Source organism: Pristis pectinata, chromosome 25, assembly GCF_009764475.1.
Source record: "Pristis pectinata isolate sPriPec2 chromosome 25, sPriPec2.1.pri, whole genome shotgun sequence".
NCBI lineage: Eukaryota > Metazoa > Chordata > Chondrichthyes > Rhinopristiformes > Pristidae > Pristis > Pristis pectinata.
The window spans coordinates 10573042-10675060 of NC_067429.1; the positions used below are offsets into that span (position 1 = coordinate 10573042).

General features: G+C 42.4%; 2 protein-coding genes across 2 annotated transcripts; one reads left to right on the plus strand and one right to left on the minus strand.

The window, feature by feature from the left end:
• Positions 1-2401: 2401 nt before the first annotated feature.
• LOC127582815 (uncharacterized) lies at positions 2402-3608 on the minus strand. Its single transcript, XM_052038381.1, has 6 exons — positions 3525-3608; positions 3137-3265; positions 2993-3088; positions 2801-2944; positions 2609-2752; positions 2402-2560 (listed from the first exon to the last, which is right to left on the minus strand). The coding sequence occupies exons 1-6, from the start codon at positions 3606-3608 to the stop codon at positions 2402-2404; spliced, it is 756 nt and encodes a 251-aa protein (XP_051894341.1).
• Position 3609: 1 nt separating this feature from the next.
• Positions 3610-93858, plus strand: LOC127582816 (collagen alpha-1(XVIII) chain-like). The gene is made up of 27 exons (XM_052038382.1): positions 3610-3763; positions 22419-22966; positions 27993-28106; positions 40079-40166; positions 42037-42104; positions 42799-42852; positions 45460-45594; positions 47003-47071; positions 49805-49867; positions 51142-51177; positions 52406-52456; positions 56805-56894; positions 58260-58295; positions 63379-63441; positions 66789-66899; positions 73161-73208; positions 74269-74349; positions 74433-74474; positions 75312-75357; positions 78360-78409; positions 79981-80109; positions 81419-81496; positions 84145-84186; positions 85409-85471; positions 89633-89830; positions 91090-91205; positions 92597-93858. The coding sequence occupies exons 1-27, from the start codon at positions 3610-3612 to the stop codon at positions 92820-92822; spliced, it is 2799 nt and encodes a 932-aa protein (XP_051894342.1). The 3' UTR covers positions 92823-93858.
• Positions 93859-102019: the final 8161 nt, after the last annotated feature.

Sequence of the window (102019 nt, forward strand, 5' to 3'; positions counted from 1 at the left end):
CATTGTCCGAATACATGTCTTGCTATCCTGGGACACTTTTTTGAGTTAATGATGCTTTCTTAATGTAGTTCTAAATAAAAACTGCAGATGTTGGGGATCTGAAATAAAAATGAAAAGCACTGGAAATGCTTAGCAGGTCAGGCAGCATCTGTGGAGAGAGAAAGAAGGCGGCATGGTAGAGTAGTGGTTAGCGCGATGCTATTACAGCGCCAGAGATCGGGGTTCAATTCCCGCCACTGTCTGTAAGGAGTTTGTACGTTCTCCCCATGTCTGCGTGGGTTTCCTTCGGGTGCTCCGGTTTCCTCCCACATTTCCAAAGATGTACGAGTAGGTTAACATTGGTTTAAATGGGCAGCGCGGACTTGTTAGGCCGGAAGGGCCTGTTACTGTGCTGTATAAATAAAGTAAAGAATTAACACTTATGGTCAATGGCTCTTTATCAGATCTGGAAAAGTAAGAAAACAACTGTGTTCTAAGTTGAATAAAGGAAGAGGGTTGGAGGGTACTGTGACAGTGTGCAGATCAAGGTTGTCAGGTGACACAATTCTCTTGGAGCCATAAAAAGGGACAATTCAAGAGGGAATGTATATTATGCAAGTTGCTGCCATTGTCCTCCAGTGTAAACCAATGAATGTTTGTTAACATCTCAGCACACAACATTACTGAAATCTGTGTTTATCCACCCTGTGCATGGGTATTTTTAAGTTTGCTGAATGTACAATATGCCTAAATACCAGACCCAGTTAACCAGCTGCATTCAATTCCCAGTGCAATCACCAGGTGTAGAAAGTTGAGCTGCACAAAGAAAACACAAAAAAGCTGAAAATGGGGGCAACCTGAAACAGAAATAGAAACCACTAAACACACAAAGCAGCTCAACATCTATACTGAGTGAAGACAAAATCTGTCAGAAAGCTGTTTAACTTTTTACAGATGTTGCTTTAATCCATTGCACAAATTAGGTGTTTTCATGCTCTTGAAATCCAACCAGACAGTTATAGTTTATTTTTCCCATTTTGATTAGTTTTATTTCACTTCCCCAGGTAGAACCAAGTTAGTTGTAGAAAGTAAAGTGTGTACACGTTTTGGTCAGTCTGTAAAGGGATCTTGTACTTTAGATGTATGTCCTTTAAGGAGTGGATCAATACTCCCTCCCTCCAGGAGCTTCAGAGACAGAAAATTCCTGTCAACATTTAAGCTCAAGAGCTGATTTATGAACCCACAGTGGAGCCCTGTGCCAACAATTTATTATATCGCAAGCAAATGTCACAGTTTGCCTGTAAGGTTCCTCACTACTGCTGAAGGTTTGTAAGGCTGTGAGGACTCCAGAAATATTTTTATCTCCCACACTCTCCATCTCCCATTCATCACCAAAGATCAGAAGCTAAACATATCCTCAAACTCCTTAACCATTCTGTTCCCTCCATTCTTGGGGTTACATGAGTCATGTTCTTCACTGTGAATAGTTAATGGAGGGTTTAGGTCTTCAACAGGTCATGGTTTGATAATGGTTGAAAAAATTGGAGAGCGGGCACAGTAAATTCACTAACTAATAGTTAGTGGCTGTGTTTAAATTTTAAGAGGTCAGGTGGTGGGAGGGAGGGAAATCTCTACAATGGGAGACTTACAGATAATTTGAATGTACACTTTTCTATACCAAACAGAATTGACTTAAAGTGATGTGAAACAATTGTCTTTCAATGAGGGGAACTGCACTTTACATTGCCTGGCCCCTTCTAATGTTCCCAGAATAATTTGTGCAACCATTAGCTTTGAGTCACAAAGCGCAACTTTATGCACACAGGTGCTTACCAAAAGCAGAGTCTAAGAGGTCAGTGATTTTATGTTTGTATTTCTGTAGAATCCCTGTACATGTAGGTGGTCAATAAACAAACCCTTTGAACCACTTGGCATTAATGGAGACCACGTCCAACCAGAAAACCTAAATAGCAATGATGCATTTTCCTGTTTGTCACAACCAATTGGAACTCAGGCCCAGGTTGACTGAGATTTCTGTCATTGGTGCAAGTAAATAACAGCTAATCTATTTATGGGCACAGAAAAGGGTTGGTCAAAACATTTGGTATTCAGGTACCAAAGGTTAATCTGTTCAATACAGACCAAAGACTCCGGCTAAATTAAGACTGAGAGATCAAAAGTCTCTAAAGGTCTCTCCAGGTCTTCCTCTCACCCTGTAAATAATGGATACTACTGTATGGATGTGAACCAGGATTTTGTTTTGTAATCTGAAACAATATTTTCTATCTCTGAATTATTGTTTGTAATTTTAAAATGGCTTCAAGATTCTCAAAAACGTTGAGTTTTCTTGTGCTCTGTGCCTTGCTGACTCCTGGAAGCTCCCAGTGGTGGAATCCATTTGGGACTAACAGAAAGTCAGAAACTACAACAGCTCCCAACCCAAAAGTTGTAACAACTCTCTCCATAGAACCTGCAACAATACAGCTTGCTGAGGCCGCCACAACTCAATCCCCAGAAACTGCAGCAATGCAACCTGCTGAGGCAGCGACAACTCAACCCCCAGAAACTGCAGCAATGCAACCTGTTGAGGCAGCGACAACTCAAACCCCAGAAACTGCAGCAATGCAACCTGCTGAGGCCGTGACAACTCAACCCCCAGAAACTGCAGCAATGCAACCTGCTGAGGCCGCGACAACTCAACCCCCAGAAACTGCAGCAATGCAACCTGCTGAGGCAGCGACAACTCAACCCCCAGAAACTGCAGCAATGCAACCTGTTGAGGCAGCGACAACTCAAACCCCAGAAACTGCAGCAATGCAACCTGCTGAGGCAGCGACAACTCAACCCCCAGAAACTGCAGCAATGCAACCTGTTGAGGCAGCGACAACTCAAACCCCAGAAACTGCAGCAATGCAACCTGCTGAGGCAGCGACAACTCAACCCCCAGAAACTGCAGCAATGCAACCTGTTGAGGCAGCGACAACTCAAACCCCAGAAACTGCAGCAATGCAACCTGCCGAGGCCACGACAACTCAACCCCCAGAAACTGCAGCAATGCAACCTGCCGAGGCCACGACAACTCAACCCCCAGAAACTGCAGCAATGCAACCTGCCGAGGCCACGACAACTCAACCCCCAGAAACAGCAGCAATGCAACCTGCCGAGGCCATGACAACTCCACCCCCAGAAACTGCAGCAATGCAACCTGCTGAGGCAGCAACAACTCAACCCCCAGAAACTGCAGCAATGCAACCTGCTGAGGCAGCAACAACTCAACCCCCAGAAACTGCAGCGATGCAACCTGCTGAGGCTGTGACAACTCAACTCCCAAAAGCTGCAACAACTCTCCCCCCAGAAATTGCAACAATGCACCCTATCAAGGCTGAAGCAACTCAACCTGGAGAAATGGGAGCAGTACAACCCACCGAGGCTGTGGTAGGTCAACCTACAGAATTTGTAGCAATGCAACCCACCGAGGCTGAAGCACCTCAACCCGCAGAAGTTACAACAGTGCAACCTCTTCTAATACCAGAAATGCAACCCACAGGAGCTGCTGCAACTTTGGGACAAGTTGGTAGAGTTACTGAATCTTCTGCACCCTCAGCCAGCTCTGTGACCAAAAGCACCATCATGTACACCAAACCTGATCTTAGCAAAGTGGACACCAGTCATACTTTGGAAAGCGAAGGAAAGAAAGATACGTCTAAATTTCTCAGCTCTGTTTCAATATTAATTGGAAAAGGCACAACTCCAGCACCAGAAGATAGAGCACCAGTTGCCCCAGGTCAGTGTTACCACACAGATCGTTTTCTCCCTCCTCGTTCTTGCCCACTCTCGTTACTCCTGGTCTGGACTTCTCCACATGCCATTTTGTTTCAGTGTCATTAAACTGAACCAGAACTTGAAGTTTTCTCAGGATATTGCGGAACAGGGAACAGAGACGGTTAAGGATTTATTTTTGACAGGTGCTAACCTTTTATTCCTCTCTCTGTGCCTTCTTTATGAGCTGTAAACATTCCCCTCCTCATCACCACTGAATCTCGCCTCTTTTCCAGTCTTCTTTCATTTACTAAAGATTTTTTCTCTTTCCTCTACTTTCTCAGGATCCTTTCACTGGCAAACTCTCCCTCAACATGGAGCATGTCTTTCTCTTCTTACCTAACCCACTTTAATCTATCTCCCTTTCGACCTGGAACACTAACCTGAAGCTAATATCATTACAAGGGTAGGGATGAGGTAAAAAGGTTTCCATCCAGAAGGTGGTAGGATTCTGGACCTTGCTACTTGAAAGGAAGGTGGAGGCGGAAACCCTCGTCAGGACTGAGATGAGTACTTGAAGGGTCCTGACTGAGGGAGCTATAGTCAAATTGCTGGAAGGTGGGATCAGCCAAGAGAGCTCTTTTTTGACTGCCACGGATACGATGGGCCGAATTACCTCCCTCTGTGTTGTAAATTTTCAATGACATCTTTGATTCTAACACTGTTGCAGTCGTATAGGAGCAGGATCTCAACTCGGTAAGACTTTGTATCAATTACAGGCTGTTTCTAGGTAACAAACAGGTCCTGTTTTTACGGATGTCTACAAGTCGACTTTATCCATAAGTCAGAAAGTACACAAAAATCACTCAATATGGTAAGCACACCTCCACAGTATTGTAATGAATGGTGTATAAAGCACATAAAACTGATAATAAAGAACAATTACTAAAAGTGGAGGGAGAGAGAGGAAACCAGTTCTACTGCTTGTAGGAACAAATGTATGTACATACCTCAGTCTTTTGAATTTAATAATACAAATAATATTAGTTAATAATATTAATTAATAACATAATTATAATTTAACACACCTCCCATCTCACTCTGGATTCCAATTCAGTCACTAGGCACAAAATTTATATGATATATTTTTATTAGTCATATGTACATTGAAACACAGTGAAATGCATCTTCTTTCATGTAGAATGTGCTGGGGGCAGGCCGCGTGTCACCACACTTCCAGCGCCAACATAGTGTGCCCACAACTTCCTAACCTGTACGTCTTTGGAATGTGGGAGGAAATCCGCGCAGTCACTGGGCGAACGTACAAACTCCTTACACTCAGTGGCTGGAATTGAACCCGGGTCGCTGGCGCTGTAATAGCGTTACGCTAACCACTACACCACCGTGTCAGCCCTCTACATCACCGTGCCTGCCCACTACACCACCAAGCCTGCCCTTTCCCAAGCTGCTACCATTCATCTGAGGATCTCTATCCATGTTTTCAGCTAAACCCACAACCTTCTTCTACTCCTTCCCGAAGATCCACATACAACCTAACTTCAGGATATGGAAATGGAGGAGGTCCTGAGAGGTGCGCTTGAAATGAATGAAGAATGAACTGTTTACTGGAAGTGAAAATCTTCCATTGGAGCTCCCATTCCCACTATATTCTACCAGCACCAGCAGAGAGTTTGTCCTATTGTGGCCAGGTTATGTAAATGACAAGTGAACATCTGGCCTTATGAACCTACACCTCAGTTCATAATGTACAGCAGTTTAGTGGTTAAATTATTGGATTCACAGCCAGAATTCTGGTCCAAATGCAGTAAAACTCCAACAGCGTGATGGTTCAGCAGCTGACTTGTGCATTAGATTTGAATGTGAGCCATGGGTCCAGAATGCAAGCAAAATATGCAGCTGAGGTTGGGATGGGGTTGGAACACTAGAATGTAGCTGCAGTGTGGAGTTAAACGTGGAGGGGATGTTTTCATCAGTAGGAGAGTCTAGGATCTGAGGGCACAGCCTCAGAATAAAGGGATGTCCCTTTAAAACTGAGAAGGGGAGGAATTTCTTCAGCCAGAGGTGGTGAATCTGTGGAATTCGTTGCCACAGAGGGCTGTGGAGGCCAAATCATTGGGTGTGTTTAAGGCAGAGATTGATCGGTTCCTGATTGGTAAGGAGATTGGGAGAATGGGTTTGAGAAAGAAAATCACCCTTGCTTGAATGGCCTCATTCTGCTTCTACATCTTATGGTCTTATGAAAGCTGAGGTTCTATCTATAAGACAAGATATCTTTATTAGTCACATGTATATCGAAACACACAGTGAAATGCATCTTTTGCACAGAATGTTTTGGAGGCAGCCTGCAAGTGTCACCATGCTTCCGGTGCCAACATAGCATGCCCACAACTCCTAACCCGTACGTCTTTGGAATGTGGGAGGAAACCGGAGCACCCAGAGAAAACCCACGCAGACATGGGGAGAACGTACAAACTCCTTACAGACAGCAGGAATTGAACCCGGGTCGCTGGCGCTGTAATAGCGTTACGCTAACCACCACACTACTGTGCCTGCTTTCCCATTCCCTCTAAACCCACTGGAGCTCAGTTTCCCTCTCCTTTTAAGCTCACTGGTAACAAAAGTGAAATACAAGTGTGTTGGGGTATTAGTACAAGTAACATCCGCTGGTCTGGCACTGTCAAAATCCCGAGGGGGGTCAGATTACTGGAGTTTTACAGAGATATGAGGTTTGAATCCCACCACGGCAGATGAATGCACAAACTAAAATAACTAAATAAATCTAGAATTAAATCCAGCCTCGATAATAATAACTAGAACATTATAAGCTTGTTGACAAAAACACATCTCGTTTCCCTTATTTCCTTCAAGGAAATCTGCCATTCTTACCTTAGTGTGTCTCCAGACCACCAATGTGGTTGACTCTTTACTGTCTCCTCACATCAGGGGTAATTAGGGTTAGAAAATAAATGGTGGTATTGCCAGTGGCAGCCACACTCTGTGAGTGAATTTAAAAACATCAGTTGGTTACACTTGGTACCCTTGGGACTATCAGTTTGCAGCCTACATGGCATATAACAACATTTAATACGACAAATGTTCTAAAACCTTCACGGGAGCATCATCAACAAAATGTGAGGCCCGCTTGCATGAGGAGATATTAGTGCAGATGATCAACTATGTTTTTCTTAAAGGAGGAATGGGTGGTGAAAAGGTTTGGGAAGGAAATTCCAGAGCTTGTGGATGCATACCTTGAGGGCCTGATACATTTATAAACCTCTTCAAACCAGTTGTGCTTCTTAGGTGGTAAGTCTTTGTTGGGAGGATCATCTCTGGCCACTGTCTGTAAGGAGTTTGTACGTTCTCCCCATGTCTGCGTGGGTTTCCTCCGGGTGCTCTGGTTTCCTCTCACATTCCAAAGACGTATGGGTTAGGAAGTTGTGGGCATGCTATGTTAGTGCCGGAAGCATGGCGACACTTGCGGGCTGCCCCCAGAGCACTCTACATAAAAGATGGATTTCACTGTGTGTTTTGATGTACATGTGACTAATAAAGATATCTTATCCCTTCCCTGTGATCTCAATGAACAAAAAGAGCAAATGCCAAGGGAAGACCCCTTGAAGTTTCCATCCATGTCATGTGCCACCCTGACTCAAAGATGTGGTAATGTTCTTTCATTAACATGGCACCCATATCCTGAACTTCTTGCCTAACACTGTTGTGGGAGCACCTTCATCACAAAGGTTCAAGAAGGCAGCCAACCTGTACCAATAAGTTACTGTGATAACATCCAGATTGCTGAGCTACTGGAAAGTGAATTCAAATCCCATCACAACAACTGGGGAATTTATTTCAAGTAATTAAATAAATCTAGACTATTATGCTGGTATTGGTATCTGTGACCACAAAACAATCAGGTTGTTGAAAAAACACAACAGGTTTCTTAGAAGAAGGCACATGGGATGTTTGCCTTCATCAGCTATGGCATAGGACATAAGACCAGGGATGTCATGTTACAAACTTGATAAGACATTGGTTTGGCCACAGCTGGAGTATTGTGTGCAGTTCTGGTCACTACTGCGTCGGAAGGACGTGATTGCACTGGAGAGAGCGTAGAGGAGGTTAACCAGAATGTTGCCTGGATTAGAGCATTTTAGTCTTAAGAAGAGAGTGGATAGGCTAGGTTTGTTTTCCCTGGAGAGGAGACTGAGGGGTGACCTGATATATAAAATTATGTGGGGCATAAATAGTGTAAATAGTAAAAATCATTTTCCCATGGTGGGTGTGTCCAAGACAAGAGACCATATGCTTAAGGTGAGAGAGATGATGTTTAGAGAGGATCTGAAGGGGAATTTTTCCAAACAAAGGGTAGTTGGAGTCTGGAATACACTACCTGAAGAGGCGGTGGAGGCAGATATACTCAGAACACTTACGAAACATCTAGACAAGCCCTTGAATTGCCAAGGCATAGAAAACTACAGACCTAATGGGATTAGTGTAGAGAGATACGGAGGACGGCATGGACTCGGTGGGCTGAAGGGCCTATTTCTATGCTGTATGACTCTATGACATGAAAGGAGACCCTTTGTTCCTATATGGGCTATGTGGGTTACTCTTAACTTCCCTCTGAAATGGGTCAGGTGGAAATCAAGGATAGAGAGTGATGTCCACATCCTGTGAACAAATGATAAAGTGTGGTCTCAGTGCCATCACCCACATTTGAGAGAAAAGCACCTTTCGAGGCAACGGATTGCCCCGGAATAGCATCATGGGATCTTTTACACTGCTCTGAGATGTCTCTGGCTCAGAAGGATTCAAGGCAAGCACTTGATTCAACTTCTCATCAAAAAAAAAGCAGTGCATCTGACAATGGAGATCTTCTTCGGCATCAACCTTTGACTCAGAGATGAAAGTACTACCAATTTAATCATAACTGACAAAGCAAGTAAAGTAGTCATGCCCTTAAGAAGAAGAAAGGGTGCCTTTGAGAGGCCATGCTGATAGTTGGGATTGATGCCTTTGGAAGATGAGAGGACCTATTGATGGGTGGCAGCAGAATCATGTCAGGAGGTTGGGCCAGAGTTGCATGAGTCCGTAGGTAAATGATACTCAACTATCTTGGACAGGTCGCAAGAGTTTCAGGTAAGTAGACCACATTAATGTCACAGGTTCGATTCCATACAAGGCTAAGGAGCACACATGGTGTATTTGTTTGAATCCAAACTGATGATCCACAATTATTTCCACAATTTTTGAACAGTTTCTTGTGTACATAGTTGTGTAATAAGTCTCTGCATTTTACTTATTTGGATTTTCTTTGAAGTGTATTCAAATGGCATGTTTGCCCAGAAAAGAAGAGAGTCAAACTATCAGCGTGGGTACTGAAGGTTATTACCGTCTTTCCCCCATTCTGGACCCACCAATCCCCCCCCCAATCCCACAACCCCATGCGTCACTCAGTAGATTAGGAAGCTGGATGAACTGCTGTTGCATTTGGTCATTGATATCTCATGAGCATCTGAACAATATAACTCTACAAGGGGATACTACAACTTGAAGATTAGAAGTTGTTGCTGTTACTTCATTTCCATTCTCAGCATCTTTCAGTGCACTCATGAGCATTTATCAGGAGGTAAAAGAATGTTGGTATTGGAGTGGGTTACTTCACCTCTCAAGCCTGTTCTACATTCAAAAAGCTCAGAGCTCAACTCTGATTTCAACACTTGTATGCCTCCCATTCCTTTATACCTCTGACTAACAGAACTCTACCAATCTTCATTTTCAATGAACAATTTACCCAGCATTAGTTGCTATTTGCAAATGAATGTGTTAAATTTCTACCATCCAACTAAAATCACTTGGCATCAGAAGAACAAAGATTGGCTTGTGTTTTAGCTGGGAAACATTCATCAGATCTGGCACAATCTAACTGGAGAAATCACAGACCGGAGAACATATTTCTAGAACTCGGTTTTGTTACAAAGGACTGATGAAGTGAGTAAAACTCGAGTGGTTCATTCAAACAGACCTATCAAACTGCACTTGACAATAGAACAAGAATCAGTTCAGGAAGAAGTCAATCTCCATCTGAATGGTTTTTCTTGGAGCTTTATCACAGACCAGGAAAGTAGAAAGAATGGTTGCTCAACCTATAAGACAATAGTAATATTGAAAGTAAGTAATCATTAATAAATAATAACTAATCCTTGGAAAGCAAGGTAAATTTAAATGGCAACATATTATTGGAATACAAATGAGCACCTTTTGATACCTGTTCTAGAAAATAGTTTTTATATTTATGTCGTACATTGTTTATAAACAGATAGAGAGAGGGAGAGAGTGGGGAATGGAATAGGACTGACCATGGCTTTACTTTCTCTATAACTGCACATTGGCAACAACCTTGTGAACAGACAAACATATGCAGTGTTGTTGGGAGTGAGCCAGGCAGTCATCCTTGACAAGCTATCAGGACTTGAGGACGATAACGAAATGTTCATGAGGCCAAGTTGAGCTGGCAGCTGACTTCGGAGCACAGTCCTACCTGGGATCCTCACCAGGAGAGCAGTGTAATGAATACACTGACACTCTGCTACCTGTGCAACCACTGAATTTACTTAAAAATCCTCTCGTGAGGGATTCTCGACCCTGCGATGCATTCCTCCTTCTTCAGTCCCAGGGGTTTCATGTTGCTTTGTGGCCTCTTCCAACCAGCAAGATCGTGGTGGTGGTCCTCAGAGGATGATGCCACCTCCTCCACCACTCAATCAACTGAGCAGTCCACAGTGACAGAAGCCTCTTGGGCCACTACGAGAGATGGTGTGGAGTTAATTCCTGCTTCTGAGAGCACAGCTGGAATAGTCAATGTAAAAGGTACCAAGATTTCAGCATCTCTATAATTGAGATCAGAATTAAAATTGTAATCATGCAAAGGCAGGAGAAGCTGAGTGATACTGTGAGCAAATGTGGCACTAGTTTTGATTTTAATCCTCTGAACTAGGGAAGGGGTAATCAGTCAGACTTCCTGTTCACCAACAATCAATTGGAAAAAAATGCATTGAATGTTTATCCATTGGGAAGTCTAGATTGTCAATGATGCCTTAATTGCCGAATAGTGTTGTTGATTTTCATTGCTTGGCATTGCACAATATAATTTGTTGTACTGGACAAGTGCAATTGACTTTGAAGTGGAAAGAAAATTGGAAAAGAATGATAAAATAGACAATAACACAGATTTTTTTTCTCTAATTATCTCAAGTACGGTACATAAGAAAAATATCTTTAATTTGCTTGCTGATTTTCCCAATAATAAAATTGATGAGGTATTTCTACTCATACTGTGGTCAGGTGACCATGTGATATGAAAGACAGGATAATATGTCTATTGATCCGATCAGAAGTACCATCCAGGGGACAATTTCTTTTGGCTGGAAGGCTGGTCCTATGTCTATCTTATATCTCTCTCTGATGTAACAGATACTTTGAGTAGCAACTCCACTTACAATGCAGAAAATACTCAAAATACTCAGCAGGTCTGACAGCATCAGTGGAAGGAGAAACAGAGCTAACATTTCAGATCCAAAATCCTTTAGAACTGGTCTTACCTGAAATGTTAACTCAGCTTTCCCCCTCACAGACGTTGACTGGCCCACTGAGTGTTTCCAGTATTTTTTGCAGTTTTTGTCTTACTTCCACTTGTAATTCACATTTTTAAAAAAATCATCACTTTCCTTGCATTGTTAGTGATTTGCTTTAATTTTGCAGGATATTTTTGGTTTCTGTTCACCAATAACAATGCTTAAAGGATGTGATAGTTTAACATCCTTTGCTAATATCAAATACATGACAATCTGGTGACATCTTGATCACCCACAGCAGGGATCCTTTTGACTTCAATTTAGTGAGTGTTGCTGGTATATCAGAGATGGTTTTTTGATGCAAACCAGAGGACTGGAAGGATCATCTGCAATGAGTTATGCAGAGTTTTAGTTTTAAACTGGCTAAATGTTAATAATCCATCACTCTGTGTTTACACACAGCCTTTACTGTGCAAACATGTGCAGAAATCACTGGACCCCACCAAATTACTGAGGAATTACCTTAAATAGGTTGTAAAAGTGGAATGAGTGGTCAGATTGATTGCTGACAAAGGAATTAAATAAAGCTCATGAGACTAAACAAAGGCTCCTTTATTAAGGATGAAATACAAGCAGCTTAAGTGTGCTGACCCATACACGGCTTGTTAAAGGGGATATGAAGATTGTGCTGCTTTATCTGGACTTGTGTGATCACTTTGTTAGGAAAGGCTCCAGAATCTGAGGATCACACAGTGTATCTAAGTGCCCCATTGATTCCAAGATCAGGAAGCGAACACTGACAATTGTTAATTAAAGACGGTTCTTCAGAAGTTAGGAAAAGATGGGGAAATGTTTTTGAATTCTTTACCTTCAGTCTTCAATGCAAAGCTCTGTTCCATTTCTTGTTCTGTTAACGGTTGAGAGTGTAGGTTATTTTAAGAAAAAAAGTTGTGTATATAGCATCAGATGTGTATCTCTGACAGATACAAAAACTGAGATTGTACTACTCCAATAGACAGATTTAAGCATGTCATTTAGGCGTTTAAGGTCAAGGGGATGAGGGATTGAAGCTGGCTAGTCCACGGACAACTATCTTTGTGGGAAGTGAATTTACCCTGGGACCAAAGTACTCAAGAGGAATGACTAATAGATGTGTAGAAAGAGATTTACTGCTCTGCTATTGAATTAAAGACTCCTCCAGGAAGAATGCAAAATAACCATTTAATCCCTGACAGCTCATAAAGACGTGGCTTAACCAGTTCTGGAAATGTTACTAACCATAAACAAAATTCAATTCAACCACATCCCAAATAAATCTCACAACTATAGTAAACGTCAGCTGCAATTTTACAATTAGCAAGTTGTTAATTCTGAAGTGTTGTGACATTACTGAATACTTTTTAGCTTTGATTTTTAATTACTAAACACCATTGACCAATTGTGTAGGCATTTAGAGTTTAATTGCTGTGTCTATGATTGTTCATGGTTTTATAGTCTGATTTCCTTGATAATTAGTAAAGAAAATGGTTAAAGTCTTCACACGTGAGCTTCTGTGGACCCTGTTGAGGGATTAGTTCAGTTAGTGTTAACCGGTCAACACAAAGCAGTGCATTGAACCAAATTTACACATCATTAATTCTGAGTGATAGACTGATATTTTTTATTATGCTTTTAACAGCATTTCAGACTCTTTAATCCCAGCCAACATTTATCAGTCCAGAATGTATGAAAGGAAGTTCATACAATGAATGAACATTAAGAATAGCAAAAATAGGAGAAAAAATAACATCAAAAGAACTCCTGAGACTTAAGAAAACCTGAAACATAAACTTCAATATTTTTTGAGACATAATTGGCCTGAATGTCTGGAAGGACTTACTCTCCCCTGTTTTCCCTGTGAAGCCCCTGAATCAATTGCGGAAGTCCTGTCCTTTCATCAGGAGTTGAAGGTGAGCCTCTAAGGGATAGTCTGGATTCTAATTGTCAGGGGATTGGTCCCTGTGTTTCTGCAGGTTCTTAAGGATGTGTCTGGGTCCTTACAAAATTCATGGTTGCAGTTAACTTGTGCTGAGTTGGTTCCTACAGACAAGTCAGGTGAATGACTAGTTAACCTGTTCTGTAGCTAGAGAGGTCAATATTGGCTAGAGTACCAGAAGAAATCTGTCTCAAAGAAATGATTGGCATAGAAGGAGGCCATTCGTCCCATTATCTATTTGACTATCCGATTTCAAACACCCTGGGAAATTTTCACCCTTAATGTGATCCGACATGGACATCCAACTGTCCATTTCCCTCCATAGATGCTGCCTGACCCGCTGAGTTCCTCCAGTGCCTTTTGTATTGCTCCAGATTCCGGCATCTGCAGTCTATTGTGTCTCCATTCAGCCCATTGTGTCCATACAGAATGAACGATAGCTGACCAGCCTTTCCCTGGGTCTGTAGCCCAGACGATGCAGCAGATCAAGGGCCCATCCAACTACTTAGCCAATGTGTAGAGGCTTTCTGCCTCCACCACCTTTTCAAGAAGTGAGTTCTTGGCCCTCTCTGTATTTAATCATTCTTTCTCACCTCTCTTCTAGTCCTTCTACCAACCCTGTTCTTTCTATTCCTGTTTATCCAAACCTCTCAGTGAGTCCTGATACAGGGTTTCCGCCCAAATCGTTGACAATTCCTTACCTCCCACAGATGCTGCTCGAGCTGCTGAGTTCTTTCAGCAGATTGTTTGTTGTCTTAGTTTTATACTCCCTCTCCTCCCTGTTTCCAGAATCCTGCTCAATCTCGCTGCTTATCTTCTCCAGGTTGGCAACATCTTCATCAATCTCCTCTTCATCCTGCCTGCATTGTGATGACCAGAACTGTAAGCAGATCTCCCCTTATGCTCACCCACTGAGCTCTTGGGTCTGACTGGGACATAGCTTCTGTTTAGCAGCTGGTATAAAAGATAGCATCAAATTTCCAGCATCATCCTGGATCGTGTGAAGCATGAACTCAGAAGCATCTGACTCAGATGTCAGAGCGTTACCACTGAGCCAGGCTAGGGATGGGACTTGCAAGCTGCGTCCAATGGGAAAGATTGTCGAAGGAAAGAATACAGGGAAGAGACAAGCAGTGAAACTCACTGCATCTTGAAGGAAAAGAAAATGGGACATTATTTCTACTCCATGGATTACCATCGAATCAGAAATTCACAGCACAGCAGGAGGTCAGGTCCATGTCAGCTCATATTAAGGGTGAAATTTCCCAGGGCATTTGAAGAATGTGCCGTGTGTCTCTCCTGGAGATTCAAGCATAGTTCGGTGACAATCCCCCTTTGCCCAGGTGGTCATTCTTCATGTGTTAACTACAGCATATAGTACACTTTATCAGCAGGCTGTTCTCGGCCCTCAGCTGACATTGACAGTAAATGCTTCTCTCTGAGGCCGACACTACCCAAAACATTTTGCATTTAACAGATCCAGTCAGTCAGAGCAGTAATCAACAATATAGTTTTACATCAGTCACGTATAAACCAATGGATGCATTTTTAAAACAGCACAGTGCTCTGACCAGAATCCTGTGTTACACACTAAAATAGAATACAAACACTTAAGCCCCAGAGGTGATGCACAGAAACATGAGACAGGCCACCAGTGTCAGGAGATGAGCTTTTCTTTTTAATGGAGGCAGTTGATAGAAAATCTTACAACATTGTATTTGATTATACTTGTTAAAATGTCATTGGATCTCTCCCTCTGTTGTAGATTTCTTTGATTTATGAAGTACGAATAAAGCCCATTTCTTCTTCCAACAGACAGCTCCTTTCACCAATACAAAAACAGAAAATGCTGGAAACACTCAGTGGATCAGGCAGCATCTGTGGAGAGAGAAACAGAATTAATGTTTCAGGTCCATGACCCTTAACCAGAACTGGGAATGAAAAGTCTCTGATCCGAAATGTCAACTCTGTTTCTCTTTCCACAGATGCTGCCTGACCTGCTAAATGTTTCTAACATTTTCTATTCTTATTTCTGATTTCCTGCATCTGCAGGTATTTTTGTTTTTAGCTCCTTTCACTATCTGTTTCTTCTCAGCCACGTCCTTTCCTTTGAGACCCTTTCGTATCAGGTGTAGCTTTCCAGTTCTTACCCTATCTTTAGGTCAGCAGTAACATTCTCTCTCAAGTGCCTTTGAGTCCAAGGCTCACTGTCTGCTGCTGTGCAATGGTCAGAGTTTAATGTTGTGTGGAGTCAGAGAACTGTTTCCCAATATTTCTTCATATTAGGATAGTTTCAAAATGGTGATGGGTAACATTTAGTTGATCGGAGACACAAGAGACTGTAGGTGCTGGAATCTGCATCTGCATTCAACACAAAATGCACTGGAGGAACTCAGCGAGGCAGGCAGTATCTATGGAGGGAGATTAAGTCAACGTCTAAGGTCGAGACCCTTCATCTGGACTGGAAAGAAAGAGGGGAGATAGCCGAGATAAAAAGGTGGGGGGGAAGGGGTGGAGCAAGAGCTGGCGGGTGATAGGTGGATCCAGGTGAGGGGGGGAGGTGATAGGCCAATGGGAGCAGGAATTGTGTCAGAAGCTGGGAGGTGATAGGTGGATCCAGGTGAGGGGGGGAGGTGATAGGCCAATGGGAGCAGGAATTGTGTCAGAAGCTGGGAGGTGATAGGTGGATCCAGGTGAGGGGGGGAGGTGATAGGCCAATGGGAGCAGGAATTGTGTCAGAAGCTGGGAGGTGATAGGTGGATCCAGGTGAGGGGGGGAGGTGATAGGCCAATGGGAGCAGGAATTGTGTCAGAAGCTGGGAGGTGATAGGTGGATCCAGGTGAGGGGGGGAGGTGATAGGCCAATGGGAGCAGGAATTGTGTCAGAAGCTGGGAGGTGATAGGTGGAAGTGACAGAGGGCTGAAGATAATGGAATCTGATAGGAGAGGAAGGTGGGGCATGGAATGAAGGGAGAGAGGTGGGGAGGGGAACCAGTGGGAGGAGTGTGTGGGTGATGGGAAGAGGGAAGAGGGAAAAAACAAAAATAGGGGAAAAGGGACAGAGAGGGAGCAATTCCCGGAAGTTTGAGAATTCGATGTTCATGCCACCAGGTTGGAGACTGCCCAGACGGGACATGAGGTGCTGTTCCTCTAATTTTTGTTTGGCTGTGACATGGCAGTGGAGGAGGCCACGGACAGACATGTCGGTGTGGGAATGGGAAGTGGAATTGAAATGGCTGGCCTCCGGGAGATCCCGGCTGGTACGGCTGACAGAGCGGAGGTGCTAGTTGACGCTTGCGCAGTGAGTCTTCGACAACTGGAGAAAGGTTTGCTTTGGGGTTTATTTAAGCAATGCTAAATTAAGCTGGAATTGAACTTTATGAAGGGAATGGCGTGTGACACAGGATGAAGTCATGGAGTCACACACTAAGGAAACAGCCCTCACAGCCGACCCAGTCCCTATCTGCCACCAACCACCCACTCACAGCAATCCCACACTAGTCCCATTTTTTAATCTCTTTACTTATCGTGTGATCTTGGACGTAGGATTTGGTTTCATATCTCTATTTTATTTTCATTCCATTCCTTATCTCTTTCCTCAGACAAATCATGTGACAAACTGTTATCAGTTTTGCCTCTTCATGCATTTTAAAGACTTCAGTTATTATTGTGACTCACCCCAGGAATATATTGTCAACTAACTTACTGTTATCATAAATTTTCTCCTTGAACTGGTCTTTTGCTTGTAATTTATAGGCAATGTCGTGCTCTAATAAAATCTTGGTTAGGTGGCTGGAAAATTATCTTCTTGAATCGGAACATTAACAGCCTTCATATGGAGAGCTAACTTGCAAATTTCAATACCAAAGCCCTTTTAACCACTTGGACAGACAAAGGAAAATGCAGCTGAGCTTACTGGTTTTCAATTCAAGTCATTGCGTTTGTAATGTGTATCGCTACTTTTAAGTGCAATTTAGGAGCTGACTGTCCTTAATCAAACCGAACATTTAAAAAACATAGGTGACATGGCTCCTCCAATGGCATATTATCACTTCAGTACCACGTGGTGTGGAGATATCTGAAAAACTTGTTTCTGAGTTCGGCTGAGTTGGCAGTGGAAGCCAATGATTAATAAATTAACCATTCTTCAACACTGTTAGGAGGAAGGGACACCACCTGTGTCAGACAAGAGCCAGCCATGTGGTTAAAATAAAGAATGACCGCTAGAGCAGGGATAGGACTGTCATGGGATTGTACTAGAAGTATCAAGGGAAGTGGATAGCACTTTCTGTAAGAGTTAAAGTGACAGTCAATGTAGTCCAATGGGACTCCTCACTTGAAGAGGTTGAGCGTAATGGGATAGAAGAACCTCCAGGAAATGACTGAGCAGGCGCAATGGTCTGTATCACTTCCACCTGCATTCCAGAAATGTATTTATTTGGGAGACAACTGGATTTACATTTGCAGTTATAATGCCATACAATTAACTCTGTGCAATGAGTGGTTCAGGAAGTCAGAAAGGCTCTTTAATGGGAGTCGACTTGAGTATACCTATCCTTTAATGTATAAACAGCAAAGAATCTTCTGCTAAATTACTGCCATCTTAAATATGCAAGTGCCATATGTTAACAGTCTGGATGTGAATGTGAGAGGAGTGATTAGTAAGTCTGCAGATGACACAAAGGTTGGTGGTGATAGGCTATGGACCAGGTACTGGTAAATGGGATGAGTATAGACGGGTCATCGATGGTCAGCATTGATCTGGTGGACCATACTTCACCATTTTTCTGGAGTTCGTTGAGAGAAGGCATAATAGTAAATTAAAGTGGCCTATTACAGTTAATTTATTGATGATACTATAACTCTTTGTTCCTCTCTCTTTGGTCCAGCTTTCTGGGAGCAAGTGGCTGCTCTCCTTTTACTCAGCGGTGGTAAAGATGATGCATAGTTAAGGCTGCACCATCACCACTTGGGAACAACCCATCAGGTCACTGCTGAGAGCAAACCTACTTGATCCCATGGCTCATCACAAAAAAACTTTGGCTTAAACTGTTTTGAAAAATTTACAAATGCTTAAGTTTTTATAACAGAAGCAACGAGTATTCCTCATGAAATCAAAGGGCCCAAAATGGAGCTGTGCAATCCTTTTGTCTAAACACTACATTTCTCTCTTTGTACCGGTACAGTACCAGGGATTGGTGCTGGGACCCTTACTGTTTGTGATGTACATTAACAGTTTGGATGTGAATGTAGGAGGTATGATTAGTAAGTCTGCAGATGACACAAAGGCTGGTATGTTGTGGATAGAAAGGAAGGTTGTCTAAGTCTACAGCAAGATATAGATCAGATGGAAAATTGGACAGAGCATTGTCAGATAGATTTAATCCTTGATAGATGTGAGGTGATGAATTTTGAGAATTCAAGTAGTGATAGGACATAGACAGTGAAAGGAATGTTGATGAACAAAGGACCATAGGGATCAAGTATTGAAATTGCCAACACAGGTTGACATTGCAGTGAAGAAGGCATGTGACATTCTTGCCTTCAAAGATCGGGGCATAGAATATAAAATTGGGGCGTTTTGTTGCAACTTTACAAAACACTGATTAGACTGTATTTGGAGTATTGTGTACAGTTCTGGTTGCCAAGCTACAGAAAAGATGTGGTTTTACTGGAGACAGTGCAAAAGAGATTCATGGAATGTTGCCTGGATTGGAGAATTTAAGTTACGGGGAGAGATTGGATAGGCTGGGCTTGTTTTCCCTGGAGCATAGGAAGCTGAGGGGTGATCTGACAGAGATATATAAAATAATGAGGGCATGGATAGGGTAGATAGTCAAGATTTTTTTCTCACGGTAGAGGTGTCAAAAACAAGAGGGCACAGGTTTAAGGTGGGAGGAAGGAGTTTTAAAGGGGATTTGAGAGGAAAGTTTTTATACACAGTGAGTGTTTGAGATGTAGAACTTGCTGCCAGAGCAAATGGTGCAATCAGATACAGTCACTATATTTAAGAAACATTTAGACTGACACTTGAATAGGCAAGGCATAGAAGGATATGGACTTAATGCAGGCAACAGGATTGTATAGAGGGGCAAAAAAACGGCATGGATGTCATGGGCTGAAGTATGTGTTTCTGTGCTGCACAGTTCTGAATCTGCACTGTTGTTTACAGTCTGGTATCTTCCTTGTCCATAACCAAGGATATGTGCAAGTTTTATTAATTTTTCAATGTAGAGTCGCAGAAATAAACTTAAATGCAAGCACTAGATCACATTCACTGAAGTAACAACACATGCGGCTAAAAACAACCAATAAGTTCAATGCTCCTTTAACATCTTGAGTAGGATTTTTAAATTGGCAGCTAATGTAATTGGAGAGAGAGCACAGGGCAGTTCTTACAATATAACAATAAATGTCAAGGTCAAGTGATGCAGAAGCATATAAATTGATTACCTCTAAAACCTGCTGCACAGACAGAATTTGTTGAAACCGCTGGTTAATCCCACTCAAAGGAGGCAGAAGTCATTGGATCATTAAGCCTGGCCACATCAGAATTACATAAAAAGGGAACTTGCTTAGGGTGTAAAATATGCAATGAGAAATTTCACAGAATTGTACAAGTGTACAGCACAAAAATGGGCCCTTCGGCCCACCTCAATCTTCCTGACCTATCACCGCTAATCCCATTTGCCTGCATTAGGTTTGTATCCCTCTACATCTTTCCTATCCAAGTACCTGAGCAAATACCTTTTAAAAGAAAAGGGGTAAAGGGATAGAAAAATAGGGGGCTATGAGAGAGAAAAGGGTTAGATAGATCTTAGAGCAGGATAAAATGTCAGCACAACATTGTGGGCCAAAGGGCCCCTACTGTGCTGTAGTGTTCTATGTTCTAAAAGTTATCTGCCTTTGGTACCTCCTCTGGTACTTCGTTCCAGATATTTGCCATCTTCTGTGTGAAAAACGTACCCCTCAGATCTCCGTTAAATGCCTCCCCTCTCACTTTAAGCCTGTGCCCTCTAGTTCTAGATTCCCCTGTCCTGGGAAGAAGATTCTGACTCTTATCCTATCTATGCCCCTCATAATTTTATAAACCTTTATAAGTTCACCCCAGAGCCTCCTGTGTTCCAGTGAGAACAAACCCAGCCTATCCAACCTTTCCTCAGAACTACAGCCCTCCATTCCAGGCAATATCTTGGTGAATCTCTTCTGCACGCTCTCTATTGCTACCACATCCTTCCTATAGTGTGGTGACCAGAACTGTGCACAATACTCTAAGTGCAGTTTAACCAAAGTTCTGTACAATTGCAGCACAATGCCACAACCCTTATAATCAATACTTTGGCAAAATTTCACACTCTAGTTGTGACTCCATTATCTGTAGTCACTTTTTCTAGATGCATTTTCCAGGGAATGATTGTATCCATTTCAACATTCTATTGCTCTTCATTTGATTGCAATATCACAGCAGCATATACAGGACAGAACCGTATGTGCGTGGCTTGTCTTGCAGCAGATAGGGCTGCTGTCTCACGGCCCCAGTGACTCGGGTTCATTCCTGACCTCTGATGCTGTCTGTGTGGAGTTTGCACATTTTCCTTGTGACCACATGGGCTTCCCCTGAGCGCTCTGATTTTCTCTCACATCGCAAAGACTTGCTGTTTGGTGGGTTAATTGGTTACTGCAAATTACCTCCGGTGTAGGTGGGCAGTAGGAGGATCCATGTGGAGTTGATGGGCATGTGTGAGAAAAAAGATTGCAGGGAAATAAGGGGAGTGGGATTGATGGGATTGTTCTGAGAGCTGACATTGACCAATGGGTTAGATGTCTGAAGAAATACGAGGAGAAGAGTTACCTAATGATTACCCTGAAAGGTTAGTCAGACGTTTCTGGAATAAAAACTGCAAATACTGGAACACCCATCAGGTCAGGCTGAGAGAGACTCAAGTCAATAGAATTTATGGAATCTTTCCTGCATAGATTCTTGGTATGGAATCAGGTTAAATCTTGGATACAGGTTAATATCATAACTATAGTGTTGATACAATGTTAAACCATTCTGAACCTTGTTAGTTTTCCATCAGATACATAAATGAATGTCATTCATGCCATTAAGAACAGGCAAATGTTCTGCGAATGGATTAGCAATAAGCTTTCTGATCTCCCTCATCATTATTCCTCTTACTATAGCATCACTCGACCTTTCTAATGCAACTGTTTTCTTCTTATTACGAAAGACATTGCTATTGCTTTGTGTAAACAACAGAAAACCACATATCAAAGTCTATGTTTCTCTGTTTACACAACATTGTTGTTTAGGGTTAGTGACATTACCCCCAGTCCCGTCCACTTAATGGTTCTGTCTTCCAACTGAACACATTAAAGAGACCCAGCATTTAATGTCCACTTAACTCACATGGGCTTGGTAGGGTGATCTGTTTCCAGGGTAACCAGGAATGGTAATAAATTGAAAAGCAAAATACTGCAGACTGAATGGTTCCCTAGTACGATAAGATGGGCTCTTAACCTCACAATCTTCTTCGTTATGGACTTGCACCTTATTGTCTGCCTGCACTGCATTTTCTCTGTAACTGTAATACTTTATTCTGCATTCTGTTATTATTTTACTTTGTACTACCTCAGTGCACTGTTGTAATGAACTGATCTGTACGAATGGTATGCAAGACAAGTTTTTCACTGTACCTCAGTACATGTGACAATAATAAGCCAATTTAAATTTAAAGATACTAGCAGCTAGCAAGGTCAACACTAAAATGGGATTCTACTGCCGCAGGAATCTGACAGATCTGGCAGTTTATTTTTCCTGCTGCAGTCAATGATGAAAAACATGCATTTGCCACTCACTGAAGTTTCTATATCAGAAGGATGTATAAATATAGTAGCCACAGCAAAGGTGATGGCGGAATTTCTTTTAACAAATAACAAACAGGTGGTGTGTTCAGTCCACATTCACTAAATATCAGAACTAATTCACCTCTCTGCTTCATCTTGGTCTTTGCCTTTACTGAGCTGCATTACTAAAACAATAGGCACAAAATTGGCTTTATTCCCTAAGTCCATGAGCACTCACTAAATGGCATGTTTGTCTTCCAGATGGTGGAACACAGGAGGACATCAATCTGCTACAGCTGATCTCAGAAGAGTCTCCACATGCTTCCAAGGTTGAGGGATTGAACGGAGGAACTGGGATTGCTTTTGACTCTGCTTTCACCTCTACACCGGTCCCAGTCCAAACCTTCTTTCCAGAACAGTTCTACCAAGACTTTTCCATCCTGGCAACACTGAAACAAAATGATGAAAGAGGAGGGGTGATCTTTGCCGTCGTGGATCCAACTGAGAAAGTCATTTGCCTGGGGGTGAAGCTATCCCCGATGAAGGACGGCATCCAGATCATTGAGCTTTATTACACACCACCTCACTTCAAGGTTTCCAAACAAGCAGCTTTCTTCGTGGTGTCTGCCAGAATGAAACGATGGACACGTCTTGGGATCAGCGTTGAGGGGAATATGGTGACTCTCCACCAGAAGTGTCAAAGGCCCCAGAAGTTTAAATTCAAAAGGTCACCTGAGCCCCTGGAATTTGACCCAGATTCTAAAATATTCATCGCTAATGCTAAACCAGTGGACAGAGATAAGTACACTGTGAGTCCTCTTTATGCTTAGATACATCTGCTTTGGCTTCAAGGCCTTGATTAAAGGTTTCAAAATCTAGGATTAATCTGTGCAGTAATATAATTCTTCAAGGTAACTCAGCTGGGTTGAAAGTCTTAGTTTAGATTGAAGGGAACTGTAGCTTGAATGACTGCCGACGAAGCATCCGAGATTTAAATTAATTAGGCCATCATAATCTCTCTGTCCAGCTGTTAGTAAAACAATTCTAGTTTCCCCAAAGCCTGAAACTTCAGCTAAAACATTACATTCAGATAGTCTAAGACGCATTGATGGTATAGGTGCAAAATGATCATAGTTCTGGAAGGAGTGTTCAACAACAGGAATACCAACGATTTATATGTATTATTGTCTTCAGAATAATAATAATGTCCCAAGATTCTCACAGGGGCACTATCATGGCACAGGATCACATTGGGGGTATTAGGAAACATGACTAAAAGTTTGGTCGAAGAGATAAGTATGAAGAAGCATCTTTAAAAAGAATAGGGAGTGGGGCAGAGAGTTTGAGGATGCAAATTTCAGCCTTTAGAGCCTTGGTAACTAAAGGTATGGTGATTAAATCATGCAGTGGTTAAACTCAGGGGACTGGTATTGGTATTGGTTTATTATTGTCACTTGTACTGAGGTACAGTGAAAAACTTGTCCTGCATACAGATCGTACAGGTCAATTCATTACACAGTGCAGATACGTTGAGTTAGTACAGAGTGCATTGAGGTAGCACAGGGTAAAAACAATAACAGTACAGAGTAAAGTGTCACAGCTGCAGAGAAAGTGCAGTGCAATAAGGTGCGAGGTCACAACAAGGTAGATCGTGAGGTCAAGGGTCCATCACATCGTATAAGGGAACCGTTCAATAGTCTTATTACAGTGGGGTAGAAGCTGTCCTTAAGTCTGGTGGGTCGTGCCCTCAGGCTCCTGTATCTTCTACCTGATGCAAGAGGAAAGAAGAGAGAATGACCCGGGCGGGTGGGGTCTTTGATTAAGGGTCAGAATTAGAAGAGTGCAGATATCAGAGGATCATACAGCTGAAGAAGGTTACAGGAGAGGTGAGACCATGGAGGGATATGAAAACAAGGATGAGAAATTTAAATCAAGGCAATACTTAACTAGGAGCCAATGGACGACAGCAAGCAAAGGGATGCTGGCTAAGTGGGACAGTGTGTGAGTAGGGATGGGGCAGCAGAGTTTTGGATAAAAGTATTCGCAGGCCAGACCCTCAGCCCCTTGTGCCTGCTGTACCATTCAGTAACGTCATGGCTGAACTTTCACCTCAGCGCCACTTCCCTCAAGGTGACCTCGTTTTGTGAATTTGACCTTCATTACTCACACCAGTGATAATTGGGAGAGGAGTCCTCGCTGACAATATTAGCTGCAAATTTAAAAGTGCGTCTTTTGTGTTGATTAAGATGAAGGAAAACAACTGTGCAGAGAAAGTAATGGCAAAGAGGTGGTACAGCGGTGGAGTGCTACAGCCCCACAGCTTCCTGCAGGTTAACGCAGAGTCAAGATATCATTCTGGTAAATATACACTGTGCCCATCCAAAGCTGAGCTATCCTTCCTGAAGGGTGAGAGATCCAAAAGTGCTCACGGAATTCCAGATACAGTCTGAATGGAGCTTTGTATAACAGTATAATAACTGCCACTCCTTTGTTGTATAAATGTATCATGACAGCCACTCCTTCACAGACCAGTCCATTAGATTCAAGTGCTTGTCTAAAAGTTGTGAGAGTACTTGTGTCCTCCTTGGATACCCTTGTTTTACAAGGTGCCTCATAAATTGACTCAACTGACAAAACTTGAGACACTACAGTCTGATGGATTGGTTTATAAAATGGCTTACACCCAGATTCATGATAAATGACAATGTTTATTGAACCTTGACTGTCTTTTCCATATATCTAGATCTAACAATGCCAAAAGCGTGCAGGTTTGAGAACTAGTTGATGATATTGGATCTGTAAAATTGATTGCTTCAGTCCTTTTGTGAAGTTCTGTGCTGGAGTTTTCATTGAGGTTCATTGATCGCACCAATGAATGAATGAATGAAGGGGTTTGGATGTCACTGATGGTGGGATTTGGAATTATTGCATAAAGAGTTGGGAGGTTGGCTGAGTGTCAGGCTATACTGGAACCTTCTTCTGCTGGGGACTGAACTTTCAGATAAGAATAAGCTGTACTTAATGATTTTGATGGGGTAAAGTGCGACTGTTGCCAGTTACCCAGCTCAGTAAGCTGGATCTTCAAAGACAGAGAAAGTAACAACTCCAACCGCATCCATTATTGTGTTGCTCTTCTTTCTGAACTTTCTGTTCTATGTACAGCTTTGCAGACGACATGAAGGTTTGTCTTTTGGAATCTACAACATAGCCAGAGAGACAAAAACAAAACTTATATCTACATGTTTAGGCTTTGAGGAAATACTTAGGTCACCTTGTATCTTTGGTGATGTGGAGCAGTAGTGATTTACTGCTTCAAGGCTATTCAAAACCCACAATAAATTTTGCACATTTTAAAAAGACATTTCCTTAAAAATTGGCAGTGACCAATATGGTGTTCAAATCAATACAAATTTAGGAAATAAAACACCTTAATGATGTAATTTTGTGGTTTTACGGAACCTTTATCTTTCAAGTCTCCATGGCAGAGATCTGAAGCACAGAATATTTGGCAAACGTTGGAGGCATTAATATTTATTGTTGTTTTATTCGTTCATGGAATGTGGATGTTGTGGCAAGATTGGCAGTCACTGCCCATTCCTAGTTGTAAGACACTGAGCAGCTAGTAAAGCATTTTCATCATTGTATACCAACACATTATTCTATATTTATAATTCAAGGCATCAAAAAATGAAATAGCAAATTCTTCACAAAATAAAACATAAATATCATTATATTCTCCTAAAACCAGTTATTATGATTGAACAACAGAGTTCTAAACGTTAATTTTTCATTTTTTTTTCCTATTAGAACTCCTTCTTTTGATTAGAATGTACAGGACTTGCAAATGCCAATCTCTTCATGGCCCTTTGCACTTATTTGTCTACCTGCATTGCACTTTTCTCGTAACCTATAACACTATATTCTGTATTCTGTTTCTTTTTTCGTTTGTACTACCTTGATGTACTTACATATGGAGTGATCTGTCTGGATGGCACGCAGACAAAATCCTTTCACTCAGTACACATGACAAGGATAAACCAATTACCAATTACCATCCACTGGCGTGTCCCAGTGTCTAGCCAGTCATGACAATGGGTGTCCACTCGCAGATGTTTTCCAAGAGGGAGTAGCTAGCTTTCATTATTGGTTTGCAAAGGGTAAACGGAAAGAAGGTTAATAGAGAGAAATTGTTCCAATTAGCAATGAACAAGGGGCGGCAGGGACACATTTAAAGCAAAGAGCAAAAAAATATGGAGGGGGTGGATGTCATCAGGACAAATGTGTTAATGGGAATTCCCTGTGTGTAGGGCTGGGGGTGTTGCAGGGAAGGAGAGTCAATCAGGGTTCAAAAAGAAACACAAAAGACTGCAGATGCTGGAATCCGGCAGTTGGCCATGCCTCTCCCTCCACAGATGCTGCTTGATCCACTGAGATCCTGCAGCAGTTTGTTTTTTGCTCTAGGTTGTCATCTTAGGGATGGAACCAAATGGAGTATTCCACAGGGAGCTGGCTTCCACTTGATGGGCTGAATGGCCTGTGTATTGCAATGATTTAATGATATTACTTGCTAGCACACTTGATTCCCACTGCCTCCTTTGATCGTCCACTTCATGGATAAATTTCCCCCATTCTGGTTCCCTTTTCTCCAATGGAATGATAACATTTCTTCTCTGAGTTCACCTTGAAGGGTCCCAAACGCAACCTCCCTAAAGCCAAACTTAATGGTGGTGAAGAGCTGTTTTTCAGTCTGGTGGATGGTAGACATTGGTCTCCTACAGTCGTCAACAACTTGGTGCTTAATGGTCAGCATGGACTCAATGGGCCAAAGGACCTGTTTCTGTGCAGTATGACTCCATGACTTGAACATGGGTGGGGAAGGTAAAACTTCCAAATTAGTTGATGGCACAAAGCTTGTAAGTGTGGTGGACTGCAAAAGGACACAGATACGTTGGCTGAATGGGCAGACTATTGGCAGATGAAACTTAATACAAATTTAAATTCCGTGAAGTGTGGCAGAAAGAATAAAAGAGGACAGTATAAACTAAGTGGCAGAGCTAAAGGGTGTACAGGAACAGAGTTTACGTGTGTAAGTCCTAGAGAGTGGGAGGATATGTTGGGAGAGTTGTCCGTAAAGCATACGGAATCCTAGGATTCATAAACAGGGGAATAGAGGACAAAACCTCAGAAAATTTATTGAACCTGTTCAAAACTCTGACGAGACCACAACTAGGGTATTGCGTACGATTTTGAATGCCACACTCTGGAGACGATGTGAAGGTCCTTGGAGAAGTTACTTAAAAATCTTTGCTAGACTGGTTCTAGGGATGAGGGATTTCAGCTGCTGACTGGAGAAGCTGGGGTTGTTCTTGTGGCAAAGAAAACTAGGAGAAGGCAGAGGTGTACAAGGTCATAACTGGTTTAGGTAGAGTAAATAAAGGGAAGCTGTTCACATAACCAAGTGGTTCAAGGATCAGGGGACACAGATTTAAAATCTGGGACACAAGATACAAAGGGGAGGTGCCTAAAACATTTTTCTTAACTTAGAGAGTGGTTGGAATCTGGAATTTACTGCATGTTAGGGTGGTGGAAACAGAATCAGTCAGTGGCCTCAAAAACAATTGGACAGGTACTTGAGAGAGAATAGTTGGCAGAGCTGGGGGGAATGGGGCTGATGGGATCACTCTCTCAAAGACCTGGTGTAGGCTCGTTTGACCAGATGTCTTCCTTCTGTGTCATACAATTCTGTGACACCATGATCTAATGAAATATTCTCTGCATGCTTCATCTTTGCTCTTCCAACTGACCCCAAAGCCATGTTGCTGATTTTTCTTTCAGGGAGCTATTCAACATTTGTCCATCACACCAAACCCCGAGGACGCGGAGAAGTTGAAGGACATGCAGTGTGACGACAGGCTGGTTGATATAGATGATGACGAAGATGATCTCAAGGTACAAATTGGGAATGGGGTGATGCTAAGGGTTGAAACCAAACTCTCAGGTGTGCTCAGGTAGCAGGTCAGGACAGGACACTTTCACGGTTGTGAAGGGATAATTTTTAGAGTGACGTGATTAACAGCCAGGAAAGGTGGCCTAGTCCAGGTACAACACTGACTTAACAAATAGATGCTAAACTGGAATCGTGGCTCATTCATATTAACAAAAAGTGAAATAACATGAACGGGGGGATTTCTTTATCTGAACAGGTTGTTTTATTTGAATAGCATTTCTTGTTATTGAATGCAGTACTGTGGTGCAATTGTATAAAACAGATGAAAAACACTATGATGCTGGAGGAACTCAGCAGGCCAGGCAGCATCCGTGGAGAAAAGTAGGCGGTCAACGTTTCCGGTCAGGACCCATCTTCAGGACTGAAGATAGGGAAAGGGGAAGCCCAATATATAGGAGGGAAAAGCAGAGCAGTGATAGGTGGACAAAAGAGGGGAGGTGGGGTGGGCACAGGGTGGTGATAGGTAGATGCAGGTAAGAGATAGTGATAGGCAGGTGTGGGGGAGGAGGGGAGAGCAGATCCACCAGGGGATGGGTCAAAGGTGAGGAGAGCAAAAAAAGCATAGAGAAAAAGGCTAGGAAAGGGAAGAAGAGAAGAAGCATGGTGGGGGGGGGGGGTTGCTGTGGGGAAGGGGTGTGGGGATTACTTAAAGTGGGAGAATTCAATGTTCATGCCGTTAGGCTGCAAGGTTCCAAGATGGAAAATGAGGTGCTGTTCCTCCAGTTTGAGCTTGGAATTCTTCTGGCAGTGGAGGAGGCTGAGGACTGTCATATCGATGATAGTGTGGGAGGGGGAGTTGAAGTGACCGGCAACGGGAAGATGCAGATCAGTTACGGACAGAGCGCAGGTGTTCTGCGAAACGGTCACCTAGTCTGCGTTTGGTCTCACCAGTGCAGAGGAGGCCGCATTTGGAGCACCGAATGCAGTAGGTGATGTGGTCCCAGCCTGTATAAGACAGAAGCTGTTACTAGTCAATGTAAGTAAAGCTGCCCATTGCAAAAGCTACTTGGGCTGGAATTACCAGCAGGGATATTGTGGGAAGTGTAAAGCAAAAGCATTCCCTGCTAACCGTGATGTGAGTTCCCCTTTTCCAATGCTGGTTTCTGTCAGGCTTCAGTTCAAAGGGGCCTCTGGCGTCTGCAGTTGTCATGCCATCAAGATGGCTGAGCAGTAAGTCACATTAAAATTCTGACGACAAGAAACCAAGCAGCACATCGCACAATTTTTAAAAACAGTTTTACAAAGTACTAAATAAAAATTGGGACATGCCTAGGGTAGAAGCTAAAAAATTATTATTATTAAACTTAAAAAAAACTATTTATTATAAAATCTCTTATAGTTAAGTGAAGGAATTACAATACACATGCAAAAATGATTAGAATCAGATTGTTTTGCAAAGCAATAATCTAGACTCAGTATTTCATTAAAAGCTCCCAAACTTCATTCCACAAAAGGCAACATTTCAGGGTATTTTTCAGAGATTGTTTGTAAGGAGCTGAAATTCATGTCAGTTGTAGTGATTATCCTTGGTGAAAGGGGAAAGGCTACAATCAGCGGAGCATAAGGAGAAAGGCTGAACAACCAGGAGCAACCTTGGGTTCTCCATGTTAAACCACGTGTAGAAATCCAAAAGTGGTCAGTTTCACGCATGGCAAATGTCAATAGTTTTATTCCACTCCTACAGCAAATTCCAAGCAAATGCTGCATGATGATCAACATATGACCATATATATGAATTAGAAGCAAGAGTGGGCCACTTGGCCCCTTGAGCCTGCTCCATCACTTAATAAGATGGGACATGGTTCAGATGACCAGACTTAAGAACAGCTTCTTCCCCACTGCTATTGGACTTCTGAACCAGTCACTTCTTTCACATCCCCTTCCCAGTGGCGCTGCCACATTCTCTTAATTTGACCTCTCTCAGTTATTCTATTATTGTCAGTTTAGTATTTCTTTTTGCACTACTTCAGTTTGCACAACAGTCTTTGCACCATTCTGCAGTTTTGTACTCGTCGCTGTACTTATTGTTGCATTTTTTATTCTGTTACTGTTTACTCTGTGAGCTTCAAGAGATCAAGGAATTTCATTGCACCCTGGTGTATATGACAATAAACTCATCAGAACAACTAAGATAATGGATTATCTGATTGTAACCTCATCTCTCAATCCCACATACCCCAGTAAACTTTCAACTGCTTGCTTAACAAATACTTACCTCTGTCTCAAAAATATTCAGAGACTCCCTTTGAAGGAGAGAGTTCCAAAGACTCACAAACCTCTGAGAGAAATTATTCACCTCATCTCTGTCTCATTTGGTCCACCCTCAGTTTTAAACAGTGACTCCTAGTTCTAGATTCCCCCACAGGAGAAAACATCTTCTCTGGATGCACACTGTCAGGTCCTCTCAGGATCTTATGTGTTTCAATCAAGACCTCCCTCACTCTTCTAAACTCCAGTGGGTACAAGCCTAACCTGTCCAACTTTTCCTCTAAAGCCAACTTGCCCATTCCAAGTATTAGTCCAACCAACCTGAACTGTCGCCTCAAACTTCTAGAAAATAACTCCGTTATAAAATACTTTGTTTTGAAATTTTTACGCGAGGCAATTACAATACGCAGGGAAATGGGCTATCACTTTCTTTCTTGACTGATTGGAGCCTTTCTTGCCACAGAATTCTGGAGTAATGGAGATCACAGACCCAGACATGGAGTTCACTCCATCACAGTCGGTAAGCAGAGAATGGTTAAACTGTCAGATATCTTTTTAAAGTTTTTTTTTACATGGGTGGGCTTTTCAATTTTTTTGAGGGGTTGATTTTAATTTATTGATTATGATAAAATCTCTGTTAAGCTTCTTTTAACTTTGACATAAATAGAGCTTGAATATTATAACCTGGCCCTAAATTTAGCTGCTCGAGAGACTGGGGAACTTTCCGGTAAACAGCAGCAATGTGGCGGTGCTAGATGAGGAGAATGTTACTGTCCAGGGATTGGGAACATTGGCAAGGTCTCCCTGGGGCTTTCATCTTCACCAGTTCAATTATGGCTTAGTGTACAATGAGTTAAGTGGACCTCCACAGTGGTTGGGATCCCACCTGGGCAGGCAGGGCCCATGGGGGATGTGTGGAACAAGTCAGGACAGTCGAAACCTGGTGAAGATGAAGCAATTTAACTTTCTTTTTCTTAATTGGCTCCTCCTACAGGAGGAGGAGAGTGCGACTAAGATCTGTTGTGTGTTCCTAGGGACAGGCAGACTCCAGTTCCACTGCATGGGGCTGGCTGACACTTCTCTATGGGATTAGAGCCACGTGTGTACATTGATGTACATACGTTGATCGTGTGCTTTATAATACCATCCCCGTTCCAGTTTTGTTAATATGATCTTTATTGTTGTAAAATCGCCAATCAACTGCCTCATGATGAGCAGCACACAATGCTCATCTTCTCCCTAGTTTAACCCTACCCTCAGTTCCAGACAAACCCTCTTTCCAATAGGAACCACTGCATCACCTCCAATAGGGGGAAATGGTGACGAGCTTGACCTGGGGGACAGGAGTAAGGGAGCAGTTACAAAATGGCGAGGACCTATCATAGACAAACATGGCTGAAACCATGGAACAATGAGCACTGATTAATTTTCAGAATGATTGCTAGCTCCTTGTGTTCAGTGAAGACTTGAGCAACACATCCTCACGGTGGCAATAACCCAGACAGAGTTAACTTGCATGGGTTTAATTTTAGTGGAGGTCCTCGACAAACTAAAGGTGCTAAGGAGAAGTACAGCCAGAAGTACAGCATTTATCCTGGAGACAGAAGGAAAATAAAGATTTGTGAGGGATTTACTGGCATTATGTGAGGGAGATGCTGCACTCAGCACTTGGAATGAACGAATACACATGATGCTTGCTGTAGACCAACAGAAAAAGTTTTACATTCTTTCCAGGCCTCAGTTTATGTTCTCATCCAAAACAGAGTACTCTGACCATGTGGCATTTTATCAGCACTGCACTGAACTCTCAGCTGGGGTCTCATACTTGGCAAGTCTAATACACTCGAATGTGGCTAACATAAAGCCCAGTTTCAGAAAAGGTGACTTGTCAGAGGCAGGCAATGACAGTCTTCAAAACTGGGTGAAGTGATGGAACTGATTAACAGGTCGAAAATTCAGAGTTATTTGGTAAATTGTAAATTGTAAATAGCAACCAAGACATGGAATTAGAAAAGGAAAATTCCAATCTATCAATCTCAGTTTGGAGCTGATATCAGGCTAATAGGTGATTGATGTTTTTGAGGAACTGCATTGGAAGTGAGGTTTAGAAGCTTGATGTACCTTTATAGGGAGTTTGACAAAGGATTTTGATTTATTCAAAAGGATTTTGATTTACCAGTCAAGTGGTAAGAATTCAGATAACTCATAGAATGGTTACAGCATAGAAGGAGGACATTTGGCCCATTTTGTTTGGACTAGTTCTCTACCAGAGCAACTCATTAGTTCCAACAGTAAGTGAAAATAAAACAAAACTGCAGAATCAAGAAATCTGGAACCAAAACAAAATGCTAGAAAAACTCAGCAGGTCAGGCAGCATCTGTGGGAAGAGAAACAGTGAGTGTTTTGGGTCTGCAAAAGGTTTGGAGTGGAGTTTGGATTGTGTGTGGGGGGAGTTCAGTCTGAACCCTTTGGTCAGGAAGTACGAAGTAAAGAGGGTGGGTGGAAAATTGGCAGATGATAAGAAATAAAATATTACAGGTAGGAGGGAAACAAAACAAGCGTTTGAAGTGCAGGATGAATGGTATTGATACAGCTGAGATAGAAAGTTGGGTATTTTAGTTTACTCAGCATTGAACCTGTCCCCCACCACGAAACAACAATCAATAAAAGAAAAAGAATGTTAAATCATTTGATCATAACCAGTGGATCCAAGTCTGAAGCAACCACATTTGCACTGTGCAGCCCTCTGGATGGAACAGATCACTGGCCCCTGTTCTGTTCAAACACGAAACTGTCTAGCACTGAAGGCAATGTAGAGAAACATCTTGAGGTAGTGGAAAGATGGGGTGTCACAACAAATAATGAAGTGAAAAGAGAGAGGTGCGTCAGGTCATAAACGGTATCGAAAGATAAAATCAAGCAAGATCGAAATGGAACCTAGAGACAAAGGTTCAAAGTATTTAGGTCCCGTTAATGTCAGATTCTTCTCGGTGGATCTGTAGAAGCATAAAGGCTAAATCATTAATGAAACAATTGGACACCAGAGCTGGAAAATTGTACCATCTTCCAGAAGGGTGACCTGAGATGGATAAAAAATGTCCAGTGATTCCAGCAACCTGTAAACTTTATAATGTAGTGATGTCAAAGGACAACAGGAGAGTAAGAATTGTTAGCATGACTGCCCCCAGCACATTCTCAGTAATGCAAAAAGATGCATTTCACCGTGTGTTTCGATGTACATGTGACTAATAAATAAATCTTAAATACCTTTTATATATATAGATAATGTTTAAACAAAGGAGCCATGGCTAAATAAAAGAGAATTGAAAGTTGACTAAAAATGGTTTTATAAACCAGTATCTATGATCTTGGCTCAGCTTGATCCTTTTTGTTTTGGTCTGGGAGTGCCCAGACATGCCCAGCATAACCTGCTCTGTATTTTGCAACTCCTACATCATTTTATCTATGTTCTTTTATCTGTGTTTTCACTCTCTGACTGCTCCCATTCACTCATTGACTCGATAACTTCCTTATAGTTCATCCCTATGGTCACCCTGGTTATAGATAGATAGATAGATAGATATCTTTATTAGTCATGTGTACATCGAAACACACAGTGAAATACACCTTTTTGCATAGTGGGGGCAGCCTGCAAGTGTCACCATGCTCCTGGCACCAACATAGCAGTCCCACAACTTCCGTACATCTTCGAATGCGGGAGGAAACTGGAGCGCCCGGAGGAAACCCACGCAGACACAGGGAGAACGTACAAACTCCTTACAGACAGTGGCTGGATTTGAACCCGGGTCACTGGCGCTGTAAAGCATTACGCTAACCGCTACACTACCATGCCTGCCTTCAGAGACACCCCACTCCCCCATCCTCTTCTCTCCTTCCCAGTTCAGAGGAAGGGCCTTTGACCTAAAACGGTAACTCTGTTTCTCTTCCCACAAATGCCGCCTGACCTGCTGAGTATTTCCAGTATTTTCTGTTTTTATTTCAGATTTCCAGTATCTGCAGTTTTTTTTTCATTTTCATGGTTTTATGAACTGATTTTGTTGCTCATGGCTGTTAGGTTGATCAATTCAACTTCACACAAGCCATGAAATCCCACATAACTTTCTTTATAACCTGTCATAAAGCTGAGGACTGTTGCAAAAGCCAGATAAGCAGGGTAGATCTGCACATAGTTCCTTGGTGCTGGTCATGTTAGCTAACAGTTGCAATATATGCTGGGAGGAGTTTCTCTGGTCACTGTGAGTGTGTGCCACTGTTAATTTCCTTCCCACCATGACAAGCTGATTTACATTTCCAATCTGAAAATCAAAGAAAAATTGCAGATGCTGGAAATCTGTAACAAAAACAGAAAATGCTGGAGCAACTGTGGGAAATTTCTCTTTATATTGTTGGCAATGCACTAACACAGCAGGTGGGGGTATCTCTCTCCAAGTCAAGCTGAGCAGCTGGGCTCTGATGTGATGTTGCTAAGATGTCCACAGAGCCAGGTGTATGGCTTTATATTAATCTGCATAACATCTTTCAACCTCTAGTTGACTTATAGCATTAATGTTATCCAGGTAATTACAGACTTACTGATCTCATCCAGACAAATGTGAGGTGATGTGTTTGGGAGCACTAATGAGGCAAGAATGGTAGGGTTTTAGGGAGTACTGAGGAACAGAGGGATGTCGGAGTACAAGTCCACAGATCCTTGAAGGTGGCAACATGGTTCGGAAGTCATATAGGATACTGGCCTTCATTAGTCAAGGCATTGAATTCCAAAGTAAGGTGGTTATGCTCCGAATTTAAAAACCTTGGTCAAACCCCAGCTGGAGTGCTGCTCCCATTCACTCTTTGACCAGATAACCTCAGTTACAGCTGGTTCTGGCTGCAGTTCTAGTCACAAGGTATAGGAAGGATGTGCTAGCACTGGAGATGGTGCAAAGAAGATTCACCAGGATGTTGCCTCAGATGGAGCAGTTCCATTATGAGGAGAGATTGATGAAGCTAGGACTTTTCACTCTGGAGCAGAGGAGGTTCAGAGGGGACATAACTGAGGTATGTAATATATATCCTGCTCCTATTCTAAGATAGGATAAGATTTCTTTATTAGTCACATGTGCATCAAAACACACAGTCAAATGCATCTTTTGCGTAGAGTGTTCTGGGGGCATCCCGCAAGTGTCGCCACGCTTCTGGTGCCAACATAGCATTGCCACAACTTCCCAACCCATACGTCTTTGGAATGTGGGAGGAAACCAGAGCACTCAGAGGAAACCCATGCAGACACAGGGAGAACGTACAAACTCCTTACAGACAGCAGCCGGAATTGAACCCAGGTTGCTGGCACGGCAATAGCATTACGCTAACTGCTACACTATTCCATCCCTCCCGCAACCTCCTCTGCAACTTAAAATTATCTTTATTACCCCTCTTTCCCAGTTCTGTAGAAGGGTCCCTGACCTGAAGTGATAACTCTGTTTCTCTCCCCACAGATGCTGCCTGACCTGCTGAGTGTTTCCAGCATTTTCTGTTTTTATTACAGATTCTTTGAGTTGCCTTTAATGTCTTGACTTTTTTTCTTCTAAAGTTCCAAGCTCTTTCAACCTCTCCACTGCCATGGTGAAGATGGTTACTTGAGTCTAACTTTGGTGCTAAACTCTTCCAATATCATCCATGTGCTTTTCACCCACCAGGATATTTGATCTCAGATGAGTAGCATGAAAACTGTGATAGCCACACAATGTACTCCACTTCCCAGAGTTATCTTTGTTGATTCCATTGGAATCAAATTTTGCGAAGTGAACTAGAATGCACGTTTCTACAGCATGTTTACCAGTATTAATTTGCAAATAGATTTCTGGGCATTTTGTAAAAGCCAGTGCCCTATTTGATCAGCATGTGTGCAGAGTCACTGGCAAGAGCTGCAACCTTCTTTCTTTCACCTGATAGTGGGATATCACTGTAGAGCAATCAGGATCAAGGACAGCTGCCCAATTTTTACCTATATTTTTCACGGCTAATTATAGATCCCTACTGTTACCTGTGCCAAGGGTCAACATCGGTGAGCCTTTGAGCTCGAAATCTTATGTCTGTACAACTTAGTCGCGCAGACAGAATGCATTTATCCATTGAAATACTGAGTGCAGTAACTGAAAGTTTCTTCAGGAATTTAGGGTGTCTAATATTTTTGCTTTTTTTAACTTCCTTAGAGTATTTTGCTCTTTTGAGTCAAACATTGATAAAGTATCAGTTTTTGATTGCATTCCAACCTTTGAAATTGTACCTGTTTGCTCTGGGTTACTCATGTGGACAATAAAACTGATCATCAAAAGACTGTGGCAAAGGTTAACATGACCACCTGGCCCCCATCTGCAGCTACCTTTCTCCCTCATTTATTTCCAATTATGAGAGTTAGTAAATTAATTTTACGCTTCTAATGCTAAATTCCCCATCTGTAAATTCATTACAAGATCTATTTACAAAGTTTCCAATCAGAATTATTTGTTTTTAAAAGAAAAAGATTAGCAACACATTCAGACTCAGATATCATAAAAGAGTCCAGACAAAATTCAAGGATTATTCAATAAATGTACAGTTCACACCCTATCTCCAAAAGTTTTTCACTCAGTGGATTTCCTGACGCAGTTTACAGCTCTTCACTGGAAGAGCTTATTACTGGTTTACCAATACTTCATTTCAGAAAGGGAGCAAAGATAAACTAAATGTCTGTTGAATAATCAATTTAATATTCCCCAAGTAATCTTCCAGAAATATAATATGGTATAAAATCAACACTATTGATTTAATAAACGCCAAGGCTCAATTGGGCACTCGTCAGAGGTCATAGGTTCAAAACTCACTCCAAAGGCTTGAGTAAGATCTGCAGGCTGACAGCCAGGACGGCCCTGAATAGATGCTGTGTTGCTGAGCCATCTTTTGGCTGGGTCATTAACCCTGGGCCCTCTCTGTCCTCTAAGGTGGAGCGATCCCATAATACAGTTTTGAACAGGAACAATGGAATGTCTTCAATGTCTTGTTTAGTACTTATTGCATCACCAGTCTGACTTAGAAACAAGTTATCTGGTCATTATCACATCATTGCACATGGGAGCTTGATGTGTGTTCTGCCTCCTGCACTACAACAGTGTTCTGCAACGTCACACTGGATGGAAGGTCCTTTGGTACTTCCTTAGGTTGTGGAGGGTGTTATATGAATCCAAATCTTTCTTTCTATTTGTGAAACCTGGCATACAAGTGTTGGATTGCAGGACCTTCTAATACACAATGCGATACCACAAGGATGAAGTTTGCTTTCTATTGCATGTACTAGATATGTGCGTACAACTCTGCTTCTGAAATCTGGTTCCACTGTAGTCAATTCAAAGGATGATACGTAGCAAAATATATGTAGGCTCCATGGTAAGGTAGGAGACAAAAGAGACTGCAGGTGCTGGAATATGAAGCAAAAATTAAAGTGCTGGAGGAACTCAGCAGGTCAGACAGCATCTGTAGAGGGAAAAAAAGAGTCCAGATGAAGGATCTCAACCCAAAACATCGACTGTCTAATTCCCTCTACAGATGCTGCCTGACCTGCAGAGTTCCTCCAGCAGATTTGTGGGAGGAACCCAATTGATTTTTAAATGTTTATTTTAATAGCTACTCAATTACAACATGTACCCACAGACTGAGATTAGGGAGTCGTAGACAGTACCAGACAGACATGCATTCATGTAACTTACAACACCTCTCAGGAAGATCTTGCACCAAATCACATACAAAGAATGATTGATGTGTAATGAATACACTTATTTTGTGCACAGTTAGATCTCACTAAGAAGAAGTTGATGTGCTAATTAATCTACTTGACATAAAACCTTTGGAAAACAGATTAAAGAGAAACACAAAATTCTGCTGTTCTGGCTAAATGCCACTGATCTCAGACAATAAGTCTCATTGTTTTCCCACAGATGTCGAAGCCTTCCAGCATTCTTTATATTTAATATTGGTTGCATTAGTTGAGAGAAGTTTGATGTGGTCAAGAGGCTTTGTAATCAGTCTCAGGACATGGGCTAGGCACAGAATAATCCCCTTCTCTGAGGAGGATTTGTTGCATTGTTGTGTAAAATGACATTAGAAGCAAATGTGAACACTGAATGATTTTGCTACAAAGGGAGGCCTTGCGTTTGTTTATGAAGCCGTGACATGCAGCAACCAGAAGAATTATTTCTCACTGACTGTCAATCACGAGCACAATAGGAACAGAAGCAGGCCACTCGGTCCGTGTATCTGCCTCACCGTTCGTTACGGTCATGGCTGATCTGACCCAGGCCTCAACTCCTCTTCTGTGCCTGTTCTCCAGAGCCCTGAATTCCCTAATCTTTCAAAAACTTATCTCCTTCCTCTTTAAATACCTCCAATAATTTAGCCCCTGCAACTCTCCAGGGTAGAGAATTCCAAAGGTTCAGCATCCCAGTGGGCAGAGTCAGAGAGTATCTGTGCACGTAGTGACGGGAGTAGTTATGCTGTCCTCCTAAATCAAAATGCTCTTGGTGGTACTCAGTGTGTCAGCTCAAATACAATAAATGACCAGGCGCAGACTAAGCAACTGCTTCGCCAAGCACTTGTGCTCCGTCTGCCGTGGCCATCTGGAGCTCCCAGATGGAAGCCATTTTAATTCTGCTCCCCATTCCCACACGGACCGGTTCTGTCCTCGGCCTCCTCCACTGTCAGGGTGAGGCCAAGCGCAAACTAGAGGAACAGCACCTTGTGTTCCAGCCAAGTATGAACATCGAATTCTCCAATGTCAGGGAACCTGCTCCCCCTCTGTCCCTTTTCTCTCTCCTCCTGGGCAACCCAGTTCCTCCTACGTACATCCAACCACCATCAGCCCCCAGCCTTCTATCACCCCGTGCCTTTCCCCTCCTCCACCCACTCCATCTTCCCGTCACCCACACACTCCTCCCACTGCGCCCCCACCCCCACCGTTCCCATCTGACCATCCCACCTCCCTTACTTGATTCCGTGTTTCACCTTCTTTTCCGATCAGATTCCATCATCCGCAGCCTTTTGTTGCCTCCACCTATCACCTCCCAGCCTCTGTCACTATCTCCACTCTTCATCTTCCAGTCACCCCTCCTCACCTGGATCCACCTATCGCTTGCCAGATCTTGCTCCACCCCTTCCCCTCACCTCCTTATACCGGCTACCTCCCCTCTTTTACTTCAGTCCCGATAAAGGGTCTCGACGTGAAATGTCAGCTGTCCATTTCCCTCCACAGATGCTCTCTGACCCACTGAGTTCCTCCAGCAGTTTGTTTCTCTGCTCCAAATTCCAGCATCTGCAGTCTCTTGTGTCTCCATAACAAATGACCACATTGACCAGATACTGGCGATCCAGGTCTCTACAGCTGATGCCAATGGGGGAGAAGCTGTTTGGACATTGAACTCCCTTCTGAAATCCAGTTCCATTGAAGTCAATGAAACTGAACTTCAACAGCCAAATTCAACATGCAATTATAACTACATCATGTACTTAGTGCAAACTACAGAGGACAATCTACTATCCTAGAGCCTTGAGGATCAGTCAGATGAACTGGGAGTCAGGAGAAAGTCCTGCTGCAAGTGAAGCTACATTGCACGTATCAAATCCTCAGCTGATTGTTGAAGTCTCTGCTTGCTTCTTAAGTTTTTGCATATCTTCACAGACTACCTTCCGGTCATCAGAAGTGACATCTGATGAGAATTTCATAGTGGGTTCCGGGGACGATGCCATTACAAAGTTTCCCACAGAAGGTGAGCTCAGGATCTTCACGATATCCAAAACCACCAGGTGACATCCACAGAAAAGACCTCTGAAGCCACAAACAGCAATATTGTTAGCTGGAGAGAATTAATGTACTAACGCTGACAAGACTGTGGTGCCTTAACCCAGAGAAGCTTAGTGTCAAGGTGGTGGGGAGTTTAAAATCTATTAGTGACAGATAATAGGTATGGTCTATCAACATGACATTTCATTCTGGGTTTCACACAGTTTAACATTCTTCATAAAGTCCTAGAGTCATACAAGAGTCATAGAGTATGGAAATAGACCTTTCAGTCACCATTGATCATCAAGCCCATCTACATTAATCCCATTTTATTCTCCCCACGTTCCCATCAACTCCCCCCAGATTTTAGCACAACTATTACATTCACCTACACACCAGGAGCAATTTACAGTGGCTTATTAACCTACCAACTTGCACGTCTTTGGATGTGGGAGGAAACTGGAGTATTCGGAAGAAGCTCACGTGGTCACAGGGAGAATGTGCAAACTCCATACTGTCAACACTGGAGGTCAAGATTGAACCCAAGTCCCTGGTGCTCTGAGACACCAGATCTACCTGCGGTGCCAATGTGCTGCTCAGTCATGTGGGCATTTAATGTGTATCATACACAGGTCACCATCAATTGCTACCAACCTCAATCACTTCTATGGGGTTCACTGGGCCAACATATTTTCTTTGAGGTATGCTGCTTCGTTGAACCAACTGCAGCTTTGACTCATTGTAAAGATCTGTTTTAACAGAAAGCACCAGGCCTCATTTCATCACTAAGGATTTTATTACTAGTGGGTGTTTTGCAATTTTAAATATTCAGATAATTGGCTTGCATCAAACACTGGAAGATAAGTTGAGTGATGACTTCCAATTCATTTGTGCTGCTGATGGATGTCAGGGACAGACAAAAGTGAACCCCAGTTTAACCAGCCTAGTTCCACCTCCATAACATCATCCAACTCCATCCCAGTCTTGGCTCATCTGCTGTTCCAATCTCATCCATGCCTCAGGATCGGTCCTCCTTGTCCATGTATCTGAGGTCGACTACAACTGCACTACCTGTGTCCTGGACTTTCAGCAAATCACGTTCACCATTACCTGGTCTCAATTAGCTGCACTGGCTCCTGGTTAACTAGCATTTCAGTCTTAAAGTTACCTTGACCTCCTCACCCCTCCTTATCTCTGAAACATCCATCAGTCCAGCAACCCACCAAGGTCTCTGCACTCCTCTGATTCGGGCCTCTTGAGCATCTGCAATTTTGATTGTTTGGCTATTACCTTTGGCTCTCTACCAACTCTGGAATTTCCTCCCTAAACCTGTCAGCTCACAAGACTTGGGTATCTGCTTGGATTGAAAATTAAAAGTTGAACTGATCCTGATCACACAGTTGGGTTCTGTCAGGCCCTGGTCAGATCGGGCAGCCAGGCTCTGGTTGGATTGTCATAAATGCCCCAACTAATGTCCTTTAAGGAAACCTGCTATCCTTAGCTTGGCCTGATTGTGACTCCAGTCCCGTGCCAACAGGGTTGACTCTTAGCTGCTGTGTGAAATCGCCTAACAAGTTAGTCAGTTGAATCAAACAGCCATGGTCACATCAAACAGCCTTCACCGCATAGACTGTGGTGGTTGAAGAAGAAAACCCACCACCACTATCTCCGGACAGTGCAGGTCTTGCAATAAATACCAGCCTTGGCATTAACCCCACCTCCAGGCAAGAACAACTATAAAAAAATCTAAGATATATTCTAAAAAAGTCTAGAAAGAAATGAGAGCAAGATGAACAAGGAAAACATCCAGAGAAGGTATATGTGATATTATTGACTGAAAACATTTTTTTTCACAGATATAGAAGACATTATCGAACCTGAACTGGAGGAGGGAGAGATGCTGCCCGTGACAAAAGGAGACAAGGTGAATGGAGAATTGTTTAGAATGTCCAACAGTGGCAGAGCCCCCAAGAAACCATCAGCTTTGACGTGTCAGTTGAGGTCTGGATCAACCTCTTCCCTCCTCCGAGTTGACTCTTTCATCCTTGGGTCACTTTAGGCCATTCCTCCTGCTTTTGCAGTTGACTGCAGACATTGTTTCCCCCACGTCCAACTGGACGGATGAAAAACAATACATCTCCCCAGTGCAGAAAAGGGACTCAGACTCTGCATTTGGAGTTCCCAATTCACATTCAAATGCATGAAGGAGAGAGCCTGTATTCTAGCTCTTCCATAACAGCATTGCCTTGAAGGTAACACTGAACAGTCATCGGAAGTAAGTACCCAGGTTGATATTTCTCTCCCTTTCCCAAGCTGAGGACACCCAATCCTGCTCCAGCACCACAACCATTGCCTTGCTGAGACTGGTCTCCATAACACTTTCAGCCCAGCTTGGCCGAGGAGTATTGTGGCTGGTGTATTTGCATTGTTAAGGAAAGCTGCACTAAGTGTTGTTTCATGAAGATAATATCCTTCGCCATAATGGAAGTATCTACCTGTTGCAGGGAGCTGATAGATCAACTAGATTGATGTGCACTGCCGTTGAGTCCTGATGCTTTTATTTTTATGAAGTGCAAGTAAAAGGGCATAATACAATCCAATTCTAAATTGTCTTCCAGGGTGAAGTTGATCAGTGTATCTGTTCTGGGATGCCTGGACCCCCAGGGCCAAAGGTATGGAAAAGATTGCAGGATTTTGGTATTATGGCAGAACTTTGGAACGTTGGAACTGGGAATTCAGTCAGCAGAACCTGTACCTCACGGTCAGCAAAACATCTACAGAATGTTCCAAATTTTGGCCAAATTTTAACAAGAGACTCTGGTTTAGTTTTACTTCCTTCTGAGTTACATTAATATTGCCTTTTGAATGCTTCAAAACTCTATAATAAAAAGGTTCTGTAGATTTCTATGTAACCAGAGTGGTGAGGGTTTGACAAGCTCCTCAGATAGCTATAATCCCCAATCACTAATGGAAGATCCATTTGGTCAGATTGATTGATACAGGTTGGCTTGATCAGTCTTGGAAATCGTAGTGAGCTAAAGAAGTCTTTACAAAGCTAAGGAATTGGAAACAAAAACATACGGAGACCAGGGAACATAGAGCTCAACAGATCAGTGATAAGGAGAACCTGTTCACCATTGTCATCCGGCCTGTATGGAGGATCAGCAGGTAGACTCATAGAATTGTTGTGACAGGGACAGAGGCCGTTCAGCCCATTGATATTTTCCTGGCTCCTGGTAGCACAATCCTGTCAGTCCATTCCCCCATTCCTTCCCCATAGATTAACAAATTATTTTCCCTTAAGAGTTTTTCCAATTCACTCTTGAAAGCTCTGACAGATCCTGTTTTCATCACCATTATAAGCTGTGAATTCTAGAGCATTACTCTCCACATAAATTGGTGTTTCCTCACATGCCCTTTGTACCTTTGGCTCAAGATGGAATCTGTGCCCCCGGTCGTTGAACCATTTGCCACTAGGATCAGTTCCCCCCTACCCTGTCCAAACCAGTTATGACATTGTTGATGCTCTGTGACTCTGTGAGCTTCACACAAGCAAGGAATTTCATTGCACCCTGGTGTTTATGACAATAAACTAATCTGAACTAATCTGAATCTGAATCTAAAGCTATCAAATCTCCTCTCAGCCTTCTTTCCTCCAAGGTGAACAACTCTAACCTCTTCAGTCTCACTGGCAGGAGAGATCCCACATCCCTCAAACCTTCTACAAAATCTTTTCTGCACCCTCTCTGGGACCATTATGTTCTTCCTAAGATTAGGCAATCAGAGTTGGATGCCATTCTCCATTTGTCACCTAACCAGAGTTTTATACAGGTTCAATATAACTTCCCTGCTTTTGCACTTAATACCTCTATTTATGAAACCATTGAACACAAATATTATACTAATCATTCTCTCAATATACGCTGCCTCTTTTCAAGGATATATATACATATACACTCAGACCCCTCTGTTCCACACTCACTCTAGAGGAACAGTGCCTTGTATTCTACCCAAGTATGAACATCGAATTCTCCAATGTCAGGGAACCTGCTCCCCCTCTGTCCCTTTTCTCTCTCCTCCTGGGCAACCCAGTTCCTCCTACGTACATCCAACCACCATCAGCCCCCAGCCTTCTATCACCCCGTGCCTTTCCCCTCCTCCACCCACTCCATCTTCCCGTCACCCACACACTCCTCCCACTGCGCCCCCACCCCCACCGTTCCCATCTGACCATCCCACCTCCCTTACTTGATTCCGTGTTTCACCTTCTTTTCCGATCAGATTCCATCATCCGCAGCCTTTTGTTGCCTCCACCTATCACCTCCCAGCCTCTGTCACTATCTCCACTCTTCATCTTCCAGTCACCCCTCCTCACCTTTAGCCTGTAGTGACTCTTCTTACCTTTCTGGTTTCACACTTTAAATGGCTTCAGACTGTGACTCCTTGCTGATTCTGTTGAGTTGGATTTTTACAAATATTCAGTCCTCTACTTTTATTTCCTTAAACAGGAGTGAATGGTGTCACATCAGATCAAGTAGAGCCATGTCACAGTACATTTTCTTTTAGGCTACAGTTGTGCTCTCACTCCAACTGTCCTCATTAACCTATCATCCAGAAAACTATCAACCAGATAGATTATCCCTATGGCAATCCTGACCATCCCCAATCAGAGGTATTTCCTTTGTGCTCTCCACCTATTCCAAATCCCTCTCTAACTTAAAACAAACTTGTTTTCCCTCTTTCCCAGTTCTGATAAGTGCCATCAACCTGAAAAGTTAACTCGGTTTCTCTTCCCACGGATGCTGCCCGACCTACAGGGTGTTTCTGCCTTTGCGTCAGGTTTCCAACAGCCCGTGTTTCCTTATGGCTTAGTAGGAGGCCATCAGTCCATTGAGTCTATGCCATTTTCCAGAGTAATCCCATCAATCCCATCCCTATTTCCCTGTAACCTACTCTCTCTCACATGCCCATTAACCCCTCTCTGATTCTTCTCCCACTCACTCACACCAGAGGTTTCCTCCCACATCCCAGCACGTCTTTGGGACGTGGGAGGAAACTGGAGAAACCCACGTGGTCATAGGGAGAACATGCAAACTTTAGTGGAGTTCAGGACTGAAACCTCGGTCGCTAGAGATATGAGGCAGCAGCACTACCTGCTGACCGCAGGGTCACTCCACAGTTCTTTGATTTTCATTTTCATTTGCTTTAATTACAGGGTGATACTGGGCCTCGAGGCCATCCTGGTCTGTTTGGAGAAACTGGTCCACCTGGCCCTGTAGGACCACCTGGTTTACCTGGACCACACGGTCCACCTGGAGCACCTGGTCTACCTGGACCAACCCGGTGTACCTGGACCACCCGGTGTACGTGGATTACCTGGGTCTAAGAAAACAAACAGCTGGTTTGGAACTACGGTGAGTTTCTTCCATAGTTCCACTAATATGGGGACATGAGTGTTGTGTTCAGTACAACATGTTAAGTTTACGCTGCCATTTTTTAGTGACTACATGTTTGTAAAGCATGTGTAAACTGGGGAAATGGGAAATACTCCTGCTTTGATACCTCATGTGGTATCTGTAAGTTCCTTTGTGTAACTGCTTGCATAAGCAAATAAACAGAGGTAGAACATGCATTAGTGAACTCTCAACGGCAGTGTCTGGTGCAACAATGTATCAAGGTCATCAGTCAATCTTAAAGATATGCTTACACTTATATACGCCACCCCTAGACTGCTATCGGAGTTCTGAACCAATTACCTTTTGGGTCCATGTTCTCGTGCTCTTAATCCTACCTCTCTCGTTATTGCCACTTACCATTCTTTTTGCACTACTTCAGATTGCACTACAGTTTTTGCATCATTCTGTCAACTTTGCATTCCTCGCTGAATTTCTTGTCGTATTTATTATTACCATGTATACTGTTTATTCTGTGAGTTCATGTGAGCAAGGAATTTCATTGCACCGTGGTGTATATGACAATAAACTAATCTAATCTAATCATCAGATATAGGCTGCGGTGTATTCTGCATTGCTGTAGTTCTATATTGTATTCCTGGTCTCACGCAAGAAGCATCTGTTTATTTTAATAGTTGGATTAGCTGAAGCATAGCATGACAATGTTGGAATGGTGAACCACTTTACATGGTCCTTAAGGCTGCAGCAAGTCCATCAAGAGTAACAGTTGTAATTAGTGTCACAATCCAATATGCTGAACAGGCCAATTAAGTGGAGGATGAAGCAAATGCAGTGTACACCTCCCTCTCCAGTTCCCCAATACTCTTGTTGTAGACGTCCTAAGAGAACATCTCCCGAGCAACATTGGCACCATTACCAATGCAATACTGCAATGCAAAATCCTAGTCATTGGTGTAGTGCAGCAGTGTAAGACTGTAGTGTGATGCCAAAACTGTTGCAATAAAAAATAACGCAAATTTTGCTCTAACTGAATTAAATTTATACTTGAAGTGGAGACGATGGCAAACCAACGAATCTCTCTGTCAAGCTGCGATGCAATTATTCCCCTGTAATATTTCTGCACACTTTTTGAGGTCCCCTCGAGTTATATAAGAAATAAAGCAATTAAGTATTTCTGAAAGGTAAATTTTGAGAAATTCCTGGAGCATCTTCAATTAAGATAAGGAAAGAGGGAAGAGAAATTATTTGAAAAGCAAAAGTCAAAATGTAACCAAAATGTGATTTGAGAGTAGGTCTGGAAGTTCCAGTGTTGAGGTTCTGGGTGGGACATTTGCTTTGTTGGGGGTGAGGACAGAAAAGCTACGATGTTAATTAAACTTCATATGAAATAAGTTCCATTTATTTTCAGAGTGAAGAAGTTTCTGGAATCCCCGGGAGTCCTGGTAAACCTGGTTTAGATGGAAAACCAGGCCCACCGGTAAGAGACGGAGCCTGGTGAGGCTTGGTTTGACATTCTACATTCATATATATTAAAAAGCTGTATGAAATTCTGAAACACCTTTACATACAGTGTAATGTATAGTGTTACATATGGCGTAATATATAGATCAACGGTGGTTGATCTTTGGAACGCTCTCACACTGACATTGAGTAAATGGTTAACTTTAGAACTAATCCTGCAGGATGTTTGCAAATCACATGTATGAGGGGATACAGGAACTTCTTGTGATGATGCAGAATCTCACGGTTAGGCTTTTTCCTGTTGCCCTATTACAATACATGGTATGATCTTCGTGGAGGCTCCAAAATGCATCACACACAATGAAATCGTTTTGGGAGGGTATTCACTGTTTAGAAGGCAAAGCAACATACATTTGTGCACAGGCAGATCCCACAAAGACCAATGATATAAATGGACAGTTAATCTGTTTGGATAACATTGATCAAGGGTAGAAGACTGAGCAGAATTTTATGAAAACTTTCCTGGTTTTGCAGTGTGTAGCTACCATTAACTTGAACCAATGGACAGAAAAGACTGCAGTTTATCGTATTCCCTGATTCTTTTCTTATCCAGTATTGGGGGTGGGGGTTGGGATTGGATATGGCTTGACCCCACAACCTCTGATTGTAATCCAGAACGTTACCAGTTGACTAACCTTCCATCAGGAATTCACTGGGGTTCTAAGGCTCAGCACATGGACATTTAATCTTCAGGGAGATCCTAGGGTCCAGCTGCCTGTCTCCAGCCACAATCCCTTTGGAGCATATTGTTTCTGTGTCCAAACAATTCATATTTATATGGTTCCTTTAATGGAGTAAAAGATCTCAAAGTGCTCTGCAGGACTGTCACAAGAAATGTTGTGACTGAGCCACTTACAGAGATATTAATAAGATGACTAAAAGCTTGCAGACACAAGAGAGTGCAGAGCTGGAATCTGGAGCAAAACAAACAAGCTGTTGGAGGAACTCAGCAGGTCAGGCAACATCTGTGGAGGCAAAGGGATAGTCAACATTTTGGGTTGATGCCCTGCATCGGGACTGAGTGTAAAGGGCCAGTATAAGAGGTGAGGGAAGGGGGAGGGGTCAGGTCAGAGATGGCAAGCGATAGGTGGATCCAGGTGAGGAGGGGTTGATGGGCAGAAGAAGCCTGGTGGGGAGGGAAGTGATAGAGGGTGGGAGGTGATGGAGGGAGACAACAGGGGGCTGCAGATGATGGAATCTGATAAGAAAGGAAGGTGGTGAGTGGAACCAGATAAGGGAGGGATAGCAGGCAAAAGGGGAACAGCGGAGGGAGGGGAGGGGAGGGGAGGGGAGGGGAGGGGAGGGGACACTGAGTGGATAGAGTATGTGGGTGATGGTCAGATGGAATCAGGTGGGGGAAGGGAAAGAAACGGGGGGCAGGTGGTTGGGGTGTGTGTAGAAATACCGAAAGCTTGATTGAAGAGGTAAATTTTAGGGAGGATCTTAAATGGCAGAGAGGTGGAAAGCTTGGAGGGAGGAATCCACAGCTTAGGGCCGTGGGAGCTGGAGCAACACTGTTACCGACGGTGGAGCAATTAACATCCAGCCTGTTCCATTGAGTGGAACTACTGGAGCAGAGACATATTGGAGATGGGTCACAGCAAGTTAGGAAGTTGGGGAGAGGCAAAGCATAGAAGGATAGAAAACTGAGATGATTAAGTTCAGGCCCAAGAACTTTGAGAATGCAGCTTCGGCAGACACTCCAGTGCCTGTACTGATGGAGTGTTGCACTGCCAGAGGTGCCATCTTTCATATGAGATGCTGAAGAATTCATTGCACTAGTTAGAAGAAGACATCTTTCATAACCCTAATCAGTTCTCTATTGGAAGGTATTACCTACAACATTCTGAGCCCTAACCTCTGCAATTCCCTCCCTAAAACCTCTTGGCCTCTCCACTTCTCCCCCCTTGCTTAAAATCTACCACTTAATCATACTATTAGCCATCTGTCCTGCGGAGCCCTTGTGCGCTTGGTGTGTCTGAGTATGATCTAAAATGCCTTGGGATGCTTACTCCATTAAAATGCTATTTGAATGTAAGTTGTTGTTGACAAAAATATTGATCATAACATGCATCACAATCAAACTGTTTTAATTGCCAATCCATGATGTTAACTGATTTTTTAGCTGGGATGGGATTAAGAGACATTACAATCATCTCTGGAAGCCAGAGAGGAGTAAGGAATGAAAAATCGTCCTCACAAAGTTCAACTTGCATTTCACTTTTGCCTTTGATTGTGTACAAAAATAAACAATTTCTAACAAAGTGCTGCATGTAAGTTTGCCCTCCAGTGCTGTGAACCCTAATACCAGGAATTCTGACTTGTGTACACCCGCTCAGAAGGCAAAACAATTCTGTGTTGTCATTTGGTGCCATCTACTGTGCCTGTCAATAACCAGTTGCTGTTGCGCACCACACTATAGTTCAGTATTCAGCTTAACTTAATGCATTTATGTGTCCTGTTTAAAGCTTTTGTCTGAACTTATGTTACACATGAGGCATTAACTTAGTGATGCCTAACCTGAATGAAGCTCCTCGCTGTGCTGCCTCAGTGTAGGAAGTAACCAGAATGGACATGTTCTCTGTTTCTTGAATTCAAACCCAGCCAATATTTTTCATTTGCCCATGGCTGCAATGTTTTTGTGTGGAATGACGTTGAGCTTTCACTATTTCCTCTCCCTCTGTTCTAGGGCTTACCTGGCGAGATTGGTTTACCAGGATTACCGGGTATGCCAGGGCCAGCAGGACGTTCGGTCAGTATTGTGAGATATAAGGTTGATGTAGACACTGGTATCTAACAGAGCAGTTCCTTCACTTGCCATAGTGTTGAAGTCAGTGACATTCAGAAGATCACTGCTTGTCACCAGTCACAGATTATGGATCATCCCAAAACACCATCAGATGTGTTGATACACTTGAATGTTAAGACATATACACTGCAGTCAAATGTGCACACACACATTTACACACACATATGCACACCCACACCCACACATTCATACACACAGTTTCTTATACATACACACACATTCATTCATACACACACAATTTCTTACACACATACATACCCCACGCACACACATTCATACACAGTTTCTTATACACACACACATTCATTCATACACACACAATTTCTCACACACACACGCCCACACAAACACATTCATACACACAGGTTCTTATATACACACACATTCATTCATGCATACACAATTTCTTACGCAGGCGCTCGCGCACACACACACACACACACACACACACACACATTCATACACACACTCCAAATTAAACTAATCCCATCTGCCTGCACATGATCTGCATCCTTCCACTCTCTGCATATTTATGTCCCTATTTAAACATCTATTAAATGTCACTGTTATATCTGCTTCCACCACAAACCCTGGCAGCACCTTCCAAGCACCCACCACTCCCTGTGCAAAAAAACTTGTCTCGCACATCTCCTTTAAAATTCTCCCCTTCCACTATAAACCTATGCCCTCCAGTATTTGACATTTCCACCCTGGGAGAAAGACTCTGACCATCCAACCTATCAATACCTCTTATAATTTTATAGACTTCCCCTCAGCCTCTGAAACTCCAGAGAAAACAATCCACGTTTGTTCAACCTCTCCTTATAGCTAACAGTCTCCAGCATCCTGGTGAATTTCTTCTGCATCCTTTCCAAAGCACACCCATCTTTTCTGTAAAGCATCAGTGAAGAGTTAGAGAGGCTGTTGCACAAGGCCCAGCCCCTCAGTGTTCAGTGGAGACAGGACCCCAGACTGGATGTTTATTTTAATGACAGATGTCAGGGAAGGGGACATCCTTTTCTTGGGCATCAGCGGATCACTACAAGCAACTTTTCTCAAAGTTTGCACCAGTGTCATCACTTCAACACTGAATGCAAACTCTGGGCCAGCTGCAGAAAGGACCTGGGGAATTGTAACTAGGGGACAAACACTTTGTTTTAGTACACCACTGTGTTTCAGACTGTGCCGATTAACTCATCTTTGAAATATTTTTACAGGGGCTGAAAGGGGATCCGGGGCAGCCAGGACCCAGGGTGAGTGTCCACTTCCTATTAGACATCTAAACCCTTTACTGTGAACTTATAGAACTGAAATACGGTGCTGAAGCAAGAGGAGAAAGTGGCTTTGAACACCACATTGATTTAGCCAAGTAATTAATAAATGAGCTAAGAATTATTTGAACTGGATTCCTGAGGGCCCAAGTCTGCCAGAACTTGGCATGTATTTGTTACATCTTATTCTGCTCCCACAATGTACCTGTAGATGTTAAAAGACCAAGAGACATATAGAGGTAAATGCTGATAATTTATTCCCTATCTGGATGAGGGATGGGCTGTAGTGTGGGGGTGGTCTGTGTTGTGTGTGTGTGGGGGGGGTGGGGAGAGCCTATAAAGTGGGAGGGGATTGGGAGGGTCTGTTCAGTTGTAAAATCAGAACCCTCCCTGACCTGACCACAGCCATTCTGAAGCTGCTGGTGATAATTTATGTTTCGCTCATGTAAGTAACAACTTTGTACACTATAGACCTGTTTGAGGATGAACCACTAGGCATTGATCGAGAACAGAGGACACCCATGGTAATTCCAAGCATATAATCCTGACCTGGATGAAATAGTGAGCAAGGGTGGCTGAATTAACCCAAACCTGAATGTTTCATTAGGCAGGTTGAGGTTGGGAATCAGATCGTCCTGTGGTGGGTGGGGAAGGTGTGTGGCAGGTGGTTGCTCTCACAGTACAACAACCCCAGCACCTGGGACTCCAGTTTATGTGAAGATCTGTCAGAGACTTGTCTTCCAAGAAAGTATCACGGTTGGATATTGGAGACAACCTCGTTTTAACAGGGCACAATCCGTCTTGTAACAAAAGAAACAAAGACTCCATTGATGGAGCCAAACTGCTATTTGTCAAAACCCATGGGCTCAATAATGTCACTGCAGAATGTGCAATACCCATCTACCCAAAGGGTTTGTGTCTGGTTCCACCTTCAACACTTGTCATTGCAACACCATTCATCTGGACCAAGCACGTGTCGAGATACCACGTCCTATTTCATCATGAGCTGGTCCAACAGGTGTATGGCCAGTGAAGTGCCATCTTAATTCATTACATTGAGTAGTCCTCTGCTTCCTAGATGGTGCAGTGACAAATGTAGTAACCAATTCAGTCTCCGTACAACAGTCCTAGTGCCCAGTGGTTACCACAACACACTTGCTTCTTCTTGAACTGACAGGCGATAATTTATCTGTTGTTTCTATTTGTCTAGGGTGAAACAGGGCCTCAAGGACATACAGGGATTGGAATTCCTGGAGAAAAGGTAATGCTCAATATTCATATGAAGGTCAACAAAGGAAAGATTGAAACATTTCTTTTATAGAATGCAGCATCTTTGCAAGTCTGTGGTGTGGAGGCGAAATGGGTCATTCTTTGCCCATTCCTATTGTCCCCTGCTTAGGATACTAGGGAATGAATAACACAATGTCTAGTGGATAATGGGGCACATATAAACTGAGAGCACCAGGAAAGAGTATACTGAACATAATGGAGACCGTGTATACTGAACATACTGGGGAGCTAGTATACTGAAAATACTAAAAAATGAGTATACTGGTCAGTGAATAGCAGGGTTATGCATAATGATGAGAATTGGTATGACAATGCAAAGGTTAATATTTCATGTTTTTTTAAACCAGCTGTCAATGTTATTTTCTGATCAGCTACACTCTTGTTATGGAAAGATATTCAGTCCATCTCCCAATAAAATCATAATGCTTACTCAGACTTAATAATCTCCACTCTTCACTCTGGTTACTGTAGATCCATGTGTCATTATGCTGGTATATTTTTCAGGGTAGTGAAAGTTGGATACTTCAAGAGCTGAGATAGTTCAAAAACCTCTCAATAAACTTTTCCTTGACAAACACCTGTTATGGACTCAGTGAAAGTCCCTTTAAGATAGAGAGTGTGTGTGTATGTGTGTGTGGGGCGTGCTTACGTCAATAGAAGATAAAGGACGTAATGACGTTGTTGAAGAAGTTAGAAGAAGAAAGAGAGAGAGAGAAGGGAGAGAGACACCAGCCTGCTTGTTTTCTCTATCGATGGATGAGAAACAATAACTGTGTTTGCCACTGAAATCCATGTATGGAAGTTGGAAGTAATCCGGTGGAGTTCACTTGTTGCTGACCTGTAGAAGGAAACAGGTATTTGTGTGTGGACGACCACGGTTCGGATGCTTTTCGGGGTGAGGAAGTCACTACCGAGTAAACACTGAAGTGTCGTTTGGGTTCCATCGTGGAACATTTGGATTTCGTATGTACTCTCTCTATGTTTTTCTACAATCTACATCTTATCTTCAGACAACGGTGGTTGTTGAAGAAGCCCTTGCTCATATTTCACCTTATGGCTTGCGGAACTGAACTTTAAGAACCATTCAGGAACTGGGAGTTTTGGACTTTGTCACACACACACACGACGAGTTTAGTTTTGGGGTTAACGTTCGAGGTTTAACATTTTTGAATTCTAACATACTAACATTTTTACTTTTATTTTACGTATTATCATAAGTAGTGATTAATAAAATAGTTTTTAACACTGAATCATGCTCAGTGTGTTTCTTTGTTGCTGGTTTGTGACACACCTTCCAGTTAGTTTCAGGGAAAAGAATCTGCCCATTATTTAACACCAGAGTCTTCACCATACTGTAATGTCTTTCAGTAACTAGCTCTTCCTTAAGACATGTGCCTTCAACAAGATATATTTGTGTAACCAAGCAACTAGTTAATTGGTTTGGATATTTTCTCCATCTTCTCCAAAATACCACTCGAACATAAGATTTCATATATTTGTCCTGGGATCAACCAAAACAGTGCTGGAATCTGTTAACATAGACTCTGGATGAAGCCTGTTACCTTGGCACTCATTTCAATTAATCTTGGTATCTTCAACTCAACCATTTCGTTTATTATGAGTAATTTTGGTTAAGAGGTCATTCAGGTGCTCCATATTTTGAATATGGAGTCATAGAGCCATGCATCACAGAAACAGGCCCTTCGGCCCAACTCATCCATGCTGACCAAGATGCCCATTTAAGCCAGTCCCATTTGCCCAAGTTTGACCCAAATCCTTCTAAACCTTTCCTATCCATTTACTTGTCCAAATGTCTTGTAAATCTTCTTATTGTACCTGCCTCTGGCAGCTCATCCCATATACGTGTGCATACACACACACACACACACACACACACACACACACACACACACACACAAACAGACACACACACACACACACACACACACACCACAGATATATATATACTGTATATACAACCATCTGTGTGAAAAGTTACCCCTCAGGTTCCTATTAAATCCTTTCCCCTCTCACCTTAAACCTATTGCCCTCTAGTTCTTGATTCCCCAATGTTGGGTAAAAGATTCCCCAATCCTGGGAATAGGTTTCCCAATCTGGGAATAAGTTTCCCCAATCCTGGAATTAGCACATCACGACTGTCAGGCCAGAAGTTTTCACGCTGTCTGGAGATGCAGGGCTAAACTTGTCTATTTTCAAACAATGAAGCTTTGTTAAAAGCATCGTATTTATTTTGTTATCAATTATTCTCCATTTCCCTTCTGAAAACACCAACTCTTATCAATGTATGGTTCCAGAGGGGTTCAGCTGTCCAAACACTCTTCCAAGCTGCTACTTTCCTAGGTGTGCACTATAATGGTGTTGGGCTGTTTATGTGAAACACCACAGTTGAGCCTGAGCCATTCCTGACTCAACCCAACAACCACATGGCCACTCATCTGGTCACTGAACAGCAAGTAACTGCAGGAGGTCTGCCTGGTTTATTGCATCCCCTCAAACTCAGACCCAGTTCAGACCCCTGGTTGGGCCTGTTTGAGATCCAATGACTTGGCAAAGGCTTAGGGTTCACCCTGGGCCCCTTCTTAATTATGTGGCCTCATCTTGCACCCCAGGAAGACACGCACAGTGTCCACAGGGGAGGAGTTATGATTTTCCTCTTTAATAGGGACATGAGGGGGGTTTCAGGATAAAGCAACGAGCAAACCTCAGAACGTCCTTGCTGCACCAGAGTAAATATTTCTCCCCAGTCTGTCTGTGATCTCAATATAATTGCTGGTTTTAGTACTAAATTTTGCATAGCTTTATCTAATGAATTCATGGTCACAGATATAAGAGATTTGCATTTATATAGGGACACACTTGTCCCTCAGGATATCCAAAACTGCTTTACAGCCAAATGAAGTACTTTTGAGATGTATTCACCCTTGTAACATAGGAAACATAGCGTTCAATGAACTCCCACTAAAGCTACCAAGAACCAGACTGGGACTGACCAATGTTCAAAGTATATGAAACCTTGGACAACTAACAAGAAAGAGGAAGGGGGCAGGGGTGCAGAAGGTGGATAGCCATTAATGTAGCCCGGATCCCTGAGAAGAAGGCAGAATGTCAACCCATCATAGTTCAGGCATCTTTTTTATTCTTGATATAATCATCACAGAAATTCACATTTACACTTATGTTAAAGAAAGAATGGAAGACTTACAAGAGCACATCAGGATAGTGTTTCACAGCCTATATGAAGTGCAGCCATTCATGTATTGTAGGAAACACAGCAAGCAAATTGCTCAAGTTGAAGTTCCAGAGACAGCCACCAATCTGCTGTAGATATTTTGGCTAGAACATGGGAGAAAGAACTCTGCAATACCATGAAGCCAAGCCACCTTTTCTATCCACCTAAAGAGTGCATGGAATCTCACTTCAATATTGCATTGGATAAGCAGTACCCCTGACTGCCACATCAAGGTGTTCAGCTACATTTTGTACTTGAAGCTCTGGACTCAGATTTGAACACAGAACTTTCCGGTGAGACCACATTTTGGAGTACTCTGTGCAGTTCTGGTTGTCCAGCTATAGGAAGGATTTCATTAAGCTGGAAAAGATTCATGAGGATGTTATCTGGACTGGAGGGCTTAAGTTATAAGGAGAGGACTGGATTGGCCAGTACTTATTTCCATGGAGCGGAGGATGCTGACGGGTGACCTTATAAAATAATGAGGGGCATAGGTAAGGTGACAGTCTTATTTCCAGGTTGGAGAGTCTATGGATTTAAGGTGAGACGGGAAAGATTAAAATGGACCAGAGAGGCAACTTTTTCACATAGAGGGTGGTGCATATATGGAACAAGCTGCCAGCTTCTTCCCCTCCGTCATCAGATTCTGAACGGTCCATGAACCATGAACACTACCTCATTATTCCTTTTTTTTGCCGTTTATTTATTTTGTAATTTATAGTAATTTTTATGTCTCTGCAGTGTACCTCTGCCACAAAACAACAAACTTCACGTCAGATAAGACAGTGATAATAAACCTGATTCTGATTCTGAGGAAGGTTAGAGCAGGGTACAACAACACTTAAAAGAAATTTGAACAGGTACAGTACATGGATAAAAAAGATTTAGAGGGATACAGGCAAATGGGACTAGCTTGGATAGACAACTTGGTCAGCATGGATGAATTGGGCTGAAGGGCCTGTCTTCGTGCTATATTACTCTATGACTCTGTGATTAGAAGGCGGGAATGAAGCACAGCTCAGATTTCAATTGCAATAAACTGTCGACTGCGTTATTTTTGTTTTGTTAGGGTGCAAAAGGTGACATGGGTCCTCCGGGATCTCCGGGACCAGCGGCAACGTGTCCAGATGGTTCCGAGTATCACGGCCAATACCACAAAGTAAGTGATCAGAAAGAATGTTCCTAAAATAACATTTCACACTGTCATTCGCTATTTTGTTCCTCATCCAGCAAAGTGACAACCTGCAATCTTTAAATAAAGTTTGAAACACAAATGTTGCCTAATTAGGTTTTCTGTCACACTCTTGGATCCCACTGTTATAATTTACTCCATAGACATTAAACCTTCCCCCCTGGCCCAGGATGGTTTCAGGACCTAAACAGAAGGTGGGCTGAGCCATTGCAACGCCAGTAATGTCAATGAGAGACCCAAGCCAGTTCTAGAGTCAGATTTTGTTTCACTGGAGAGTAGAAAGCAATCGCTGAGCTTGGGAGGGAGCAGAACCATCTCCACAGAGTCAGCACAGGAGTGAAGTCTCAATGGAGCGGGGATGTGGAGGGATCAGAACTGGCTGGGCAGATCCTTGTGGAGCTAGGAGGAACATGTATAATCATCCAGGCTTCAAAGGATAATCAATGGCACAGTTGAGGTTACTTCCATTTTAACAAGTGGTCTGATGTGTTCCCTTTAAGGTGAGCCTAAGAGTGTCCAGTTCCACTGGCAACATGTGCTCCACTCAAATGTACTTGAAACAGTGCCTCATGTATGGCATTCAAGTAGGCTCCTGTCTGTTTGCAGCTTGCTTCAAAGTCACAGGCAACAGAACATTGCCGGGGTATAGGACAGGCTGGGGTATAGGACAGGCTGGAGTACAGGACACCAAAATCTTAAGCCCACTGCTTCGCTATTCTTGCCCAATATAAACCATGCTCTTTTTTCATTGAGAAGATCAGCTTAAAAAGCCTTATCTCTGATTTTTCTAGATCTACAAGCTCCTTGGTGCAGCTATTCATAACAGCTTGGGGTCAATGGATGAATCCTCATCACTAGTCTATTGATTCATTCCTTGGTGATACCAGTTGAGGGCTGCATTGGCACTGGACGTTATGATACTTTTCTTTAAGTACCAGTGGTACTCCAAACCAGTTCAGTGCCTGTATTGCTAATCTCACTTGGCTTTATTTCCATAAGAGGTCAGACTTATCTGCTCAATGCAGCAGGAGGGTCTGCACAGGATCGTGGATGCCCTGTGCCCACTTGGCACCAGGGAGGCCTCTACAAAGTAAATCAGTGGCTTTGTCCTCACAGGAGGTCTTGGAAGTTAATGGCAGGAATGGGACGGGCACTGAGACAGAGAAAAACAACTTAATTGTGTGGACTGTAGAGAGGGTAACTGGAGGAGACAATCTCCTGTTTCTATTGAGATGGGTCACGCGTTCCAAGTATAGCGTTAGAAGGAGCAGAAGTCTCAAACATTCTGTATTGGTTGAGTTTTCTAATTGTGGTCTCAATGTCTGGTCATAGGGTGAAAAAGGTGACCCCGGTCTTCGAGGTGAACAGGTAAATGTTACGTTCTTAATCTTAGGATCTTCACTTGTATATTTAACAAATGGCTTTTATCCTTTGTCTCACCAATTGCATGTAAACATGTCATTCTTTTAATTGAAAGAACAGCTGATATTCACATCCTTGGCAAGTACCACATGCCTCAGCAACTAGTAGTGAAGGTACTGTTAGGCTGACTCTATTAGATTATGAGACTCAGATAATTATTCCTAGCCGAGGTGTGTTATCAAAGCCAATTCTTGGTGAACCCAGCAATCCTACCTCATCAACAGAAGACGACAGACCACCTCTTGCATTTCCACGGGCTTGTTTCTATTTGTGTTTTTGCACTAATGTGCTGTTTTGCGCAGTCTCTTTCTTCACTGTTTTGTATAATTTATGTATAATTTATGTTCTGTGTGTGTTGTCTGAATCTACGTGCCTGTGATGCTGCTGCAAGCAAGTTTTTCATTGTACCTGCACCTCACAGTACTTGTACATGTGACAATAACCTAGACTTGACTTGGCTTTGAACCCATCAAAAGCTTGGCATGTGGAAATGATTACTTCTTATCTTTCTTTCTTTAGTTAGCTTATCCAATTTTCTGGATAGAGCTAATCAAGACGGAAACTGGTGTCTTTAGACTTCAGTGTTGAACCTTCATGGTCATTGGATTGCAGCATTTTATGGAGTTTCTCAACAATGCAGTGAATACAGCCCTATCAGGGTCAGCCAAGGCCAGCCCAATAACTGGCACAGCAGTGTGCCAACCTCATGTGCTATCCGGGGGGTGAGGATGGCTCCAGATTCTAGTTCATGATCTCATTCATGCGTTTCTGCATGGAATAGGTGAACAACCATTTCATTTAAAAACTGTCAAATTACTGAGAAAATAAGCCCATAGTGCACATAGACACACACACACACACACACACACACACACACACACACACACACACACACACACACACACACACACACACCATATAGATATACAGGTTCAAGAACAGCTACTTCCTTTCAACCAGTTGGTTCTTGAACCAACCAGCACAACCCTAATCACTAGAAGTTTAACAACACTCTGACTACTTTGATCACTTTGCACTAAAATGGACTTTTTATTTGTTCTAATTGTGTTCTTTCTCATAAAACTTGTGTTTAATTTATGTTTTTCTTGTGAATGTTGTGGCTCTGATGCTACATGCCTTTGATGCTGCTGCAAGTATGTTTTTCATTGTACCTGTACATACATGTACTTGTGCTTGTGACAATAAACTTGACTTTGACTTTGACACAGTGGAAAACTAAGAAGTAACAGCTGATTTGCACCTCAGCTCAATCCACCTGCCTTAGCTTCATGTCCTTTTAAACTTTTGACAAGCAAAAATCTATCAAACTCAGTTTTAACATTAATGAGCAGCTTTTGCTCTTTATGGGAGGAAACTCTCCACACCACACTCTCTATGTGAAGATGCTTCCTAAATTTTCTCCTGAGGAGCCTTGCTCTCATTCTCCTTGTCCTAGACTCTCCATCCAACTAAACATATTTTCTTCCATCTTTCTTATCATTTTTTCCAAAATCCCATAAACCTCAATTAACCCAAACATTCACGCACTCCACCACTAACACACAGTGGCTGCAGAATGTACCATCTACAAAAATACTGCAGTCATGTCAACAGCACCTCCCAAATTCCTACACCATTAAGGGTAAGGACAGCAGGTGCATAGAAACACCAGCACTTGCAGGTTCCCCTCCAGCTCACACACCATTCAGTCTTGGAAATATGTTGCTGTTCCTTCATCATCACTGACTATCTCTGTTATCATTGGAACTCTTCATTCAGCAGCACCATGGGGGCACTTTCACCACAATGATACAATGGTTCAAGAAGGTGGCTCACCACATTCTTTCTGAGAGCACTTACAGATGGGCAATTAATGCTGATCTTTCCAACAATGCTCACACTTCACAAACAAATAAAAATAACAAATCACACCTTAATATTCTACATTGCAGTGTGTGGAGGTTTATGTAACCTCTTTTCAAAATCCATTCCTTGGAGCGCTGGTATCATCTACTGAACCCGAGCAGAACTCCTTCTGACATCATTACAAAACAATATGGTGTGGCACCTGGAATCCAACACCAAGCATAATGTTTACAGTGCGGAAGCAGACCGGTTGGTCCAATCTGATCAACGAGCCTTCCATTTACCTTTTTTTCCATCTCACCTCATCAGTCCAAAAGCCCAGAAAAGCCAACAGTTACTGGTGTGAATCCACTGGCAAGACCTTCTTTGCAGAAGACACCCCAGTCCTCCTTCATGGGGGCTAATAAGGCTAGGTTAATCCCATCATTTGGCAAGCCCTGACAACAGAAATGCTAGAAGATCTTTGGCAGCTATCTAAGCCATGACACTGAGCTTAGCCAGCTGTCAAAATGGTGAACAAAATAAGTATTTCTGAATCTCCATAATCATTAAAAGTAACAATTAAGTAATTTAAAATAAATCAATAGCACTTCAGGAAAAGAATTTGGAAAACTGTGAATTGCCTCATAGCTGCCTTTCTCCCTTGAAATGGTTCTTCTGCAGTGAAATAAATGAGTCACTGTTTCTGCACCGGGTTTAATCTGGCACACATTCACCCAGTGTCTGTACTGGGGAACTGAGCAAACACCTGCTAGGAAGTTTGGGACTTCTACTCTTGTGCATTCTGAACTCCCTGACCTAAACGAGGGGGAAGTGGCAGCAATTCCACACGGAAGTTTTGGCATTTCTCAGGAAATTCTGGGCCAAACTTGCAAATGGGGGGGAATGGAGAAAGGTTACTTTGTTGTGAATTTGTGACAGAGCTCATCAACCGAGGAGAAAATATTTTTGGCAAAGATTTTCCAAAGCATGAATGCTTTGTCAAAGGCAGAGGTTGAGATGGATACACCTACTCTTTAACCAAATAGTTAGTCAATATTTGGGGAAGAGGAACATACAGGAATATGAAGAGACAGCCCTTCTATTTGGTTTGGTTCCATTTCCCTGCTCCTACAGCAGTTTTTCTCATGTTAGAAATGATATTGCCCACCCAAAATTCCTCTGTACATCATTGGTTATTGCTTTAAATAGCAGCTTGCAATTATACAACACATTTACATTCCAAAGTGCTTCACAGGAGTTTGACAAGACAACAGCAGATCCCAAACTAAGGAAAGAGGGATTAAAAATTTGGAAAGCAAATTTTTTTTTTCAAAATACTTATTTTTGAAGCTATTTAAAAAGCTTGCATTTATTTGGACCTTGCTCATGTTTCACATTGCTACACCATCAATGAATTACTTTTGAAGTGTAGTTACTGTTGTTACACATGCAAACCATCTACAGGCAGGTCCAACAAGCACTAAAAGTCAGGCAGCAGAGTTGTGCAGTCAGTAGGGCTGCAGTCTGACAACTCCAGCAACTCAGGTTCAGTCCTGACCTCAGGTGCTGTCTGTGCAGAGTATGCACGTTCTCCTTGTGACCGCATGGGTTTCCCTCAGGTGCTCCGGTTTCCTCCCACATCACAAAGACACGCTGGTTGGTAGCGGTTAATTGACTACTGTAAATTGTCCATAGTGTGTAGAGGAGTTGATGGGAATGTGGGGAGAATGAAATGGGATTACTACACTTGGGTGTTTGATTGTCCGCACAGACTGGCTCCATGTGTACAATCCTATGAGTCTATGATCAAGAGGTGAATGGTGCTGGTTGAGAGATGTGTTGCCTCAGCTGCCTGGGCAGGCAGGGCCTTGATTTAATGTTTCATGAATGGCACCTCCAGCAATGTCACAATCCCTCAATAGTGCCCTGAAGGAGCAGCCTGGATTGTCTGTTCAAATCCTGGAGTACGGCTTGAACTTGTGCTGTCTGACTCAGATAGAGGCCTACAACATAGAGTTATACAGCACAGAAACAGGTCTTTCGGCCCAACTGGTCCATGTTGACCAAGATGCCCTGTCTAAGCTAGTTCCATTTGCCAGCATTTGGCCTTTAACCTTCTAAACCTTTCCAATCCATGTACCTGTCCAACTGTCTTTTAAAAGTTGTTATTGTACCTGCCTCAGCCATTTCCTCTGGCAGCTCATTGCACATAGATATCACTCTTTGTGTAAAAATGTTGTCCCTCCCCCCCCAAACTCCTATTAAATCTTTCCTCTCTCACCTTAAACCTATGCCCTCTAGTTCTTGATTCCAACCCTGGGAAAAAGACTGAGCGCATTCATTTTATCTATGCCCCTCATGATTTTATACACCTCTGTAAGATCACCTCTCAATTGTCTCAATGCTAAGGAATAAAGTCCTGCCTGTCCAACCTCTCCCTATAACTCAGTCCTGGCAGCATCCTTGTAAATCTTTTCTACATTCTTTCCAGTTTAATAACATTTCTCCTATAGCAGGGCGACCAAAACTGAACACAGTACTCCATGTGCAGCCTCACCAGCGTCCTGTACAACCGCACCATGACCTCCCAACTTTTAGACTCAATGCACTGACTGATGAAGGCCAGCGCGCCAAAAGCCTTCTTCACCACCCTGTCTGAACACTGAACTAAATTACGCATAACAACAAATTGCACAGATCATTTTAATATGCAAAGAACCAGTAAGGTTTTGACCTCTGGCCCAGGATTAGGAATATATTATTTAATCACTTAAACTTATTCTACCATTCCATGGGATCTACTGTACGTCCTATCATCATACACTTTCCGATACTCTATATCTCTTAATCCCTTTGGTTAACAAAAGGCTAGCAACCTCAAACTTAAAATTGAGAATTGTTCTGGAATGGTTGGAAGGGAGTTTCAAACTTCTCCCATCTTCAGCGTGTAGAAATATTTCTGAAATTCCTTCCTAAAAACTCTGGCTCTAATTTTTAAACATTGTACTCTGCTCCTTAATTCCCCAAACAGCGAACTAGCATCTCTCCATCTCCCCAGTTCGTTCCCCTAAATATCTTGAGAATTTCACCCAAGTGCCCCAATCTTCTAAATCCCAGGAAATCAACCCTAGTTTATGTAATGCCTGATGATTCATAATCTCATTTTGTCTCTCAAATATAGGGATTCCCTGGAGTTTCTGGTCCTCCAGGTTTTCCAGGCATCACTGGACCACCAGGAAAGCCGGTCAGTATCGCAAGTCAAAAATAATTTTTTGTTTAGCTTTAGTGCTCTGATTTATAGCTTGGTCTTCTAAATGTCTGTGTTCTCTGAAAAGCTGGTGGGATCTTGGCTTGTACCCTGAGTTACAGTGCTGGAACGGTTTAGGAAGTGGAATATACTGTGGTATTGCCCTAACTAGCTAAGCAACTTGAAATGGTTCCACTTCCCACCAGTCTGTTCTGTTGGTCTAATACTACCACTTCAGGACAGGCCAGAGACTTCTTGTAGTAGAGCTGAAGTTTGTCCCAGGTTACTAGATTTCAAGAGGCTAATGGCTGCATGTCGTACCTTGTTTCTGAAATTCAAAGGAGCTCACAGTCCTGACAATATTGCATGTTTAGTGCAAGTGACAAAAGATGAATTTTAACTCAGGAGTGAGTGCTGACAGTGTTACAATACTTCCTACATCTTTCTTGCCTGGGGAACATGCTACCAATGTACCATTGCTGTAGTCAAGTTAGACATCTTATTGTTAAGTTTCAACTCTAATTCTAATCAAACACACTGAAACCCATTACCATGTGGTCTTACCAACCCTTGCCATTGGTTAGCTCTCCTGGTTGCTCAATTGGATAAGACATTGGGTAACTAAGCTCCAGAGACCAGGAAGGATGTAACTTTCCTTCCTTCTGCACGCAGCATTAGTTAATCTCAACTGTGGCAGCACTAGGAATGTGACACTGAGCTTGGATTATGAAGGCTTTCTTATCCAATTTTTATCCGCTCATTCCTACCGGAAATCCGTGGACATCAAGTTAGGATGGAATCACAGCAGCTGCTAAAATCTTACCTTCTCCCCAGGATCAAATAGTCTGCCCAATGCTCACTGACTAGACCCAGTATAAGTAATGGCCACCTGTGAGATACAAAAGGATGATGGATTACTATGGAATAAAACCATGGACCCAGGAGGGTTTCTTTTTAAGTGCCTTGGTTCTGTGTGCTGCTATGGAGAGAAGAATGGTTTCGTTTGGTTTTATTGCCATTGCCCATCCTCCACACCATAATACTCTTTCATCCATCAATCTGCTTGTGCTCCATTGTTATTCTCTCAATATTATCTTCTGGCCAATGGTTGAGGCTAAAATGCTCCAATGGAGGAGATCATCACAATGACATCTGCAACCTGTACACGATGTTGGTGAGGCCGCATTTGGAATATTGTGTTCGGTTTTGATCACCCTGGTGTAGGAAAGATGCCATTAAGCTGGAGAGAGTACAGACGAGATTTACGAGGACGTTGCCGGGACTTGAGCGACTGAGTTATGGAGAGAGGTTGAGCAGGTTGCGATTTTTCTCATTGGACCATAGGAGAATGAGAGGTGATCTTATAGAGGTGTATAAAATCATGAGGGGCATAGATAGGGTGAATGCACACAGTCTTTTCCCAGGGTTGGGGAATCAAGAGCTGGAGGGCATAGGTTTAAGGTTAGAGGGGAGAGATTTAATAGAAACCCGAGGGGCAACTTTTTCACCCAGAGGGTGGTCAGTATATAGAACGAACTGCCTGAGGAAATGGTTGAGGCAGCTACATTAACAACATTTAAAAGGTAATTGGACAGAAAGATGGATAGGAAAGGTTTAGAGAGATATGGGCCAAATGCAGGGAAATGGGACTAGCTTAGATGGGAACCTTGGTCAGCATGGAGCAGTGGGGCTGAACGGCCTGTTTCTGTGCTCTATGACTCTATGACTCTATGACTCTAACCTCATTGGTGTATGTGGTGCACTAGTACAGCTACAGCTTCCTCACAGCACCAGAAGCCTGGGTTCAATCCTGACCTCCAGTGTTGTCTGTGTATGGATTTTGCATGTTCTCCATGTGATCAAACAGGATTCCTCTGGGTGCTCCGGTTTCTTCCCACATCCCAAATGTGTGCAAGTTGGTAGGTTAATTGGTTACTGTAAGTAGTGTACTGTAAGTATTGTGGTGTGTCATTGAGTAGGAGAATGCTAGGAGCGGGGGGATTGATGTGAATGTGGGAAGGATAAAATGGGATTAATGAAAGTGTGTGCTTGATGGTTGGTGTGAACTCCATGGGCCCAAGGACCAGTTTCCATGCTAAATGATTCCACGACTTTTCATGGGGAATACTTAGTGACAACTGTACTGCTAAAAATGACCTGTTACGATATAGAAGTACAAGGGAAGCCTGAAGTCCAGGAGTATACTTGGAGCAATTCAGTAACACTGCTTTTTCTTATTGAGTCTCATGGGGCAATTCCCAGTTCTCATGTTGGAACATCTGTCTAACATAAACTGAATGTGGAACAATCTGCTCCAGGCCAATTTGGTGTTGTGCAATGGTCATTCAAATACTGAGAGAAAGGTAATTAGTGACTTTTGTTTGATTTATTAGGTTAAATGTTTTAAATTGTTTAAGTGTTTTTTAGGGGTTTCAATTTATTATAAATATTTTAATTTTTTACCAGTTCCCAAGTGTTTTTGAATGTTTGTAAGCATCAAAGATATTCAGGCAGAGGAGCCAAGGATAGCTGATGGTCTGCCCCTGAGTCATGGGTTCAGGGCTCGAGACTCATCATCAATGCTCCAGAGATCAGTTGGATTGGTAGACACCATAAGAACCCATTTCCAATGGGCTCTAAAAGCAGGCAAGAAATTCTTCCTCCACACATATGAAGGATTTCAATTTTTCCCATCGACTTCTGCACACAGTGGGAGATGCCAGTCCTCCCACTGATTTCACATTCGGACAAAGCCTTACTTCTATTCCCAAATGTTCTATATTAGTGTATGTTGAATCTGATTGCGGGCAATATCCTTCCTTAAGAGAGATCCCAGGCTAGAAATTAGTCTTTGGCTGCTATTGAAGCAGTACTTCCAATGAAGACTGTCATGTGCCCAGCTGAAGTGTGCCCTGAGCTTCCATTGAGCTTCATCGGAACAGTGCAGGAAGCTGAGGACAGAGAGGTCAGAGTGGGAATGGGATAGAGAATTAAAATGGTAGAAGACAGAAACTGCAGGGTTTCAGCTCCAAACTGAACAAGGGGTTCAGTAACTCGAGCGCCCAGTCTGCATTTAATCTTAATGATTTTTATGCCCTCACTAGCTAAGTGTGATGTTGATGAAAATAAACCTGTCCTTACATTAACACAGTCTACCTTTTTTTCCGACTGGGATTTGTGGACTTGAAGGGCATTTCTGACCCATTGTAAATACTTAAAGTAATTAAACACAGATTGATGAATGCCTGTCTGAGGATGTTTTTGCGAGCAGTGTTGGTCTAGTGTTCATTACGTGCCATAACTGTGTTCCTTTGTTCTTTATGTTTCCATGACCTGTGATACAGGGAGTCTGTGAGAAGGAATGTGTCTGTTCACCAGGACCCCGTGGTCCTCCTGGACCTCCCGGCCCACCCGGTACAGCACTTCAGAAAACATTTGACTCTTCCTATGACCAGGTAAATGTTATCAGCATTGGGATTCACCTCTGGAACTGTGGCATTTTCTTATTCAGGAGTTCCAACCTGACTGATAGATTGAAAGCCTGCTCACTTTGTAAAGTTTTATACGTGGAGTAAGTTTAGACAGTATGCAATAGGCTTGGGTGAAAGCTCCCTTTAACTGGCCAGTCTCCCTCAGGAAAGCTATAGATGGTGTGTGCAGATTGGAAAATTGTGTAGTCCACTGAGGCAGATGAAGGAGAGATTTACCCTGTATAATTAGCCTAGTAATTTCTAGGGTAGGGACATGTTCGGCACAGCTTTGTGAGCCGAAGGGCCTGAATTGTGCTGTAGTTTTTCTATGTTCTATGTTCTACAATACTGGAAGACCTGGTTAGAGGGGGCGTGGAGAGGATGTTTCTGTTAGTAGGTCTGGGATCCGAGGGCATAGCCTCAAAATAAAGGGACGTCCCTTTGGAACTGAGCTGAGGAGGAATTTCTTCAGACAGTGAGTAGTGCATCTGTGGAATTTGTTGCCATGGAGGGATGTGGAGCCCAAGTCATGGGGTGTATTTAAGGCAGATTGGTAAGGGGGTTAAGGGTTGTGTGCTGCCTCACCTCACGTTCATGAATCCATCGGTGTCATTTATTGCATCTGGTGCTCCTGGTGCAGCCTCCTCTACATCGGTGAGACCTGATGCAGACTGGGTGACTGCTTCGGCGAGCACCTTTGCTCCGTCTGCCGTAAAAGCCAGGATCTCCCAGTGGCCAGCCATTTTAATTCCACTTCCCAGTCCCACACTGACATGTCTGTCCACGACCTCCTCTACTGCCACGTTGAGGCTAGACACAGATTAGAGGAACAATGCCTCATATTCCATCTTAGTAGTCTACAACCTGACAGCATCAACATCAATTTCTCTAACTTCCATCAACCTCTCCCCTCTGTCCCCCCCATCCCCATTATTTTCCCTTATCCCTCTGGCCTCTTTACCCCTTCCCTTTCCCCTCCCCTGCCCGCACGACCTGCTCCTCACCCACATCTTCCTCCCTCTGGTTCCCCACCTCCTTCTCTTTATTCCATGGTCCACCATCCTCTCCTATCAGATTCCATCTTCTTCAGCCTATTGCCTCATCCACCTATCACTTCCCAGCTTCTCACATCATTCCCACTTCCCCACTCCCTCCCCCACCCACCTACCATCCCCCCTCACCTGGATTCACCTGTCACCCGCCAACTCGTGCTCCTCCCCCTTCCCCCCCCACACTTTTATTCTGGCTTCTGCCTTCTTCCTTTCCAGTCCTGATGAAGGGTCTCAGCCCGAAACGTCGACTGTTCACTTCCCTCCATAGATGCTGCCTGACCTGCTGAGTTCCTCCAGCATTTTAGAACATAGAACATAGAAAACCCACAGCACAATTCAGGCCCTTCGGCCCACAAAGCTGTGCCGAACATGTCCCTACCTTAGAAATTACTAGGCTTACCCATAGCCCTCTATTTTTCTCAGCTTCATGTACCTATCAAAAGTCTCTTAAAAGACCCTATCGTATCCGCCTCCACCACTGTTGCCGGCAGCCCATTCCATGCACTCACTGCTCTCTGAGTAAAAAACTTACCCCTGACATCTCCTCTATACCTACTCCCCAGCACCTTAAACCTATGTCTGTGTTTTGTGTGTTTTGCTCCAGATTTCCAGCGTCTGCAGTCTCTCTTGTGCCTTTGGTCGAACCTTTGAGTTGTTTATCTTATCTGAAAGCATTGGGCCAGATTGTACTTGACCTGGCCCACACCACCTTTTTGCCTTCAACCACACTTACCTTTCAGTGGGCATGTAGCTCCAGAGTTCCTGTCTCTCACGATGACCAAACCATGAGGGGCAGCTGGCCCACAGATGGAAGGTTTCTGAAGCTAAGAAAACTAGAAATCTTGGAAACATGAGAGGCATAGATAGGGTCAATGCATGCAGTCTTTTTCCCAGGGTTTGGGGAATCAAGAACTAGAGGGCATAGGTTTAAGGAGAGAGGGGAAAGAATTAATAGGAAACTGAGGGGCAACTTTTTCACTCAAAGGGTGGTCAGTATATAGAACAAGCTGCCAGAGGAAGTGGTTGTAGCAGGTACATTGACAGCGTTTGAAAGGTAAATGGATAGGAAAGGTTTAGAGGGATATGGGCCAAATGCATGCAAATGGGACCAGCTTAGATGGGAATCTTGGTCGGCATTGACCAGTTGGGCAGAAGGGCCTGTTTCCGTGCTGTATAACTCTAAGGTTCTTCTATGACTTTATGACTCTCAGGTTTTTCCCCAGACTTTCCCGGTAGCCTATTTCTGCATATCCGTCTTTAACTATATGACTCATTTAACTAACTAAAAAAACTATTAATGAATAAAGACAAATTTATTAAAACACATTCAATGCATGCAAATTAATTTAAAATATTAATATTAATCAAAATAAAGTTAAAAAGAACATTAACTTCACATCTTAGTGAAGGTTGGACACCCTGTTTTAATGAATGGGGCTGACCTTTGCTTATACCTCTCATAGCAGCTGGGGGACAAGATATGATGTGTATCCAGTTCCCTGACTCAACATATTACAAGCAGCCTGTCCTCAGTGGTGAAATACGAGGGAGAACAGGAGGTCAGATGTACAGTTATCTGACCTGCAGCATGTTCTATACCTCTGCGCTGCAGTGTGCAAGTATGGAAGTCTGGGAAACACTTCCATGCACTTCTATACGAAGGTGCTGCCTGACCGTCAGTGCAATCTGGCCCATTATATGGACGCAAGTTGTTGTGATGGTTGAGAAAGCAAAACCGGCTATTCCTGTCCCTGAATGTGTTTAATGACCTCAGCAGTACAGTTCAATGCATAAGCCTCTGATTTTCATGGGAGGTTGATTCAACATTGGATGTGGGTTTGGTTAGGATGGGTTTGAAGAGGCCTTTGTATTTCATTGTTGTCAGAGAAAGTTTCTGCGCTGGGCTGCTTGCAAAAGCATCTCAAAAAGAAAGGAGTTGTGTTTAAGGAAGCTGAACCATTAAGTTAACACATGGCTTTGAATAAGGAAAATATCATTTGAAGAGACATTTCGACAATGTGGCAGAGGGGCCAGTGGTCACCTCAATGGGAAAGTGGCAATATCTGAAAAAGAACTTCCCTCAAACATCCAAAAATTTCCATAATGTGATTATCTGCTTTTCTTATACCTGCCACTGTCAGGCATCTGTTCAAAAGGATCACTGGTGCCCGGTTCTGATGATGTCATCAGCTGGCTGAAGAGCCAATCAGATTAAAGAAATCTCACACACAGCAAAATAGGATGAAGTTTAACTGACTTTTTACTTGGAATACAAAGTGCTAAATAAAGATCAAAACATACATGTGATTAAAGTAGAAGTTGAAGTATGACAACACGTTCCAAAAAAAAATTTCAAATGCCATACATTTTGAAGTATTTATAAGAGCATCAAAACATAAGAAACAGGAGCAGGAACTTGCTCTTCATCTCCTCATGCTCATTGGGGCATTCAAGGGTCAAAGCTGACCATTGGATTCAGCCCCACTTTCTTGCACTAGGCCCATATTCCTTTATTCCCTTAATATTTAGTGTAGCGGTTAGCGGAACACTTTACAGCACCAGCGATCCAGGTTCAATTCCGGCCACTGTCTGTAAGGAGTTTGTACATTCTCCCCGTGTCTGTGTGGGTTTCCTCCGGGTGCTCTGGTTTCCTCCCATATTCCAAAGACGTACAGGTTAGGAAGTTGTGGGCATGCTATGTTGGCACCGGAAGCGTGGTGACACTTGTGGCCTGCCTGCAGAACACTCTACTCAAAACATGCATTTCACTGTGTGTTTTGATGTACATGTGACTAATAAAGATATCTTATCTTATCTTATTTAAAAATCTACTGCTCTCTGTCTTGATACTCAATGGCCAAGATCCACAGTCAATATTGGACAGAGAATTGCAAACACCCACCAGTCTCTGGGTGAAGAAGGTTCTTAGCATTTCAGTCAGGAATGGCTGACCCTTTAATTTGAGGTTATAGCCCCTAGTTCTGGATATCACAACCAGGGGAAACATCAGCCCCATATTCTTCATGCTTCAATGGGATTATCTTTTATTCTTCTAAACTCTGGAGAGTATAGGACACTTTCACTTCATCAATCCTCATAGGACAACTCCCTCCCTCACCTTCCGTCATCAGATTCACTCCCTCCTTCCTCAGCTTGGAGAACTGACCTGTAAACTGCCTTCGGGGAGAAGGTACAGGAGCCTGAAGACCCACACTCAACATTTCAGGAACAGTTTCTTCCCCTCCACCGTCAGATTTCTGAACGGTTCATGAACCCATGAACACTACCTCGTAATTCCTCTTATGCACTATTTATTTATTTTTGTAATTTATAGTAATTTTTATGTCTTGCACTGTACTGCTGCCACAAAACAACAAATTTCACAACATATGTCAGTGATAATAAACCTGATTCCGATTCTGATTCTAAACAATACTCCAGACACAGTCTCGCCAGGGCCCTATGTAGTTGCAGTAAGACATCTTTACTCTTGTATTCAAATCTTCAAAAGCAATAAAGGCTGACATACCATTTGCCTTCCTACTAGCTTGCTGTAACAGAACATGAGCTTTCAGTGATTCATGTACACAAAACAACACCTTTCACTCTATTTCTTTCGACTAAAGTGGATGACCTCATATGTTTCCACATTGTACCTGCCACGCCCTCTCATTTTCCCTTCTACTGGCATTCGGTTAATTGATCTGTAGTTTCCTATTTTCTCTCTCTAAAACAGTGGCCTTATATTTGCTGTGGTTCAAACTGTGGGAACAGTTCTAGAATGAATGGAATCTTGGAAGATGACAACCAATGCATCCACTATCTTTGTAGCAATCCCCTTCAAAACCTTGGGATGCAGGTCATCAGGTCTTGGGGATTTATTGGCTTTCACTGACATTAATACCTCCATTTCCTTTTTATTCCCTCACGCTATTTTCTGTTAGTTCCTCAAACACTTTAGACTTGTTTGCCACTACTTCCAGAGATTTCACAGCCTTCTCCTATGAAGAATGAAACAAAAGATTTGCTTAATTTCTCTGCCATTTCCTTATTACATAATTTCTGATTTCTCAGTCTGTAAAAACCCTCTCTAACTTTTGATAATCCATTTTACATGTCACTCAAACTTTTACCTATCCTATCTCTTTTTTCTCCCCCCTTTTTGTTCCTTTCTCTCCTTACCTTTGACCTATCCCCTGGTGGATCTGCGCCCCCCCCCCCCTCCTTCTCCCGGACCTGCCTATCACTATCTCTTACCTGCATCTACCTGTTACCACTTTGTGCCCACTTTGCCTCCTCTCTTCTGTCCATCTATCACTGTTGTGCTTTTCCCTCCTATATATTGGGCTTCCCCTTTTACTGTCTTCAGTTCTGAAGAAGGGTCCTGACCCGAAACGTTGACCGTCTGCTTTTCTCCACGGCCTAGCCTGCTGAGTTCCTCCAGCATCATCGTGTTTTTCATCTCGATTCCAGCATCTGCAGTCCCTTGTTTCTCTACTAGAACTTTTACAATCTGTTTTTATGCTTCTCACTTGATTATTCTTCTAGAACATAGAACAATGTGACACAGGAACAAGCCCTTTGGCTCACGATGTTTGTGCTGACCAAGATGCCAAATTATTCTATATTTTTGTTTTTTTTATTAATTTCTTGGTCTTCCTTTGCAAAATCTTAAATTTCCCCAATCTTTAGCCTTGCTGCTCTCTTTGGAAATATTATTAGCCATTTTCTTTAATCTAATACTAGCTTTAACTTCTCTTGTTAGTCAAGGTTGAACCACTTTTCCTATTGGATTTTAGTACTTAATTAGTCCTATCATATAGATAGACTGGCCACAATGGGCCAAATGGACCTTCTGTATTTTGTGATTCCAGACAAACAGGAGTATACTTTGAGATCATTTGTTGTTCAACACAACCTGCAGAGTTTTGTTTTGAATGACCTGACCTGTGGGCTTATTTTAACCACATTAAATTAACCACATTAATTTACTCAGAATAAGAAGTCATTGATGATAATTTAAAGGTGATGCAGGAGTTAAAACACTTATGGTGCTTTTTCTGAAAGGAAAGTTGCGAGATCTTAAAAAGAGGATTGATAATTCAAGAGTTGGTTGGTGTAGAGTGCATTCCAAGAACAACAATTGATCTTGTGTGTTTAAAATGTTATTTTTACTTTTTTTTTGTGTAAACAGGGTCTTCCAGGACTGAAGGGAGAGAAGGGAGAGCCTTGTACTATCTGCGTAAGTCAAATTATAAAAATGCAATAAGAACAGGAGGAATTGTAGATCATATGGTCCTTTGAAAGAGTTCCATCAAGATTGTGAATAATCTATCTCAGCACTTTCCCACCCAATCTCCACATTTCCTTTTTCCTCCAAATTCCAAGTCTTTGAGTCTTGGCTTGAAATTACTCAGTGATGAGCCCTCTGGGGTAGAGAATTCTTCTGAGTGAAAGGTATTCCTCCTGACCTTGCTCTAAGTATCCAACCATGTATCTTGAGACCAAGCTCTCTAGTTCCAGACTTTGCTCCTGAGGGAAATCATCTCTCAGCATTCACCTTGCTGAACCTCTTCAGCATACTTGAATGAGATTAACACTCATTCTCCTAAATCTCAGGGAACACAGGAAAGTCAGTGACAAGAAAGGGACTATAGAACTTCAAAATTCTGTTAGGAATGAAGACAAAGAAATTCAGAGTTTAATGTCCAGGGATACACATGCATGTGCATTCGCAAAATTACAGATAGACACTCACCCCCCGCCACCACCTCCCACTCCCCCACCACACACACATGCACACACACACACACACACACACACACACACACACACACACACACACACACATAAAAAACACTCACACTCTCTCTCCCTCTCTGACACACTCCCTCAGAGACACAAAGAACTAAAAAAAACACATGGAAACTTTAATTCATTTGAAGCTGTAGAATAAACAATCTTGCTATCTGTGGTAGATTCAAATGTTTGGCTCCATATATTATAATATCCATGTATCCATCAGAACCGGAGCCATGGAAGGGGTTAACAATTCTGAAACCTTTGAAATTCAAGACAGAGAGTGGGATGAATCAGATTCTAAGCAAAGGCTGCTGTGATTGATGCAGAATATCATACCAATGTTGAAGGACTGCCTCTTTCCAAATTTGAACTGGCAGTGTGGTATCAAAACATAAAGGTGAAAAATCATTAGTTTTCAAACACACTAATTTCAAACTTCAAAATTAAACTTGTTTTCTTCAAAACTTTTGACTTTTTCTTTCTTTTCATGTTTTATTCAGGGTGTTCCGGGCACACCAGGCATTCCTGGTATTCCAGGACCTCCAGGCCCACCAGGAATTCCAGGATCATTTTTTTATAATGTAGGTCCATTTGGTCATTGAATCATTTTCCTATAGAATTGCTTTGAAATTTCACTTAAATTTTTTTTTGCTGTTCTTTGTAGAGAGTTTTCCCGGTCCCTCCAAGACTTCACTGCAAAATGCCAGCAAGTATTGTTTTTGTTAAAAAAAATCATTTCTTTATCTTATTCCAAGTTTTGAGCAGTCTTTTCCTCCCACAGTGTATCTGCTTCTAAAACTCTCATCATCATCCCTCATTCTTGTTGATTTGCTTTGTCTTCTCTCCAGCTCTTGTCGATATTGGTGGTCAATCACCAGCTGATTTCTGAATTAGACCAACTGGACTCTGAGCAAGAAACGAAAGGGTCTAATTGGTCTAATTCTGAAACCAATTGGTGATGAACCACCGGTATCAACAAGAGCTGGAGAGAAGATGAGGCAGATCAACGCACGTCCTTGCACAATCCCAAAGTACCTTTTAATGCCAGATTACTTTTGAAGGGATGTCATTGGTATTATACAGGTAAATGCGGCAGACAAGGTGTACAATAAACAGTAAATAAATTATAGTGAACATCATGGAGCTGAACAATAAGCTGAAGCTGCAAAGACATCTGATTTTAGTTCTTATCCTTTGATCCCAAAATACCTTCTGGCCAACGTACTTTCTCTCAAGATACTCTCATGAGCAAACAGTACACTGTGCATTGATCTTATGTCTTGCACTGACTAACTACAGCACTTGATAGTCCAAGATGAAACTGTGAAGTGGAGGCTTTGTTCTCCCTCACTCCTTTGATAGATTACTTGTGATTCAATGCAAGGCGACATGAAAATAGATCACAGCAAAGGCTAACACCTTCAGCACAGGATGGGAGAGTACACTGTACTTTCTTTGTTGTGGTGAATGTTTCACTATTATTCATCATTGTGTCACCCATGGTGTTGTCACCTTCAATAATCTGATGTGTTTCTTCCACCAGGTGAATCACGAACTGCACAACGGCCTTCAGAACACAAGGAGCCCAGGTACTTCTACCTGTTGCAGGAATATTTTTCAACCAAAACCAAAAATATGTTAAGATTATAGCTTTTATATATTTCATATATTTGTCCCCAAGTATCTTACCATACTTTAACCCACAATTTTTCCAAATTAATTTTAGTGCCTTCAATAACCAGACTCATTTCTAATTTGCTGCCATTTTAGATAGGCCCCTTTTCCTGATGAACACTTTACACCGATAGTTTTACAACGCTTCTGCAAAATTATTGGAAGTTATGTCCACAAAAAAGGTGATTGAACCAGTTATTGGTTCTTTAAATCATCTTAAAGAAATAATTTTGATCTTTGTCAAATAACTCAGTGATCAACAGGGCATAAAAAACATCTCTCTCTCTCGAGCAATAATTATCACCAAGCAACAATTTAAACATCACTATTTGATCTTCAGCATTAGAAAGTCATTTTGTAGGTATTATGTAACAGTGAAGAAACTGAAGGTTGAAAAGGATCTGTTAGTACTTACTGCAGAAGGAAAAGGTGATTAAGGTAATTATAAAGGCTAAATTATAATTTACTTTGATGATCTAAATGGGGTTCAGTGTAGTTGATGGCTTCTGAGCAGAAGCCCTTGTGAGTCAGAGGCTTCAGCCTCATTTCTGTCAGGCAAGATCTGGTGCTAAACCCTCTAGATGCCATGAGGCTTCAGAATGTGCGTTAGGCATGAGCAAGGTCCACTGTGAAGACTGAATTGTCATTGCAGAGGATGGGTTTCAGCATCTGCTCCCGCTTCTCAGGAGCCCACAAAAATATCAGTACTTTCTTTTGGCTCCTTTTATTAATACTTATCCCATTCACCAGCAGTTGGTCCATTGCCTTCTAGGCCTGGGTGATTCAATTGTTTGTCTAGATACTTCTCATATGCTGTGTGGGTACCTGCCTCCATCACCCTGTATGTTTCAAATTCCAACCACTCTAAGTGAAAATTTCTTCCTTGGATCCCCTCTAAATCTTTTGCCCATTATCCTAAACCTTGGATTGTTGCATCGATTGATGTCAACAAACCAAATTTGGATTGTTTTCTCTGGAGTGTCAGAGGCTGTGGGGAGATCTGACAGAAGTTTATCAAACTATGAGAGGCATAGGTAGGGTAAATAGTCAGAGCCTTTTTCCCAGGATAGAAATTTCAAATACTAGAAGACAAAGATCTAAAGTAGGAGGGGGAACGTTTAAAGGAGATGTATGGGGCATGTTTTTTTACACAGACATTGGTAGGTGCCTGGAACGTGCTGCAAGGGATGGTGGTGGAAGCAGACATGATAGTAGCATTTAAGAGGCATTTAGAGAGGGACATGAACATGCAGGGAATGGGGGGATATGGATCATGTGCAGGCAGACAGGTATACTTTGATTTGGCAGCATGGACAGTACAGACATTGTGGGCTGAAGGATCTGTTTCTGTGCTGTACTGTTCTACGTTCTATCTTCTATCTAAACCTATAGCCACTAGTTTTATATACCTCTGGGGAAAAGTTTCCTACTATCTACCCTATCTATGGTCATCATAATTTTATACATTTCTGTCAGGGCCCTCCTCAGCCTCCTCTGCTAGAAGGAAAACAAACCCAACCATCTAGTCTAACTGAAAGGCTCCACCCCAGGCAACATCCTGGTGAATCACCTCTGTAGTCTCACCAACGCAGTCACGTCCTATCTATAGTGTGGCAACCACAACTGCACACAATACTCCAGCTGTGGACTATCCCAATGTTTAATAAGTTTGTACCATGCTCTTATGTCCAGGCAAATGAGGGTGAGTATTGGAATTGGTTTATTATTGTCACAGGTACTGAGGTACAGTGGAAAACTTAGTTCTGCAAGCCATCCATAGAGATCATTTCAAAACATAAGTACTTTGAGGTAGTACAAGGGAAAAGCAATAACAGAATGCAGAATATAGTGTTACAGTTACAGAGAAAGTGCAGTGCAGGCAGACAGGAAGGTGCAATGGCCATGATGAGGTAGGTTGCAAGGTCAAGAGTTCATCTTTAACGTAAAAGAATCTTATGACAGTGGGATAGAAGCTGTCCTTGAGCCTGGTGGTACGTGTTTTCAGACTTTTGTATCTTCTGCCCGATGGAAGGAGGAAGAAGAGAGAATGTCCAGGGTGGGAGGGGTCTTTGATTATGCTGGCTGCTTTTCTGAGGCAGTGAGAAGTGTAGACAGAGTCCATGGAGGGGAGGCTGGTTTCCATGATGGGCTGAGCTGTGTCCACAACTCTCTGCAGTTTCTTGCATTATTCCATTAGCCTTTTTCACCATCTTATCTAAATGTTCTGCCATCTTCAGGAATCATTGGCCTTGTGTACCAAGGTCCCCCTATTCCTCCAGACTCCCTAAGGCCCTATCATTCAAGTGTCCGAGCCTCCCAAAGGGCATCACCTCGCACTTATCAAAATTAAATTCCTTCTGCCATTGCTCTGCCCTTCAATATCATCCTGCAGCCTAAGACAATACTTTAATCCTTCCACACACCAAATATTGGTTATAAGAATGCTATTCCTAGGATAAATCACCAGCATATAACTTTTAAATTCTAGCAGGTGCCATCTGAAAGTAATGGGCCCAGCAGTGAAAATTTCACTTTTATGCCATTTTACAGTTGTATTTGTCATATGGGAAGGCAGGAGGGCATCTTTCTGAAAATATTCATGTGGGTGTTGATAAATTCAAATATGGTGTTAAGCATAGTGTTTAATCAAATGTCACCTATTTGATGTCTTCCTAGACAACAAAAAAGTTGGTAAGAGACTTAGTTGTTAACTTAATGTGTGTTGACACTCAGACAGAAGTGTTACACTACTGTAAGATTCCATGAATAACATATAACTAAAATAATTTCCACTGAAATTTTATACTGGAATAATAATCACCCAAACTATTCTGGTATGGTATCCTAATGAAACTGAATGCAACAACCCTTTTTATGGTTCTGAGACATAATTAGACACTATTGTGTTTCTTCACAGATTTCCAAGGTCCCAAAATCAATGACAATCCATTTGACAACACCCTAAAGGTAAGCCAGCAAAAATGGTCAATACCTAGGTTCAGGTTTTCTTCAATATAGAGCTGCAAATAAAAATAAATTCAGCCAGGTTACTAAGATCACAAAGGAGAAAAACATCAAGCACTGAGGTGTTTGTTCATTTAATAATAGTAGAAATGCTGGAAAAATGCATCAGGAACTCCAAGGCCTGTCTGCCTAGGTAATTTACTATAAATGCCTTTTCTAATTTGTTAGTGCAACATTATTCTGATATTTTCATTATTGGTTTATTACTCATTGACATTTAGTAGTACTCAATATATTGAAGATGTAAAACTGTGGCCTGCTTTCACAACTGAACTGTAACTCTTGAAGGGGATCAACGTTGGGGGTGAGGTGGAGATGGTCCAAGGATCTTTGATTTCTTCCATGCCCCAATGAGGACTTTTGTATTTTTCAGTGGAAACTCTATTTCCTATGGATAACCAGCCTTCAGAAATCAAGACAGATGTCTCTGGGATGGTGCCAATAGTTGATTTCTCACACAGAAAATTCTAAAGGGAGGTAGCTCAATGAAATACTGAATCAGCAAACTTAATTTTGCATCAGCATTCATGCTGAAAAGTAGAACTCTGCAGTACACTAACTGAATAGTAAACAAACTTGATGTTAGTGAAGAACCAATTTGCAGTCATCCCGGGGAAGTGGTTGTCACCAGCAAGACCAGCATTTATTGTCCACCCCAGTTGCCCTTGAGAACGTGCTGGTGAGTGGCTGTCTTCTGTCTTCAGTGCTGTTGGGGAGGGAGTTCCAGGATAAAGACCCAGCTGTAACGAAGGAACTGCAATAGATTTCCAAGTCAGGATGTGTGTGAGTTGGGAGAGAACATCCAGTCACAGTGTTCCCACAAATCTGCTGGCTTTGTCCTTCCTCATAGCAGAGTTCCTGGATTTGGAGGGCTGTGTCAGAGTAGCCTTGCGTAGTGCATTTTGTAGGTGGCACAGAGTGCAGCTGGTGGTGAACTGCGTGAATGTTCATGCTGATGGATTACAGGCTGCTTTATCCTGAACGTTGTCAAGCTTCTTAGACTTTATCCAACCAGGTAAGTGGAGAGTATCCTATTCTGCTCTTGACATGTGTCCTCTGGATGATAGGGAGGCTTTCAGACTCAGAATGTAAGTCCATCACCTTCTGAGTTTGCTGTCTGAAGCTTTCAGTTCTTGTGGAACTTTGGCAAGCCTGCTGGAGGTGCAGATGTGATAGAAAGTGGACACTATCATCGTTTGGGCATAGTTGATATCCTCCTCATCACAGCATACGTTCATTGTGAAGTCTCATAATTGAGTAATGACGAGTTGTCCAAGCTCTTGGGGAATGCCAACCAACCCCAGTATTGGGCACGGCCAGGGGGCAATGCCTTCAGGAGAAGAGGGGAAGGGTGAGTACTGACAGGAAAAGAAGGTTCCACAATCCTCAGTCCTCCGAAGGTTCTCCTTCTTCTCATGTTAGTGCAAAAAATGCCACTCATAGTCTTTGTACAACATTGACAGCTCTGCCTGTACTTCTCCACGGTGAGCCTAATGCATTCTTTATTGTAACAGAGCCATGTATTTAAGAATGTCGAACTCATGCTGAAGGCTGCTGCTGGGATACCAGAGGGCTCTCTGGTCTACGTAACAGAAGGAAATAAAGTCTTCATTCGATTGCTTAATGGTTGGAGCAAACTTTGTGTGAGTACCTATTTTTTCGCAGAAACTATGCCAAGAAAAAATAGACTGGCATTTATATGGCACCTTCTGGACTTTAACAGTAACATGGACAATCATGGTCAGAACCAGTTGTCACATCAGTCCTGACATCATGGGTGAAAGCTTGCATAATTATTTTCTTTAGCAAAGAACTTGTAAAAGGTTGAGGATGTACATCAATTCCACCAAGAACTACCATGATGAAATAATGGGTTGCATCAAAATCAGATTTATTAATACTGACTTGTATGATGTGAAATTTGTTGGTTTGTGGCAGCAGTACAGTACGAAGACATGAAATTACTATAAATTACAAAAATAAATAAATAGTGCAAAAAAAAGGAATAACGAGTAAGTGTTCATGTGTTCATGGACCATTCAGAAATCTGATGGCAGAGGGGAAGAAGCTGGTTCTGAATCGTTGAGTGTGGGTCTTCAGGCTCCTGTACCTCCTCCCCGATGGTAGTAAAGAGAAGAGGGCATGTCCTGGATGATGAGGGTCCTTAGTGATGGATGCCACCTTTTTGAGGCACCGCTTCTTGAAGATGTTCTCGTGATGATCATAGAACAGAATCATATATAGATTGACATAATGAATGTAGTGAAAGTAGTTTCACTAAGAAGTAAACAAAAGGCAAAAAAAAATTACTGGGGTAGGAAGAAGAAGATGAGATGATATTTTTACATTGTACGTTATTATAATCTGGCATACAATGGCAGAAGTGGTGTGAAGCAGATTCGATAGTAACTATGAAAGGGAAATTGATAAATATCTGGTGGAAATTTTACAAGTCTCTGGAGAAAGAACTGAACTATGGGGTTAACTGGATAGTGCTTTCAACAGGCAGCATATATACAATGAGTTGAGCGGCCTCCTTTGTGCCAGGATGTTCTATGGTTCTTTTCTATGACACAACCCAGTAGTTTGTTGTACTAATTCTTGATGGTATTGATTTTCATCCACATGTTATTCATGCTCAGCTGGCATCACATTGCTCCATGTGATCTTTGCTATTCAAAATAGTAAAGTCACAGCTCAGCTAACTATGTGTGCTGAGCTATAAGATCCAGGCCAGATCAACATGCAGATGTGAGAATTAAATGCAGCAGCTCAGGTAAGGGAAAAACATAAAATCAGCCACTTTCTTCTTCTGATTCATAATTTTATAATTTAATATAAGAGTTGTAGGGTGTAACATATATCATTGTGACTCTTGCCTCTGAGTCAAAATAACAACTTGCATTTATATAGCTCCTGTAACATAATAAAACTTCACAAAATGCATCACAGGAGTGTTATCAGGATAAATTTGACATCAAGCTGCAGAGGCCAATATTAGTCCAGATGGCCATGAGCCTTGTCAAAGAGGTAAGTTTCAATGTGCAGCTCAAAAGAGGAGAGTGAGATGGAGAAGTCGAGAGATTGCAGAGGGAATTTCAGAGTTTAGTGCTTCAACAGCCAAAGGCACGACTGTCAGTGATTGAAGTCAGGGATGCACAAGAGGCCAGAAATGGACGGGAGCAGAGTTCGGAGGGTGTAGGGCTGGAGGAGTTTACAGATAGGATGAAGCCAGGGAGGGATGTGAAAGCAAGGACCAGAATTTGAAAAGTGAAGCACTATCACACCAAGAGTAAATGCAAATCATACATATTAAAGGACTGATGTGAATTGGTCTCAGTACAGGTTAGTATATATTAATACAGATGTTCTTTGTAATTTGCATATTTTCTGTCACTGTTTATACATACATGGTCCTTCTGAAGGTAATCAGAAACCTGTGGTATTGTACTACTTGCTTCGTATTTTTGATCCCAATGAAAAAGCAGAAAAAGCAAGGACTGTTGCATTTGCAGCTTTAAAGGCTCAACAGGTGACCCTCCAGAGTAAGAGCAAAAGTTGTGTACCATGACTTGAGTCAGTGCTTTATTTTGGCAAGTAGCATGTTGGAATTCTTTCTGCTTGTACAATGTCATGGTACCTAGCAAACCAATTATGATGTGAGTAGTATAATTAGAGATTTGTGGAATTTGCTATAAACTGTATCAAATCATTTACCGAGCCAAGATTTTCCATGTTGGAAAGCACTGAACAGCAACAAAATTGTGTTACTGATGGAAGAAGAGATTGGAGAAATGAGTGTGCTTTCAAATTGACACATATGGCATCTGCGGTGTAGGAAGTATTTTTCTGGATCTTTTTACCTTCAGAATCTTACCTTGGATCTTTTTACCTGCTGTTTACCTGTGACCTCAGACTGAACAGAAATTAAGTATGGTGCAAGTCTTTTCAAGGGGTATCAAATCCCACACTATCTGCAAACCACTATTCAGATGTATGTGTTTGTGTACAGAGGTCCTTTATGTATGTTTAGTCAGAAACTTTCCATAAAAGAGTGGCAGAAATGAAAATAATGCAGAGGTGACATTTAAAAAGAGAAACTTGCAGAATAGGCCATCAATATGATGAGTTCTTGAGTTCTCACATGTAAGTTTGATGTCATCAACCTTCAGTGAGAACAGATGCACTCATAGGAGGTGGGGTTAATTCTCCAGAAAAAAATCATTTTTGGAATTATATTAATAAAGTACATTTCTGAAACTTGAAGGTTTATTCCGGTCTCCACTATTCAGGGTGGAAGACTACTAAATAACCAATTGCAGTCTGTTGATTAATTTTTCATTTAATCAAAAAATAAGAGAGTAAATTTTGAAAATCTTGGACATTCTCCTATTTTTTTAAAAGGAAAATGTATGATGGTTTTGGAGGTGCTCTCTAGATAAGACATGTTGCAAATATGCATGTTTATTAGAGAGGGTAATTAGTGCTGGAGCTTTCAAAGTTCCTTTTTAAAGACTCGCACTCATGATCTGAAGCAGATATCTCAAATGGATTGAACAACTATGACTTGTGGGATTTCATTTTGAGCTAGAATATCATGACCTTGTGTCATTTTCTGGAGGAAAGATGCAGCTTTTCCAGTGGGAAAGTATGGACCTAGTTGTTAACCAAACATGGAGATTACTCATCAGATTTAAGTACATCTGAAATCAGGGATAATTTTGTGTTTGAGGAAGCTGTGTGATTTTTGCTGCAAATTTCTTTGCAACAGGTGTTGGACTGTTCTCACTAGTTAGTAGTAAATTAAGCTATAGAGACCAGGAGGTTCTCTGGTTTAGTTTTTGATCTGCACTGTTATCTAGGACATAATTGGGGCATTACAGTTTTCAAAGGCTCTGAACTATAAAAGGAAATTCTACAATGAATCTTTATCACTTCTGATCATCAGACTATGCTTCTGATGATCCTGCAGCTCTTCACATAAAGGGCAAGTGTTCAAGAATTGACCGAAGCTTTTGGTTGGGCTTTGACTATAATGGCCTCACTGCTAAGAGTTCACTATCACTATTTGCCTCATTCAATTGATGGGGCTGTACCAGAGTTACCAAAAGGGAAAGTTGTGTTAAAATGGTCATTATTTTATGTACAAAGCAACTTGAAGAAACTACACTTAATTATAAAATATTTCACTAGTTTTAAATTCCTCACAGCTCCAGAACATGGATTTGACCTTAACCGTGGGTGCTGTCTGTGTGGAGATTGTATGTTCTCCTCATGACTATGTGGGTTTCCTCCAAGTGCTTTGGTTTCCTCCCACATCCTTGGAGGTTAATTGGCCGCTGTAAATTACTCATTCGTTTTGGTAAGTGGGAAAAAGAATCAAACGGGAGTTGATGGGCATGTGAGAGAGAATAAGTTACAGGGAAGTAAAGAGAGAGGGAATGGGATCGAAGGGATTGCTCTGTCAGGAGTCAGCATGGACCCAATTGGCCAAATAGCCTCCTTCTGTGTCATAATAAATAAGCAAGCTTACAGTTGATGAACTGATTGTGATCCAGTAATATAACAACTCCAGTTGAAATGACTTGTAATCATGTAGTAAAAGAAATCTGCTAGGGTTTTGTCACTGTTTTTAAACATATTTCTTTAATATATTTCTGGTCTCCCCGATAGCTTGAAGACTTCTTCCTGGTATTGCTTCTGATGATCCTGCAGTATCAGTAAGTATGCTATGCTCCAGCTATAGATAGCTCTGATCTTTCTATTAATGTCCTTATAATCAGCTGACTTTTAATCAGTAAATGAGTCATGTGGAATATTTTCCATAAGTAAAATCTGATAGTGTCAACTTGTTTTACTTTCTTTACCATGTGTGTAGTAGTTAATACTAGAGGGCAGCAGTTATCTGAACCTGAAAAATCTTTCTCCTCTTCTACATTGACTCATTATTTGAACAGTCCACTGGGATTTTCCAGGGTTGATTAAAATATGGTGCAGCATTTGGAAACAAGTTTTCCTCTCTTTTCCAAATTATCTGCTCCAACAATACAGTTATATAGACACAAAACATATCAGGTTTGCGATGACAGTTTCCAAACTTGGTCTCCAAACATGGTCTGAATGCATTAGGGTGAATGGATCATGTGTGGATGATGGGATGGCAGGAATGGGGGAAGTGGTTGTGAGGACTTTGACGTCTTTGTCCAAGTATGATTTCTCTGAGATTGAAGTAGCATGTGATCAGAGCAGACTATAGAACCTTCCACATTGTCACTTCACTTTTGAATGAATCTTGGAAAAGCAAATGGTGTTTACAGTAAATCCCAATCATCTTGTGATAGGTCTTTCATTTTTGGTGATGCTCATGAGAAACTCTAAACCACATTAACACAAGCCTTGAGAGATGCTAACACAGGGTGTGTAAATGGAAAGTTACACATTCTCCACTGTGTAGCTGAAACTTATCAGGACAAATTAATGCTCAATCCACAAAATCTGAAGGAGGTATCACAGTAGCACATCTCACAGTTGCTGTTCTATATTACATTCAGCCATATGAAAGAATAATAACTTAGTAAAGTTGCTGTGAGATGGTGCAGTTAATTGTTAGTGTTTTGTTGTTGTGGTCCCAGAAGTGAGCTTCCTGACTCAGTCCAACCCTGTTACCCTGAGGACTCTTTTATTCTAGGACTTTTTTTAAGTAGATTTCCTCATTAAGTTGCCACTGATATAGGATGTTTTGTAATTGCACTCACCATCTGCGAGTTGTTGATGTAACTTTTTCTCCCCCTTTATTGTTCTGCTTTACATAATTGTGACTCTTTCGTGATTGTTCTGAAAATCTTTGATCAAGGTGCTGGGGTGGGTTCAGGAAAAGTCTGGTTCCTTATTTCAGCTGGGGTCCTACTCAGTCACACACATGTTTTCCTTTCCCATAATTAGGCTGAAGTGGCTGATCTCACCCCCCATCTAGTGCCAAGGAACATTATTCACCAAGGACCAGTGGTAAGTTATGGCTCCCTCAGCTGAGTTAAAGCTGTCTTAAAAGTGTACAACATTAAATTAAAACTGGTGCTAATGAATGCAGTGAGTGAACATTCTGAACATTTATTTCACAAGTCTCCTGACTGCCATACACTCTGATTTATTCTGCTCCAGATCTCTTTTGCAATTTTAATTGGAGCAAATATATCCATTGATATGAAATGTCTTCAACCGCTCATGGTATAAACGATGCTATTAATAGCATTTCTTACCAAGTGTATTGTTAACTCCACTTCCCAGAATTGTTGTTAGATTAATGGCCAAGTTGTTTGCTCTGGGTGCTTTTATTGATGTATTTATTTGATTAGGTATTTTTAGAGATGGATTATTAATATCTTTAGGAAAATGTAAGGATGAGGAAAGATCAGTGGATATTTTATCATATTGCAGAGTTTAGAGATCTGAAAGACATCACTCAAAGACATCAAACCATTCCCTATTATAGAGTCATAGAATGATAAAGCATAGAAACATGCCGTTTGGCCCACATGTCCACACTGACCAATGGGCACCCACGCGTATTAATCTATCTTCCAGGACTTGGTCTGTAGCCTTCTTTGCCTAAGCAGTTCAGGATCTCATCTGAACCCTTCTTAAATGCTGTCAGTAACTCTGCACCCACTACTTTCTGGATGAAAAAGATCCTCCTTGGATCTCCTTTAAATCTCTTACTCCTTACCCTAAATCTATGTCATCTAGTTTACCTAACTCTGATAGGGGGAAACGTTTCCTGCAGTCTACCTTATGTATACCCCTCATAATTTTATATACCTCAGTCATGTCCCCTCTTAACCTGCTCTGCTCCAGGGAAAACAGATGTGACCTCTCCAGTCTTTCCTCATAACTGAAATGCTCCACACATCCTCCCCATAGGGTGGTGGTTAGAACTGCATGCAGCTGAGGTCTGACCAATGTTTTAAAGGTTGGAGCATAACCTCCCTGTTCTTGTAATAAGTCATAGAAGCATACAGCACAGAAAAAGGCACTTTGGCCCAACTGGTCTATGCTGACCAAGATTCCCATCTAAGTTAGTCCCATTTGCCCACGTTTGGCCCATATCCCTCTTGCCCTGACTAATGAAGGCCAATATCCCATATCTTAACCATGTTATCTACCTGCATTGCTACCATCAAGGACTTTTGGACTTGTCCACCAAGGTCCCTCTGTTCTTCAATACCCTACTGTTCATGCTGTATAACAAGAGCATAATATATCGCACAAAGTATGTTTCTATTACTAAATTATACTCTTGTTAAACCTCATATTTATATTAAATACCACAAAACCAAATGTCTGTAATACTAACATTAAGCTCAATGAGAAATGAATAGCTAATGACAAAGGAAGTTTGTAATTTAGCAGGTTCATGCTTGTAAATTCTTGACTCCAATCTCAACACGAAAAAGCATGAAATAACAGCTTTTCTTTTTTTAAAGTGTACTTTTGAAATGTTTACAGTTACAAGATCAAAGCTTTATATTTATATCTATAATCTTATATATACTGTATATATTTCATACACTAGACATATACAGAATGTATGAAATTCACAGTGAATGGGTGCTGGTAAACTTGAAATCATAACCTATAATTGGGATGAATGCCCTTCCTCCAATAACTATAAATAAACTGTTGACATAAATAAAGCTATTTATATATGCAAATTTAAAGAAACTTTCACAAAGCATCAAGGGCTTCTAGCTTACGTTTGGCTAGCCTAAATATGCATCTGAAGCTAGAGTAATTATTTTCATTACTATGCTATCCTATGCTGGTGACTTAATGACATAATTTGTCATTCGCTCTAGTTTTGCAAATAATTATCTAAGAATTAAGGTCAAGGATATAATACAATGCTTGAAGAGGACCTGTTTTATTGTGCATGGTGATTTGTTAAGTGCTCCTAACACTTTGTTCTCTTTGTTGGCCACTGACCCACCTTATCACATCTATCAACTGAATGTACTGAATCTGAAGGGACTTAAGTGCATTATTACATTTCAGATTGGAGCATGCCAAGCCAATGTGCAGCTGCCAATGTCAACACAAATAGTAATTCTTGTAACCACAAACTCGTTAATTAAATGTAATGTTCTGTTCAATTTAGCAACACTTTTTGGAGATTTCAGTCCATGGCGCCTCGTGGCCCCAGCTGTGCCATCATTCTCCTGATGGTGAAACTTTGCTGCTGGATCCCCAGGGCTATCCTGAAGGGCTGTTAATGTTCTGTCCCAACAGAAAATCTCCCGTTTCAAACCCTATTCTGTGATGAACACGAGAGGCCGTAACTGTAAGGCTGTGTATCAAAAGTTGGGAAGTAGAGGAGATTTATGAGAATGTTGCCAGGACTCAGTGGACTGAGTTATGGAGAGAGGTTGAGCAGGTTGAGTATTTATTGTAGTGTAGGAGAATGTAGTGTAGGAGAAGAAGTGTATTAAATCATAAGGGGCATACATAGGATCAATGTGCACAGTCTATTTCCCAGGGTTGGGGAATCAAGAACTAGAGGGCATATGTTTAAGGTGAGAGAGGAAAGATTTAATAGGAACCTAAGGGGCAACCTTTTCACCTAGAGGGTGGTCAGTATATAGAACGAGCTGCTAGAGGAAGTGGTTGAGGTGATAATATTAACAACATTTAAAAGGCACTTGGACGGGTACATGGAGAGGAAAGGTTTAGAGCGATATGGGCCAAATGCAGACAAATGGGAGGGACTAGCTTAGATGGGAACCTTGATCAGCATGGATTGGGCCAAAGGGCCTGTTTCTGTGCTGTATGTCTTTATGACTTTAAGTAAGATTAATCTAAAATCCATATTTGTCCATCGTAGAAATAATGGACCTAGAAGTCTTCCTCTATCACCTAAATTTCCATGATAATCTTCTTCCATGTTGAGTTCACTAACCTTGTATGAAATAGTTTACATTTAGCCTGAGCAGTGGTTGGATGAGAGTGGAAAGTAAAATTCTTCCAGATTCCTGCACTTGCTGTCCACTGATGTAGTGACAAGTGTGGTTAAAAGGACATGAGCTGAGTGCAGAACTAAGCTGGCTGGGAGACGCCCACTACAGTTGACCAGGCTGCTGTCAACTGTTGTCTGGGCTTAGTTGTGATGAATAGTCACTTGGTCCAGACAATAGTGAATGGAATTGTACCTGAGAAAGGGCCCATGTCCACAAGAGATGAGGAAGCACTACTTTTGGCTTAATGATTTGTTATGATTTGGAATGGATTGCCTGAAAGGATGATGGAAATGGATTCAATAGGAACTTCCAAAACTTTCAGATATCTGCATAAAAAAAACAAACTTTTGGGGGGCTGTGGGAAAAGAACAGAGGAGAGGGAAATAAACGTAGGAGTGGAACTGGTAGACCCTGCATTAGTCTGATGGGCTGATTGGCCACCATTTGCACTGGATCCTCCTATCAACAGATGTTTAAGCATCTTCTAAGTATTTGGTATTGGTATTGGTTTATTATTGTCACTTGTACCGAGGTACAGTGAAAAACTTGTCTTGTGTACAGATCAATTTATTACACAGTGCATAGAGGTAGTGCAGAGTAAAAACAATAACAGAATACAGAGTAAAGTGTCACAGCTACAGGGAAGTGCATTGCAGGTAGACAGTGAGGTGCAAGGTCAAACAAGGTAGATTGTGAGGTTAAGAGTCCAGCTCATTGTATAAGGGAACCGTTCAATAGCCTTATCACCATGGGATAGAAGTTGTCCTTGAGCCTGGTTTTATGTGCCCTCAGGCTCCTGTATTTTCTACCTGATGGGAGAGGAGAGAAGAGAGAATGACCCAGGTGGGTGAGGTCTTTGATTATGCTGGCTGCTTCACCAAGGCAGTGAGAGGTATAGACAGAGTCCATGGAGGGGAGGCTGGTTTCCCTGACACGCTGGGCTGTGTCCACAACTCTCTACAGTTTCTTGCAGTCCTGGGCAGAGCAGTTGCCATACCAAGCCATGATGAATCCAGATATGATGCTTTCTAAGGTGCATCGATAAAAATTGTAAAGTGATCTAACATTAGTGAAAATACACTTCATACCACAGGAGAAGGCATGGACCTGTAAACTAAGGCTCAGTCGGACTTACTTCCTACTTGTGACATATTTTCAGCTTCATATTGTGGCTCTGAACACTCCTCTCACGGGTAAAATAGCTGGGATCCATGGAGCCGATCTACAGTGTTTCCAGCAGGCTCAGGAAGCTGGACTGCAGGGAACTTTCCGTGCTTTCCTCACCTCAAGAAACCAGGACTTGGTTTCCATTGTGAAGAGATCTGACAGAGCATCTGTGCCAATTACAAACCTCAAGGCAAGTGTCTGCAACACATGAGAGATGTACAGTACCAATTGTGATTCTACTGTTGCCATTTATACTTCCTCTAGACCCACCTTTACTTGTCCCATTATCACCCCTGTTACTTGTCCCATTATCACCCCGTTACTTAAAGATATTTATCTTAAAGTTAAATATCTTAAAGATATTTATTAGTCACATGTACATTGAAACACACAGTGAAATGCGTCTTTTTGCATTACTGAGAATGTTCTGGGGGCAGCCCGCAAGTGTTGCCACTCTTCCGGCACCAACATAGCACGCCCACAGCTCCTAACCTGTACGTCTTTGGAATGTGGGAGGACACCAGAGCACCTGGAGGAAACCCACGCAGATACACAGGGAGAACGTACAAACTCCTTACAGACAGCGGCGGAATTGAACCCAGGTTGCTGGCGCTGTAATAGCATCACGCTAACCGCTACACTACTGTGCCTCTTGATATTTAATTCTTCCAGCCTTCCACATTTTCACAAACTCCCTTTTGTTTACCTTTCCCTTCTCCACTTTCCTTGCTTCTTAACACCTGTACGGGTGGACATTTGTTCCAGGTCTCTTGCATTAAACACACAACATAGTGGTGACAGCATATACGGCTCCATTTCTGAAATTCAGTTCTGTTGACTCCAATGAAACCGAACGTCAAAAGCCAAAGACAAAGCAGAGTTGCACCAATATTACATGTTCAGCCAAGTTACCAAAAACACTTCTACTCTATTATATCTCAAACTTTTTCTAATTCTGATAAAAGATCATCAAATTGCAATGTGAATTTCACTCTCCACAGATGCATTCTGACTTGATGAGTATTTCCAGTATTTTCTGTTATTAGAAATTGGCCCATAGGCCACAAAGTCTACATAAATACAATTTGACTCCACTGTAGATTAGGAATTAATAACCAAACAACATTTAAAACTCTATTCTAGGATCAGAATGAAATCTGGTTCAACATTCTGTTTATGAATTCAAAGAGTTTTCCCTTCAAATGTTGAACAGGAAATATATGGTTTACTCTAACATTTGCCCATACATTATACACCCACAATTTTGAGTTTAATGACAATGGTGGTTTAGTAGTTCCATAACTGTAGTCTTTTTTCTCCTGTGTGACTTACTTCAAGTAGTTTACTTCCTCCTTGCATTCTCTTTGTCTGCCTTCCTCCTTAAAACATCATTCTTATTTCGCTCAATACTGTTGTAAAATCATGTTGTAAATCTGTCCTTTCCTATAGGGTGAAATACTCTTCTACAACTGGAACAGCCTCTTCAGTGGCTCTGGAGCACAGTTCAATCCCAAAGTGCCGATTTATTCATTCAGAGGTCAGAATGTCATGACTGATGCTTCATGGTGAGTATAGGAAGCTTCGGTTCCCTCCACCATTGAACACAGTGGCTGCTGTGTGAACTACAAAACGCACTGTACTTACTCAACGACTCCCACAGTACCTCCCAAACCCATGACTACTTTCACCCAGAAAGACAAAGGATGCAGGAGCATGGAGGCACCTCTACCTGCTGCTTCCCTTCCAAACCGCAAACCATGCTGTCTTTCAACAGCACCACCAATCCTTCATCGTCACTGTGTAACTCCCCATCTAACATCATTGTGGGAGTACCTTCATCAAAGGGACTGCAGTGGTTCGAAAGGTGTCTCACTGCCACCTTCTCAAGAGAGATTAGGGATGGGCCACAAAGGTTGGCCTTGCCAGCAATGCCTAAATCCTGGAAAACACAATACAGGCCCTTCGGCCCACAATGTTGTGCCAAACTTTAAACAGATGAATAAAAAAATGTGATTATCATATAGTAAATCTAAAGTATCACGGTGAGCACGTATTCTTGTGATTACCTGCATAGTAGAAGATAGGAGCTTGTGGGAAGGGAAAAACATTAGCGTGCAATGGCACATCTGTGAATGATGAACTGCTGGTAGGAACATGATTCATTATACTGTGCAGAGGAATTCTGGAAAGATCCACAATGAAATTAGTACAATTTTGCCAGATGATGGCAGCCTTGTTAAAGGTGCAATTTTGGTTTTAATCCCCTTCTTAATACTGTCTTCTCCAAGTAGGAGGATAGGCAGGGATTCTGCTCTTGGACCATCCCTGTTGGATATTTGTTCGGTAATTTCTTCCACCCTCCTCATGAGGGAACACTGAGCACATTAAGCAAAAAACAGACTGCTGGAGGAACTCAATGGGTCAGGGAGCATCTGTGGAGGAAAGTGGACAGTCAACGTTTCGGGTCGAGAATTAGCACATTGTATGTGTATTTAGTTACTTGAATTTAAGGGACTCTGAAAGGAGAAGAATAAAGGATTATTTGGATTTAGCCATCAGGTGTTAACTAAATGACATGGTTATTGTCGGAATAAATCTCTGAATATTGAGTTCATGGTACATTTGCCATGAAACAGATTTGCTAGCAGTTAGCAGTAGGTAGACGGCACAGGAAAATGTCTGCAGTTGGAGTTACAGAGCACAGAGAGTGCAGGTGCACGTCATTCAGCCCAACACACCCGTCAGCATCAGTTCTGATGGAGGGTCTCGGACTTGAAACATTAACTCTTTCCCTCTTTCCACAGATGCTGCCTGACCTGTTGGGTACTTCCAAATTTTCTGATTTTATTTCAGATTTCCAGCATCTGCAGTTTTTCTGATTTCTATCAGTGTTTGTGATATACCCGTTTAGGTCCACTTGAGCCAATTCAAAATTTGTTTTAATTTAAATTACCAGGCCTCATAAGTTAGTCTGGCATGGATCAAACACCCATGGGATACGAGCCGCAGACAACTATTGCAACGAGTGGCAAAAGGGAAACGGTGCAAAAGGACTTGCGTCTTCACTCACAAGTGGAAAATTTCTGGAGCAGCATTCGTATAGCTGCACCAGCTCCTTTATTGTGCTTTGCATTGAAAACAGCGTCTCGCACACAGGCATGGCAAGAAGAAATAGTTATTAGCATCTGGTATACGTTTTCTGCTTTTACACAAGGTCAAGTGACAAAAAACCCCATCTTATATTGTAACATTGATGAGACATATCCTTCAGAGGCTGTAAAGCAATTTGGGGCTTTCTGAAAGGGATGTAAAAGTTGCTTTATAACTGTAAGTCCTTCCTCTTATTTTTACACTTATTGTGAGAAAATGGAAGAATGATACTGGAAATGTTTCTTTTTACAACATTGTTCAGACCTGTACCCAAATTTTGTCCTCTGTAATATTTCCCAGGGACAAGCATATTTCATGTATGTTGCTACAGTTTTCCACATGAAATATTCTAATAAAAAGTCAACTTTTGTGCAGGTAGAATATTCATCATCAGTTTGTATCTTGAATTATTTAAGTGGATGTCTGACATGCGTTAGTAGCTGGTCCATTCACCTCTGCATCAAAGGCGTGGTTTCAACACATACAGAGGGAATCAAAATTTACACTGCCCTGTTTTTAGTGATCATGATCCACAACACAATGTTATTTGCAACTTAATGCTAATTTGATAGTCTCTCTCCAAGAAATAAATAAAGATGATGTGAGAAAAGGGAATGCTTCACCAGTGACATTGTGAATGCTCTTCTGAAATGGGCAGAGAACTTCATTTTGCATTCAAACTAAACTCTTCCGGACTACAAATTGCCTGATTCTCATGCTGTAGTTATTAGACTAGTTCTGCAGAGAGTGTTTCATTCTCCATAACGCATTCCCTTTTGCAACAGCTAGAAGTGATCCCATACATGCCCTGCGCACCATTCAGAAACACCTAAGCAAACTGTGGCAAGATCCAATTGGTTTCAGATGTGATGTAAAATCTTAGATTACACAGACATCATTTAAAAGGAGGCTAATCGTTTGCATGTTCAAAAAAGACACACAAACAAGATAAAAATGATAAGAATTTTTTCCATGCTTTATGTTTATTGCTTGTGTAAAGAATGTTATGACAAGTTTGACGATTGAATGACATGACCCACTTAATCATCATATTAAAATTATACATTAGCTGAGACTCGTGCTTTTATTCTTCAGAAGTTACCTGCTTTTTCTGCTTATACTACTTGCTGTGTGAAGCTAATTTCTACTTGTATTTGTATTACCAATACCAATTTCATATTTTAATATTTACTAAAGACACAGAAGGAGGCCATTTAACCCATCAATCCCATGTCAGCTCTCAGAGCACATCCATCAGTCCCACCCACCCACTATCTCTCTGTAACCTATTCTCTCCCACCTGCCCATCAACTCCTCTGATTCTACATCCACACTAGGGGAAACTAACAGAGACCAGTTGACCTACCAGCTCATCTTTGGGATGTGGGAGGAAACTGGACCACCTGGCAAAAATCCTTGCAGTCACAGGAAAACAGGCAAACTCCACGCTGACAGCACTTGAGGTCAGGATCGGATCCAGGTCACTGGAGCCGTGCAGCGCTGCACTACCTGCTGTGCCATTTTGTCGTCCTATCAGTCATGTTCGTGTTAACCTTCACCCTGCACATTTAGGATCACTCCTCTGCGTACCCTGGCCAAGGAGTCAGATCATAACATGGCCATAAACAAAAACAGAAATGTTGAAAAAAGTTACTCAAGCAACATCTATGATGCAGAAATATAGTGAATATTTCAGGTCAATGACATTTTATTAGAACTGGGAAGAGTTAGTGTTGTGGGACAAGTTCAAGGTCTCAAAAGTAAAGGACTCTGAACACAGTCTTAGAGATAAATGATTTATTTACAAAGGTAAATGCAGGGAAAAGGTAATGGGGCAACACACACACCAGTAATAGCGAGCGTGGGGAAATCGCAACAGGGGTAAATACATACACACACACACACACACACATACACACACACACACACACACACACACACACTAACTGGGTACATACAATCAAGGAACAGTCAATACGATACCTGCCACCCCTTCCACCCCTTGATTCAGTGCAGGCACGGCGCTATGCTACCGGGAATCCTAACTAATTTCTCTTAAACAGTGCACAGCTTACCAATAAGGCATCCCTCGGAGACAAAAGAGAGAGAACCATGCACATGTGGCACTCTTTATAGTGCTGGAGGGCTGGGGGGTCCAGCCCAGGTGGTTCAAACAGGCCAATGGCCCGAGGCCAAGTACAAAGGTGCTTAAAGGGACCAAGGGGTGTGCACTGATGGTTGGGGGTGGAGCCAAACCTTGATTGACAGTGGTGTGTCTTCCGACCAGGTAGGGGCAGTGTTGTCACATGACAGCCACAACCCTCTGCAATACAGTTAGAAATTAAACAGGTTTTCAGTTTCAGAGAAAGGGGAGGAGCAGTGAAAGCTAAAGGGAAAGCCTGTGATAGAGCTAAGGCCTGTAGGTATTGAACGAGATGTGGAGGTGGTGCCAGCAGAGGCGACAAGGATTGGTGAGGAGCAAAAGGTACATCTGGAGAGGCGTAAACAGGAGATGACAAATTAAATCTGAAATTATCAGAAGAGGAGACAGAAACAAAACTGAATGTAGAAATATGGGCTACCAGCTGGAATGAGTAATGAATTACAAAAATGTCACTCTGCTGACAAATCTGCTGACTTGACATATGACAGCCAAGTCAGCAGATAAGGTGCTGTTCCTTGAGCTTACATTGGAACAATATAGGAGGCCAAAGACAGAGTGAGAATAGGATGAAGAGTTCAAGTGAGAGGCTACATGAGGCAGTATATTATACATAGGAACGTGTACACGTTACATGTAGGAACAACTACTTGTAGGAACACTACCAGATGCATTTCTCTTTGTATATAGAAATAACGTCTGCGGAATTTCTCATTGCCCTTGCAAACCAAACAGAGGTTTTCTGTAAGCTGCATTTGTTTTCCCCAGTGTAGAGGAAACCATATTGTGAACACTGAATGCAGTACACTAGATTGGAAGATGTGCAGATTACTGCTTCATCTGGAAAGATTGTTTGGGTCCATGGATGATGGGAAGGGAAGAGGTAAAAGGGCAGGTGTGGTATCTCCTATCATTGTATGGAAAGGCACTATGAGAAGGGGGGTGACTATTAGTAAAGATGGGAGAGTGAACCACAGTGTCCCAGAAGAGACAATCCCTTAAAAATAATGAAATGGAAGGGAAGGAAAATTTATATCTGGTCAAAAATGGTGGAAATAATGGAGGATGCGGGGACATGGAGTGTAAGGTGGGGTCCAGTGGAAATCTATCCTTGTTCTGGGTGGAAGGAGTTGGGGGAAGAGAGGAGAAGTGCCTGGCTGAGAGCCTTGCTAACTACAGTGGAAGGGTAACCATAGTTGAGAAGAAAAGAAAACATATCAGAAGAATGAAGGTGGAAGGGGTCATCATCAAAATAGATGCGAAAACATCTGGAAGAATATCATGGTCATGGTGTCAGTGAATGGCTCGAAGAGCCAAATGAGCTTCTTGTACTCCTATAACCCCCTTCATAATACAGTCTGTCTAAAATACTGACTTGTGAACACCATACACTTAAGCTCAGAAGTAAGTTCAGGATAAAATATACTGGAAAAGAACCAGTAAAGAAAAGTATGGCAGGAAAGTAATATAGAGAATTGCAAGCCACAGGAGGGTTGGCGGTGAATTGAGGGGAAGAACTACAATGCAAGAAGACAAAAGAAAGTTGAAGAGGGGATTTCAGAGCCAGGAAAAATCTCTGGGGTCGGCTAAGGCATCAGATACAAAGGAATGCCAGCAAACCTGGGACTATCATCGATTCCCTTTTAATCAAGGTGTAGTGACATTAAACATAGCCTCGTGATGCAGTAATGAATAAACATGTGAAACTGATCCAACCAGTTGAGCTGTCATTTCTGCAGAAAACTGAGGAGATTCCTCCTTCAAATCCCTTCATTTAATAAAAAACAAACTACTGGAGGAACTCAGTGAGTCAGGCAGCATCTAAGGAGGGAAGTGGATAGTCGACGTTTTGGGTCAAGACCCTTCACTTGGACCCACCTTCCTTCGTTAAATTACAGGTTGGGTTTCTGACAATTTGCGATACTCATTAAACAGAGTGGGATATAATACACTCAGTATGGACTTGCCCATGTTCTTGAGAACACAGATGGACATGCTAGCCAAGTAGACAATATGACAATAGACAATAGGAGCAGAGGTAGACCATTCGGCCCTTCGAGTCTGCACCGCCATTTTGAGATCATGGCTGATCCTCAACAATCAATATCCTGTTCCTGCCTTGTCCCCATATCCCTTGATTCCCCTATCTATAAGAAACCTATCTAGCTCCTTCTTGAAAGTGCCCAGAGAATTGGCCTCCACTGCCCTCTGAGGCAGTGCATTCCACAAATTCACAACCCTCTGGGAGAAGAAGTTTTTCCTCACCTCTGTCCTAAATGGCCTAGCCCTTATTCTTAAATCATGCCCCCTGGTCCTGGACTTCCCCAACATCTGGAACATATTTCCTGTCTCTATCTTGTCCAATCCCTTAATAATCCTGTATGTTTCAATCAGATCCCCTCTCAATCTTCTCAATTCCAGCGTGTACAATCCCAGTCTCTCCAACCTCTCAGCATAAGACAGTCCCGACATCCCCGGAATCAACCTCGTAAACCTACGCTGCACGCCCTCTATAGCCAGGATATCCTTCCTTAACCCTGGAGACCAAAACTGTACACAATACTCCAGGGGTGGTCTCACCAGGGCCCTGTACAAATGCAAAAGAATCTCTTTGCTTTTGTACTCAATTCCCCTTGTAATACAGGCCAACATTCCATTAGCCTTCATCACTGCCTGCTGCACTTGCTCATTCACTTTCAGTGACTGATGAACAAGGACTCCTAGATCCCTTTGTATTGCCCCCTTACCTAGCTCCACACCATTCAGATAATAATCCGCCTTCCTGTTCCTGCTCCCAAAGTGGAGAACCTCACACTTATCCACATTAAACTTCATCTGCCAAGTATCTGCCCACTTACCCAACCTATCCAAATCACCTTGAATTCTCCTAACTTCCTCTACACATGTCGCACTGCCACCCAACTTTGTACCATCAGCAAACTTGCTAATGTTATTCACAATGCCTTCATCTAAATCATCAACATAGATCATAAACAGCTGCCGTCCCAGCACCGAGCCCTGTGGCACCCCACTAATCACGGCCTGCCATTCTGAGAAACATCCATTCACCCCTACCCTTTGTTTCCTATCCGCCAACCAGTTTTCTATCCATGTTAATACCCGCCCCCCAATTCCATGAGCCCTAATTTTACCCACCAATCTCCTGTACGGCACTTTATCAAATGCATTCTGAAAGTCGAGGTATACAACATCCACTGAATCTCCCTCGTATATTTTCCTGTCTTAGTAAAACTAAGACAGGCAAGGTGAGTTCTTACTAAATGAATACAAGCATAATTTCCACCATCTGTGAACTATTTTAATGAATTCTCAGAATGAGGAAAGCAATCAGGAGTCAGATTCTGACTCTTTATGGAACTTTAGGAAAAGGATATAAGCTTTTAAGCAGTTAGATTTATCAGCAGAATTCTCCAGCATCAATATCCTTTGGGTTACTTTTGACCATGCTACAAACCTGGACGAGGGATCAATTTTTATGAATTGCCTGCTAAGTAAGCCAGGAGCATGATGGAATACCCTCCACTTGCTTAGATGAGTTCAACTCAAAAAGCCCACCATTCAAGACATGGCAGCCTTTCTGACTGGCACGCTATCCACCACCCGAAACATTCGCTTCCCCCACCATCGGTGCACAGTGTCTGCAGTGTACATCATCTACAAAACACACTGCAGTTAATTGCCTGGACTACTCCAGCAACACCTCCCAAACCTGCAACCTCTACCACCTAGAAGGACAAAGGCAATGTGCAAAGGAACAATACCAGCTGCAGTTCTCTTTGTGTATAGAAATAACTGCTGCAGAATTTCTGGTTTTATTTCTGTTGAATGTAGTGTTTTGAAAACGCTGTTGCTTTGTGAGATGGAGCATCTACATCCGATGAAAACATTCTCCCTTCATAAGGAGAACACACCTAAATGTTTAGGAACAATTTGACTACATAAAGTAACATTCTTCAACCAAAAAACATTATTAAAATTAATATAAAACAGCTAAGATAATATTGCAGCATATAACATTTCCAACCTTGACCAAGTGATATTACAATTTCTGTAGCTGTGTGAAATTTAGTACACTTCCCCATGCTGACACTGGTGTAATATTTCACCAAGGTTGCTTAATTTTTTAAGAACTGCATACAGTGAGACTGATAACAGGATTTGTAGCATCCCTGTACCATTCTGGAGTCTCTTCCCTAAAAAGGTATTGTCTTTAAATTCATTTGTGTACCATGAGCAGCCCTGGTAGGGCCAGCATTTATTGTCCATCCCTGGCTCTCTCTAGGAAGCTAGTGGTGAGCTACCTTCCTGAAATACTGCATTCTATGTTGCGACACGGTAGTCTTAATATAACTATATGACTTGTTAAGAGTTTTTAAGAAGGGTTAAGCACATTGATTTGTGTCTGGAGTGAGTAAGGATGACAGATTCCCTGCCCTAAAGGACATTTGTAAAACATGCAGGTTTTTATGACAATACAGCAATTTATGGTCATCAATACTTACTCTTTCAGATTTAGTTAATTAACTGAATTTAAATTTCCCAGTTGTGGCAGAGAGTTTTGAACTCACATTCTGGCTACTGAACTAGTTTTCTACCTTGTATTTATAGGAATACAGAAGGAGGCCATTTGGTCCATGCCTGCTTTCAGTAGAGCAATCCCATTAATCCCATTCCACACCCCCACCCCCACCCCCACCCCCACCCCCAAACATCCCTGTGCTTATTCTCTCTTGCACAAGCCCATCGATTCCCCTTTGGTAGATCTGGCAACAACCTATACTCATGGGTAACTTAAGGAGGCAATTGACCTACCAACATCTTTGGGATGTATGAGGAAACCAGTTTCTCTTCAATTCCTTTTCAGATTTATTCATTAGTATTTATGTTTATGATCCCTAATATTTACTTAGGCAAGGTATTGCACAGCAGCACCTGTGTAACCGCACCCACCGCTAAAGAAAAATTAGGGTTTCAGAACAAGACAAAGGAAAATAAAAGAGTACATCTCCTCCAGTCGTTGAATAATACATTAAATCAAGGGCTGTCTGCTCACTTAGACTGTGTGTAAAATTACATGGCATTATTTCAAAGAGCAGGGCAGTTGATCTAGGTGTCTTGTCCAATATTTATTCCTCAATTAATATCACTGGGAAACACATCTTCTAACAATACAGGCCAATTAGCCCAATGGGTCCATGCAGGCTACCAGGGGTGCAATCCCTTTAGTCCTGTTACCTTTCTACTTACTTCCCTGTACCTGCAGAACACCCAGTGGAAACCTAACCAGTCTGAGAGAGAACTTGCAAATCCCAAACACTCAGCACTCGAGGTCAAGACTGAACCCATGAACAATATCAGCGGGTTATGATCATATTGCTGTTTTTGAGAGCCTTCTGGGCAACAACTCCTATTAAAATAGCACTAAGTACACTTCAAAAATGCTGTGGAAAACACACGGTCTCCTGAGACTGTGAAATATGCTACCTAAATCCCCAAGTCTTTCCAATGTTTGAATTAAACGCTTCATGTTGTAATAAAACAAAGGTAAATGAGGAGAGGTGGGGTGTGAAGTCTTCCAACTTTTCCAGAGAAGCAGCCTGGCGTGTACTGTCCTCCTCCCACCGCAGGGGCGCAGTGTGTTGGCTGAGAAGCGAACCAGATGGCGTCATGGCGCGCTGACATCACAGAGGGGGGTGACGTCAGGAGGATGGGGGCGGGGTGAAGAGTCGGCGAGCAGTCGGAGGCGATCGGGAGCTGGGTTCGGCCGGAGGGAGAGAGGGGTCGAGCTGAGGGGAAGGGAAAGGGTTGACAGGAGCCAAGGGCTGGCCTCAGGGCGCCCGCTGTCATCACATTCACAGCCCGTCTCCAGGTAAGTGAGGCAAGGAGCTCGGCGCTGCCGCTGTCAGGAGAAAGGTTGTCATTTAAAGCTACAGGCCCGGGGGAGGGGGTGAAGGGGAGGGGGGGGGTGGAGAGGAGGGGAGGGGTGGAGAGGAGGGGAGGGGAGGGGGTGAAGGGGAGGGTGAGGGGAGAGGAGGGGAGGGGTGGAGAGGAGGGGAGGAGAGGGAGAGGGAGGGGGTGAAGGGGGGGGAGGGGGTGAGGGGAGGAGGGAGGGGGAGGGGGTGAAGGGGGGGGGGGGAGGGGAGGGAGGGGGAAGGGGTGAAGGGGGGAGGGGGAGGGGGGAGAGGGGAGGGAGAGGAGGGGGGGAGGAGGGGGGGGAGGGGAAGAGGGAGAGGCGGGGGACATTTGAGCGCCAGGGATGGAGGGGTCCCTGAGCGCTGGGGACCATGGACGGACAGTTGGACGCAGACAGACTGGCAGACACAGACTGACACAGACAGATGGGCACAGACAGACACTGACTGTCACAGACAGTCGGGCAGACGGAGACACACACAGATGGACAGAGACAGACTGACTGCCACAGCCTGACAGACACTGACTGACTGTCAGATGGATGGATACAGGCAGATGGATGCCGGCTAATACAGGCAGACTTAATGCAGCAGACACAGACAGCTTCCATCATCAACAGGCCTTGTCTTGCAGAACTCTTCTGGCCCAGATGATGTTTGGAAGAGTTGAAAAGAGCCAAACCTGGATGAGAGAACGATATTAAGGGGTTGCTGTGCTGAGGGAGTGACGGGACTAGGTATCCAGAGAAATGAACGATTGATCTGGAGCCCTGAGTTTAAATCCCTCCAGAGCAGCTGGCGAATTAAAATTCCAGTAATCTGGATGGTGAAACCCAACTGAATTGTTGGAAAAAAAAAGATGATCTGGTTCATGAATTTACTTCGGGGAGAGAGATCTGCCATTCTTGCTTGGTCTGACCAACACTGTAGCAACAAACAATCTGCTGGAGGAACTCATTAGGTAGAGCAGCATCTGTGGAGGGAGAGAAAGAAACTGGGTCCTGATTCAGGGTTTTGACTCAAAACGTCGACAATTTCTTTCCTCCCACAGATGCTGCTCGACCTGCTGAGTTCCTCCAGCAGATTGTTTGTTGCTCCAGATTCCAGCATCTGCATCTCTTGTGTCTCCTGACCA

Coding starts and splice junctions, on each gene's coding strand:
- LOC127582815 (XM_052038381.1), bottom strand. CDS start 3,608: ATGGTGCTTTTGGTCACAGAGCTGGCTGAGGGTGCAGAAGATTCAGTA. Junction 3,089..3,136: donor AGTTGTCATGGCCTCGGCAG/GTTGCATTGCTG, acceptor TGGCCTCGGCAG/GTTGCATTGCTGCAGTTTCT. Junction 2,753..2,800: donor AGTTGTCGCTGCCTCAGCAG/GTTGCATTGCTG, acceptor CTGCCTCAACAG/GTTGCATTGCTGCAGTTTCT.
- LOC127582816 (XM_052038382.1), top strand. CDS start 3,610: ATGTACACCAAACCTGATCTTAGCAAAGTGGACACCAGTCATACTTTG. Junction 52,457..56,804: donor TTGGAATTCCTGGAGAAAAG/GTAATGCTCAAT, acceptor TTGTTTTGTTAG/GGTGCAAAAGGTGACATGGG. Junction 81,497..84,144: donor CCATGAGCCTTGTCAAAGAG/GTAAGTTTCAAT, acceptor CCGATAGCTTGA/AGACTTCTTCCTGGTATTGC.